At 38.6% G+C, this 144,179-nt stretch overlaps 1 protein-coding gene and 1 pseudogene across 1 annotated transcript; one reads left to right on the top strand and one right to left on the bottom strand.

Annotated features, from left to right (window-relative positions):
* Positions 1-30,795: 30,795 nt before the first annotated feature.
* Positions 30,796-128,760, bottom strand: LOC117403160 (gamma-2-syntrophin-like). Its single transcript, XM_034921452.2, has 17 exons — positions 128,653-128,760; positions 127,062-127,199; positions 111,834-111,890; positions 111,662-111,719; positions 107,071-107,114; positions 103,061-103,102; positions 87,917-88,004; positions 80,733-80,824; positions 76,277-76,404; positions 67,079-67,208; positions 59,865-59,903; positions 54,378-54,494; positions 48,565-48,636; positions 43,111-43,317; positions 36,090-36,182; positions 34,996-35,106; positions 30,796-31,681 (listed from the first exon to the last, which is right to left on the bottom strand). The coding sequence occupies exons 1-17, from the start codon at positions 128,758-128,760 to the stop codon at positions 31,550-31,552; spliced, it is 1,656 nt and encodes a 551-aa protein (XP_034777343.1). The 3' UTR covers positions 30,796-31,549.
* LOC117402846 (small ribosomal subunit protein uS17-like) lies at positions 36,457-39,414 on the top strand (annotated as a pseudogene).
* Positions 128,761-144,179: the final 15,419 nt, after the last annotated feature.

Here is a 144,179-nt window from a genome sequence, read left to right as displayed (position 1 = left end):
CATATTAGCAATGAAGATTAATGTATGCATATAAAAAATTCCACGAACATATGGACTGAAAAGATGTTTCAAATAAATGACAGTAAATTAAAGATATGGCTTTAAAAAGATATGGAGTTTTAAAACTTCATCAGGTAGACTGAAACAGAAAGTGATACAAAGTATGCAACAAGGTTATCATATTGATCCATTATGGTGTTATAAATCAAAGATCTGCTTGGATATGGATTCTACTGTGTTCTGAATATATCATTGTTTACAATGTGTATTGTAAGTTGATGATGACAGCAGTTTTCTGATCTCCTAGAACTTTGTATAACTCTAAAAAATGAAAAAATAATACACAATAAATCAACTCTGCTTCACTTCAAGTTAGCTGTAACATTTTATAAGTAACTTGAACTCTGCAACTTTTTAGATGTGAACAATTAAAATGTCTAATTAAGCAAATTATTAGTTCAATTAAGGGTCTAGTTAAGTAATTGAGAGCTCAGTTGGACCAGGGTTGGGGAGCCTTGGTCTACATACTAGAGCCTTGGTACTGTGGCAGAGCACAAGCCCTGCTGCTGTAAATAATGTGTGTGTGGGAAAGTAAGGTTGGCAGAGATGGGGTTAAATCTGTCCCTGCCAGCAATCACAGTGTGGCCATTCCCCAATTAGCTAAATGATGCTAATTTGGGGAGTGTGGCCACATGTATAAAAAGACCCAGAATCCTTTTGGGTTTGCGTTTGCGTTTGCGTTTGCATTTGCATTTGCATTTGCATTTGCATTTGCCTATGCCTACACGTAGTTATTCTTTTGTTTAAACCTTTTATTATGGCCCTTGTGCTGTGTTTATTTTTTTCTTGTTTTGTGTTTGGTTTTGTTAAATAAACATGCGCACCAGCGCTTAAACTGGAGCTTTCTGTATTTGGGTCTCTTTCCTGCTGGTACCAGCTTGGGCTATCCTGTCACAGTTACCTGTATAGGTGTTATCATCTAAAGTAGTGTTGCTTATGTGTTGCACCATTCATTCAGAAACAGTATTGGTTTATCTTAAAGTCAAAACACAGCAATGATCACATGATTTGTCTAATTTACTTTACTAGAATTAGATGTACATTATCAGCTTTATAGCTCATTTTCTTTAGTTTTGTTTATAGGGATTTTTTCTACACTGATGGCATGAGCTGACAAAATACAAGCAACAAGCCATGTACAGTGATAGCATCTGGTCCAAAATCCATCCTCATCCCTTGTGACTGGCGTGCTCAGTTTATTTATACATTTATATTTTGTACTCTGCATCCATATCAGCTTGATTGAAGGATGTCAGCTGTTTTTGGAAATTAATTAGTAACTTCTGCAGTTTTGTTGTGCTGAAACTCATTTTTAAATTACAGATGAACCTGTTTTATATCACATTGCTTTATATCATACCATGTTTATTATCACAATTTTTCAAAAACCACTCGCCATACACCATAGGTTCTTTGAGAAATTACATCTCTTGATATCCTCTCACAAATCCGCTTATTGTCACATTTTGTGCAGCCTGTCAAATGCTGCATGGCTGGGCTTTATTAAGTAACCACAGGATATAATTACTTTCCAACGCAACTAACAACCAATAATCACCTCGGCTGATAAACTGACATTTTGAACAGCCTGTCAAATGCTGCGTGGGCGGTCTTAACGGGATACAGTTCAGTCACAAAACACCAACATCACAAAATGTTTCTTCTTTAACATAGTCTTATACAAATGCACACAAAACAAACACCAAATGCACTCATTTTAATAAGGCGTATTTTTGGTAAAACACAACTTCATTGTATTTAGTATTATTAACCCCTATGCTGTCCAAATAGCAACATTAGTAAAAACTTTAACTGCATCACCTGGGGCCCATTTGTATTTAGGCTGTTGGAGTATCAAGTATACTGGACAAAAACATGAATTATAAATGTATAGAAATAGAGTGAAACAATATAAAATATTAACAATTTACAACCCTTTTCATATTCTTTACTGGTCAAAATATCTGAAGTGCAAATCCACCTCCCGACCAGGAAGGGTGCCAAGTAAGGTTGGTGGTACGCCTTCACAAGGATGGGCCAACTCGATGGTAGGACGGAACCGGAAGTTGGCCATCTTAGTGAAAAGGCATAGCTGCAGGACTGCTAAACTCCATGGTGATCAGCTGTGGAGTGCATGGTGATTGGAAAGAGCGTTGCGCCCTGTTGGTCACCGGGAGGAGTTTGGCAGTACAAAGGGGGTGCAGCTACGTAAGTACAGCCCCTTACGCTGAAACGTGAATTGTTTTGTTCAGCCAGCCAGCATGTACACCCAGAGCACCTTCACTGCCACACCACTGCAGGTATTTTTATACCTGCCTTTTTAACCCACATACCATTGCTGGTATAGCGGGTGGATTGTAATTATTAAAAACTGACTTTTAGATTGTAAATATACCTCCTAATTGGACATTCACTTCTTCCCACACCACTCACATCCTGACACCTGGTATCTTCATGGGATTCAGTGGACTGAAGGATGGACCCCAACATCATTTCCGTGATGCTCGAAACCCAGGACCAGCAGAGGAACGTGGAGGAGAGAAGGAGAGAAGCCAAGGAAGAGCAAAAGCTGTGCATGCCTGGCTCACTGGGGGCCCGGTGGCGGTGACATCAGGGGTAGCATTGTTGGTACCCCCCAAAGTAAAGAAGATGACGCTGAAGGATGATCCCGGTGCCTACTTTGTCATCTTTGAGCGTGTGGCGATGGTTTCAAGATAGCCTCGGGAATGGTGGGCCACCCAACTTGCCCCCTGCTTGATTGGGGAAGCACAGGCAGCCTACAGAGCCATGGCAGATGAGGCCGTTTTGGATTATGACCTGGTCAAGCAGGCAATCCTCCAGCACCTGAACGTGACAGAGGAGACGTATCGGCGCTGGTTCAGGGAGTACCAGCGGCCCTCTGGAGTTATGGCTCCATGTGGTGGGGATGCTGGTGTAGGGGGTGGAATGTAATTATTAAAAACAGACCTTTTTATTGTAAATATATTTTCACACCACTCACATCCTGACAGTACTGTATTTTTTATTCTCTTGTTTGTATACTAATAATATTTGTTTTGGATCATAAAACCTATACAAAATATACATATGTACAGTATATACAAAAATCCCCAATTGGAAATACGGTACAGTATATTTTTTTGTTTAGCGTATGTGTGTTCAACAATAAAATAATAATATTTGAACAAAACATAATTACTGGGGTATTTCCTTTGTTGCCCACCACAGACATGCAATGGTAAGTAACTTTATAATGTGCAGCATTGGCTACCACTGGTACATGACTATAATTGCTGGATTCACTGATGGCCAGGGGCAGTCCTCATTAATATTGAGACATTCTACCACCTGAGTTCCAAGAACAGCCAGAGTGAAAAAGAAAAGGCACACTTCATTTTGAGTACTTCAGGCTCTCCATCGACAATTTATTTTACATGAATAATAACCTGTTGTTGCAGGCTACCGTGATAGTTCTGTACTTGCTGGCTGAACAATTTTTAGGGCATAATGATTTCCATTACACGAGAGTAGATGTTAAAACTTCATGCTGATTTGAACTCGGCTCTCGCCAAGATAAGCACCAACTAAGACGTAGCTTTACAGTAAACTAATGTGATCCATATGCGTCTCCATCCATTTACGTTTCCTTCCATATGATGATGTAGATATCCTTCTGTCTGGTGTTAATGGCTGAAGTGTAATGCTGGCTCCAGGGATCAGCTTATTTTGCCTCCCTGGCGCATCAGCACACACAACGGCTGCGATGCTGGCTCCGGGGATCAACCAAAGTGCGGCCTCCCCAGCGCATCAGCATGACAACCGTCTGGATTGAGCTAAGTAGGGTACATCTCTGGGGTTTTCAAGTGGGCACCTTCCATCCTCAGTGTTTCGTCGACTAGCCCACGACACCTCAAGAGGGCTCGACGGTGATTCTGGCGTCCCAGCATCACCCCCCTCCGTCCCCCTCTCAACTCAGCCCAGCTTACTTACCTGTCCCCAGCCAGAATCTTTCCGTCTCAACCACAGCCAGTTGCTGCTCCTCTCTGCTGCTTCAGATAAGTTCTTCACTGTGCGACGCAACTCTTGGCCACTGAATCCGACGTCTCTGAGAAACCGGGTTGTAGAGTGTGCCACAAATCCTCGACAACCCACTTCCACTGGGTAAACCCGAACTCTCCATCCTCGCTGTTCCGCTTCAGTGGCTAGTTGAGCATACCGCAGTTTCTTCCTCTCATACGCCTCATCTACAGCGTCCTCCCATGGCACTGTTAACTCTACCAGGTGAACAAGGCGTGCTGATCCAGACCACAAGACAATATCTGGTCGAAGGTTAGTGGTGGCAATCTCAGGTGGAAAAATAAGCCGTTGACCAACATCTGCCAGCATATTCCAGTCTCTAGCAGCTTCCAGTTGTCCTGGGCGAGGATTGGTTTTAACACCTTTTCTTGGTGGTTGCTCTCCTGGGCGGAGGAATGTTGTCTTTTGTGTGTAATGTTTTGATGGAACAGGTGGCAACTTATTGGTCATGTTACGCTTGTCTTCCAATGCTAAGGCCAAACATCGCAGCACCTGGTCATGGCGCCAAGTAAACCGTCCTTGGCTAAGAGCCACCTTACATCCTGTCAAAATGTGCCTTAATGTTGCAGGTGATGAACACAAAGGACATGAGGGATCCTCTCCTTAGAGGCTGCAACTCAGGAAGACATCCGGACATGTCAGCAATAATTTTCAGTTCATCTGTTGATAGGATATCTATAAAAAATAAGTTTGGTTAGTATTATAGTCAAGAAAATGAACTTATATTTAGTTATTTAGCACTTCTATATCAGCATATTGTATTGTTGAATTTGAAAATCAAACTCTGTACGTTAATTTAATTTTTGTTTTCTTTTGTTAAAATGCATGTAGGGATAAGCATTTAATCTCCTGTTTTTATTCTTATATTTTACACATGGAACTCTGCATAACACATTTATCCCCAAATTAGGCATATGATTAACCATTAATGACTTAATTAAAAAATAACGTTTCTATATATGTAACAAATTAATGCACTTACCCGTCACATGTGATTTCCGACTCCGTCACCATTTTTCAAAGCCCATCTCTTCAGTGTTACAATGTACTTCTTTATCCATCACAGCCCGCATTTTTTTTTTATTTATTTATTTTTTATCGCATGCCAGATCAGTCTGTCTTGATTGTGCAGTTACACAGCGCTTCCTCCAATTTCCCATGACAAAAATGCAGCAAAAACAAAGTGAACGACACAAGCTACAGTAATGTAAAAAAGTTAATCATTAAACAGTTTTAGATACTGTGATGTATTTTTTTTTTTTTAATCTGTGATCTTAAGTTGCTTTTGTGCATTTTTATTTGCAAGTGAACTGTGACATTAGGGTCTTAAATATATTCTGCAATTTTGAATATTAACTTTGGATACTGGTTTAATTCTGGAAACTGTTTTTATTATTTTTTTTGTAATCTTTTGCTAAATTGCATTGCCTTTTATGTTTTACGCAGTTCTGTGCATGGGTAACATTTTGATTTCATTTTGTCGTTAATGGGGAATTTTACATACTGCTACAATACGTACCGGATTTAAAAGTATTATATTGCTGAGCTGCAGAGTTTCCAGGATATAATGAGACAGCGCAGTAGGAAACCGATGTTTTTATTTATTTTTTCAGCTTTTAGTGAACAACGGCTGTCATTCCTCTCCTCTCACTGACACATTCAACCTCTTCTCTCAACTCTCTCTCAATTCTCCCACCATCAGGTCCCGCTTCTCTCTTTCAGACCCAAGTCCCTCCCTGTTCCTCACTCACTGGTCCAACACTCCCTATCTCTGACTGCTCGTGTCAGACCTGCTCCCACCCCCCTCACTGACGTACTTACACACAGACAGTCTCTCAGCTCTCAGTCACACAAGCACCAAAACACACACAGAGAACGCCAGTAGATCTGAACAAGAATAACACAGTTTACAAACACACATTATTTACAGAGTACTCCCATCCCCTTCCCCAGTCCATAATCAGGTCCATTCCCACATTTTCTTGCAAATCAGCTGCCTCCCCGCTACTGTGTTACAGTCCATGTATCGTCTCTTTTGGCAAGTAATATTTTCAGAATCATATCGTTCTGAATTAAAATACTTCTGTTGAAAATATAGCACTGTACCAATAAAACCAACTACAGTACATCTAAATAGAAGCCTAAGTATTTTAAAACACAGTCGTTTCAGCTATGTATTTTTGACATTGTATTTTTTTTTTGTTTTCCCTGAAAAAACGGACAAGGGTTGGAACAGGCCAAAATGAAATAATCAAATATGCATCAAACTCGTTTAACGGTCACTGAAGTCCAACATTTATAGCGTTGGATATGTGAGTGCTGACTGTAATTATACTATCTTTGTGTTTTTTTTGGTTTTTTTTTCAGGCCTGGATGGGAGGTGTTCCTCTGCCTAATATTTTTTTTTTTTTTCGCAGGCTGCCCTGGTTGGTTCTTTTCTTCACCCATTGTTTGGGTTTAATATTTTTGGAAATCTGTAAGATTTTGTATAATAATAAAGGTGGTTATTTAAGGCAAGATTGTCCTGACCGAATAATATACCATTACCTTGTGCCATCAGCAGTATCCACACAGCAAACACAACACTACCGATGACAAATGTAAACCAATTACTAAGGTTACAACTGATGTTTTAGCCTTCTGATGGATGAGGGAAAACATACAGAAAACAAGCTTATTTTCTGTTTTGGATCTTTACTTTGAAGGTTCATGCTGTTCAAACTACACTGCATTTGTATTTAATTAAGAATCTTGAAACTCCTCTTGATGTGCAGAATATTTTCAAGCGTATCCTGGGAAGTATGCAATCCAGCAGCAATAACCAGAATATATAATATTATACAGTCAGCACTCACATATCCCACCCTAAAAAATTTTGACTTCAGTGACGGTTAAACGAGTGTGAAGCATATCTGATTATTTCATCTGATTTGATATGTATGTAGGTGAACATGTTGTAACCTGTCCCCTACCACCCAAACAACCTCCTGCCCTGCACACACACACACACACACACACACACACACACACACACATATTTCGTACGGAAAGAAAAAATATGACTTGGGTTTGAGGAACTGTACAGAGAGAAGTATATTTCTATTCTTTGTACTGTTGCCATTTTCTTTTTCTTATTTTTTTTCTTATATCTGACTAATCACAAGAGATGGGTCATGATGATGGTAGATCATTCATGGAAGATTTGATTCAGAAGGGTCAAGATAGGATACTTACAGCAATCTGTCTCGAATATTTAACTATTTGCAGACGATCCTCCTGTTGGTTTTGTTTTTCATCCAGAGGGGTCTTTCATTGAAATTTGTTAGCGTACAAGTTGGGGGAATAGTAAAACAAAAATGTGTCTGTTTTTTTGGGGAACACAAAAAAGATACAATGTCAAAAATACATAGCTGAAAGGACAGCGTTTTAAATAAAGTAGGCTTCCATTTAGATGTACTGAGATGTACGATATGTTTCTGAAAATACCACTTGCCAAAAGAGACGACACGTGGACTATAATACAGTACATACTTTTAAATCTGGTACGTATTGTAGCAGTATGTAAAATTCCACATTAATGACCCAACAGCAAAATGAAAACAAAATGTTACCCACAGAACTGCATAAAAAGTAAAAGGCAATGCAATTTAGCAAAAGATTAAAAAAAACAAACATCGACACCAGTTTCCAGAATTAAAACAGTATCCAAAGTCAGTATTCAAAATTGCAGAGTATAGTGCTCGATAAGGCCCTAATATAACAGTTCACTTGCAAATGAAAACGCACAAAAGCAACTAAAGATCACAGATTTATAAAAATGCATCACAGTATCTAAAACTGTTTAATGATTAACTTTTACATTACCAGTACTGTAGCTTGTCTCTTTCCCTTTGTTTTGGCTGCATTTTCGTCAGATGATAACAGGAGGAAGTGCTGTGTAAATGCACAATCAAGACAGACTGATTTGCATATGCAAGAAAAAAAAAGTGCACTGTGATGGATAATTAAATTAATTGCAACACTGAAGAAATGAGCTTTGTATCAGAAAACTGGAGTCAGAAATCGCGTGTGACAGGTAAGTGCATACAATTGTTACATATGTATAATGGGGATTGATTTTATTCTTAATACAAGGGTGGTGAAATGCAACTGACGTGTATCTGGGTAATGGATATTCGGGTGCTGACTGTAGTTTCAACTGTTCAGCGACAACCACTGTGGCAGTACAAATGTGGGTCAAATATAAATGTTTTGTTAAATTCCCTGATGTTGGTGGATGATGAGACATCTAAGTAAATTTAAGTAAAGAAAATCATATATCACAAAATAATTACTTTGAATCAAAAGAACATAAGCTATTTAAAAAAAAATGTCAGGGGACTATTTTGAATAAATCTCTTAAATAAGCACAAGATGTCTTACATAAAATGCATGCTACATTTGTGCAAATGATTATGCTCAAATATGTCTTCTCTCTAAATTCACCAGAGTATATCACATTTGTTCTATGTGGGATTAGTGATGCATTTCTTACATCCCAGGATGAGGTGACTGAAACAGAACATTACATCCAAGAAGAAAACATCAGTTAAGATAACTGTGATATTTCATACCCAAACAAAGTTGCTCTTTAAACTGGGGAAGACAACATTGGTAACAACAAAATTGTTGGTGCTTGTGGCAGGGCTGAGGCCCTGCGCATGTAAATAATATTTTTGTTTTGTTTGTAAAGAAAATGTGTCTAATTTGAAAGTTTTTGGCAAGAAAAGTGTGTGTTAAATGTGGCAGGGATTCCCTCCCTGCCTAATTTAAATCCATGTGCAGGATGTGGCCAGGCGTTGATTGACTAATTGATTATCAATTAACCATGGCCACACGCCTTTAAAAATGAACTAAAATGCCAGTCCTTTGTTCTGTGCTTTGTTTGCCATCTGAAAGCCTCATGATTATGTGTAAATCCAGGATGTGAACCAAAACCGAGGACCACCACTTCTTTGGGATTGGGATCTAGAAGAAGGGATTCATTTAGGGGATTTTAATCCCACAATAGTTTATTTAGATTTGTGTTAGGGAAAAGGTTCCTGGAGCAGGACCTCTCTTATAGTGGGAGCAGCGCTCAGCCAGTGTTTGGCCAGCTTTTGTTTTGTTAGCTGTTACGCCCAATGTGTTTTGTTTTCGCATTTTTGTATTTTGTAATTTTCATGTACACTTGGGTGTATGTCCTACCGCACCCTTGTGGTTATGTGCCTGTTTGATTGTCAATAAAACCTGGCGTTTTCAACCTCAACTTGTGTCTCTCTTGTCAATCAGAGGATACCCTCATAGGAAAAGAACACCCCTGTAAAAAGGGCAAAATGGTGATATTGTAAAGACCTCATTACCCAAATATTTTCTTACTTTTGTTACAAAAGACACAAACTTTTAAGCAATCACGTAGGCCACACATTCTTCAGATTTGTAGGCTGGTTAAAGTGGCTGCTACTGACAAATGAATGGGATTTTCAAACTTTGGCATAGGAGCAAGTGTTCAGTTTTAACAGATACACTTTGGGTCTACAGGGACATGTGGACCATATTATGAGGACCAATTTTTTTGGTTGTACACAGCATGGAGAAATGTATAGCAAATCATCTTAGTAGAATAACTGGAAAAAGCCTTCTGGAAGACTAGTCTAAGATACCAGAAACCATGCAACAGAAAATATTATCTGTTTTTGCAGAGGTGTTTCTGAGCAGTGTATAGCTTATCCTTTTAGTAAAGATATATTGCTCCTAACTCCTAAGTAACTTTGTAGAACCAGACATCTGTGCATTTATGTAAATGTCAGGTTATTATTATTATTTGTTTATTTAGCAGACGCCTTTATCCAAGGTGACTTACAGAGACTAGGGTGTGTGAACTATGCATCAGCTGCAGAGTCACTTATAATTAATAATTACGTCTCACCCGAAAGATGGAGCACAAGGAGATTAAGTGACTTGCTCAGGATCACACAATGAGTCAGTGGCTGAGGTGGGATTTGAACTGGAGACCTCCTGGTTACAAGCCCTTTTCTTTAACCAATGGACCACACATCCATGATGGAAACTAGATTTTAAATTCAGAATACTTAGTGTACATCACTTTGTTTTCAGATCACATAAAAAATATTATGGCATACAATATTCCACTTGAATTATTCAGTATATTTTCATTGAAACATGTCAACCATAAATGTCTACTCATGGTCAAATGTTTAATTTATATTCAGTGTGTCTGCCTACACTACAGTGTGACCCTTAACCTTTAACATGAAAAAACAGTCTGATGACATTGTAACCGACATACATAAACAGTACACCTTAAAGTCATCGTACAGTATAACAGCTGCGACCTTAAACCTTTAAATGTGCAGTTTTTCAGAAGTAGCACTGAAACAAATGTAATTGAATATCTTGGTTATCTTGAATTATTCTTCAGAAAAGACTCTATTTTTCAAACTTATGAATTATGCTGTATATTGAAGCTACTGGCAACTACGACAGCAGAGCCAGAACATAAATGAAGCTAAATGCAAAGCACACTGTTTTTTATATACAGTAATATAGCCGTATACCCTTACCTCATGTGGTTCTCTTCAACTCTTCTGAGATGTCCTTCTTTCACAGTATATAGATCACCTGTTAGTTTGTAGACTAAATTGTTTATTCCTCTAGCACTGCACTTAATACATGATTCATGCCCCTGTGCTCCTGCAGCCTTAGAACTTTCAGTTATTTTTCTTTTAAAGCTATAAAAGATATATATATATATATATATATATATATATATATATATATATATATATATATATATATATATATATATATATTATGGTTTACACAACAGCTAAGAAAACCTTTGTGAAAGACTTATTTAAAAAAAAAATCAGACCAGACAGAACAAATGTAAGAGTATAACATGTCATTGAACTAAAAGCTTGGAGAAATCCTATTTTGGTAAAAACTAATATAGTGTATTTTGAGGAGAAATAATGCTCAATAAATCTAATTTTGAATTTTGAGGTCCCAGGTGGATTTCTTGATTGGATTTCAAGCGGGCATTCCAGGTTTCCCAGGATGCTTAGAACACGTCAACGTGATCTGGCAACAAATTTAATCAGCTAAAAAGGAGAGGAAGGAGCTCCATGTGGCATTCCTGGATTTGGCTAATGCATATGGTTCAGTGTCACATGAACTTCTTTGGGCAGCATTTGATTTTTTCAGTGTACTGATGACAATAACAAATTTAGTGAAAGCCTACTTTGGAGATTTGCAATTTAGTTCTTCAACTTCAGAATTCAGCACTACATGGCAATGCCTAGAAGTTGGAATAATGGCAGGATGCACTATTTCTCCACTGGCTTTTACCATGGCAATGGAAGTAATCATTAGCGCATCAAAATGGGTAGTGGGAGGAGAGTGCTTGGCTTCTGGAATGTGACTACCACCAATTCAAGCATACATGGATGACATGACAACCATGACAACAACAGTAGCCTGCACTAATCGGTTATTGGGCAAATTAACCAAAAACATTGAATGGGCATGAATGCAATTCAAACCCACTAAATCAAGGAGCATCTCTATAATTAAAGGTAAAGTAGAAGATAAAACGTTCTTCATTAATGGTGAGGCAATACCAACAGTGTCTGAGAAGCCAGTGAAGAGTCTTGGGAGATGGTACGACGGGGATCTAAAGGACACAGTTTGTGTGGGAGAAGTTAGACAACAAGCAGTGGAAGGGTTGAAGAGCATAGACAGCAGCGCTTTACCAGGCAAACTAAAACTCTGGTGCTTTCAGTTTGGTCTACTGCCGAGGCTGCTGTGGCCACTGACTGTTTCTTTGACAACAGTAGAGAAGCTGGAGGCTTTAATCAGTTCATACATCAGGAAATGGTTGGGAGTTCCACACTGCCTCAACAGAGTGTGACTTTATGGTAAAGGAATACTGCAGCTACCAGTCTCCGCTCTAACCGAGGAGTTTAAGTGCGCCAAGGTCCGACTGGAAATGACATTAGTAGAGTCACGCGACAAATGCTTAAAGGAGGCAGCACCTGTGTTGAAAACTGGAAGAAAGTGGGCGGCAAAGAAAGCTGTAGAAGATGCAAAGGCTGCCCTTCGAATTGGTGATATCATGGGGCAAGTTCAGCATGGAAGAGGGGGTCTTGGTCTCAGTTCAGCTCCTCCTACATGGCACAAGGCAGCCCCAGCTCAAAGGAGGAAGCTGGTAGTCAACGAGGTGCAAAAGCAGGAGGAGAGGATGAGGTGCATAAAGGCCATTTCCCAGGCCAAGCAGGGAGAATGGATGAGATGGGAGAGTGTGGAACAACGCAAGATTGGCTGGCAAGACCTATGGTCAATGGAACAGAGCAGGATCAGTTTCCTTATCAGGTCAACATATGATGTTCTCCCATCACCACAGAACCTAAACCTCTGGGTAGGAGATGATCCCTCATGTCCTTTGTGTTAATCACCTGCAACATTAAGGCACATTTTGACAGGATGTAAGGTGACTCTTAGCCAAGGATGGTTTACTTGGCACCATGACCAGGTGCTGTGATGTTTGGCCTTAGCATTGGAAGACAAGCGTAACATGACCAATAAGTTGCCTAATGTTCCATCAAAACATTACACACAAAAGACAACATTCCTCCGCCCAGGAGAGCAACCACCAAGAAAAGGTGTTAAAACCAATCAACGCCCAGGACAACTGGAAGCTGCTAGAGACTGGAAAATGCTGGCAGATGTTGGTCAACAGCTTATTTTTCCACCTGAGATTGCCACCACTAACCTTTGACCAGATATTGTCTTGTGGTCTGGATCAGCACGCCTTGTTCACCTGGTAGAGTTAACAGTGCCATGGGAGGATGCTGTAGATAAGGTGTATGAGAGGAAGAAACTGCGTATGTTCAACTAGCCACTGAAGCGGAAAAGCGAGGATGGAGAGTCCGGGTTTACCCAGTGGAGGTGGGTTGTTGAGGATTTGTGGCACAATCTACAACCCGGTTTCTCAGAGATGTCGGATTCAGTGGTCAAGAGTTGCGTCGCACAGTGAAGAACTTATCTGAAGCAGCAGACAGGAGCAGCAACTGGCTGTGGTTGAGACGGAAAGATTCTGGCTGGGGATCTCAAGCACAATAGACAGAAAGAAACGCTGATGTACGGGTAACTAAGCTGGGCTGAGTTGAGTGGGGGACGGAGGGGGGTGATGCTGGGAAGCCAGAATCACCGTCGAGCCCTCTTGAGGTGTCGTGGGCTAGTCGACGAAACACAGAGGATGGAAGGTGCCCACTTGAAGACCCCAGAGATGTACCCTACTTAGCTCAATCCAGACTGTTGTCATGCTGATGCGCTGGGGAGACCGCACTGTGGTTGATCCCCGGAGCCAGCATCGCAGCCGTTGTGTGTGCTGATATGCTAGGGAGGCAATAAGCTGATCCCTGGAGCCAGCATTACACTTCAGCCATCAACACCAGACAGAAGGATATCTACATCATCATATGGAAGGAAGCGCAAATGGATGGAGACACAGATGGATCACATTAGTTTACTATAAAGCTACATCTTAGTTGGTGCTTATCTTGGCGAGAGCCGAGTTCAAATCAGCATGAAGTTTTAACATCTACTCACGTGTAATGGAAATCAAATCTATATAACCAAATATTACTTCAAGGGTTCTTATATAGATGACTAAAAGTAAAACTAAAACCATAACAAAGTCACAAAATGGCCGACAGGGAAAACTACCTGGAGACAGGTGTCTTAGGAGGAATGTGATGAGGTGCTAATGGATTATTAATGGGTCGTATATATATATATATATATATATATATATATATATATATATATATATATATATATATATACTGGTATATATACTGGTATGAACACCCCTTTTACACATGGCTGACTGTAGCTAGTCATAAAAAAAATATTGTCTGCTTTTGCTCCTTTTGTGGAGACGAAATAAAATAACTAAAACAAAGAAATAGTCTAGGTACACCACACACTAAAATAATTACATTTAACAGTGAATGTTTATATGTGATCTGGTTTAATATGTAAATCATTCAAAAATAATACATCTACACATATTTATTTGTAAACACTGAGTTTTCATATACTTTTTATTTTATTAATTTTCAGTTTTAATAAAATCGTCATTTAGTGTGTGAATATGATTATTATTATTGATCAACATTATTAAAACAAAGAAGCGTTATTTTACAGAAATATGAAACCATTGTGTGGCGCTCCCCATCACTTTGACTAAAATTAAGGTGAAATAAAGAGAGATAGACATACCATCAATTTCCAATTGTTCTGTTATTTTATACCATATGGTGTCTTTTTTTGTATTGTCTTTATAACCACTGACACTGGCATCATATATATATATTGTGATGATATGTATGTGCCGAACATTAAGATGGAGGCTTTAGGACACTGGTAATAGCCACATACACTTCATCATAGCAAAAGTAACAATTGGTTAATTGAATAATTAATGGGTAAATGCTGATCAGATGCAACTGATCAAGTTAGGGAATAAAAAGGTCACAGTTTGTGTGTTTGGGGATGAGGGTTGAAGTGGAGAGATAGGAGAAAACAGTGGAAAAGTGTGTTGGGCAAAGAAGAATTTTCTGATAAAGAAACAAAGGTACAGGTTTTTGACAACAAAAATGCTGGATGATGGTTTGGATTAGGTTATTTGTGGAATTGGTTTAAACAGGGGACATTGTTTGTTGAGTGAGAACCCCTCAACATGGAAGTTACTTAAATCAGTTCTACAAGCCACTGCAGCCCAGCAGCACGCCACCGCGGCTTTACAGGAACCTACTAAAGTCCTGGCAGAACAAGCAGTGCAGGACTGTCAGGAATGGAGAGAACTATGTAGCCAGATGTCTTCTGGAGACTAGGTGGGAGCAGCTTCTGAGGGACCACGTCCTATATGAGCTAGTCATGTTTTACAAAAAATGAACCCAGCAGATGACGTAAAAGCTTACCTTTTGGCTTTCGAAAGGACCGTCGAACAAGAGGTTTGGCCACCTGCATAGTGGGCTGGCATTGTTGCGCCTTTTTTGAGTGGAGAGGCTCGAAAAGCCTATTTCGATTTGGAGCTAAAAGTAGCGGCTAATTATAGTCTTCTGAAAGCCGAGATTTTGGCAAGAGCCGGGGTCACCGCAGCTGTGAGGGCTCAACGCTTCCAGATATGAAGATGGAAATGCACCAAGGTCACAGCTATTTGACTTAATCCACTTAGCCCGTAGTTGGCTTCAACCTGAGGTGAATAGCTCAGCTCATGTTGTGGAAATACTGGTCACAGACCATTATCTAAGAAGCCTTCCAGTTGGCTTACGAAAATGGGTGGCACAGGGCAATCCGAACACTGCAGATGAACTAGTCGCCCTGGTCGAACGCCAGCGCACTGCCCTGGAAATTGCTCAGCCCACACCCCATTCTGCCACCAAAAGCACCTGGCGTCTCCCAAGCATGAAACAATGCACCGCCGAGAATCCCGGTAAGAGGGCGCTGAAGAGCGGTCTACAACCGTGAAGGGACCTTGGGATGGGGAGAATAAATTATTTGATGAAATGCAGAGTTTGCCATATAACAGGATGCAATGTTTTAAATGTGATTGTCCCAAAAGGGATAATGTAGAGTCAATGGACTGTCATGTAGTTACTACAGTAAATAACTTATTATCCTTTGGTTCACCAAAAACAGAGTATGTGTTTCCTGTTAAAATAGGGGATAAAAGCACATTAGCTTTATTAGATTCAGGCTGCGGGCAGATTTTAATATCCTCTGACCTGGTGGGGGAACACTTTTCTATAGACCAGACTGAGGTACAAATAATGTGCATTCACTGTGATATTAAAACCTACCCAGCCACCACAGTAAATCAAAAAATAGGTTGCCAGGAAGTAAAGTTAACAGTAAAAGGACCGGAGATATACTCATACCTAGAAGCCCCGCAGCAGTCTTTCTGATGGCTGTATTCAAAACACTGTAAATAGTATAATGAAAGGACAAACAGTCGGATGTAATAGTTTTTTTTTTTTTTTTATTGAGTAAAACCGAAGCATATTATATATATACACACACACACACACATACATACATATGAACATTTATTTTACAAATCAAAACAAGAAAATGTAAGTAAATAAACATCTGAACAGACATCGGTTTACAATTACATTTTTAACTTTTCAACAACAATCGGTTTATTATCAGATGTGGAAAAGCAACTGAACAACGTAGATAAATAAACTTAGAAGAAAATGTTTTACAGAAGCGCACAGCACAAGAAGTTATAAAAAAAGTCTAATTTATTTTTCTTTTTTTCGACAAAATGGTACTCTTTTACCTTGAGTCTAAGGCTGCTCACAATCAACACAGATAATGTGCTTCTCCACGCTGCCTTTCTGAACAGGGCACAGCTCTTCAAAGTTTTATTTTAATTGCACTTGCCAACCTGGCATTGGCATCTCTTGCGGCTCTCAGCGGGGTTGCCAGCTTCAGCTTGAGTACACACTTGGCAGTTTCTCTCTGTTCCAAATGATTCTTGCGAAGTTCCTGTGCTACCTGTAAAATATATTCTCTCCTAGGTAAATTCTTCTCCGTGCATTCTTTGTAAAGTACCCAGGAGTCGATGGCGGCTAGGTCCAATACATTGTAAAACACCTGAACAGGCCACTGTCGGGAGCCAGCTTTCACAGAATACTTCCGTGCCATCTGATCCAAACATCAATTTCATATTTTGTTGCGTTGTAAAACTCCACAGTCTCTGGTATTTCTTTTCACTAGTCCCGATGCTAATTGACTGACCAAAGCAGCGCAGCTGGCAAGCAGACGCCAGCCTTTTAAAAGGCTGATTGAAAAACAATAGACTGTCAGTCATTCACTCAGGCAGAGAGTAGAGACTAATCTAATTACAGCTAAACACATTGCGGACTGGTAAATAAAAATAATAAAGTAGAAATACCGTTCTGTATAATGACTGCTCCCGGGGCTTTTGGGTATAATGTAATATATCTCCTTTATTTCTGCACTCCTGTGTTTCATGCTTTGTGAGAATATTTAATACATACAGACAGAAAGGTACACGAACGCACAGCCCCATATGTGTTACACGACTGGAGAAAATTACATTTTAAAACTAAAAACCGCCAAAATGACCACCGCGGGGCTTCTAGTGTTAAAAGTGGGTGTTTTACCTAGGCTTCCGTATCCAGTGATTCTGGATCGTGAGTGTACCGAATTTGCTCACTTAGTACAATTACGAGAGGTTTTTGTTGCCAATGAGGAGTCATGGTCCTCTAGTGGCCAGGAACAAGAATTGTCTGAGTGATTCTGTTTGAGGAAGAGGTACTAGCTGAACCTGGAAAAACCAGGAAGACACGAAGGTCAGGTGGCCATCTCCTGTATCCATGGAGACATGGCAGCGTACCCCACACTAAAAGTATATTTATCGGTAGGACCGATAAAACGTCACCTGGTAGTAGGGGTGGCAGAAAGGTTGCCACACCCAGTTATTCTGGGCCGAGACTGGCCAAAATTCAAAGAATTTCATGCAAATAATGGCAGTCCCAGCTGCAGACATAATGTGGCAGAAAAAACGATAAGTGTTTCAAAGTTACAAAGGCACAAAGTGATCTATCTGTTTATTTATTCTATACACCTCGCTGAGAATGCAACCTGTACAGTAGGTGGTCATTCATATGTCACACCAGAGTTTTAAATACTCAGACCCCTGAAATTAGAGTTAGTGGCAGCACAGGTGGCTTAGGAAGTCTAAAAGAACTGTATTGGTACAGAGCAGAAAGTTCAGCCAACTGGCACAGTAATTATGACAAGATATTCTTCACTACGACATCCAGAATGATTCTGTGGGTAATACAAACTGATCTGTTTAACATGACTGATAGAGAGGTAGGTTATGCCTGAGGCTCTGTAAACTGTAGCAGTGCATGGTATTAATACAAGATCAACAGATGGGGACATAGACTTGAGTTCCCCTTAGGATAACCCTGAACCGAATGTATAGTGAAATCAAAGTAAAATAATTTGTAATTTGGTTAATATGCTGTAGGGCATTGTTACCCTTACAGATGTACATTATACTCTACGTGTATCTATCTTGTGCTTTCATGTTACATTTTCTAGGTTATTTAAAATGTGTCAGAGCTATCTGGGAGAGTATTATGAAACTGAAATTTACCAGTACAGAAGCGATCTGGATTCTTTAGACGACTATCTTTGCTATGCCAACGATGGAGTTTGCAAAAAAAAACAAGTAAAACGAAAAAAGTGATTTATATAGAAATAAATTATAAACTATGCTTGTAGAAAATGTAAATAAAAAGAATGCAGATCAGATGGCTTTTTTTATGTACGAGGAGTATTACATGCATTTAAAAAGCAGCTTCAAAGGTGATGGCATTTTTGCCTGTTGTGAGCCAGGAATCACAGCGATGTTGCACTGACAACTCAATTTCCCTTACAGAATTTTCACTGTTATGACATACTATCAACATTATAAAAACTGCCAGCTTTTCAATGCAAAAAGGTGTGTGTACATTCAGTCTGGATAAAACAACAGTTTTATTTGAGAAAAAAAAAACTGTTGATACAAGCTTTTATCTTTTGGGGCACTTGATGCTGCCTTGAAAGGTGGATCGACATCTCAGGCAGGGAGGGAGTTCAACTGCCAACCCCCTGCTGAGGCCGAAAATTAGGTGGAGGTTGAGGAGGAGGTAAACTCAAAAACAGGGCAGTCTCCAAGAGAGCTAGGTTTAAGTGTACTTGCCAACAATTAAAAAAAAACAACAATTTGTATTTAATCCATCCAAACAGACTTAAAAAAAAAACATTATTTTAAATAATAATAATAAAAAAAGTTTTGCTAATAGGGCCTATCAACACAACAGAATATTCAGATGCCCTAAATATATCATAACAGCATTCTGTGAAAGAAAGTCTTTAGGGAAACATCACTTAATATTATGCATTTTTTGATTTACCCACTTTTGAGTAATTTGTAATCAGTCCTGCATATCTGTGAAAATTACACAGGCTACAGTTAATGGAGTGAAACAATCACCGTTAATTGTCCATTCAGAGCACATCTGTTCTGGTGGAGTAAAACACATCTAAAAAAAAAAAGTAAATCAGGGGTCTGAATGGGGTAAATTGGGCAACACCTTCAGATGTTCTGCATGCTATGTTCTGCATGCAAAAAATGTTCACTAAAATATGCATATTGAATAATACACAGCATATGTACAATTTAACAACATTTTTTTGAGTTGCATATATCAGTACATCTCAAAGGTAATTAAATAAATAAATAAAAAACTGTACAATGTATCAATGGATTATCATAAATATTTGACAATTATATTTTACTAAGGGAAGCGTTTCAAAAGACTAATTTATCCCTAACTAATAATTTACATCATACATTTTATATTGCAGCACAGACTTCATGAAAAGGAACCCTCCAAAAATCACATTCTCAAGTTATCCAATGCAAATATTCAGAAACAAAGACACACAATTATTAAAGACATTGCTTTATTCTCAAAACATTGTACAAAAGTAGTACTATTCTTGAGGGTTTCTTTAAATAGTCAAAAGTTCAATTCTTAATTATGTAGCATATTTAAATCAAGTTATTTCACACATCAATACAAAATGATTTATCTGTCTTTGCAAAGGTTGCTTTATTTGATTTAAACATGAATGTATGGAGAGGAGTACTAGAGGTAAAATGGTAGATAGTACACAGTTATTAGAAATAATAAATGTTCAAACTGTTTTTAACAGTATATCATATTGTCATTGTATACACCAATGGATAAAACACAATAATAAAAGCAAGCTTATAATATATTGACAACAATCTTGCCATATTGCTACAAATAAAACTCAACCACCCTTAATAAGTTGTCCAACCATGTGTACTGGTACAAGTGCATAACTATTATAACCATTATAGGCTTTACTTATTTTTATAGAAGAGGGACATAATATACATTGTATGAGAAGAAACTACCTGCAGTAATAACAGATGTGGGACAATCATTTTTTAAACTTTGAAAAATGTAAGGACTTGAAACTACTGTTCACAATGTTAGCGAAGAGTCAGATTGAATTGGATGGTTTGTATGGATTTGGCCAGGTGTCCCCCTTTGTCTTTCTGATAGCCAAGGCAGGGTGGCAAACTTTGCCTGACCCTCAGAAGGAGATGGTGATGGGTGGAATGGTAGGGCCCTTGCTCCTGCCCCTTGAAATATACCATGATTCCCTTTCAATTCGAAGACAACCACCAACAATAGTTTTGGGATATGCCAAGATAAGCACCAACTAAGACATAGCTTTACAGTAAACTAATGTGATCCATCTGTGTCTCCATCCATTTGCATTTCCTTCCATCTGATGATGTAGATATCCTTCTGCCTGGTGTTGATGGCTGAAGTGTAATGCTGGATCCAGGGATCAGCTTATTTTGCCTCCCCAGCACATCAGCACACACAACGCTGTGATGCTGGCTCTGGGGATCAACCACAGTGGCCTGGCCCACGACACCTCAAGAGGGCTCGACAGTGATTCTGGCATCCCAGAATCACCCCCCTCCGTCCCCCACTCAGCTCAGCCCAGCTGACTTACCTGTGCATCAATGTTGCTTTCTTTCTATTGGCTTGAGATCCCCAACCAGAATCTTTCCGTCTCAACCACAGCCAGTTGCTGCTCCTCTCTGCTGCTTCAGATAAGTTCTTCACTGTGCGATGCAACTCTTGGCCACTGAATCTGACGTCACTGAGAAACCAGGTTGTAGAGTGTGCCACAAATCCTCGACAACCCACCTCCACTAGGTAAACCCGGACCCTCCATCCTCGCTGTTCCGCTTCAGCGGCTAGTTGAGCATACTGCAGTTTCTTTCTCTCATACGCTTTATCTACAGCATCCTCCCATGGCACTGTTAACTCTACCAGGTGAACAAGGCATGCTGATCCAGACCACAAGACAATATCTGGTCAAAGGTTAGCTGTGGCAAATCTCAGGTGGAAAAATAAGTCGTTGACCAACATCTGCCAGTATTTTTCAGTCTCCTGGTCATGGCGCCTAGTAAACTGTCCTTGGCTAAGACCCACCTTACATCTTGTCAAAATGTGCCTTAATGTTGCAGGTGATGAACACAAAGGACACGAGGGAACCTCTCCTACCCAGAGGTTTAGGCTCTGTGGTGATGGGAGAACATCATACGTTGACCTGAAAAATATTGCTGGAAGTTGGCTTGCCACTTCCCTGGAATCAGTAACTCAGCTTCTGTAAACTGAGCTATAATCGTTGTGCAACTGCACTTAGTTAATCTTTCCCTCTTTTTCACCAGTCTGCATCACTTGCGTTGCAGACTGCTTTCTAACCCGCAGCATCTGCTGTTATTTCCTGCTATTTAGTTTAAACGCCCTCGGTGCTCGGCGCCCCTTGGAGCTTCAGCACCCTCAGGACCTCACAGCCTCGGTGCTTTGGTACACTCGGTGCCTCGGCTCTCAAGAGTTTACATGCCCTCAGGGCTCATTACCCCTTAGTGCTTCTGTGCCCTCAGGCCTCAGAGCCTTGGTGCACACAGTGCCCTTGGTGCTTCGGTGCTCCAGAGTCTGACACCCTTGGTACTTTCCCCCCCTCCGTGCTTCGGCGCCCTTGGGGCCTCAGAGCCTCGGTGCACACGGTGCCCTCGGTGCCTCAGTACTCCATTTAGATACTCCTCGGTGCTTAGGCACCTTTCAGAGCCTCAGAGCCTTGGTGCTCCCTCGGTGCCCCAGTGCCTTGCTGTCTGTGACCATGGTGCTCCTGCACCCTTGGTGCCTGAGCGCGCCAGTGTTTAGGCACCTTGGTGCCTCAGAAACTCTGTGCCCTCGCTGCTTCGACACCTCGTGCATTGACGCTCCATGATTAACGTGCCCTGGTGCTTTGCACCCTCGGGCCTCAAGGCCTCAGACCCCCGATACCTTCAGTACCCTTGATGCTTCGTCGCCCTCGGTGCCTTTGTGCTCTAGTTAGGCGCCCTCAGTGCTTCGACACCCTCGGGACCTCAGAGCCTTGGTGCCCTCGGTACCTCGACGCTCCGGCGTTAGACGCACTTGGTGTTTGGATCTCTCGGTGCTTTCAGCGCCCTCAGTGCCCTCAGTGCTTGGGCAACCAATATTCTAGCTCACTCGTACCTCGGTAATTGATACCTCGTGCATGTAGTGTGACCTTGATGGCAAGCATGCCAAAGTTTCATGTTTGCACGTCCTGCAGAGGTAAGCTTCCTCCAGAGGACAGGCACCTCCTCTGTGTCCGGTGCTTGGGCATGCAGCACGCCTCCTCTGCCTTGGGAGATGTTTCGTAGACCTGCCAGATTTACCAGTGCGGCTTCTCTAGCTAGCTCGACTGAACCATCAGTGGTGCTGGGAACTCCGTTCTCCCCCATCCTCCAATTATCCCAGAGCCCCTCGCAGAGCCTTCCCTGTGCTCAGGCTCTGGCGCCTCATGCTCGCAGCCACTCTAGATCTCCTGCCCGGAGTGCTGAGTGGGCGAGACAATTGAAGCAGGCACAGGACATCTCTGATTTGAAGGACCAAATGGCTCAAGTCCTGGAATATTTGGCCAGGCAGCAGGCCCAACCCCCTGCTCCGGCCCAGGCTCCGCCGCTAGCACTTGCCCTGGAAATGACCACGTCTTTACCGGTGGTCGCCCTGGAGATTTCAGAACCAGACCTGGCTGTGGCAAGACCAGGAGACGATATCAATCAGATATGGTTGATGGTAGCTCCTTCCCTCAGGATGAGGGGGGAGGAGATACCCAAGACCTAACCTTCAAGACGGATCCCAGCTCCGAGACAGCCTTGGATGCTGGGCTTTCCCCTCTTCCAAGCTCGCTCCTGGCACTTATAGAGTGAGCCTCCAAGTTCCTACAGGTACCTTGGACGGCAGCGCCCGAACCACACCGGTCTGTCTTCAGGACGCAGGCTACATTGCCCGCGTTCAGCCCCTCCAGTAGGGGGTTTACCTAAGGACCCTGTATCCCCTAACGTTCAATGCAGGGTAACAGAGGCCCATTTAAGAAAGGCCTTTGCGGCGGAAGCGCAAGTCACACAACTGGCAAACACGGTATGCCTCCTTTTGACTTACCTGGATGGCATACTGCAGTCAGCGCCCCTCCCTGAACCAGTGGCTTCGGAGCTGCACCTAGTATCAGGCACACTGCTCCAGATTTCCGGCTTCCAAGGGCATACCCTGGACCGGATCCTGGCAAGCCTGGTAGTAGCTCGCAGGCAGCTTTGGCTGTCCCAAGTGAGAGTCCCTGATGTGGACAAATCGGCCTTGCTAGACTCACCAATATCTCCCGGCAATACCTTCGGGCCAGCGGTGGAGGAGATACTACAACGCTCCCACCGAGAACGTGAGGCATCTCAGGAGGTAGCCTCGATGTTCCCTTCCCGTGCTCCAGTGCGGGATAGAATGAGACGCTGGCGTCCACCTGTGGCACGTACGGTGACTCGGAAGGTCCCGATCCCCGCATGGCGACCTGGGGCATTGCCTTCAGGCTTCCGCGGCAGCTAACAGCCGGGCCTACCCTTAAGAGGGCGCACCGGACCCGGGACTTGAACGCAACAGCGCTCCCAGAGGCAGTTCAACCGCCACCCCAGGCAGTCCCCGCAGTAGGCTCTGCCACAGCCTCAGCAGCCCAAGCAAGGCCCCTGAAAGCTTGCAGCCTCAGACCCACCCTTTCATACAACACGAGCTGCAATATTGGTGCAATTGCACTTCAGACACTTGGGTGCTCGCCACCGTACACACTGGTTACGTGCGAGTCCTCCTCTCTTTCGAGGGATCGCGGTTACATCCGTGAGTGACCCTCTCCAGGTCTCAGCCCTCAAACAAGTAGCTACATTACTTCTCAAACGAGCCATCCGCCTCGTAGAACCCACCTCCCAAGAGGAGGGGTTCTACTTGAGGTGACGTGGGCAAAACAGAGCCTGTTATCCCTCCGGGCTGTTCACCTTCCCAGAGTAGTGAATCGGGTGGCGGACCTCCTCGAGGGAGGGTCCTCATCCGTCAAAATGGCGGCTCCACCCTCAGGTAGTGGAGAGCATTTGTGAGCGGTTTGGCAAGGCCCGAGTCGATCTCTTCGCCACGGTGGAAATGACTCACTGCCCCTTATGGTTCTCCCTCCACCGCTTCGGCATTCCACTAGGCGTTGACACCCTAGCCCATGAGTGGCCCAGGATGCTCTTGTACGCATTCCTGCCAATACTGTTGCTCCCAGCCTTCCTAGAGCAGGTCCAGAGAGAGAAGGCAACAGTTCTCCTGGTGGCACCCCGATGGTATTGTATTGTTGGTGGTCATCTTTGAATTGAAAGGGAACGTTATGGATGTAACCATGGTTCCCTGAAAGAGAAGACGACCACCAACCTGCGAGGTCACATCGGTCACCTTCACGGGTTTGATGCAAAGAGGAAGTAAGCTCCGTGGAGTGACTATTTGTTTCCTCAGAGGACAGGACCGAGGACGTCACTCCCCAGAGGGGCCTACCGGCAGCTCTGATATAAAATGCTCAGTGGTTACCTGTGGCAGGCATATCCCAAAAGTCTTTCAGGGAACCAGGGTTACATCCGTAACCTAACGTTACAATTATTGCTCATTGCTCTCTTAAAATACTTCTTTGCTCCTTAGTGAATGGAGAATTTATGGAGAATGAGTGGTGTTTTTAGAAAAGTAAATTGCATCCAGTACTTTAGTGTGTTGGTTAATCTCCAGTCAGGAGACCATACATATCTACATTTTTGGAAACATGCAGTAAAGACATCAAACACTGTGGTAACTTTTGTATCTTCCTAGCATTCTTACTAGCGTAATAAGGATACTCAAGATCTTTGAAAACTGGTTCAGAAACCATACACTTGTTCCTACTTTCCTGTATTTGTTCTTAATAAAACAGTCAAATGTTTTTGATCATATTGCTCAAACTGGGAAAAACATTAAAAACGACGGCATTGCTTACTTAGTCCTCCTGATATTTGTGAGATATGTGGTTATTTGTTATCTAGCCTGTTGAAGCTGGTGCAAAATGTACTGGAGGCTGTGTGAAACTGAGCCTTTATGGGTATCTGAGATTCTTTCTACTTTTCTAAAATACAAGCTATCAGTGCATGTTATTGTAAGTCAATTTACAATAAAGATGTAACCCAGTTAAACATGTGTACAAAGCTGTAAAGCTAGCATGAACAGTGTGACACTGGGATATGTAAATACATTTTAGGTACGCGTGCTGGGAACTGCCATGTGTGAATGTAAATCTTCAATTTTGATCAATGAACATTTTCTTTATTTCTCCCTTTGCAGCTTTACAACAATTATGGTCTATATGCAGTATTTCAGGTACATGAACTTTGTAATGTAGTTGCTAAAATGCAGTACAAACAAATACTGTATAAAATTGGACTGCACTTTATGTGTACTGTCTATACTGATTGGTATGCATTATTATTATTTTTTGTTCACAGTATGGTACTGAATTATTTTTTACACAAACAAAAATAATTCAAAATGAAGGGAGTGTGTACTTATTTCTCTTTTTAAGTGTACTTCATTTATTGCTCTACCAGGACCAGCTGCAGGTTTTTGTGGGCCCCGAGCAATGGACCTCTAGTTGGCCCCCCACCTTCACCCCCAAATCAAAAATATTTTTCTATCAAAAAGGTTTTGATAGAGCCATGAGTTGTCCGATTTAAAAAAAAAAAAACATTTTGTAATACACCTATACCGTAGGCCTATACAGTAGTAAAAGCAAATTAATACCTGTAGCACACTTTTTTTTTTTAGCCTACCAGTAACACAAAATAAATCATGCTGCTGCATTTTACACATTACTGTACAGTGTGAAAATAGTAAAATATTTTTAATCGAAACTAAATGATTTTATGGCATTCTCTTTTTTACTGTAGCCTACTTAGTACACAATTACCAGAAAACACTTTATAGAAATAATAATTTTTAAATTTACATAGAAAATTTGACAGTACTTACAGTAATGAATTCGGCTGGGCTGAATTGACAGTTATCAGTCAAATTAAGAATTTTCAGAGGCAAATTTGTGAATTATGGTATCAAAGTTAACTAATTATGCTTCTTTCCATTTGACTGAGAGGACAACTAAGGCATTAAATTGTTCTTGTGACATCTGCGATTGGAGATAACCCTTGATAAGCTTCAACTTGCTGAAACTCCATTTTGCTGATACAACGGACACAGGAACAGTCAGCAACAACTGCAATGCAATGACGGTATTTGGGAAAGCCGGGCACAGCAATCGAGAAAAATAAACTGCGTCTCAAGAGGTGACAAATGATCAGGCAGCATTCTCGCTAGAGTCTTCAATTCTTGAATTATTTCCACTCCAGACAGATCTTTAACTGCACATACTGAGAAATCCTTGCACGCCTTCTCCAATTTTGCAATGTCAGTAGCAACTTTAATGTTAAACAGGAATCCATAGTTGGAGCTAAACTTTTGCAGGAAATCAAATATTGTTTCAGTTTCATCCAGGACTGTTTCAAGCAGGGGCTTGCAGAATGTTTGCACAGATTTTATTCTAGGATCAGGAGTACAGATCTGCATAATCTTCTTTCTGGCAAAAAAGCTTCTTGACAATTTGTGTCTTTCTTTTGCACATTCCATGAATTGGGTATTTGGCTGGAATACCTAGCTGGTGACTCCTGCAGTCTGAGCTTCAGACTTGAAATCCAGACAACAAATAGTCCTGGAAGTCTGAAATCAAGGTTCGAACCAAGGGAATCACAATGGACATGTTTGTCTTTTCTGATTGTAGAACAGTGCTAATTCGGTTGATTTTTGACAAGATTTCATACCAAATCATTAGTGAAACAAGAAATTTGAATGTGGAAATTCGAGCCATCAGAGATTGTGCTTCAGAAAGATATTCAGCTTGGAGAGTGTTGCTGTGCAAAAGTTGCTTGAAGGATTTGCGGAAATTGGAACAGAATTCGTCTAACTGATCCCAGGCGAGTACTCCAATGTGTTTCAGGGAGCCCTTTAATGGTGAGATTAGTCAAATGGTGAGAAAAGACTTCCCATCGTTTCATGGATGCAGCAAAGAATGAATAAATGTATGTGGGGAAGCTATAAAAAAGGCCAACGAAATGCTTGGATATAGTGAAAAGCGTTGAATTTAAATCAAGGGAAGTAATGTTAACATTTTACAATGCATTAGTAAGACCTCATCTAGAACATTGTGTTCAGTTCTGGTCACCTTGCTACAAAAAGGATATTGCTGCTCTAGAAAGAGTGCAAAGAAGAGTGACCAGAATTATTCCTGGTTTAAAAGGCATGTCGTATGCAGACAGGCTAAAATAATTGAATCTATTCAGAGTTGAACAAAGAAGACTAAGCGGCAATCTGATTCAAGCATTCAAAATTCTAAAAAGTATTGACAATGTTGACCCAGGGGACTTTTTCGACCTGAAAAAAGAAACAAGGACCAGGGGTCACAAATGGAGATTAGATAAAGGGGCATTCAGAACAGAAAATAGGAGGCATTTTTTTACACAGAGAATTGTTGGAGTCTGGAACCTATTCCCGAGTAATGTTGTTGAAGCTGACACCCTGGGATCCTTCAAGAAGCTGCTTGGTGAGATTCTGAGATCAATAAGCGACTAACTACCAAACGAGCAAGATGGGCCTAATGGCCTCCTCTCGTTTGTAACCTTTCTTATGTTCTTATATTCTAAATTCTCTGCAAAATTCCAAAAAATGACTTCTCAGCAGCATGCACAATGACAAGGTTCCAATTGTGGGGGGGGGGGAACAGTGAACAAAGAAAGCCAAAGGGTTCTTTTTGGCAATGATGGCTTGCACACCTTTGCACTGGCCCCTCATTAGCACCCTTGTCGTAACACTGGCGACGGAGACTGAAAATCCATATTTTGTTAGGCAATCTTAACACAAGACCAGTTATGTCTGTGACACGCAGAAATTCCAGAATGCTCTCCCTAATTTCGGCTATTGTGTTGGTTTAATTGATTTAAATGTAGTAGCGCATTAGCGATAGTTGTTCTATTTTAGAAATGTCAGGCGTACAGTCCACTATCAAGCTGAAGTAGTTTGCTTTCTTGACTTTTGCAGTAATGCTATCCAACATGGCATCTGCCAAAAGACTGAGAAACTAATTTTGCATGTCCCTGCTGAGATAATGTACGTTGGTTTTCTCTCTAGCCCGTCATGTGCTCTCTAGCCCGTCAAGTGCTCCATCAAAACTGGGTCATATTTGGAAATTAGTTTGAGTAGCTGCAGAAGTATGCCATTGTGTTCGGTGAAAACTGTGTCAGAAGATCTGTGAAAGGGGAGATTGTTTTTATCTAGCCATCAAATTACTTCTAACAAACGACTCAACACTTGATGCCACATTTCTTTCACTAACTCCAATTGTTTTAGCATTTCTTTTTCAATTGTAACATTTGACTAAACAGCTAACTCCATTTCTTTCCACTCCCAGTAAATGCCAATGTGACAAGCAGTAATTTCATGTACATGTAAGGACCCATCTGTGCCAGGCAGATGTTTCCAGTCACGAAATCCTGTCCGACTAGAAAAACTCGACTTCTCATCATGATCAAATAACAAACAGCAGAAGGAGAACACAGAATCAGCCGATTTTGAGTACACTAACCAATCTCTTTTGACTTTTGATCCGTTGCCTACTTTCCGATAGTATTCAGAGTATTCAGTCACTGAAAAATCTCTGTGTAACATATCTGACCTTTCCAGCTGCTTAGTTCCTCTCAAAACTGCTTGATATCGCAAGTGATGAGTAAGTTTGTCCGGCCACTCAGCGGGATCTTCACTGAGCTATGGTTGTGGTTCAGAAAGGTTGAAAATATGATGGTGCTCATCAGGTTGAGCTTCAGCAGCCACAGACACTGACCCCGACCCTGAGAATTAACTGAAGCAGAAAAACTCACGCATTGGGTTTGGAGTTCATTTTCAGTGTCATCGGGCTCTTCTTCCACTTTGTTCTCAGTTGATGTGGGGGTGTCAGTCATCTCTGTCTGACTGCTACATGGCTGCAAAAAATGTTTAATCAACGCTCTTGATTGCAGTTTTCAGATTTTCTTTTTTTGTAGTCTTTTCCTTCTATCTTTGACATCCAGATTTGTGTTTCTTTTTATTTGGAGGTACCAGAGGTTTGGCAGGCTTCATTTTTGATGGTTTAAAATTGTAAAATGATAATGAGGCACGACAAAATGCTTGTCAATTGAAATTCTTGGTTGTTGGAAAATATGACGGAAAAGTGCCAATTATAGAATGTCTTTAATTGGCACATGTGTAATTGTATGTCGAGGTCAGCCAATAGCTTACAGCTTTATGAAGAACTGGGGAGGATGAAAGCCAATAGGGAGTGAGAAGGGGTGGGACTAAGGGAACAGGACACAAGCAGGAAAAGTGAAAATAAAAAAGGGGAGATCTGAAAAGTTTCAATGCACTGCACGCATACAGTTTAGTTTAGTTAAGTGAAAACTAAACATTTTTAGCCCTAAAGGCTGCTTGAATAGGATAGCTGGCACAAAAATAGTACATTTTAATAATTTTTGAAATTGCATTTCTGTATGTGTGTGGGCCCCCCTCCCGTCTAGGCCCCAGGCGCTTGCCCAGGTTCTGACACTGGCCCTGTGCTCTACTTCAGTTTGTCTTTGGATGATATTTGGATGGTTTTTTTTAAGCTAAACTAAATCATTCTAAAATGTTTCTACCAGCAGACTAAATTATGGGATAACATGTTTGTTTACAGATACTGCATTTCAGCAGTGTATTCAATCAGGTATTTTTGTTTTTTGTTTTCATTTTTTTTTTTCCCTGACTCGGGAGGGCGAAGACGAACACACGCTGTCCTCTGAAACGTGTGCCTTCAGCCGACCGCTTTTTTTCACACTGTGGACTCATCATGCAGCCACCCAAGAGCTACAGCATCGGAGGACAACGCAGCTCTCGGGCAGCTTACAAGAAAGCCCGCAGGTGTCCGGCCAGACTACAGGGGTCGCTGGTGCGTGGTGAGCCAAGGACACCCTGGCTGACCTAACCCTCCCTCCCCCTGGGCGGCGCTCAGCCAATTGAGCGCCGCCCCCTGGAAGGACCCGTCCTCGGTCGGCAAAGGAATAGCCTGGACTCGAACTCGCGACGTCCAGACTATAGGGCACATCCTGCACTCCACACAGAGCGCCTTTACTGGATGTGCCACTCGGGAGCCCTTGTTTTCATTTTTAGTCGTCGTCTTAAGTCCATACCCTTCATTTTGCAAGTATTTTACAGGTATAGGTAATATGGTGGAATGCTCCAAGAATTGTTACAAAAATTGTACAAATGAATAAATCTCAATGGAGCTATACTGTAGTTTTAACTTGCTACTGCGTGACTTTTTTTTGTTTATTGTCAGATTTTGTGTGCAGGTAGCATACAAAAAATAATTTTTGAAAACAACAATTTGATGACTTAGTGATCAAGCAAAAACATAGTCTTTCAAAATTGAAACGCTATGCACCACTGGGTACAGGACTTCTATATGCTACAGTTGTTCCAGAGGAAAGCACTTGAATGACCAAATGAAAGGCACAGGTCTGAGGTTCATCATCAGCTAATTATATGGCTGGGCTAGATGAAAAAAGGAATAAAATTAAGTGGCTGGCCTCTGATTTGAACTCTTGGGCAGTGGGGAAAAAAAATGCACTCTACATTATAATGAATATCATGAGTCACAATGAAGAAATCCAACTGCATTTCTAAATATCTGAAAGGAAATGGCCTTGTATATTTTATTAATACAATGTCAGCTTAAATCTGCAGTGTAGCAAATATAGTTAATAAAGAATGTGTTGCACAAAAAAAACAAAACAAAAAAAAATACAGAGCTTTGAACAGGGCTTTACCAATACAAACTGTAAAACTTGCAATCTGATATTATCTCACTTTTTACAGATGAGAGTATTGTGCTGTCTTGCATGATAATTTCCATTACATATGCTACTATAGAACCTTAACTAAGATGCTGGAAAGTAATTTCTTCCTCAACAACTGCAGTGACATTTACATATTTCACCACAAACATGGTCAATTTTAATACTGATAACAATAAAGTGCAAGCAAAATTACAACATACCAGTACTTATTAGTAACCAATACAAGTCAAAAGTGACGAAAATATTTCTTGGTTCTGAATTTTTATAGATAAATGTATACTCTTTTGTAACCACAGTTTCATACAAAAATATTAGTGATGTGCATAAAAGAGTTCTCTCTTGGAATACCAGAATGTAAATTGCGTGGTTTTAGCTGCTGTACATGTATTTTCTTGCAACACTCTGACTGTCAATGAATACTGGATCCACAGCTGCCACTTTTGCGGCTATAAAAGAGTGTATACAGTGTAGAACTGCAGTGAGGTCAGCGAATTCCAATTCCTGCAAAGAATAAGAAAACAAAGTATCACATTTCTAATTCACTGTTTCAAAAAAAGTTTCAATTCCCAATAACAAGACATATTCTCACCTTTCCAGTGTACTTATCACCAGCCAGTCCCTTCATCACACAGTGACATCTGTCCTAACTTAACCCTGAACCATTTATCAAGGAATTAAACCAGGAACAAAAACAATTCACTTTTACTTTTATCTATTATTTATATCCCTAAAACTGTATAGCAAACAGCAATTCACTACAGTTAGAACTGGCCTAGTAATTAATTCTGAACGCCATTTCATATTAGCCCATGGACAGCTATCAGACAGAAATGTCATTTCTTTGCTGGAATCTTTCTTTATAAAAAATGAATTCACCCTGTGTATGATGCAGGCTGTCAATTTGTCCAAACCCTGGGGCACAAACACACTCTGTAATATGCAATAACTTTCCTAAGGATTCTCCTAGAATATCTTCCCTATAACCATAATAACTTAAGGTTTTTTTTCTGTGAAACAACTAAATTGGCTTTTAAATGGGCCAAGCCTTAATTTTTGATTAAGAAGCAGAACGTACAAACAAGATCGCAACATGTTATTTAGCGAATCATCTTTATTAAAAGATACAATGAAAAATAAAGTATTTCATGCTGGACACACTGTATTACAACCGTTCTGCGTGACTGTATTTACATTAATAATGAGGAGTCACTTCTGCTTGGAAATGAAAAAGTAAGACTTACGATTTAAAAGCCCATTTAGTTATTTTACAGAAAAAAAACTGTTATTAGAAACACATTTCTTAGTTGTGATTGAGATACACAAAAGGCTTAACAGGTATCAACTGAATTTTTAAAGGAGAGTAGAAAAGTCGGTGGAAAACACCGAAAATCAGAAGCCCCAATTATAATATAATAATATTCAATAAAACAAAAATATTGTCTAAAATGCAACAAAAATTACATTTTAACCAAAACCCTAGATTCAGCATTCCTATATTAACAGCAATACTGGCTCCTCAGAAGAGGCACTTCTCTGTTATAAACGCCTATCTGCTATTGACCACAGTACAGTACTAGCAGTAGCAGATCACGTGATCTGAGCACAGGTTTTAATTGGAGGAGCCCAGAGTTTTTTTTTCCCCATCAGAGGAGACAGGCCTTCGTTATAAACTCCTATCTCTATAACCACAGTACTAGCAATGACAGGTGACGTAGTCTGAGCCCAGGTTTTAATTGGAGGAGCAACTTATACCCTCCCTGCTGAAGCACTGATACTATGTGCTCCAGGGTTGACGATGTTTTTTTTTCAAATTATCGAAAAATGTTTACAGTATTGTAGTTGTAGCTCTGCCTCAAAATACTGTAAATTTAACGTTCTTAGGATGTTGCAAATGGTGATTTGTGAACAGTTACATATAAAAACAAATTACTCAAAATCTTAAATGAATACATAAATAAAGCAAATTATTTGTCAGTGTGGCAGCCTCTAAATGTGAACTATATTCCATCTTCAATCTATGTGTTGTTTTCAGTACCAAACTTTGATAATGGGAAACGTGTCTTCTGATAATCGGAAATATTTAACTTCTTGTGTTTTAACAACGCTAATTACTGGCCAGTTAGTTTGCTGTATGTGAAACAAGCTGTGTGATTAATTTAATCTCCATTATTATGTAATGCAGAGTGTATGATTATATGCAAAAATATGAGAAAGTAATAAACTGAGGTCTACAGTATTTAATTAGATCATAAAGTTATGTCAGTTTTATGACAAAAATAAGTTGGAGGATAGTGCAGAATTCTAAGTATAACTAACTATGGTACATTATCAGAGAGAGGCTGTTACTTGCAAAGAAAATGAGTCTCTACTAACCTAAGCCTAGTACAGATTTTCATAAGCCCTTTTTACAATCATAGTACAACCAATTTCAGACATAATAATACTAATAATAATAATAATAATAATAATAATAATAATAGACCAATTGAACACATTTTCTTAATGTATGCAAAGCTACATGGATAAATATCTTGGGTCATATTGGCCAGAGGCATTATGTTTGTTGGCAAAATAATTTCTAAAACAACTAAACAAAGAGTTTATTTTCTCTTTATAAGTAAATAGATTCCAGAAAGATCCTTCGCAGACAGGAGTAACATGCAAAACTGGATTTTTACTTTAATTAATCAATGTGTTTTTACTTTAATTACTTGTTAAGAGAACTACAAGTGCTTTGATGTGGTCTTGAAATCAAAATGATTTAAATGTATTTAACATATGCTGGCAATGTGTAACAGTTAAGTATATTAGAATAAACTATGATGGGCTACTGTTTTCTCTGCTAGTGGAGAAAATGCTTTTAACAGCCATATTAGGGTAACCCTGTTTAGACTGCCCTTGTAGATCTCTTGATCTATCCCTCCTACTATGCACTGGACTTCCCTGATCTATGCACCACATTACTGGATCCTCAGCGAATGCACTGCCCTTGCATTATTGCACAACTATTATGTCATTGTAAATATAACCTCTTGTAATAAACTTGTTGCATCCTATTTCATATTGTATTTTAGTAGTATTATTTGTACTTACTGTAAACTATACTGTATTTAAATGAAGAAGTAGTATTTTCAAGGGGACCCTAAGTCCTCTGTCTTTCCTGCCTCCCCATTTTTTCCAGCCACCAGCCTCCACTGGTATGTATGTATGTATGTATGTACAGTATGTATGTATGTATGTATGTATGTGCATAGATTATTCCAAACCTAGGCATGAGCCCCTTTCTACACAATGGTAGCCCTGGACACTATTCTTACAACAACAATGGAATATTAACCTGAAGTTTAAAGCAATGAGCCCGTACTTCACAGCATGGTCGGCCATGCTGTGAAGTACATTATCAATAGGTCCAGAAATCTAATCCTAACCCTAAAATCACAATTTTGCCCCATTTATTTCTTAATCCTATCCCTAAAGTCACTGTGAGACTGCAAAATCCCTATTCTTTACAATACATGCTATTCAGTGTTGATGTTCTAGGGGGAATTAGTTCCCATCAAATCAACAACCTGGGTTTCCAGAAAAAAAAAATGCATTTTAGGTAAAAACAAACAAAAAAAAAAAAACTTTGAGAATCTATGTTCCGAAGGTCTTGGAATTTTAAATTAATTTCAGCACCCTTGACCTCTGTTAAAAAAAACAAAAAAAAAACAGTGAGTGGGCCAATTATATCTTCTTGCTGTGGATTATGAATGAGGTAACCATGAAGTGCAAAGTATAATATAACCACGTCGGATTCTTGTTATCTAGTTTACCTTCATCTCAATCTGTTTGGTATCGTGATTCTGGAAAAGAAGTTTCACCCGTGTCTTTCCATCATCAGAGGATCCTTTCAGTTGTGAAAACTTGTACATCCAAAGAACATTCTGGGAAGTAACAGTTCATGACACGGGTATTGCAATTAACTAAATGTTTAAGGTAGCATTTAGAGTTAGGGCTTAATATCTTTGCTTGAAAAAACAAACAGCTAGTTATCTTACACAGTTTATTATCAAATGCATCTTTAGTTCTCACTTCTTTTCCAATAAATGTTTAAACTGGACCAGGAGAAGATTGAACACATACTGTACACTGCTTGACCACTTTATTAGAACATGTACCTAATATCATGTTGGGCCACCATTTACCCTGATCACAGCCTTGACACGATGCGGCATAGACTAGACAAGATGCTGGAAAGCGTTTTGAGGGATGCTATCTATTGATTATTATTTAATGAAAGGTAGGAAGAGGATCAGGGGATCGTAACGACAAATGCGCAGTTCAATCTCATCCAAAAATGCTAAAATCGATTCAAATACATGGATCGTGGTGGCCATGGAACATGTATGTCATAACCATTAGCATACAATTCTGCTAAATGTTAAAATCTGTGCATTATCGGGTATACCCATTGGATACAAGTGCAGAATGGTTGGATCCAGAATTATACCATAGTAAACTACAGCATTTGTTCTAGAGTAATCCAGGAGGTATACCAAGAGAACATGCCCCACACCAAGGTAATTCCAAATCCAAACAGTTAGACATGTCCCAATAAAGTGGCCAGGCTGTGTATTTACAGCAGGGCTGGCCAATCACGGAAAAATGAGATAATGAACTACTTCAAGGTCTGGATGGAGGTTTAATTACCGGTAGTTCAATTAAACAATTTAGAACAGGGTTGAAACAAAGACCAAGAGTGGAAAGACCAACTTTGGCCACCACATTACATTTGGTAATTATATCTTCATTATTTAACTCAATTGAAAGGCATACTTTTAAATGGGTGTTATTGATGTATAAATGTGTTGGTAATGGAATTCAATACAGTTACTGCACAGCGGCATAACAAACACCTCCTACTCACCTTGGAGACATTTTCAAAGCAGGTAAAGCCTGTCCCAAAATCAATAGTAAAGCAGAGTATCTTTCCTTGGCTGCTACACAAGTATGTCTTGGACTAGAAAAAAAAGAAAGGGCAGAACTAACAAACTTACAATATTAAACAGTGTTTCCCATATTCTGTACCTCCAAAATGATTGCATTTGACAAAAAAAACAAACACTGGAAGCATAAGGTATCATTTAACTTTTGATCATATATTATTATTTGTTTATTTAGCAGACGCCTTTATCCAAGGCGACTTACAGAGACTAGGGTGTGTGAACTATGCATCAGCTGCAGAGTCACTTACAATTACGTCTCACCCGAAAGACGGAGCACAAGGAGGTAGCATGCAAGTTCTGGGTTCTCATAGGCAATGCTTATCCTCTCTTGCTGCACTGGAAGGCACACTACTGATTCAAACTCAATTATGTGTGGGGCTGCACAGTGTGATTAAGATCAAACAGCACCACAAGGTGAAACACAAAAACACTGTAGTAAAATGAATCTACAGAACAGAAACATCCCAGCTCTTCTCTGTTTTTCAAATACAGCACCACGATACTGGTACATTTGTTATGGCTCGTCTGCAGATCTGACCGTCGCACTTCTTTGGGGATTCCAAATTTCCACCAGGAAATCTACTCAATACAAAATCAATATAGCTGTGATTCCTCACATTCTAACATCACCAACAATAACTTTGAACCTTAATGAAATCTTAAATGTTTTAAAACTACAGTGTATCCCTGAAACACAAGATACAGGTTATGTAGTAATTGATTTAAGTCACTAATTGGTTTAGTATGTGTGTTCACATTTATGTATCTTTTTTAATTCACTTTATATATTTTGTATAATGACCATTTAATGTTTTGATTCTGTTAATTTGTAGTTATCACTAGCATTGGCTTTGTTTATTTAAACAGTCAATGTATCCATGTTACAGCTCAATTGGTTTCCACTGCATAAAAGCAAATGTGTAAAACTGGGAAGGAATGATGTGCTGTACCAGTGAAGGAGAGTTTGAGTCCCTATGCTTTAAACTATTTTTTATGGATTAAACAGGCCCATTAGAAAGAAAAAAATCAAGAGACATCAAGGGAGCTTAGAGACAACCTTCTCCCTCGATTGTATAAACAAATCAACCCTGTTATTAATTCCAAGAAACACTAATTATTGTTCCTCGTTAAATGTTAAAAAAAATAATTTTATGGGACAATTTAATGAGCATTAGTGTTCTCGTTTCTTTTTTAATATAAGTGTATTTTAAAAAGCGCTTCCTGGAAAATGAAAAAAAAAAAAACCCACACAACCCCATTGTGAATAATAGTTTAATAAAATCCCAAACAGCTACACAGCATTTATAGACATAGCTTTGGGCACATCAAGCCTTATAAAATTGAGCATGTATTTTTTTTTCAGATATGTTTATTTTATGAGAAATGGCCCAAGAGAGCACTAGAGGCATTACAAATACTTTAAAATCAAACCAAAGGTCAATTAGTGAAATTCAGAATTAACCCTGACATGACAAACTAGCAGAAAACCACTGCTACTTTGCAACTTTGTTGTTCAGACAATGCACATTTTATTGGCTCTGATTTACCAAGTAAACATTTAAGAAACATTTTTTCTTTTATTGGCTATTAGATATGTATGATCCCAGAGTTTTTAAAGTAAAATATAGAATTATGGATATCTAAAAGAATACGCTATGAACATTCATGCCGAACTTTAGTTATTCCACAATTAAGAATGGCCTTTTTTTTTTAATACAAGTACAATATATGTATTTGGAGCATCGCTTTCCTTAGATCAAGCTACCTATCTGCTAAACACAGCATCATTTGAAACAGTTTGATTGTTCTGTCACTGGATTTGAATTGTTCCAAAATATTTTCTGAAATGAAAATAATCTGTAGTGAAATACAAAATAAAAGCATTATTCAACACTAGAACTCTCAACACTTGTATAACAGAACTGTCTGAAACTGTCTCACTCTATACTAAACGGATGCTCTAAGCCAGTGGTTTTCAGCCTTCTGTGTGCCTTTAAAAAGTTTACAACATCAAAAACATTAATATAATAAACTAACAATGATAAACTTTTTAGAAAAAGTAAAAAGTATCCAAAGGCTATCAATAAAACCAAAAATTGTGATCATTATTTATGTTTGCCGGAGCATTTATACTTCTAAAAAATGCAGAAAGATTGTGCTTCACTGATTCAATTATACGAACTGCATGAGCGGCACATAGCACTTTGAGCAGAGCTCTCCATGGGCAGAATGGCCAGATGCCTGCTTCACCCACACTCATATCACTCTGCTCAATCCAAATCACATGTGCCTACAGGTGGATGATCATTTTGAAACTATAGTCAGACTGTAACATTTGAGCTAAACAAAAACTATTTATTCACAGTGGTTTAGCGATAATATAAACTACCGTTAAAAAATAAATAAATAAAAAAATTCAACGATCATAAAGTTCTTTTAGTTTTTTTTTTTTTTAATTTTCATTTCTGAGTCATTCTGCGTACCACCGGTTGAAAACCCATGCCTTAAGCAATCTGAGTGTTACTGTGGTGAGATCTTTCATTCCAGCTTTGTACTTTTAGGTGTCATATTGGAACAAAAACAGTTTTAAAAGCTGAAAATATGGTTACTTCAAATCATTTGATTAGCAACTGTTGCTTCACATTATAAACACTATAAAGTTCAGTTTCATTTGCAGCAAAGGTAAAGCAAGATGTATGGATAGCAGGCTACCTTTTCCCACAGTTGTGTGACTGCAGGAAAGATATTACAAGCGTTTTCAATAATATTGTAGACAAAGAGAAGGAGATGTGATACCTTTTATTGGACTAACTAAACAATAACGAATCACAAGCTTTCAAGACCAGAACAAGAAGAAAGTTCTTCTGGGAGAGCTGACCAAGGAGAAGCTACCGTGCTACACAAGACCCCCTACAGAGGCTATTGACAGAACTTACATTGACAAGAACTGCCCCTTTACTGGCAACGTGTCGATTCGGGGAAGAATTCTGTCTGGTGTGGTGACTAAGATGAAGATGCAGAGGACTGTTGTAATCCACAGAGATTACCTGCATTATATCCATAAATACAACCACTTTGAGAAACACCACAAGAACATGTCTGTTCACCTCTCACTTGCATTCTGATGTGCAGGTCGGAGACATCGCAACGGTGGGGGAGTGTTGACCCCTCAGTAAGACCGTCCGCTTCAACGTGCTCAAGGTCACCAAGGCAACCGGAGCCAAGAAACAATTCCAGAAGTTCTAAATCAATAGTCAATAAATCAATCGGTCGATCGAGTGATAGAATCTCCCGCCTCGCTGTGTCAGCTGGAGTGCCGGATGAAATAAAAACAACCAACAAAAAAAAAAAAACCCTAATGAAAAGGTAAACTTTGATTTTATTGAGTATGTAGAAAGAAACCACATTTTACATTTTGTCATCAAATGCAAATGATTTTTGTCTCTCCTAGGACAAGAAACCTAATTTCACCCTTTTAAAAATGAATTTGATTTTTGCCTTTGCAACTGACTAACACATTTAAGAGACTGCTATTAACCTTTTCTTTGTTTTTTGTTGTTGCATGTGTATAGCTTATGTATTTACATGTTTTTTTTGCAGCTGTGACTTGCAGAATTTTCTCTCAAAAATCCTTATTAACAGCCCTTACTCTCAAGTTAATTCAATTGTACATTCTGAGCTACTGTGCTGTCAAATGATGCCACAAAACTAAATTTAACTGCATACATTTTAAACAATTAGTTCCCTGGCAACTGTATAAGTGGGCAGATCCTGACAGGACAGCTCTTTCAACCATTACAATGTCTGCTCTGCATACTGTATTCTCAAAACCTTTATTAATTACAGTACAATAAAACACTTAAAGCATGACAAGGCCCAACTACTGTACTTTTAAAAGCTTTGCATCTGCTATTAAACAACGTACAATGTACCTGCTCATACACAATATCAATTAGAAACAACAGAAATAAAACAAAGACAATGATAACATGATTGTTATGTAGAAGAGTTAACAGGTTCTTGTTCTGACTATAAATACTGCAGAGAGGTGTTTGATACCTTGACACATGAAGCTTCTGTTCTTTGTCTACATTTTAAAGCACTTACTTGACTGGGTCTAGTCCAGTGCCATGTAGACTCCAGTCTTCCATGGCTGATGGGTGAGGCAACTATGTAGTAACTTTGTAAAACAAGGGCTGTGAAGAGGACCCATTACTCACATTCAATTTTTAATTAAGCAATAGAAATCGAAGAGGGCTTTACCATCTGACAAGGCCCAACTCATGCAGTTAAATTTAACATAACGAGAAGGGCCTTACCAGACGGTAAAGCCCTCCTAGGAGGGTTCTTTTGCTATTAGAAAATGTATACTTGTTTGTTTTTTCGTGATTTTTGTTGCTATTGAATACAAACTTTCTCCTCACTATACCATGAGTAATGCGGTTTACTCAGAATTCCATCTGTGGTCTGGTAGCCTTCAGGCCTCATTTTCCCAGCAGTGGACTATGTCACATCGTTCCAATAGCCTAAATAATATCTCAATACAAAAAAAGTTAAAAGTACAGCTAAGTTTTTATTTTTTTATTAGGATTTAAGTCCAGATTTGTGTACGTTTCAGTATTTAACTTACTTAGGTCCTAAAATGTATTAGGGGAAAAAAAAAAGTTTTAGTAAATACAAATATCTAGTAGTCTACATGTGTTAATGCTGATTGTCCTGTTTGTTTAGTAACACCAATCAGGTTAAAGGACATTTTCTAATCTTTATTGAACAAGGTTTTAGATTGTTAAGACCTATGTATTTATTAATTCTTCATTGTACAAGTGACCTGTGAAGTACTAGTACCTTATCCTAGGGATTTTTACTTGTATATTGTCGGCGCCGCTTTATCTGGAATCATCGGGAGAAGTAAAAATATCCTGAATAAGCGGCTTGTCCCAATTAAACAAGAGTCATGTGAGATGACCTTAGGTCAGACTTTCTTGTTTCTAAATGAACAGAAAAATAATTAAATCACATAACATTACGATTAAATGTTAAAAAATAAAGTCAATTGTTTTTTTTTTATTCCTAAATCTGCTATGTTGACAAGACAACTTTCTTTGCAACAAGAGCCTGAGAAACCACAGGAGACTCTAGCTCCTTCAAGAGTTCTATATGGTTTACGCAATTTACGCAAGTCACAGTGTAATCAGTAATCACGTACTCACTGCACTGCGCTACGGGAACCTGTCTTGCTCTGAAAAGCGATCTCTGTTCATCATGTGGAAATACTGTATCCCAATTAAACAAAATGACATACTAATTAAAACGACATAAATAGCATTGTGAAGAACCATCTCCCAGAGTTGTAGCCCATTTAAGCAGAAATCCTGATTACACCATGTAACAAATTTTTTTTTTGTTCCTGGGTAGTAAGTGTTATTTCCTAATTGCTTATGCCTCAAAAGTATAGAAAATGGCTATTATTCCCCACAAACTTTGCTTTTGTGACCAGGACAGTGATATTTAGAAATTTACCTATTTTCCAGAACATTCCAGATAGATTCAGTGCTGAGTAAACTTGGAGTAACTTCTAGAACTTTCTAGGACTTTCCAGTAATATAAATAGTAGTATAAATACAGGGGCCTTAAGCCTACCAGTTCAGTTTAGTTCCAGCTGCCTAAGTGGATACATATCTGCATTTTTCTGAGATGGCATCAAGAGGCTGCAAGCATCCGGCAGACGCATTTTGAAACTTGGTTTTACCAAGTTTCCCTGCTATCGTTGCCTTTGGGACAGCAGGGACACCAAGGCGCACTACCACAGGCGGGACTGGCCACAGCGGACAGAGTTCTCTGTGGGGAGGAACAACGTCAAGTGGGAGCCACTGGTGGACCCCCAGAAGGTGCTGATGCCACCACTGCACATCAAATTGGGCCTTATGAAACAATTTGTCAGAGCTCTAGATAAGGAGTCGGCAGCCTTCAAGTACCTTCAAGACTTCTTCCCTAAGCTGTCTGAGGCAAAGGTCAAAGCCAGTGTCTTCGTCGGACCACAGATAAAGAAGATCCTGGAGTGCAATGAATTCCCCAAGAAGCTCACTAGTAAGGAGAAAGCGGCTTGGAACAGCTTTGTCGCAGTGGTTTGGGGCTTCCTGGGCAATCACAAGGCCGAAAACTATGTGGAGCTGGTGGCAGACTCTGGTGAAGAACTACGGCACAATGGGCTGTAGGATGTCCCTCAAAGTCCATATCCTTGATGCTCATCTTGATAAATTCAAGGAGAACATGGGAGCGTACTCGGAGGAGCAAGGCGAGCGCTTCCACCAGGATATACTGGACTTTGAACGCCGCTACCAAGGACAGTATAACGAGAACATGATGGGAGACTACATTTGGGGGCTGATTCGTGAAAGTGATTTACAGTATAATCGTAAGTCTCGAAAAACTACTCACTTCTAAATCTTTTGTAGTCATTTTTGTATTACTTTAGTATAAATACATGTTAATTTGGATTCATATGTTGTTTTTTTCTGACTTTATGTGAACGAAAAGACACAAATTCGCCCGTTTTCTCATTGGAAACAGGTCAATTTCAAAATATCACTGTCCTGGTCACAAATGCAAAGTTTGGTGGGAATAATAGCCATTTTCTATACTTTTGAGGCATAAGCAATTAGGAAATAACACTTACTACCCAGGAACAAAAATTGTGTTACATAGTGTTATCAGTATCCCGATTTAGATGGCACCGACTGTATTATAAAAAATTGCACCAATTGTAAGAGATACAACCTAAGTACTAGGGTCACCCATAGTTTAAAGTAAGCCTGCTGTAATGTTTGTATTTATGGCTACACTACAAAACCAGGTAAAACTGTGACATAACAACCAAAATACATTTATATCCTAAAAAAAAAAAAAAAACGCACATATATACTCCACATTTCATTTACTTACCCCTGTCCTCGGTACTTCCATAAAAATGGCTCTTTGGAAAGATTTCTCCCACACTGCCAATTCGCTTCCCAGTTCCACACTAAAGTAGTGGCTCTTGCCTTGTCCAGCCATGACACTGAAGCAATACGGCCGATGGTCTCGGAGCTCCCAGTCCTGGTGAAAGCCTAGATATAAGTTTGCTTGCAGCCAGCAATCTTCTATCTGGAGCTGAAAGACATGCTCTTGCAGCTATAAAATGGACATGTTCATACATTTCTGCTATGTAAACTGACAGGTTTGACAAATGTTGGTAATCCTGACCAATTCTCATCAACGAAACGGAACGTAAATGTAATGGGCACAAGAATTGACAGTATTCAAACAATATAAAAAGACATGGTCACAAGAGGTTATAATATATGTATGCAATGAGGCCCGGCAGGCCATCCGTATACGTCGAATATACGGATGCCTCGGTGCATTGTGAGGCTAAACAGTGGATTAAGAAAAAAAAAGCATAAATCATGTTTAGGGCAAAAAATACGTTTTTTATATTAAATATCCTTACTCCAATAAAGTAGTCCCATTTATAACTTTGGACTACACACTAAATTAAGCTGAGTCAATTTTATTGGAACATGTAAAATAAAGTACATCTGTATTTATGATATTGTGGACATTGCCATTGAAATGATACACCAGGGGGCAAAGTTATTTTTTTCCCCTTGTCACTGACAGTGCAGACCTGTTTGAGCAGAACAGACAGGAGGAATAAAAATAAATACAATGACGTCTCAGATTTCAATAATTTTTCAAGATATGTGAGAGGGGTGGATAATGTGCAGAAGTGTCTTTCTGTGTTTTTCTATAGCGTTTACTATACTGTAGCGTTTTCTATAGAGTTTACAAACCGCTAAAATACATTATTTTAAGTGACAAAGTCGAGGAGACCGAGTATAAAGACAACATTTTAATTTTTTTATTTGGGGTTTTTTTTGGTATTTATTTTTTGTTTTGCCATCTTCCAGTTCATTTAATTGTTCTTCATCCAAATCGGCATGTCTACTTACTACTTTGGGATTCTTTTGCAGGTAATTGATCACACAGATTCATAGTTACAGCTGTACATCTGTAACTGTAAAAGCAATATGGCTACCGTCCGACACTTAAATTCTGTGAGGCAGCGCAGTGATTTAGAATATGTGAAAAGGCTCCAACTGTCCAAATCCATCCAATATACAGCTGGAAGCTTGCTCGACCAATCACATTGCTTGTTTCACGTTCCATTGCCAGCCCTGGATTATAAAAGGTTATATAAACAGGAGTATAAAAGGAGGCAGGACATTTATCAAGACCTAAGTACATGTCTTACAACTGTTTTGATCTTTATCTATCCAGATTTTTCAGATTCACCAGTTTATTTAATGGGATTAACATGTGTGTGACAGAGAGCCCTGTCGCTGGTACCTGCATAAGTGTGTGCAGCTGAGACGTGCTGCTGGGCAGCCAAATGGGTACTTAGGCTCACCAGTGCTGAGCAGACCCGGACCTTCATCCAGTGACAGGGCTCTCTGTCACAATGTGCAATAACAATCACCATTTATCTGTTTTACAGTAATCACCGAGTTCATTTGTAAACAGTCTGCATATAATGCTTGGTTTCTTATAAAAAAATGATGTTTTAGGATGAATAGAATGTAATACTTTTCACCATAACAACAGATGTCAAGTGTACTAGAATCTCCTAAACAAATTGTAAAACATTGTTATCCTGTAAAACCTGTTTTAAAACACTACTGGTACAGTTAATAATAAATAAACTATTTTAATTCATTTGTAAATTATGGCACTTTGGGTATCTCAAAACCAAGGTGGACATGTATCAAGATCGACCGACACAGCACTAAATTTGCGTGTAAAGTGTAAAGTAGCAATCTGCCGCGGCACAACTTTTATTCCATCCTGAATGAATTAACTGTCCCAAAATTAATGAGGCACAGTGTAACCCAACACATTGAAATGCTTAAAATCACTGTGCCGGTGCTCAAAATGGGCTACCGGTAGCACAGATAAACAGACTAATCTGAAAAATAGTACCACCCCTCCAAATGGGCTACCTCAATTGAACAATAGGTAGGTTAATTGAAGAGGCAGAAATGACAGTTCAAAATGCGCTAACCTGTATTTTAAATAAAATGTACAGGTTTTAGCTGCCCGGGCAGCTCATCTGGAGAGGCAGAAATGCCCTGTGTTGACTAAGTGTCTTGACTTTATATATTATATTATTATTTAATGTATAAACCAAATATACATAATGAAAAGGATAACTTATACAACGAATACAAACAGTGTACATAATAGCCAGTATCGAGTTATAATTGCTTCCTCAGGGAGATCAAAAAGGGTAATGTGGACCCTAAATACTCTCCCTTCTTCTCAGTACCCTCCCTCTGTTCCTGGGTTGTTCAGGAAGTACTCTCCATTGTAAGAAATATGTTATGACTAGGGACCTACCTAAATCGCGATTTCACGGATTTCGCGGAAATCGTGAAATTGAGGGGTCACCGCGAAATTCACCTCTTAGGGGCCAATGCATACAAACAAGTACGGAGAGGAAAAAAAGAAACCTTGTTTAAATGAACTACTGCACAACGCAAGTGACGCAAACTACGTATCTTCCTTCTGTAGATAGACATTTTTTTTAAATTTGCCGTCCCGTGTGCATTACACTTAAGCAAAAAACAAACAAACAAAAAACGTCCACAAGTAACATTAAAATAAATTCTCCAAAGCAGTTAACATTCTTGTTTACTATTCAAATGACAAAGTTTTAATCAGCCTATCAGTGCGTCTTTACTGCCTTTATGTGAGCTGTACTGTGCAGTAGGGGGTGGGACAAAGTTGGTGCTGCATTGTTTTGATTTAGGTTGCTAAAATCTAGTTTTCAGCATTGGAGGTAAAATAGTTGAAATGGACGACAAAGAAAGCAAAGTATATTTCGGCTGATGATCGTTTCAAGATATTTCCCAAAGAAACTGTACAGGCAGAGTGAGGTAATTGTTTTCCATATCTTAATGTGTATTTGGAGAAAATACAAACGATCGCTATTTAGCTTCAGAATTACACATTAAACAGAGAAACGGGGACTGTACATCCTACCATTCAACTAAGGCCCTGTCCACACTATGCTTTAAACCGTATTAGTGGCATTTAAGCCGGCTTAAAAGTGATTAATACGGTTTGCGTCCACACTACGCAGCATTTAATACCGTACTCGAGACCACCTCAGGAGTCCGGTTCTAATTAGATCGCATCAGGTAGTGCGGTTTATCAGAAGTGTGGACGCCGTAATACCAAACTACATTTTTTTGTCTATCCTCCAATATCCCAAAATGCTTTGTGGTATGTTTGGCGAAATACTCAGAGCAGGTGCCTGAAGGACTTGTTATCAGTGTACACTCCGCACTAGGGCATCTCTGTTAAACTAGTGGGGAAGATAACAAAAACTCAACGTTAAATTGGGCAACTTCAAAAATGAAATGCGAGTTAAAAGTAGGATCGTGGATGAGCAAATTACGTAATTTGTCAGCTCTGTTCAAAATAAAATTAAGAGGACCAGAATTAGGCTCAGGCAAGATATGAAGGTAAAAACAAAGATTGTTTTGTAATTAACAGCTTTTTCTGAGTTTAATTATAAAACAGAATCAGCTCAATTTGTTTAAAGGGACTTCGTCTGATTAAAAATAAAACCTGAAAACTTCAAGCCCTACTTGTGTGTGTTCGGATTTACTTTTTCCACAATACTTGTTATATTTCTTTTTAGCAATATGGACCGCTGTTAATATAGGGCATAACACATTATTTTAAAATAAAATACAGTGCATGGTGGGATACTATCGTATTAATTTCCACGGTTCGTTGCGCTGCTGGGAATTGTAACTGAACTATTCTAATGTTGTGTGGACGCATTAAGCCTGACTAAACATGAAACGGTACTTCAGTGTGGACGCTTTGAGCTGGATTAATTAGAGCGGTTTCGAGTACAGTTCTCGAGATCGGTTATGTAGTGTGGACAGGGCCTAAAGAGCTAGCTCTGTTAGTATATCAGCTGCTAGGTGGAACCCAATACACAATCCCTCTTGCTTGATCAAAGCTTGTCCTCAAGTGCAACCAAGCACTTATCATCATCCCAAAAGTATTACTGCGGAAAGACCATGGAATGCATTGTTAAACTGCAACTGCTGCCCACCGATGCCAACCAGAAGTGGTATAGTTCTTACTGGGTGGCTGGAGGATCCAGTATTGCTGTTGTAAGCTTTGAATTAAAAGTTTATTAAACTCTCAGACAAGACTTGCATATAGCTAGTTCTAATCAGCATGATTCAGCACATGCCCTGGAATACATCACAGGTCATAAAATCGGGTTGTGTGTGTAAAAGGGGGTAGATGGCTGGTTGAATTATGTGACACTCAACTTGTAAAGTAGATAGTTAGGAGACATGGGGGGAGCAGAGAAGCAATTCAAATGTGTTTCTTTTTGAGAGAGCTGAGATAGGAGAAGTTATTTTGTTTGGTTTTGGGTGAATCTCCTTTAACACAAGAACGCCTTGATTGAAGGCAACCGTACTGCTCAGCGATACATTGACAAAGTCCTTGAGGCAACAGTTTTTCTGTTCTTTCAAGCCAATCCGGAAGTGTCGATTTTCTAGCAGGACAATGCAAGATCACACAGTGCTAGGATTATAATTGCAAGACTTCAAGAAAACAAAGTAGAGGTCTTGCCGTGGCCATCTTTTTCTCCTGACCCGAGTCCAATAGAACAGCTGTAGGACAAAATCGCCAGTGCCATCCACAGGAGACAACAATGACCAGCCAACCTTCGCCAACTGGCTGCAGCTGCACAGGAAGAGCGGCGGAACATCCCACAGCAGTCTATCCAGAGGCTGATCAGGTCTATGCGTCAACGCTGCCAGGATTGTGTTAATGCTCAGGGAGGTCATACCTGATAATTTGTAATGTTTTCATTTTGACAGTGCGTCACATTTCATACTGAAAACTTATCGTGGTTCTTTGATCTGTATTTTTGTTCACATTTTCTGTGATTTTGTTTGATATCTATGTTACAATATTTGATTACATCCATTAAACGTGTTGCATTTCTTTTGTGCATCAGTATATATTCTGTATGTTGCTGCAACTGTATGCTCAAATGAACACCAAATAAGACCTGGGGAGACACGCTTCATTCCTTTTTCAAAATGATTTGTTTCGCTGCTGTTTCCACAATAAAGACTTTGTTCGTTTTGACAATCTTTGTCCATACTATTTTATTGTAAAGAAGATGAACCTTTGAATGTTTTAATCATGTTATTTAAAAAGCCAAAGTATTTGGACTAAAACATGGGCTATAAATAAACCATTTCCAACCTGATGTAAGTTGTTACATTTCTATATTGATTAGTAGCTGGGACCTACCTTGTGAACCTTAAAGAGAACCTCACAGAGGTTATAGATTGTCTCAGCTCGCACCCAGTCTAACGTGCTGACCTGAAAAAATCAAATAGAAATTGCTCAATATATAAACAAATAACGAAATGTCATGTATGTTAACAGGATCTCTCTGGGAACTAACAATCCCAAATGGCAACATGTTTTCTACATGATTTGCATGGAAATACCACATTTATTTCTAGTATTAGTTTCTACAAATATTAGGGCATAACAAAACAGTTATAGGGTATAACAAAACAGTTTATTAATGTAATAATTTATATACAAAATAATCACCATGTTTGGCATCATTAAAAAATGATGACTTTACTCTCAGTATAAAGAAAAGTACAGTTTTTGAAAAACAGGTAGGTGGGAAAGTGGAACTATGCAACATTGTTTCTGACCTTGTGGAGCACACCAGATCTTTACTTTTTCACTAGGTGGGTATTCTCATTTATAATTCATTTTCTAACTCTCCATTGTCTCAAGCCTAGTCCCTTAGTTCTGAAATCCATAATGCATTATGAGTGGTATGAAGGTCCAAGCATAGAGGGAAAAAAAAAAAAAAAAAAAAAGATATATTGTGTGTATTAGTTCTTTCTTAGAACTGGCAGATATGTGCTAGATGAAAGCACCACCGAGGGCATTATTAAATGTGATTATGTCTTTGAACTACAGGCCAATAAACATAAAAGTGTGCCTCTTTTGTGGTGGGAAAACTAAAGCATTCATCAATGTTTGACAGTCTATATAACAAGCACTTGTCCTCTGTCCTGGTTAAGAAATACATTTTTGATGTATTCCTTTGTTATTCCATTAGTGTATGTGTTAAACCTGTAAGTGTTACATTCCTTCTCAATAAACCCACACAAACTCAAACTTATCTCAAACAGTTATTATCTTAAATATAACAGAATGATGTTGTATCATTTTCATCATAGTAACAAATCACAAACTATTATGTTTTAACAAAGTGAGTAAGAATGGAAACTTCATTTAATTTATATATTTGGTTATTGTACATTACGAGTGAAGCATACACATATACTAATGATTTACTAGGATTACTTAGTTATTGAAAAACAATATGATTATCAATAATAATCTACCCTCATTATAAAACTATACTGTAGACTTAATGTAGATTTCTATTTTTCATATCTAGTATTAACAACACATACTGCATTAAAGCAGTGATGGTTGAAGCCATGTATATGCTTCTTTAAATAACTCACACATAAATACATACATGTATCTGTAGCATGTCCTCACATCCTTGTCACACAGGTTAACTAAGTGACACACAAGGATTTTGAAAAATCTTTGCCCTCTAGAATCACTCACAGCATACTAGTCCTATCCTCCATTTTGACCACTCACAATAGTAGATCCAATGATCCAAGATGGAACAGTTAGGTACCTGTACAACCTTCATTCCTGTTGCATTAGAAGCAAATTGATGTGAATGCGCTCCAATTTGGACACAATTTAGTATAATACAAAGTTACCTACAACATTGGTCCCCTCTTCAATTTCAAGGAAATCCATAAAACGTAAGTATATCAAAAGGCACAGTACAGATGCTATGATGATGCTGTCAGTGGACGATAATGTCTTCAGACAGCAAAATGCATTATTTTAGTAATAAATGTTTTGCTTAAGTGAAAAGTGTGCATCATTTTTTTTTTCTGAAACAGATATATGTTTTGCATTTAATAAAAGGTACAGGTTTTTGCTGTTAGTTTGTCAGCCTTGAATGTCACTTTAAATGTAATTTCATATTGGACACGACAGGGGCCTACTGTAAATTCCAATAACATACCTGTTTACTTGTTTATCTATGTGACCAGGTGAGTGCATGATTATTATTATTATTATTATTATTTGTTTGCTATGATGTGACTGAAGCCTTGTGCAGAGCATGGTTGTACGACATCTTGTTCTAAAACAGCAATAGCCAATCGCCTGCCAGGTAGCCTATAACCTCGTTCTGAAGCAAAACCACTTCACTCTTTACATACCATGGTATATTTTCAGTTTGTTATAAGAATATGGAAATATTTTCAAAATTAAAAAGTGAAACAGGAACAAGATCTTTCAATACTGTTTAGATCAAACCTTCAAAATTAGGCTGCCACATCTCCACACTCCTACATTATGCTTTATCTATGTAGTGTTAGATATCCCCACTGTCTAATAAAATGCCAATGCTGTGAGACAACGTACATATTAGTATGTTGACCACGTAGATCAGAGAGCTGGTTGATGGTAACTGCAGATCTACAAAAATCAAGTGGCTAAGTGATAAAGAATTATTGTGTCCCGATTTATATACATTCTTCTACGCAGATTCAGTTAAATAAATCAGCCACAGTAACAATTTCTAGCTAAATTAAACACTCATGAGTTTCAGTCATCATATCCACATTACTTTTTTCTTTTTTAAAAGGAGTTTAAAGCACCCCTGTGGTCTCAAAAGGGTCTAAAACATGTATTTTCTCCAAGTTCAGCCGGTACATTAACCTTCCCCCTACAGTGTATATGTAGGGCAGAGTGTTACAGGGAAATGTTAATGGTTACACTGTAACAATCAGTCTGCACAACTGAGAAGCAATTGCACTGTCCTCCCTAAGGATATACTACTGGCCCTATTCCTATAACTAAATAAGTCAGCAAGAGTGACAGACATCAGAGGTGTCAATTTCATAAACAACCGTTTTTTTTTGTTGTGAACAATAATGTCAACAAATGAAATATAAACAAAAAAAAGGTGGACAAAACAGGTAAGTATAAAGATGGTACAGGTAAGATGGTAAATGGAAAACAGAAGGCCAAAAGGTAACACAAAGGAGAAATGGGTGTAGTGTCCGGTGGGCCTCAAATAAACCCACACACACAAACACAAGAAACAATGCACAGACAGACAGAGAAAGATAAAGGTGAATGAAATGATCACAGATGGTAACAATAAGAACAACAGTCTGGATGGCAATGGATGGTGCATGAAAGTTAGGCCTAACAAGTCCAGCAGAGCAATGTAATTGAAAACCAAACAAAGCAACAAAAAGAACAAAACCAAAAAAATACAAGAAACAAAGTATCAAATTAAAGTAGAACAAATCCAAACAAAAAAGGAATGATCACCAACAGATAGGAAGTCCAGCAAAGTGTCCAGTAATGATGGAGATTATAGAAGGTTGAAAATTGAGTACGTTGAAAATGATGAGTCTATCCAGTAGTGCCGAGTTGAATATTGAACAGTTGTTTGGAAAAAATCAGGAGGCTCAGGAAAACATGGAGACTGAACACACAAAACAACAAACACTAAACAGACCTTGAAAAACAGCTAAACTTAAACAAGTAACAGTGAAAGCAAAAAGAAGTGTTTAAACAAAGTGCAGAATACAATAAAAAAAGAATGACTGCACTGGAATTGTCTAAAGACGCCAAAGGATTCACTGAGATTTAACTTTGTAATGCTGTAGGTTATGATAGATTCCTCAGAGAAAGGGCGTTGCCCTCCAGGCCTAATCAGTCAGCTTTAGTACAGGTGCTGGCTTCTAAGGAGCTCTGAGATTGGAGGAGTGGATACTTGAATGAGCCAATGGGGAGAGAGGATGAACCGAGGGTGGTTGTAAGGAACTGTGGGAAATGAAGTTTTAACCTGTCCAGGCTACTGACCCTAATTAAAGTGATAGGTGGGTCAGACTTACACCCACATTATGTAGTATGGGAATTGCTCCATATTCCCCCCCCCCCCCCCCCCCCCCAACATTGGAGGTGCAAGGGATGAATGCCATAATAGCGTTTTAAATTAACAATATTGACGGTATCCTCTCTGAAAGAATCTCTGGCTCCCCCACTTGACTTTGTAGTTGTTGGGTCCAAATCTCTTGGTTACAAGAGCTGGCCCAAACCATGTAGGGGCAAGTTTAGTGAAAAACTTACCGGAGGCATCAGATAAGGTGTGAGATCTTATCCAGACTAACTCACCTTCTTCATATTGACAGTGTGCTCTCTGGGCGTTGTAATTCAGAGCTTCTGAGCTTTGGAAACATGATACCTCACCTCTTCGGCAATCTGCTGCTGCTGGCGATCTAGCAGTTGATAGGGATCGGTGAATGGAGCAGAAGCAACAGCGATTAATCGGTCCAATGGGCCTCTGATGGTTCATCCGAGCGCTAGTACTGCAGGAGAGAAGCCAGTGGTTTCATGTTTGGTAGTGTTGAGGGCGAAACGGAACTCCAAGGGAAGGACTTCAGCAGCAGCTGACATCGGCAGCAGGGCTGTCTGTATACAGCATGCTGCCCCCCGTGACTTGGTCGGCTCCCCTGAGAGCAGCAGTGCCAGGCTAGGCTTGGCAGAGGTGGTGATGTGCCCATGATGGAGGTCAAAGGAGATACCGTCCCTCTTAAGGAAATCCAACCCAAGGATACAGCAGTCGTACACCGTGGCGAGCCAAACTTTATGCCGAAAGGTCCGTCTGGTGTAAGTGACTGGCAGTTGTCCCCTGCCTTCCATGGGGGTTCGCTCTCCCGTGACCGTTTTTAGCTGTACCAACGTCGGTTGGACTCGGTCTCTCCAGTCTCCTACGGCTTGGTAAAGGACATCAGGGTGAACGGCAGTGATGGAGGAGCTGGTGTCGATGAGAGCCACGCAGGGGACCCCCTCACTGAGGACAGGAGTGCACAGGAAGGCTCCGTCACCAGTGCGGCCCACAATGTGAGGTTGACTTGGGTGGAATTCGGCTGCAGCGGGGTTCAACTGCTGGGCCCGTGTTTTCCCCCCTACACAGACTCATTCCCATTTCTGTTTCCAGACAGTTCCGTCACCCATTCCCCCCTCCCCCCCCCCTCCGAGGCTCTCATTGGCAACAGTCGGCGATGAGGTGCCCAGGCTGTCCGCACCTCCAGCAGATTCACTGTCTTACTCGTCGAGGGTTAGTAGTAGCAGGCATAAGCAGTGTGGAGTAGTGGTTAGGGCTTTGGACTCTTGACCGGTGGGTCGTGGGTTCAATCCCTGGTAGGGGACACTGCTGCTGTACCCTTAAGCAAGGTACTTTACCTAGATTGCTCCAGTAAAAACCAGACTGTATAAATGGGTAATTGTATGTAAAAATAATGTGATATCTTGTAACAATTGTAAGTCGCCCTGGATAAGGGCGTCTGCTAAGAAATAAATAATAATAATAATAATAATAAGCAGTAGTAGCAGGCATAATCTTCAGTCACTAAGACATGGCGCCATTGTACCGAGGAAGCTTCTGGGCCGGTCCATGCAATGGGGTAGATGGTTGGGGAAGCAAGACAGGCTGTGGACCATTCCCCTCCATCTGTAGCTGCTGCCTGGATTCCCTTCCTCTTCGCATGGGCCGTGTCAGGCTGGCTTATCTTGTAGCTGTGGGTTGCAGTTCTCTTCCTGGTGAGCTTTCTAAATCGCTCTTAATCGACCACTGGGGAAGGCTCCTCTCCCCCATGAGAGTAAAATGTTGGGAAATATTCAGAGTTCTGAACAGTTGTATCCATAACTATAAAACATGCAACGGTGGTTCATGTATTAAAAATACAGAGTTTCATCTGACTGTTATTTGTAAATTGCCTTCAATCCACAGAAATTCAAAGATGTAAACGTAACAGAAAATAATAAAAAATATAACACAACCTGATCTAGCAGAACAGCACAGTGACTTCTGTGCATTTACACTTGAAACTGATAACCCTGGTTACTAAAAAAGCAAGAATTAGTTAATATTACTGTACATTGTTAACAATAAATACACAATGACAAAGACTTACCGGGGGGATGCTGAAAATGTACAAAGAGGAGCCCTTTAGTGCCAGAAACTTGAAATTGTATAGCTGTGAAGAGTCCGTCCCTTGAAGTCTTTCACTGGCCCATCCCATATGAATAACCTGCAGAAGAAAACCTTCAAAAAATAAAAATCAATCCTCAAAAAAAAAAAAAATTAAGGTCATTTTTTTAGATCCAGAACACACAAAAAAAACCTGCTAGAATCACGTTTATATATATTTCAAATAAAGTGATTTATTTCCTGATCTGAAGTTTATTTAAACAGTCCATGCAGTGCTAATACAATTTCATCATTGTTATATTTAAAAGCCTTGAAAATATACCCCTTATAGCAGCTTCCACTTTCAGTGACTTTTTAGAGTACCGGTAATATAATACTGTTAATTAATACTATTAATTCGATATCTACAGCAAACATTAAAATCAGTCATGTACTGTGATATAACACTTAAGTTAAACCTTAAGTAAGTATTAAGAAGTATTACACTATGCAGTAACTGCTGTAGAGAGGGAGTTTTTTTCAAGATATCCTAGAAAAAAGGAGATACTATAAAAAAATGGTATAAAAAAACAACTGTGCTATGAAAATATTATACAAAAAGGTCTAAGTCAAACAATGTATAATAGGGGCTGAAATACCTGTCTAATATTTAATGTAACAGACACTACTTTTTAAAATATTATGTACTTGGCCATTTTAATCTTCATAGTATTCTCTGAAATCATCCCCATACTTTCCAGACCATGAGTAACTCACCTACAACAGGACCTGGCCATGCTACATTAATAGCCTTGTATTAGAACATTTAGACCTGCATTTTTTTTTACTTATTACTTCTAATAATAAACTGAGACAAAAATGTGGTGTTTTGCTAGATTATTTTAAATTAGTATTGCTCTGACAACAGGTCAAACTTAATAGATTAATCAATCATATAAATTGATAGAAATTAATACAATACCTAAGCTAAAGTACATTAACGTATTTAAGATAAATAAAACTTTCCTGTTCATTTTCCTGTTCCAGTCACTTTCTGCCCAGCTAAATCTCACAAAGTTATAACAATTTGCAATGCTGTTATATCATAAAATCAAATGCAAAACTGTAATATCCAGGAATAATAGGTTGTTAAGGCTTTATATCACTGAATTAACTGTAAAAAGTAGTTAAAGTTAGACATTTTTTCTTGTGTATTTCAGGCAGAAGCAGTGTAAAAGTAGACATCACATGTTTTTTTAATTTTTTTATTTTATTAAATCCCTGCCATTGTAGTTTCTGCACGATAAACAAAGTGGTAAATAACATTTACCTTGCAAGTTGGGTCTGTGCTTGGAAAGCGTGAAGCATTTATGGGTAATGTACCTGCATCTGTACCCCCTGATTCTGACTCGCTTGTCAAATCTGAAAAAGCACTTCACTTTGTTGATCCTGCATCCATACTGTCCCACATATCACATGCCTAAACTAGTGCAAATTCGAACGAGGTGGTAAACCGGTGCAAGGCAAAACACCTTACGATAATTATTTCTAATATTTATCAACTGTGTAATTTATGGCGGACACTGACGTGGATTTTCCCCTTCAAATTAATGTGCAAATATTCAAATAGTTTCTCCGCACTAGTAAAGAAAATAATATTACTCCATGCCGCTGTTTTCACGTCGCACTGCTAAAGGCTTCTCTAGTTGATCAACCAATGAGCACTGACACAAAGTGAAATGGGTGGAAATGTGTGATGCAGGCTAAAATTAAATCCGATCACAATGAAAACTCAGCAAATCAACATGTAGTTATTATACTGGCAGTAATGCTGTCCAATAGCAGCCAACAGAAACAGAAGCAGTATGAAAAATCAGAATGCAAGCAGCATGGACTGTGCTGAATGAAATCTGGATAGTGGCGCCAACTGAGATAAGGTTGAAGAGAGGAGTTGAAAAGCAGATAAAATATGTCCCGGTACCCAATACCAGCATTAAAATATGTCCCGGTACCCAATACTGGCATTAAAATAAGTCCCGGGACTGAGTACCGGTGAGTACTGGCAGAATTTCACCCATTAAAATGCTATGTGCTTCAGTGCCTCTCAGTCAACAAGTGCAGGTGTTTATATTGTGACACAGCGTCTGTGTCTCCAAGTACAGGTGATTATATGGTGACAGGCTGTGTCAGAATATAATCACCTGTACTTGTTGACAGAGGCTGTGATAATAATCACCATGTTAAACAGTTACTTTGCACATAGCATTTTTAACCATGCTGCTAGCATGTGTGTTCAGTTAAAATTGTTAATACAGTGTGAACAGTGCCTTCTTGGATGCTTATTGTATTGCATGCTGTGGCAATGTGACCCGCCCCTGTGTGCATTTCTGTGTTATATGTTGCATGTGGTGTGTTAATGTTGGTGTATAGAGATGGCTGCACTGGATATAAATGGGTGTGTGCAGCACAAGTTATTTAAAATGTATAATTGTTTTTAGGCACGAGGATTGCACATCACTTCACGTGCATTTAAAGTAATTAATATGTGAGCACGAGGTTGCACATAATTAATTCACGTGCTGGGATTCAAGTGAATAATTAATTAGTAATTGAATCCCGGCACAACAGTATATATAGATGCACATTTCATTCACTCGGGGTTGTGTGTTCGGTGAGTGGAGAACGGGTGTGGAGAGGAGAAAAGAAAATGTAAATAGTTGTTTAAACTCACCGTGTTTGTTTGTCTGTTCGTTTACTCTGTTTACTGTTCGTAAAACAGTCTGTTTACTGTTTTATCGTTTTGTTCGTCTATTTATTTTGGCTTAAAGTGCTGTGTTCTGTTTTGGTCAACCTTTTATTTTATTTGTTTATTAAAACACTGAGCGCTGCCGTAAACAGTATACAGTAAAATCATAATCCTCTGCTACTGAAAATCTATTTTATCTGTTTTTTATTAAATCCCTGATCCTCACTTCTGGTTTCCGATTGTTGATCGCTAGGTTCTAACTTCCACGTGTATCCAAGACGAACTATGAGACGCCACTCACAATGAAAGTTTCTTAACGGCATATATTTCACCGTGCACCAGTGACCCCTGTAGTCTGGCCGGGTGCCTGAGGGCTTGCCTGTGAGCTGCCAGAGAGCTGCGTTGTCCTCCGACGCTGTAGCTCTTGGGTGGCTGCATGGTGAATCCGCAGTGTGAAAAAAAGCGGTCGCCTGACGGCACACACTTCGGAGGACAGCGTGTGTTCGTCTTCACCCTCCTGAGTCAGCGCAGGGGTGGTAGCGGTGAGCTGAGCATAATAAAATAATTGGCCATTCCAAATTGGGAGAAAATAATAAAAAATAATTGGCAACAACTAAATTTATTAAAAAAAAAAATGCTGTTTAAAAAAAAAATGCTGTTTATCCTAGACGTCAGAGGACCAAATAACATTCAAACGTGGTTCTCTGTCACTTCACAAACACATTATCACCTGTTATGTTGGCCAATCAGACTTTGAGTATGGGCTTAGTAACTACTAGCTAGATCAAAAACTAAATTCTAATACTTACATGAATATATAATATTTTTAGTGGATGGAATGGGGAGAAAATGTAAATCAGTTTATGAATATTCAAAAGAAAACAAATGTTTCGAAGTACACAAAAAGCAGAAATAGCAGAAGTGGGTCAGATGAGGCAGAAGATGCATAGCAAATACTGCTGCATTGACGTACATGTTCACGCTGACAGAATAAAAGAACATACTGAAAGTAAGTGACACATTAAGCTAAAACAATAAATTGAACTGAGAGTCAAGCAATCCATTTGTGTGGCTTTTGCACACATTTTAATAACGACTGTGTTAATGAGTTTGTCAGAGAGCTGTGCTTTGCTGGACAGCCACTATGTATTGCAGAGATGTATGTATTGGTGACTTTGTGCGACAGTACTGTCCATCAGCTAAAACACTGCCTAAAGCCCGGGACAGACAGACAGACAGACAGGCGAGGCATTTTGCCACCTGTATCGCTGCCATTGCTTTCATATGGTGTTGGACAGATCAACGCGGGATGATAACGCTAGAGTGGTACCACTCAAATCGAATGCAGAATAATTTTTTCTGGCTGCCGCACAGTACCGTCAGTGGATTAACCAATCACAGCCAAGTGCTGACAACACGTGTTAGCCAGGAAAAATCATGAATGAAACTGTTGTCTACAGAGGTGTCCAAACACCGTGAAGTGTTTGATCCCTCCCATAGTTCATAAAAGGACAGGCAAGTCAGTATTTTATACATCGCCCTGATAAGCATCCTTCCTGCCTTTTTTATTAATTCTGTAATTCACTACTATTTTTACTAAATAACTGGCTGTAAAAGGATATAGTTTGCCTGCGCGTATGGAGGAGCGAGACTTTTTGACTGGACTTTTTGGGAGAGAGAACTAATAAAAAAGAGTGGTTTTAACTGCTATTAAAACCAGCCCTGGTGTCCTGCCTTTTCTGCACCGCCGCTGGAAACCCAGCACACAGTCGCTACATTGTTGTCATAACTGGAGCCAAGGAAGTTACCCCGGCACGCACTTGGAAGCTGGCAGAGGAGAGTGTAGAAATGCAAAACTAGAGTCACCCAAATAATTAGCATAGGCAAAACTAGATTGGCCCAGGATCGATGTTGAAGCTTTGGACAAAACTAGACTCGTCCAAATTAATGGCATGGGCAAACCAGATTCGTCCAGCATCGATTTTAAAACGTTGGACAAAAAAAGACAAGCGTTGAATTGATTTGTCCATCAAATCAACAGTATGAAGGTCACTCTTGAAATCAGGACTTAAAGGATGTGTTGCAGTAAGAATACCTCTGTTAAGAAAGGGGAAGAAGACTAAAAGGCTAAAATAGAACACAAAAATTGGACTATGGAACAATGGTCAAAGGTGCTGGACTGTTGATGGATGGACAACGACACCTGTGCATTCTGCTTGTTCTGTTGTCAATTCAACGCTTGTCTTCTTTCTATTCCTTAAGGCTATTATCTTCAAATATTGCTCATCCTTGTTAGACAGCTTTTTGGGTCTTCCAGTGCTGGGTTTGTCAATTACAGATGATGTTTCTCTGTACTTGTTGATTATGCTTCGGATTATTGAGTAAATTGTTGATGCTCATAATGCATCAGGGTAGAAAAATGCAACATGTCTAAGACTTGCACAGCAGTATATATATATATATATATATATATATATATATATATATATATATATATATATATATATATATATATATATATACACACAGGTATATAGGTAAAAGATTATTGTACAGACAACCCTACAAAAAATAAAAATACTAAGCTAATAATAAAGTCAATATAGGCCATACTTTTCTTTTCTTTACAGAAACTAAACTAAATTGACTGTCATAGAAGTCTTACAAAAACAATAAAATCATTACATGGGAAATGGGAAATTGAATGTTTTGATATGTCTATAATGGATAGAGAAATATCCTTACCTGGTCATTAGGTAAACAGCACTTGTTTGCCATTTTCATCTGGAAAAAAAGGAAACAAAACATCTCTTACATACTGTATTGCAGATGAGCACATATGGATTTGTGTTCATGAGTACAGTGTTACCTGCTTGAATTTAGGGAGCTTCCAAAAATGTATTAATGAAATAAGCGTAAGGAATAAATCAATAGTGTGGAGGTCAGAATAATAATTTCTGACTGGAGAGCAAGATCACAGATGGCAATTACAGAACACAGATACAGCCAAACAGCTGTATGCTGCCAATCCTTGCTGGCTTCAATTCCTGGTGGCACCCATCTGTCCAGGTGCATACCGACCTATAAGTGGACCACAATCACACTAAGAACCAACCCACAGGACACTAGTCCATGTATGCCATCTAATTCAAACAGCCTTCCCACTGCCTAGGGAATACTCTAAATGCAAACCTCCATGGCCTGACAACACTGACCAATATCTCTTATATTGCAGGGCTAAAAATACACACTACTTCTATTAAGACTATAAAGTATTTGTTATTTATTTATTATGTGGGTGGTGTTTTATCATGTAAGTCTTTTAAAGTCAGCTACTGTGGAATTGTTTTTTGTTTGAATCTTAGACCCCGTTCACACTACAGTGCTGGCCCAGGGCTGCCTTAGGGGGCGCCTCAGGGCCGCCACATATTTAGGTCTGCAACCCTGTTTATCTTTGTGGTTTAAGGTGCCTTTGCACCTTAAACTACAGCACAGTAGCAATTTTATGGTATATATTTAAAATATATATATATATGAACGTTATCCCATTACATTTTTTTTTTTAATTTAATATTTTTATAAAATATTTTTATTATTAAAGTTGTATGGTGTAGAAATAATTACCATACAATATTGATTCATTGCCGTCTTGGCTAGCAGAGCATTCACCTTTCGCGTGCATGAGAGTATGGGAGTGTCTACTGAGCTATGTAACCACATTGGTAATTGTAATATTCTCTTACTTTGTTGACCAGAAAGGAGACAATATTACTTGAACCAAAATGTGTATCCACTGTCATCATACAGCTTACAACTACTGTAAAGCAATGTGTCTTTACGACAGTGTCATACGTAGTTTAGCATGCACTGGGGTTGGCAGCAGCAGTCCTGGTAGGTGACGTAATCACACACAAAGACATAAGCCCGATATACACTCCTTGCAACGAAGCCGGCTCTTTTGTACAGCGGTATAGACGCTATGCTTTAGTGCGAGAGGTCCTGGGTTCACGCCCATCCTCTGCCTGTTTGTGGATTGCCTCGCCCTGTGTGATGCGCCTGCCTGCGTGAACTGAGGTTCACTACATTGGTGTTAGAAGTGGGATGCAGGTACCCCGGCACGCACTTGTCGGACTGTAGCCTGGTGAGCAAGTCTGGGGAGGATGGCTCGTAGTCCTACAGGGCTAGCATCAATGATTAGTTCTGTTTCTCTGTTTTGGTCAAAAATACCATTGTTGACTCACTTGTGAGGTTATCTTTGAGCGTTCTCAGTGCTGTGTCTTGTTCTTCACCCCAGTGCCATGTAACGTCCTTTCTCGTGAGCTCTCTCAAAGGTGCTGTAACAGTGGCAAAATTTGGGATGAAATGATAGCAATAGTTGGTCATTCCAAGAAAACTTTGAAGTTCGCTACCGTCTTTGGGATTTGCTGCTTGGTGTATGGCAGCGACTTTCGAGGGTGTCACTACCGGCGAGACCCAGGGTGTTGGTCCAGTCAGTTCTGCTTCAACTTTTTTTCTTACGGAACTCTGCGGTGTAGCTGACTTGTTGGCCATATGTAAGGGCTGATGTGCAAGCGCACTTGGACGTTTTTAAGCTTTCTGCTACCTTGAAACAGATGAGGATTTTGTTTAACTAGTTCTTCTGCTACAGTACGTTTTGCTGTGAGAGGAGGTATTGCATTGACAATTTTGATCAGTCCTAACTCAGAAGCTGTCTGGTAGCTTAAAAGTGAACTGTCACTTCCCTGTACAACATAAAATGTTCCTTGTGTAAATGTCTGTTTAGACTCTATGCAACAGGCAAAATTCCCCAAGACTGTACGTGCATCTTTGGAACCATAAGAGTATATCTTAGTGTTGTCTGGCTTTAGTTTTGGTCATGGTTTTAGGTTGTTTTATGCTGTTTCACTGATAATGTTCACTGCAGCTCCAGAATCAGTCATTACTGTCATTCTAGCATAATTTATTTGTATCTGTGCTTGTGGCTGTTTAGCGTGCCTGTGGCTTTCAGCTACAAAAACTTATGGTTCATCACTGCTGTAGGAGTCTGACTGTCCTTCTTGTGGTGTTATTTGATTGATTTTAAATTGTGAGCTGTGACTTCTGTTTGTGTTGTAATTATTCTTGTGTTGCTCTGCTTGCTGTAAATTAGAGCGACATTGTCTTGCAAAGTGGTTCTGCTTTCCACATGCTGTGCATTCCTTGCCTTTTGCAGGACAGTCTCCATGGTGTGGGTATAGTCCACCACAGTTTCTACATTGTGTGTGTGTGATCTGTTTTTAAGAACATAAGAAAAGTTACAAACGAGAGGAGGCCATTGGGCCCATCTTGCTCGTTTGGTTGTTAGTAGCTTATTGATCCCAGAATCTCATCAAGCAGCTTCTTGAAGGATCCCAGGGTGTCAGCTTCGACAACATTACTGGGGAGTTGGTTCCAGACCCTCACAATTCTCTGTGTAAAAAAAGTGCCTCCTATTTTCTCTTCTGAATGCCCCTTTATCTAATCTCCATTTGTGACCCCTGTTCCTTGTTTCTTTTTTCAGGTCAAAAAAGTCCCTTGGGTCGACATTGTCAATACCTTTTAGAATTTTGATTGCTTGAATCAGATCACAGCGTAGTCTTCTTTGTTCAAGACTGAATAGATTCAATTCTTTTAGCCTGTCTGCATACGACATGCCTTATAAACCCGGGATAATTCTGGTCGCTCTTCTTTGCTCTCTTTCTAGTGCAGCAATATCCTTTTTGTAACGAGGTGACCAGAACTGAACACAATATTCTAGATGAGGGCTTACTAATGCATTATAAAATTTTAACATTACTTCCCTTGATTTAAATTCAACACTTCTCACAATATATCCGAGCATCTTGTTGGCCTTTTTTATAGCTTCCCCACATTGTCTAGATGAAGACATTTCTGAGTCAACATAAACTCCTAGGTCTTTTTCATAGATTCCTTCTTCAATTTCAGTATCTCCCATATGATATTTATAATGCACATTTTTATTACCTGCGTGCAGTACCTTACACTTTTCTCTATTAAATGTCATTTGCCATGTGTCTGCCCAGTTACGAAATGCTGTCTAGATCATTTTGAATGACCTTTGCTGCTGCAACAGTGTTTGCCACTCCTCCTATTTTTGTGTCGTCTGCAAATTTAACAAGTTTGCTTACTATACCAAAATCTAAATCATTAATGTAGATTAGGAATAGCAGAGGACCTAATACTGATCCCTGTGGTACACCACTGGTTACCTCACTCCATTTTGAGGTTTCTCCTCTAATCAGTACTTTCTGTTTTCTACATGTTAACCACTCCCTAATCCATGCATGCATTTCATTGAATCCCTGCTGTGTTCAGTTTGAGAATTAGTCTTTTATGTGGGACTTTGTCAAAAGCTTTCTGGAAATCTAAATAAACCATGTCGTATGCTTTGCAATTATCCATTGTCAATGTTGAATCCTCAAAAAAATCAAGCAAGTTAGTTAGACACGCTCTCCCTTTCCTAAAACCATGCTGTCTCCCAGGATACTGTTACCATATAGGTAATTTTCCATTTTGGATCTTACTATAGTTTCCATAAGTTTACATATAATAGAAGTCAGGCTTATTGGTCTGTAGTTACCTGGTTCGGTTGTGTCTCCCTTTTTGTGGATCGGTATTACGTTTGCAATTCTCCAGTGTATCGGTACAACCCGTGTCAAGAGACTGTTGCATGATCTTGGTTAGCGGTTTGTAAATAACTTCTTTCATTTCTTTGAGTAATATTGGGAGGATCTCATCTGGCCCAGGGGATTTGTTTATTTTAACAGCTCCTAGTCCCTTTAACACTTCTGCCTCTGTTATGCTAAAGTTATTTAAAACTGGATAGGAAAAGGTCGACATGTGGGGCATGTTGTCCGCATCCTCCTTTGTAAAAAACTTTTAGTAATAATTTAATATATTTTGCTATTTTTTTTTCTTTGTCTAATATTGATGATGTTTAAAATGTACCGTGATAATGACTGCCATCAGCGGTTGTAGGTATGAGTAGAACCGGGTGGGGGGGGGGGGGGGGGGGGGTATGTTTTGTAGGCCTTTCTGCTGGAGATTACGTGAGATTAAGTCAGAAGAACAGGATCTTGACTGTTGAAATCTCGTGAGCCACAAGCATGATTCCTGCTCCGGTTTACATGGGTTTTTACAGCTATTTGTATCGTGAGGAAGCGATTGACCCTGCCCTTAAAGTCACGCTGCCAAAAGGACGTCCTTTTGCTGTTTCACGATGTATTCACATGACAAAGTCACACAGTCATGACTGAAGAGCCGATTTTCACATGTAAACCAAGCCATTGTTACCGGGCAGTGTCATTTTGTATTGTAAAAACTTTGGCAGTACTCACTTTTGTTGCTTCGTTTTTCTTCTTTCTTTGCTTTCTTGTGTTTTTCTTTTTTTAGTTATTTATTTATTTTTGATCCTTGCCACCAGTGTAATATTCTCTTATGCTGTTTTTCAGGAAGGACAGAATATTACTTTATTGCTGCACACGCACATGTGTATCCACTCTCATCATACAGCTTACAACTACTGTAAAGCAATGTGTCTTTACGACAGTGTCATACGTATTATAACACTACAGTCATGTGATAGGAAAAGGCCGGCCCTAGTCTGATTTGCGTTCAATCATATGTAAAGGCCCTGGGCTGCCTTTTCTTTTTTGGAGCGTTCATAGACCACCTTAAATCGTAAGTGTGAACGGGGTCTTAGATGTGCACAGCTCTTGTTTGTTTGCAAAACATCAGTTCAATAAGCTAGACACCTATTTCTGTCTAAGAGGAGCAATTGTTTGATTGTATAAAAGTGCCTGACACAATAAGGATTCTATCCCAAAAAATGCTCAGTCAAACATTCCAGAGTAACAGTTTGTATTTTTTTTAAACTAAGGTATTTGGATAACATGGATTTTGGCCATTTTAGTGAAAGCAGAGGCATGTTCACTTTAATTGCTCTATAGCTATATTACAATGGAGGAGAAAGCCAAGGACCTACAGGGCTGAGGCACACGGAAAAACCTGGGGCAGTTACTGCTGGGGATATGCTATAGCTTTCATGCTTTTATACTTTTATATAAATAAATAAACATATCTCTTCCAAGGAATTAAAAATACCACATTTCCATTTCTGAAGTGTGTAGCTTTGATGAGGTCATGGAATTAAAAATACCATATTTCCATTTCTGAAGTGTGTAGCTTTGATGAGGTCATGTGTCTACAATACCATTGCTGATACTTTTATGAAAATAAAATTAAATATATAATGCAAGTTGATTTTGTGGTGCAGGTTTTTTCTCTTCAAATTATTACAGGTAGTTCAGAAACAAATGACCAGCATAGCTCTTTCTTTACACACACTGCAAGCCCATTAACATCCAATTACCAATAATACAAGCTAAATAAAGCTTAATTGTGACAGCCTTATTTTTAGATGCACAACAAGTGATGCAACATGGGATTAAGAGGAGCTCATCAAACTTGTCTTTTTGTTTTGTGGTAAGCCTTGGTTTGCAACAGGGAACTGAAAGGAAGCAGAGCAGCATTCCCTTGGTTAATTGGCTCCTTAATAACCAGTACCATCATTTGCAAGCTTAATTACTAATGGGAAACACATTACTTCAGAAAAAAAAAAAAATGAATAACCTGCTTTTTCCGCTGGCATTGTTCTTTAACAAATACATTCCTGCCATCATTAACTGGAGAGAATGAATGACAACCAGTTCATAATAACATGATAATTAAAATCATGCTTTAAAATATATATATATATATATATATATATATATATATATATATATATATATATATATATATATATAGCTGCACATTTCTGCATACAATGCATTGCATTTTGAAGAATTGGTTGTGGGTCATTAAATATTTAAAAAGCATTTTTCAAGTTATTAAGTAAAAAGTAGAGTTACAATTCAGTGAGAGGGAAGACTTACATGAGAGGGAAGAATTAAGTGACAGGCTAAAAAAGGGTGCGTGCGTGCGTGCGTGGGTGGGTGGGTGGGTGGGTGGGGGTTCTTTGACTTGTGTCATGAACTGATTATAGGGATCTGGACTCTTGACCGGAGGGTCGTGGGTTCAATCCCCGATGGGGGACACTGCTGCTGTACCCTTGAGCAAGGTACTTTACCTGGATTGCTCCAGAAAAAACCCAACTGTATAAATGGGTAATTGTATGTAAAAAATAATGTGATATCTGTATAATGTGAAATAATGTGATAACTTGTAACAATTGTAAGTCACCCTGGATAAGGGGGTCTGCTAAGAAATAAATAATAATAAATAATAATCTGGCAATACAGTTTACCCTTCCTGAAATTACATCACCAGACTTATAAAATCTACTCAATCTAATATCCAGGGCATGTCATGTGTCTTTTAGGATATGTGGGGATTACGCTTTAATTTTGTACATTACCACCTAAATCTCTCACAGATCACACATCACCAGCCAAAACTTTCATTGATAAGTAATTACAACAACATGTACCAGGTCCTTCACAGGCAAGCTGAAAAAAATGCGAGCATTTGTCAATGCAGAAATCAACAAAGTTACTGGTTCCAAACAAATACAGTATTTACAGTAGATCAGGTTGATTGAATTGAACAAAGCATCAGAATAATATAATGACACAAATACTCAAAGAAAAAAGCAGATTGTATTACAAGCTGTACTGTAATTATATGAACATGATTAAGTTTCTTTATTCCAAACTGATAATAATATTACTTTTTACATTCATATAAAAAAATACACTGACACAGCCCTAAGCTACTGTTAAAAGGTCAATTTGTAGTTAAATTACCACTTTAACACTCTTACATAAGTACTAATAAACAGCATTGTTTCACATCTACAGTACAACTTAAAATGCAATGTAATGGGATGTAGACAATTATAAAAATGTCACATCACCTACATTTTGAAGCGTTAGGTCACTGATGTTGGTTGATATTGCTCGAAGCCAGTCATTGCTTTCTGGGGCTGTATAGAACTGAAGTATTCCAGTGCTCACTCCATCTAAGGCAAGCACTTCAAAACTGTTAGGCCTGCAGTAAGATCAAGATAATGAGAGAGAGAGAGAGAGAGAGAGAGAGAGAGAGAGAGAGAGAGAGAGAGAGAGAGATGTAAGCCACTTCTCCTTTTCATTCACTGTCCTGCTTATTAAACTTTGGTATTGCTGACTCACTGCATGCCAAACTAATTACTACACTCTTCACATTTTCGGCCGCTGGGTCTCTTGTTGGTAGTAGACAGCTGAAGTTGATGAAGCAGGCTCAAAAGACGTACTGTGCCCACAGCATGAGATTGGTTTAAGATGTAAATTTGTATGACACTGTAGTTAACTAGGATTTGAGAGAATTATCCTTACATCACCATTCTGCCATGTATACCCAAAAATAATAGATTATATAATAATTTTTATCAATGACATTTAGATTGTTTAATTATAACAATTACAGATATGATTTAGGTATATGTTTAATACTTTTAAATTAGTTATAAAAGTGTATGCATTTATATGCAACTCCACAGGCCTACAGAATGCATTTTTATCCATACAATACTGTACATGGGAAGTGCCCAATTTCAATGTTCCCTCTTACCAATCAGGGCACTGTGGAGCTGCAGACAACCTCATCTTTCAGTGTCAAGCCATTTGCCTGCTGAACCTAAGCAATGGATGTTACCAAGCTACTGAACACTGGAAACAAGGTAGCCAATCTTAGAAGTCTCCATACTGCACAGTATTGTAAAATTATATTAGGAAATGTACTGTACACTAGCACATTTATTAAATCTAGTAAATAATGCAGTCTTGCTACTATTACAGAATCTGAAGAGATCACGTAGGGTTCCTTGTGTAAGTAATAAGAAAATATAATATCTCTTAAAACGATAGAACAGTAGGATAAAAGTGCCACATAATATAACTCTGTTCAAATGTTATCACCTTGAATTGTTCAGTACTTATCATTCTTTTCAAAAAGGATCTGTTAGCAAAAATGATGAATCTTGAGACCTTAGTACAGGTCTGTAAAAAACAAGAATTATGACTATAAATTTAGAATGACATAATTTGTTCCTTGTCTATGAGTATTTGAAATAAACTACATCCTATGAGTATTTGAAATAAACTACATCCTATATAAAGCAATAGCCAAATAAAGCATTGCAAATAGTGCACAGGGATTGGGATTTAGATATTTAGCATTCCATTTTGTTCAGAATTATAGTTTAACACAGGGTAATGGAATTAACCCTCCACTTTTGTACATGTGTAGAACTGGCTATAAGACTATGTGGCGGCATCAGCTGGATCTAGGCAGATTGATTTCCCCTCAAGCTATCTATCTTTATTTCTCACTTTCAGATACAGGAAATAAGCCTTTCAATTTCAGTGCTGCCAGTTGCATTAAGTGCATCCACCCATCCATAATTCAGGAAAGAAAAAATATCCTTTGGGTTCAGGCTATATCCCAATGTCCTGAATTCAATTCAATTCAATTCAGTTAATTAAAACCCATTATATATTCAATAGAAGCAATTGTAATACAGCATTAACTATATATTTTAGGAAATTTAACAATCTATGTTTTAACTTTTTGTTTGTTTTCAATAAATGCAATTTCTGTATACATATATTTGTAATCTTTTTGGAAATAAGTGTTTTTATTAAAACTATTAGATAAAAATCCTTATGTCAAAGGCCAAGCATTAACTCAAAGTAATACTTGTAATAGAGACCTCTATAGATATACTGTACACTACAAGCAACCTAGACTTAATCAAAGCCTTTGCACAGACCAGGAGGGGCCTTCAGTAGAATGGTCAAACCACGCATGACTTTCTGGAATGAGGATCTCACACAATGGGCAGTCTGAGATGAAAGCTACTTAGAGACAGCAATAGGGAAATTGATAAGGGTCTGGACAAAATCAAAATCTTAGTGCTGCCATTACTAATGGTGAGATTCACAAAATCACAAACTATAGCACCTGTATTATATATCTCTATGGTGACATTTAATCAAACTTCCCAGCTGTACTGTATATTGTGCTGTAAATATGCATCCCTTTCTACCAACAATAACATTGCATATCTGACCACCAACACGTGTGAAAACATTGGCTGTTTTGAGGCTGGATTGTAAACCGAATGTTCCAGAGGGTGTTAAAAGCCTTGTATCATACTGTATATGATACAACACCTCATTGGTGTATAGGTTAAAGGTCTTCTGCAAATCTAAAATACATTTAACTATAGCTTACATTCTTTATATGCATAGTTTAAATAATACATATCATCTATTGATCAAACATTGAGTAACATACATAAAACATCCTTTTAATAATAATAATAATAATAATAATAATAATAATAATAATAATAATAATAATAATAATAATAATAATAATAATGTAAGTTTCCAAGAATGTTCTTAAATGGTTATGTGAATTATACGTTTTTTTTTTGTTTTTTTTTATCTGGTCGTGTCTGTATCATACCCTTCTTTCAATTTAGTATTTATCTTCACAGATGAATTACTGGGTGAACTTCCATCTAAATGCAAACTAATGTCCCCACATTCTCCTGGACCCAAAAGGAGCTGGTAAGATTTTTTTGCTTAATTACCAGTGGGAACTGTCCTCCTTTAGCCACATCTTATTGCTGTTCATCACTGGCAAACAAGACCTCAAGACAGCTGAGGTAGAAAGGTTATCTATGTACTTCTCTAATTGCATAATTGTATGACACTTGATGGAGAAGCACCCCCTACTGGTAGTGTAGCTGGGGTGCTTAAACCACAATATCACCTCTTTTGGGGGAACCCAGGAAAGCAGACACCGGAGATGTGGTATAGCACTGTACAATGCTCTTTTATTTAAGCGTCAAATAGGGCGTCTGGCCTTTTAACCGTAAAACAAAGACTTTTCCAAAAAGAAACAAACAAAACCTAGCTCTCTCTGACTAAACTTTGGCTAGTTCCTTCTTTCCTCTGTAACACAACATATTCTTATTCACTTTTGGTTTACACAAACAAAATATTTTCAGATGTCTTTTTCCAGACTACTCACCGACCTTAGTCCAGCAACAAAAAATACAACAAAGTCTGTCTAGCCTGGCCTCATATACAGGTTTTCCTAATTACATGACCCTCATCTGTAGACATTTAATTAATTGTCTTACACCATCAGTTTATTACCATGTTGCATTCTGGGATATGTTGTTTTCTGTCCCCTAGATCTGCCAGCAGAACTACATCTTTTAATCTCATCTACCCATGCAGAGCTAAATAGGATACAGACTTCTGGTGATACGGGGACCAATGTACCTCCCCTCGGTTACTCTACCCCAGACTTTCCCACACAGTACAACCTGTTGCTATTCCAAATACAGAGTTCAAAAAGTCGGGAGTTACATAATACATAGATTACTATAGATTGAACAGTGCAATGCAGCTCTTTTTGTTTTGGGCACCAAGAAAAATACTTCATTTTATGAACGGGGAATGTGGTGTTGGATAAATAACGATAACAGGGCTCTGGCACTTTGCCACCATCCCACCCTCCAGCCAGTTATGCTGTACCTCAGCCAACATCTCAGCAATGAAGAGGATAGACCAAGTCTCCCAGGGAAGGAGAATCACGGCTAAGAAAGTATCCTGTGTTTTGTTTTCTGCTTATACAAGTACAGTATGTTCATTAAATTGGATTATTAATACACATTCTGAACCCATTGCCTCTTTGGATGTCGTTTTTAAATAATTCACAATCTAGTAAATTCCAAATGTTTTGTTTACTTTATACTTTTTGTTTCCTATTTATATACTACTTATTTTTATTGAGGAAATATAAAGTATCTTTCAGTGAACTTTAGTCTTTTAAAAAACACTTCAAAATTCTGACGAATTCTGGTTTCTATTAAAAACCTGCACGTGCTTGCTTGTCTTCTACAGAACTTTGGATGGAAGTGATTATACAGTTCAGGTCTTAATGTCTAAGTAACAATGCACTCATAAAAGACCCGCTCAAGTAAAGAGTGACAACAAAACATAGGGCAAGTGTGATAACAGGTTAGAAGTGCTGCATTAACTGATTTTCCAGATTGGTTGAATAATGTATTCCTGGATAGTATTCTTTTACGATGAAGTTCAACACATTTGATGTATTTACTTCTGTTGAAAATGGGTTGAAAGATAGAATACTGATTTTTCTTGTTTGTTTGTTGTTTTAGGGATAACTTATTTAGTCATTTGGTTTTGCAGGATAACGTTTCACTGTGTTTTTTTTAAAACAGGTAAAGCAGTAATTCTCTGTATTAATTCTCTCTGTCCTGGTGGTAGATAAAAACTAAAACCAAGGCAGGTGTGTGTTCTGAGAATCTGCAAGAATTATGTGACTTTCCAGTTTGCAAAGCAGAGATATAACGGTGACTTCCGGATCAGAAATGTGAGCTCGACGAGTTGGCTTTTTTTTTTTTTTTTTTTTTAATTTTATTTTTAAAATTTAGTCGTTGCCAATTAGTTTTTTTAAATTATTTTCTCCCCAATTTGAAATGCCCAATTATTTTTTAGGCTCAGCTCACCGCTACCACCCCTGCGCTGACTCGGGAGGGGTGAAAATGAACACACGCTGTCCTCCGAAGCGTGTGCCGTCAGCCGCCCGCTTCTTAACACACTGCGAACTCACCGTGCAGCCGCCTCAGAGCTACAGCGTCGGAGGACAACGCAGCTCTGGGCAGCTTACAGGCAAGCCCGCAGGCGCCCGGCCAGACTACAGGGGTCGCTGGTGCGCGGTGAGCCGAGGACACCCTGGCCGACCTAACCCTCCCTCCCCCCGGGCGACGCTCGGCCAATTGAGCGCCGCCCCCTGGAAGCTCCCGTCCACGGTCGGCTGTGGAATAGCCTGGACTCGAACTCGCGACGTCCAGGCTATAGAGCGCATCCTGCACTCTAGCGAGTGCTTTTACTGGATGCGCCACTCGGGAGCATGTGTGGCGCATCCAGTATTTTTTATAATGTTTTGGACCAGGCAGCCATCAACGCTTTGATTTTGTACAAGGAGTGCACCGGCAACACAATCACCTGGATTTTCCAGCTAGCCCTGGAGCTACGGCAGAAACATTTTGATAAGAGACATGAAAGCCGACTGGCAAATGCCCCTCAACCTTCAGCCAGCGCTCCGCCCACTGGCACACGGAATAAAAGACAATGCCAGGTTGCTAAATGCAATAAAAACAGAACTTTTGATGTCTGCGCCCGTTGTGAAAAGGCAGTTTATTGCGTAAAGTTGATTTTATTACAGTTTTTTGTGTTTATGTATTTGTGCTCTTTTTGAAAAAAATAAGACAAAAGTTTAATTTTCAATGTAAGTACGGTGTTTCTGCTCTGAAAATTTTATGTATGATGTTCACAAATAAAAGTTGTATCCGATTGTTTGTTTTTCATTTTCACATCAAAGCCATTTTAAAATGGAGCCGTACATTTTGCGGGTGCGGCGGTGGTATGTAGTACAAAATCTCGGCGGTTCTGTGTTAAACATGCTATTATTACCATACCAAATGCCCTACAAAACCTTGTCTGGACAGTGTCCTTTTTATCCACGCACTACTCACCTCCTGACACTCCACTATGGCTGGGCACTTTTGATAACTTGGCATTTTTTCACATTTCCAGTGTGTTTTTGTTTCAGATATCACTTATTTTTTCACTTAATGGATAATAACACACACACATGGGAATAGAAAAATTGTTCAACCTATATTGAGGCAATGTATTGCCGTTTCGATAGGATAAATGTAAATAGTAGACTAGTCTGTTGAAAGGGTTAAGATGTGAATCTGTGTAACATAGCGGTTACGTAGTTGGAGTGAAAGTTTGACTAGTTAGAGTTCAAGTCCTGCCATATATAATATCAAGTAGTATAGCAGTAAAGTTACAGTTTTTAACAAATAACGAGACAAACAACATGTTGTAAATAATGATTATGTATTATCCTGATTGTATTGAAAGCTTTCATCCGATCCGTTCATTTAGTATATTGTAACCTTTTCATGTTTAGGAAGTAGTACTCAGCGAGACGGTATTGAATTCTCAAAATGTTTGTTTTCTTTGAAACTACAGAGAATTCCTGTCAGGGGCCAGAATTCACGGCACCAAAATAATAACCCTGTTTTAGTCTTGGCACTTTCACTGCATATTCTCTCCGGTCACAGCTCACACTCTTGTTCAGTCACACCCACAGTTTCTCATTCACATTTAGTGCTAGACTGTCTCCAGTCCCCAGGCTCATGCACCCCCTTATATAACCTCCCGTTGTTTCCCGCCGCTGTCCGGCTCATCAACCAGTCACATCCATGCTCTGCAACCCCCAAAACAGCAACACACATTCTCCCCACTCATTCACTCACTCCCTATTCCCATGCTAAGTAACGATGTGACCTGTTCCCCTTACAATACATGTAACATAAAAGACAGATGAGACAAACTGAACAAAGCAATTGTCTGGGTCGTTACAATCTATTTTTTAATTTGAAAATAAAAATATATGAAAGCATGACGACCTTTACATACAAAAATCTTCGTTTCATACAGTATTAAATGGCAGTGTTTATATCTGATAGTGAAAAATAAATAGCAAGATAGATAAAGAAAGAAATAAATGTCTTCATTCTGTATTCAGTTATTTAAATATTATTATTTTTATTTATTTATGCTAATTCTCAGAATTCCTTTTTGTCCAGTGGGGACCACAAATAGTGTTACTCTCATCAACCAGTATCGAGAGGAGGAACCGTACTTCCTTGCAACAACAGGGACCACAATGAGCGTTACACTGACAGGAAACCAACATTTTTCAGAGATCAGAATCTCAGAATGATGAGATGACTCGAAAAAAAATCTCCCAAAAAATCTCCAAAAACGCTTGAAAACTGAAGGTTATAGTTTCATCATCAATAAATCCCACACATGCTAGACCATTTTTTATATATATTATATAAAAAAGATAAAATGTTCAATTTTAAAACAGAAATAAATAATTTGTGCGTTCCCTAGTATATTTCCATGTTGACAAAACAAGTTAATTGTCATTAAACTTAGATATCCTGTAATATACATATGCATGCATAAAACTCCCTGGGGTCTTCAAAAAATGTTTTTTTGCATGTGATGCGTGTTACTTTTTAAAATATCAGTAAATTGTTTAATATAAATGATACAGACATCAAAATATATGTGTTCCCTTGTATATTTATATGTTGACAAAACAAGTTAATTGTCATTAAACTCGGATGTCCTGTGATATACATATGTGTGGTTAAATGTGCCTGGGGTCTGCAAAAATCTGCAACAAAACAGGAGAAAAAGAAGAAGGACATTTTTACCTTACTTTGGCAACTTATTTCTCTTAATGTATGACAGGTTGTGACAGAAATACAATGATTCTTGGTTGTAAATCTCCCTCCCGACCTGTGAGGGCGCTAAGCAGCGAAAACAGAGTTCTTTGGACAGGCTGGTCTCACAGTTCTTACCCAGGGTCGTGAAGTCGGCCAGTCTGGATGAAGGTGAGACTCCGTTGCAAGAACGCATTGACCCGGAATGTAAATGATGTGGCAGCCGCAGATTGGAGAGGCGGTTGCATTCGTTTACCAAGGGGTCATGTGTGACAGCATAAAAGTGCGCAGAGAATCGCAATCTGTTCCTTTGCTTGGTTTAAACTTTTGAACTGTAAGGACTGTGAGAGACCCCGTGAGAGATAAAAACGTTTGTCTGTAATTGTCTTGTTTTGTATATTACTAGACGGCTAAATACAATTCCGGAGCTGTCGCTAAGGACCAGCACTAACCCGGAACAGCACTGCACGATTGTCACTAATAAACTGTATTACCCACCACGAGCATTACTGCACACACCCAGGACTGGTGACCATGTTAGTATTATTGTGGGGAGATATTGTTTTTATTATTTGGGATTGCAACCCGTTGTTATTTACGCTGCTCAATACACATTGTTGTGTATTGCCGGGGTCTTATCATTTGGTCACCAGACCTGGATAAAAAATAAAAATACCTTTCCAACTGGATTATAACTCTCCTTGTTTCTTTCATCACACACTGCATCACTCCTGCACCCGTACATAATTAGCCATTTTATTGGCATTGACTTTTTTTCTACAATTCACCTAAGAGTGTTGGGAACTACAAATTAAAAGTGAAGTGGTGATTTTGGCTGATTTTCTTTTGCTGTGCCAATACCCAGAAAACACGTAAACTATCCTTGCTGTATAGAGAGTCTCTGGCAGTTCTCGCTGATAACTTGGCGCAAGGAACTACCGTTGATCTCAACATCAGGCTTTGTATTTTGTTTATATTTTCTGTTATTGTTTTTGTGAGTCTTCAGCAACCCATATAAGAGCAATTTCAAAGCTGTCTTTAAAAAAGGACCTGTGTTACCTAATTCGGGTCACATACCATGGAGGTTCGGACAGTGGAGAGTTGCAGGTTTACATAGGTTAGGGAGAAGGGACTAATACATGCAACCCCCATGATCTCGCCTCTGAATCTCAGCCTATACTTGTAAAAAAAGAGATAGCTGTGGAAATACCTTAGAATTCCCATACATTATGTAGTTTTCCTCCATCCTAACTTATTTAACTTGGCTGGATTAACTACTGTGACTCCCAAATTACTTAAAGCCCAATTGAATTACATACTGCACTGATTAAATTATAGATATAATCACAATAGCTATTTTTGTTCACTGCATTATTTAACTACTTAGATGGGTTATCTAAAATACAGTCTTTGCTCTGCAGTTTCCGTCACTGTCTCGGACTTAATTAAAAACTGATCTGTCTACACATTTTTTATGAAATCTGGTTTTACATCCAACAATATATATCACAAAGCAATCATAGCATTGTATATTTGGTATCTTAGTGGACTCAAAGGAAGGAACCTCAGAAGGTCAGTGGCATGTTTGTGCATAGATATTGAGTTTATCAACCTCTTATATTTAATGAAAAAATCCAGACAGAACTAACACCTGCTTCATAAACAATAATGGTGTTGCAGTGATTTACACCCCCCCCCCCCCCCCTGCTGGATTACAAACCTTAATTTATCTGTTCCAGCTTTGTATCTTGAGATGCGAGCCATCAGCAGAGGGACTGATAAGGTGTCGAGCCAGCGCTTCTCATACTTTGGTTCATTAGTTGTGGGTGAGGAAGGTGATGATGGTGCCTGCACAGAATAAATGAGAGACATTGAGCACATGCAGCGCAGTGAACAAGGACTGGTGTCTGGGATAATTTATCAAGCTAAATAATCCCATTAGAGCTGTTTCCAGAACTTAAACAGATGTTTTAAGGTCTCTGCACAAACTATTAAATGGGGAGTGCAACCCAGCATTTGCATTTTAATAGGGGCAACAGTGGGTCCTATTCACAAGGCTTTTAACATGTAGATGGATTAATTCAATTTTGATATTTATTAATCTGTTCTAGACTCTTGTTGGTTTCCTTAACAACATTCTAAGTGCAATGTGTACCTGTATTTAATTCATCAAAACATGGTTTACAAATATACAACTCTTTATATAAAGCTTTCTGAATGTGAACTAAAATAGTACTTTATTTTTGTTTTTGACAATTTGTTTTGATTTATTTTGTCGTGCGATGTACTGAAGACACTCATAGAGGTAGATTCAAACAGAAATAACAGAGAAGTTATAAGCAAATATTTTGTATATAATGACATACATTTTAGAGTTTCCTGTGGTTTAACTAGTTTGTAAAATGCTACATTTTGAAAATTGCAAATTGGGAATATGATTTGATGTTCGCACAGCCCTACCTGTATTTTAAGACACACATTTTGAAAGTTTATTTTGAATGTCCCCTTTGAACAAGGACATAATCGAGGTGTTGTGTAAGTCATGCAATATATGGTAAGTAAACACAACTGGGCAAATGAGGAAGCCTCATGAAAATGTCATTGTAACCCTGCTGCTTCCAAAAGCAGATGAATACAAAATATATGTTGACAACAGAACCTTCCTATTTGGTACTGTAGTTTACCACCAGAATAGGCAGGTTAGCATCCAGATCTTTTGGAATGCGTGCTGCTGCAAAATATGCCCCCAATCTTACTTCGTAAGGTACAAAATAGGCCAATATTCCAAACATGGGACCCAAGGGAAAAGATGCCGCCATTCAACCGTTCTAATACTCAACAAAGCCAAGAGTAAGAGACTTTGTTTCTTAAACTTGAAAGTGCAGTGCAGTCTCCTCAAAGATCAAAATTAGTGCAAGAATTATTAGAACGCCAAAGCCAACAAAATATATGCAAAGCTTCTCATTTTAAGAATGCACTACACAATGGTGATTCTTTTTGAGAAAATAGTTATAAGCTAAGGAAAACCAAATAGTTAACAAATAGTACAGTGACCAAACTATATTCTGTTATATTTTAATGCATTTTATTTATGTTTCCTGTCTTTCATTGTTGGAAATCCATTTTATTTAATCCAGCTGTTTCTTTGTATTTTTTCAACATGTTAGTGTCCTCTATTACATTTCACACATATTCTTTGTAATGCAAATTCGTCGTGAATCTTTATCTGTTCTGGGCTTTACTATGATACAGGGTTAGAAACTAACAAAATTGTGGTACTAGTCTAAAGGATTACACTGTTATACATTTAGATTTTTTTTATTATTATTATTGTTTTACAAAGGCACCTTAGTAAACGCTCCTACAGATAGATCAATCACCTGTTTGCATCTCGTTACTGAGCGACTACTGTACTGTGTGCTGAGAAACTGACACTGACAGCACCAGACGGGATGACAGAGGAAAAAAGTCTCTCAGCTGTGTCACCTTGCCGATCACGAAGCTCCGTCTGAAATTAACACCGATTATGTTTATTTTATTGTTCATTACATGTGTTGCTATTTACAAAAATGTTGTCTGGTTTGTGGAGTTGGGTATTACAGCCTTTGAGTGATTAAATAACTATGAATTACTACCTACAATAATTAGTACACACATACATAGACAGTCTTCACTAAATTCCCAAGTTAAAGACAGTACGTTTCACTGTAGCCCTCATGATGAAATTGTTAGCTAGGTGGCTGCATTTTTTAAAAAGAAATTAGCAGTGGGAGAAAACTGCTTCAGCAAGTACAGTAAAATCTGCCAGAACTGACGGACGCTGAATCTACTAGGATGGATACTAATATCAGCATAAAAAATACAAAAGGAAAATGAGGGAAACACAGATCTTTTCAAGAAAGCTGGTTGACTTTGTATAAAAGGATTTGAATATGTGAAGGATCGCCTTTTGGTTTGTCAGAGCCGCCAGTGAATGTTATACTTTTTAAACACTGCAATAACAGTTCAGATTGTGATTGTTCTAATTGTGTGCCCTTTCATAAATGAGGCCCTTTATCTCGGAACGCTACAGCGATGCAGATTTAATGGAATTAGGTACGATATTAAAATATATTTCTGGAAACGCTGAGGTTCCCCACAAATACCAGTGTAGTGTTAGAAAGTGGTACACCATCAGAATGTGATATGCATACCAAAACGTCAGAAATCAGTACGTTGTTGTAGGAACAATTCAATAATTGATAATTTAATGTTTATCTGGGTTGATTAGTTCTCCTACTAACAATATTTAATTGACGTGTTACAAATAGAGGATTTACTATGAACACACATTCACGTGCAGACACAAGGAATGTTTAATCAATAGTATAATTTTATTAAGTACACAAAATAATAAACAGAAATCAGAAAAGTCAGAAAGTAAATGTCTTAGTCTCTAAGCACAAAACACAATTAAAAAAAACTCTCACTGTTTGACCAGCAGCACTCGAGCAAGCAAGCAGGCTGTGACGTAGTAGCTTGCTCACACACACACGACCACATCCAAGCCTCAAATGAAAGGATGCAGACAATCGTAGAATATATCACATTAAGCTTATTAATGGTATATAGATTAAGTATATGGCAAGTTTACTTTTAAAGAAATTCTTCATACAAGAATATGAGGTAGATTACTTATAGTTACTTCATCAAGTTTCACAAATAGTTATTTCACACGCAAAGTGTGCAAACTAAATAATTAACAGTGCTAAGTGCCCGGACAGAAGTCATAAAATGGTACATTTCATAGTGGAACTGTTTACTATTTCACATTTTCACAGCTTGTCAGTATCTTTTTTTTCAGTGCTGTTAAAAAATGTATATTTTGGAATATAAGTTAAATATAGAGACTTAGCATTATATACTGTGACATCTTTTTTCTTTCTTTTTTTTTTTACTGTTTGAGATTTCCACTGAAATAAAATACTCTTCTATTTCCCATTAATTACATTTGTGATATTGAGTTTTTTTTGTCAGTGTTCTAGGAAAGCTGTTTCTAGTTATATCTGCCTATTTCTGTACTATAAAATACATTCATTAATATGTTGATTAATTGATTGAAACTGTGCCTGCATAGTTATTGACTAGGAATCGTGCAGTGGGGGTAATGTGTTTGTTTTGTGTAAAGTAGTATATTTTGAGTATATTGGCCTACATACAATTTATATAGGCATTTTCACGTACATTACATTACAGGGCGGCCCATCAAGTGAACAGTCTTAACTTAAATGGTCCTTGATTGATTCACTAAACTGAATGAATCCAACAAATCGAGTCAGTAAAAAGAATCAAACTGCACATCACTAGTTTTCAGGCCAGAAAAAACAGGTTTAAATAGCGTGCCTATCAGTGGTTAAAGCCTGGTTTCCATACGCACTGATAAATGATCACTTTAATGAGCACACTGAAATTAACGTCTATTATTAAACACGACGTGAATGCAGCTCATCTCATTATTCTGAGCTGGATGTTAATTTAAATCATCATCAAACATTGCAATGAAAATCACACATTCATTCTGGTTACCATAGTGTGAAGCACTAAATTTAGTGCACGCCATAATATGCCAAGTATTGCATGCGATAATGAATAACATTGCAGTAGTAAATACGTAAATCATGAACGTGCACACTCATTGCAATTATCGCACACCATAAAGTTTAGCGCTCTTTTGTAAAGCGCTCTTTAAAAATGGACTTTTCTGAACGTGAGAGTATATCTGTACATTTCTTTTAAGTACTCGCCCAGAGGACTACTGAGACACAGACATCAACTAGTCCTCATCAGATTTAATTCCGGTGAGCGTGAGTTTCTAACCCTACTATGATACATCTTTAGTGTGGTGGTTGTAAAATGTGCTTCACCTGGAACACAAATAAATTCACATCATCACAATAAAGATCTTGTTATGGTAGTTATATTTAAATGTTCTTAAATCCTTGGTTATAACTTGATAAAACACCTTACATATCACACTGAATATTTATATTAATACTGTCAGCAAAACCTAATTTTAGCATCACAGAGGAATCAGTTAGCAATGACGTCAGTGTCTTGAGATGTACACTACATGGAGACTCAGAAATAAAGAAGAAATAAAGTGACAGTAACATCTAATTTCTGAAAATGAAGCTTACTGTGTTCGTGGAATTTCCATTTAGATGTAAACCGCTGTCAAAAAGTGGGGAGGATCTTCCACTGCTGTGATCGCTTGACAGTCCTGGAGAACCTGAACAGCATTAAAGGAAATTGAAACAATGTAGCTGTCCTAATGATCTCTGTTCTTTGGTTTTTATGACAATATCATATATTTTATTGCATAATATATCACTGTAATCAACACATGGTTATATCCCCACATTCTGTTAACAAATAACAAAGTAGTCATTGCAAAAAAGAACTGCTACCTTATAGAATTTACTGTACATTGTCTTTGAACAACATTACTTAGGGTAGCAATAATAGTATTTTCAATGCTTGTATCCAATATTGTGAAAACAGATTTGCAATTAAACAAAGTTGTTTAACAATTTTTTGCAAGACATCTCACAAAACCTAATGGTGTTCTCACATGAAGATTTGTCTTATTGACCCTTCTGAAGGAAATGCTACTAAACGGAAATGCTACTAAACATAGTAACAAGTGCACATTTTGGACTGTGTAAGCTAAGGATAGTTTGTATATTTACTGAACATTTTACATCTCATTAATCATTTGGTCACTGCTATGAAAGGATACATGGTGCATGGAATTATAGCACATTGCCCCTCAAGACGTTTCATGAGAAATGTTTTATATGTTTACATAATCTATTATGGATTATCCATCATTGGTTCAGATATTTTATTTAGTAATTAGATGCTCTGGTTTCTAAACTCTTACAACATTCCTAATTTCAAAGACAGTACCAGGCTGGTTTCTTGATGAGGAAGCTATTTTAAGGAATATGGTTTGAATTTAAAATATGCAGGTTTTGTTAATAATTTTCTATGTTGTTTATCCTTTCTCTGTAAATTGGAACCCTACCAAGCTCTACATTGCTGCTTATTAGTGTTTACAGAATCATAGGCCAAGGTCGGAAATAGGCTTGTAACTATATGCAACTGTAACTCATTTTCCCATTTCAGAGAAATCCTCCTTGTTGTTGGATTACCTTAGCGCATTCTGTGTGAATTTTCAGTTTACATGCCAGAAATACAATTCCAGCCATAAAAGTGCAACTTGAAATAACACTGACTTTTTTTTTTTTTTTTTTTTTAAACTGCAGGAATCAAGATTTACCTGCTCACAGTAATAAAAGTAACCTGTCATTCAATGACTGCTACCAGTGGAGGAGAACAACGCCTGTTTTTTTTTTCTAAAATCACTAGTAATGATATCAGTTCCTAGAATCATGTTTGTATAAACATTTGCATATGGTTTACTCAGGAGTGCATTTTCAAGATCCTGATCACAGTCAAGGATAAATATAGGCAAAATAAAATATAAAAGATAATGGCTAGTCTATATAGTACCTACGCTAGTCAAAACGACAGATAATAATACAGTATATATGTTACAGTTCATGTGTAAAATTGGTAAATCTATAGATCAACCGATAAATGTGTAGATTTACCAGCTCAGTGGTCAATAACTAAGGAGATGGTAGTAAACAATCTCTTTTACTTACATCCACGATCACTGTCTGGCAACAAGAATTCACAATACAAAATAATGTTTTGCCGGCAATGTTTGACCGCAGAGCTGGTAAATCTACACATTTACATTTTACACATGAACCGTAATATCTATAAAAAATAATGTACACCCAGCTGTGCATAATAAGGCTTTAATTCTACAGAGAGTTTCTGGTTACATATACTGTAGATGACTTATGAATGTAACCAGAAACCCGACATAGAATTATAGATTTATATGTATAGTGCCTCCAACTCCCCTAGAGGTCTGTATATTTGATGTATATGGACACCCTGTCGGGCCTTATTGCATTTATAATCCAGGTCAAACAGTGGATTAAAAAAAAAAAAGCATAAATCATGTTTAGGGCAATTTTTTTTTTTTTTTTTTTTTTTATTAAATATTCTTATGCCAATGAAGTAGTCCCATGTATAACTTTGAACTACAGCCCCATTTAAACTGAGTAAATTAATTTAATTGAAACATGCAAAAGTAAGTAAATCTTTATTTTTTATATTGTGTACATTGTCATTGAAAAGATACACCAGGGGGCGGAGTTGAGACAGCACTGAGTTATTTATTTTTTTTCTCTCCGTGCAAGACATTGTTTTAGCAGAACAGATGGGAGGAATAAAAATAAATTCAACGCTGTCTAGGATTTCAGTAATTTTTTAAGGTCTGTGTAAGAGAGGGGTGGATAATGCGCAAACGTGTCTTTTTGTGGTTTTCTGTAGCATTTACAAACCACTTCGAAGTGATGAAGTCGGGGGGAGTGTGTATATTGACAGATTCCCCAGTTTTATTTTCATTTAGACAGTGGTTTATTCCAGCTCGGAGACTAATGTAGCTTGAAATGTTATATTCTTCTCCATGGGCATTTCTTACATTTTCATAGAAATCCCTTAGTATTTTATAAAGATTTTCTTAAGATGTGCATTTTCCACAGTTGAGACAATTCGTTTTTTCTTTGTCAGTCCTGAAAGACAGTGATTTTTTGGGGGTATTTTTTCTGTTTTGCTGTCTTCCAGTGTATGTAATGGTAATTGCAGGTAATTGGTCACTCAGTTTTATAGTTATTGTACATCTGTAAATGTAAACAATATGGCTACCGGTACTTTAAATTATGTGAGGCAATGAGTGATTTTGAATATGTGTAAAGGTTCCAACTGCCCGTATTGGATGTGTAACTCATGAATATAATACAATGTGTATTGGTACAATATTGCAACTGAGTTTGTGAAATGAAGTATTTACATTATATTAATTTGTTTTAAAAAGATCTGTCAGTTCTGAAATGTTTCTGAAGTTGTTTTGACCCCATAGGAGATGAATGGTGAACCGAGCCATCTTTTAATTATTTTCTTTCATTTTCTGTTATACAGGTATGTTGTCTTTCTGTATTTTAATTTAAAAATGTATTTTGTTTTCGTGTCAGTTTAAAATGTGATTTCTTTCAGCAATGTCTGTGAATTTGTATTTTCTTTTAAATCGATTTAATGTCATTAATTTCAGTAATGTGTATGTTATGTATTACCCTGGGTTAATGCATTAATGGACTAGAGGGAGATGAATGAGCGCAGGCAGGGAAAGAGACGCAGGTTTCAGCTCTTACTAGACAAGGAAAGATACACACGCACAGACTGGTTACAGATGGACACGGACAGCTGGAACCTTGCTCGACCAATCACATTGCTTGTTTCACGTTCCATTGCCAGACCTAGATTATAATATTTGTTATGAAACATGGTGACAGACAGCCATTTTTTAGTTTTGGTATTGAATTGTTTGGTTGTGGTCCTGTTCTGTAGTTTCTTTTGAAAAATTGAGATTAGCAATCTTACCATCAACAGGATGGATGTCCAATCTCATTATACACAAGCCTTGTGCTACCACTATGTTTATATGAAAATTATAGTTCACCATGTATTATGATAACAATACACATTGATAAAAAATGAAAGTGAAATGCAGTTCTATGCATTAGTATGTTGAATCACAGAAACAATATCTTTGCCAACTATTACTGGTGCTTTGTGGAATTCTGTTTTTTCTTGATGCTCTTTCAGTTTTGTAACTGCGGAAACCCTGATTTTTTAAAGGATTTGTGTATAACCTGTCAAGTTTCTCTGCATTTTTTACTGTTTTTCTACCAAAATGCACACACTATTTACAGTAGGCTCCGTCAAATTCTGCAAAGACAAATTATGTTTTTTCTTTTGTTTATTTCAATTACAGTATATACTTTTTTTAAAAAAACAGTTTACATCAGTTTACAGCTATTTTTCCTCATCTAACATCTTGTCCCATTATGGCTACTGGAACACTGCTGCAGCAGGTGATGCTGGTTTCATACCCTGATGGCTTTTTTTGGGAGGGCAACATTCTTTCCCTGTACTACTATCACTGAAAAATAAATACATACATGAATTAATACATAAACAGATTGACATGAGATTTACAGTCTATTTTATTTTAAAGCAATAAAATATTGTACAGATAACCTCATATACACCCACCCCTCGTTATATCGCCCCTCGCTATACTGCGGATTCGGATATATAGCGGTCCTGGAGTTGGCTCCCCATTTTTACTGTCTAACTGTGTATGCTTTAGCTGCAATATACATAGGCAGTTAGAATTACTGTTTGTTTTATTTCTTACTGCACATCACAAACAACAATATACAAAACAATTAAAAACAAAGCATTAATATCGTACTGTTATCATATACACACATATTGCACAATAACATAAAGCAAATTAAATATCTTCTTGCTGAAGCGTTTTTTATTTTAGCCAATGAGGTGTTCACGTGTGGTAGCAATGCGCTAGCAAAAGCCACAAGGCAGTGACGTCAGCTCCCTAGCAACAAGCCTCCTATGTTTGTAATGGGATTCTTTCAGTGCAGCGGGTTTGTGCATTTGAGGAAGGAGAGGAAGACTCATGAAATTAATTGGAGACTGAAGTTGATGAGAAGCAATTACCCTCCACTGTATGAATTAAAACGATGTGCTGCTTTTTATACGAAAAATTAGAAAAAGCAGGTTGCGTAGAGGATTTATACTGGACCCTGACAAACGAGGGAGTGGTTGTACAGCATTTATTTGTTAGCCTATTTGTTTTTCTATGGATCTCTCGCTATATCGCGGCCCTCGATATATAGTGGATTTATACTGGACCCCGACACCTGTGATATATCGAGTTAGTGGTGTATAAGCATTTCATTTCTATCATTATAAGCATATTTGTCCAATACATAACTAATTTTGCTTCCATTCAAATCTAGTAAAAAGAAAGAAAAGTTAATTTAATATAGTGTTTAAATCTAAAAAATATGTAAATATCGTAAATGGCAAACTATGGTGGTTTGTCTTGTAATGCTTCTAAACAGAAACTTAGCGGGTTTTTTTTTTTTTTTTTTTTTTTACATTACAAGATTGCTGCATTTAAATGTCTGGTTCATGTATTAAGAAAGCAGTATCACTTATTTGCTAATTTACAAAAAACGTAAATAATATAATACCATAAGTTTAAAACATTAGTTTGCACCTTGCCAGAGGCTCTCTTGGCAGCCTGTTCTGGGTTTCTCTGTAACCAATAGAAGATCAGCTTTTACCACAGCTAGCCAATCAGAAGTGACAGGAATGGGATGTAAACACTTCCGCAATTCAGTTTTCAGAAACTTGCGTGGCTCTCTAGAAATATACCCAGAGTGTTTTTCTAGCAACAGAATGAACATAGGAAAAATAAATAAATAAAAGCAATTTGTCCAACTGGCAAAGTATAATGGCAAAACTTGTCCCTCACACAAATCTTGTTGTCCCGGGCATCAGAAGATATGAATTGCATACCCCTGTAGATATATAACTTTTGTGAACGTTTTTCAGAGTTGGTTGATATTTTAATAATTCAAACATGTGTTAGTATGTCTTTATTTCTATTATTACAGTATCGTTACCATAACATACAAAATGAATGAATGAATATATGGCCTATGCAAAATGCTGGTTTGGAATGACCAGGCTTCTGGTTAGGAAAAGGGCACAACTGAACACTGGTACTGACTTCAGCTCACAAGCAGTGGTCTTGGTATTTAATTTACTGCATACAATCACGGTTGCATTTGGCATTTTACACAATTTAAAAATGACGTTTCAATGGTGTCTAAAATGAAAAAAATGAAACCCAACAGGCCATTGAGTTAATTCACCCTTGATGACACTGCACCATGTGACACTAGAAAGACCATATCCTAGCAACCTGAGCATTTATTGCCTGTACAAGTTACCTCAGGAGAAATCTCAAGTGAGGATAATAGGTACATCTTTGACTCTTATCATGGTGTTACTATTTCACCAGAAAGAATGAAGACTCTAATTCCGAGACTGCAGCTAAAATGTAAACATGCCACCAAGCTTTGGGATAGATCGGAGTTACCCAAAGCAGTTCATAATGCTGAAAAATTATTATTATAATTTCAAGTGATCTGGAAAGGTAGGAAAAAGGACAGCAAGGTCCAGTACATCCTACAGGTAGTGCTATAGCTTATATGGACATAATACTGGCTCTTTAATACATCAAGTATTTGTGATTCAATGCATATAACATGCAATTTCATTATGTAAAAATCAATGTATTATTTACCCAATACTTCTTGGCATGCTCTTCCTGCTATCATAATAACACATTTCTTTCAAAATGCACCTATGCATTTATGTATCTATGTGACAACAAATGAATGGGAAAACTATATATATATATATATATATATATATATATAGATATAGATATAGATATAGATATAGATATAGATATAGTGGTAGAGTAGATGTTCCCAACCTTCATTTCAAGGCTTTAGGACCCTGGGTGGTTGACAGACATCAACTCCATCTTGATGAGGGTGGCTGCAAGAGGCAGCTATCTTAGGAAGGTAACTGGGTAATTGGGGGAATTAGCTCAGGGGTAATTAGTTAATGGAAACACCTGTGCACACTTAGCCATGCATAAAAGGAAGGGAAACCCCATTGACATGGTGGGTTGTAGAGGTGTATGGAGAATGGAGAAGAGTGGTGAACAAAGAAGGTGCTGTGAAAGTAAAAGAAGGAATACTGTTTTGGTGGGGTAAACAAGCTCAGCTTGTCCCCGTTTAGGTAGGGACGTTTGGTGGACCAATTGGTCTAAACAAGTGTGCAAGTTTAGGACTTCTCCAGTGGTTAGGTTTATTTTGCTAATTTTTTTTTTTTTTGTAAACAATAAAGATTGCTCACCTGTGCATTAAAAGATAACCTTGACTCAAGTGTGCTGTGTTACAAAGGAAACGGTGAGACCAGACACTGGTGAGAGCAGACACCGGGAACACTACATACAAAGGTTAAATTCATCACTATATATATATATATATATATATATATATATATATATATATATATATATATATATATATATATATATATATATTAAACCAGTGACTTCTACACCACAACATTGTACAGTACAAAAGTTAATATCCTTAAACATTTATTTTTCTTTAAAATAGAAATGTGTGAGAAGAGATTCATAATTCTGTTGTGCAACTGTCATTTATAAATATTGAGCAGGAAAAGTGCTGCAGTCTTCTTCCATTACTCTCTCTATGTTTCTTACCTAACGGGAGCTTAAGAAATGATGGCGCTTCCCTGAGGTACTGAACGGTGATGGTAACTTCATCTCCGGCACTCCGCAGTAGGTGAACCTGTCAGTGTGATAAATCACAGCTAGTTTACCACAGTAAAGCACTAAGTAAAAAATCCATAGCAAAGTTCATATAAAGTGTTACATCTTTAGCATTCAAAATATAAATGTTGGAAACTTCCTCAGCTGGCCACTGTCAGTCCATTCTGGAGACCACATTTTATATAAGACTTATAAGACTTAAATATAAGAATATTTTGATTGCAGCTTTTGTTATTGTATAGCTTGAAATGTGTACAATACAAAAACTACTTTTGTGACACAGTGGAAGAAAGACTTCAGATTAACACTGACTGATACTATGCATCACAAAATAATCTCTGTTCAACCAAACTCAGAGTGGTTTTATATATAGTCATGTACAGTACAGCTTAATTTCAACCGAGGGCAGTTCCCTGTTAACAGAAGAAAGGGCTATTACACCCTCTCACGTACCCATCCTGCCACTTGTACAGTCTATAAAATGAGTGACCATTGCATTTTGGGTAACCACTTTAAAAACCATTCTGTGGCTCAAAGTTCTGCTTCTTCAACAGAGAATGATTTAAAATAATTTTTCCATGGCAAAGAAATTGATATAATTGATATTGAAAACTCTGCTGGAAAAGAGTAAATGACTCTATACTGGGATTGTTAAATGTAACCACTTTATTTTAGGACAATACTAAGTAACTCTAGGGCAAAATACTGATACAGAACAAACTTCTACTAGATTTATTATTATTATTATTATTATTATTATTATTATTATTATTATTATTATTATTATTATTATTATTATTTCACATGACGATTGTGTTGACATCACTTAGGAAATATCCCAGGTGTGACATTTTATAAACAAACATAAAATCCCCAAATGACAGACATAACATCTGTCATTTTTGATAACGTCAATTAAAAAATACATTCCTGTTTTGAATGTGACATTACATTGCTATTTAAAGATTAAATGTCCCACAGTCATGTTCAGTTTAACACAGAGTTTTAATGATGTATTATATTGCATTATTCAGTGATTCATCAGAATAGCTGAGGAAACAAAACCAATATTAAAATGGGAGAACTTTCCAGTTAAAATACATATCCTAAGTTGTGTATTGAACAAATGTAAGCTCTTCCTTTGAACTTTGCTTGATTTATTTTTACCATGTAGACATTCTTGATGTTTTTGTTTGTTTTTATGGTCAGTAAGGTAAAAAAAAAAAAATAATAATAATAATTATTTTAGCGGTGACAGAAAGAGCAACTTGCCATTGGTTGAAATATTTATCTTAACTAATGTATTGTTCTATTTAGATTATTTTGCATATCTTATTCTGTTTTCATGTTGGTGGAGTGTAACCATGAACCTGCTCCCTGTAACACTCTGCCCATTGTGGCTGTAAGAAATATACCAGTAAGCAACACCACATAGGAGGCATTTATTACATCCACAGGGGTAAGAGTGTTTCAGGGGACACGGTACTGTTTTAAACTCGTCTGAGAGCTCTATTGATGGTGCTTTACACTTCTGAGCTTAAAAGAATATAACTGTGATAATTCCTACCTAAAGTTGCACTTTAATACTGCCCTTTAACTAAATAAATGTAATAATGGATGCAAAGGAAATAGAGGACACAAAGCAGGCTTACACCTGGTGACCTGACAGTGCTTTCTTTGATCAATAAAATAGACCCAAATGCTCCGTTGTTTGATCTGAGCAAAGATATATTATAGAATACATTTGGTTATTTTCCACAGTTGAATAATGACTAAGGGGGTGGGAAATATCGAAACAATTATGCTTATGTTGTAAAATATATTGGATAGATACATGGAGTCCAGGATACACAGCAGTAAGTAATGAAATTGATCCAAACACTACACAGCTGACGTGGTTTGTCTTTGTTTTGTGACCAGAGCTAGCAACTTTTCTTAAAAATATATTTTCATGAAAATATATTGAATTATCACGCTGAACATTTGAAACATGTTGAAAAATCACCACATATTATAATTTTTTTGTATAACTTTATTGATTTTATATCATCAATAGAAGTACATTTACAGAAAGCAATCAGCAGTGGGGAAATGTGTTTTTAAATACGGCGTTTCGGCTGTGCAGATGTTTGATATGATGTGCTTGAATAAAACTTTTGAGTTGTATCCGATAGTTTGTCTTTCATTTTAATATCGATGTTGTTTAAAATGTAACTGTCATTTTAGGCAGTTTTAGGTATGAGTATAACCGCAGTGGTTCTAGTGTTAAAAAGAATTAGGCAACTGGCAAACAAGGTCGCAAAGGCCAGGGAATCTGACTGCAACTTGGTCAGAGGGATGTCATTGGGCTCTACACCAAAAAGGGTGATAAGGATAAGGGTGATACGATTGGGGGGGCGTTTTAGAATGAGCTGAGACCGAAGATTGCAAATGTATGAATTTAGTTGAAAACCAGTTTGCTGAACGAAGGAATGGGCAGAGGGAAAGGTTGAGCTGAGGGAGCTGGATGTCTGAATCTCACGATTTCTTAACGAGAAAGAGCATCAGCAGTGTTATTAGCAATAACGGGAAAGTGTTAGGCTTCAAAATAAAATTATTAATGACTGAAATCCAGACTAGCTGGTGAAGAAGTTACATAGTTACAGGGGAAGAGGAACAGCCTTTATTAATATGAACCGATTGATTATCACTGATTATCACAAAAGATTAAGAAAGATTTTTCTGCCAAAATGAGCCCCAAAGATAGACTGTGTTGACAATAGGGAATACTTCATGTAAGGCTGTGGATTTAAGCTCAGGAGGAAGTCTTTTTTTTTCTGGGGCCAGACATCTGAGAACCATTGATTAACACTAGAAGCCCCACGGCGGTCATTTTGGCGGTTTTTGGTTTTAAAATGTAATTTTCTTCAGTTATGTAACACATGAGGCTGTGCGTTCGTGTACCTTTCTGTCCGTATGTATTAAATATTCTCACAAAGCATGAAACACAGGAGTGCAGAAATAAAGGAGATATATTACATTATATCTAAAAGCCCCATGAGCAGTCACATTGACGACCACACAAAAAACAATTGTATTTTGATTATACAGAACGGTATTCTACTTTATTATACTGAAGGTAAAGACGTTAATTTGGTCTCGATCTTATTGCAATCTCAGAATTTCTGGATCACAGGGTGTTTGACCGTGGAGATCTGTCTGTTACTCTAAAATCTTGGGATCCTCGGCTGTGTAAAGAAAAAAAAAATAACTTTTATCAGTATCATAAAGCTTTTTCAGCCAAAGTAGCTTCTCAGTTTGCATTTGCAGAGCTGCTCTCGACAACATTTTTTTATTTATTTTTTTATTATTATTTATATATCTTTATTTGTATGTTTTTTTTTCTTTTGTTTTATTTGTTTTTTTTAGGAATTGTGCGTCTGGAGTTTCTCCTATTCATTCTTCATCTCTGCCTGATTTTTTTACAATGATTCTCATGGAAGACCCATCAAACATTCTGATGGCAGACAGCTGTGCATTAATTTCAATTCCTCATTCTGCATTTCCAAAGGATGCCATTTTTTTTACATGTGCAGTTTTGTGGCAATGCTCATTCAGGTTCCATCAGCCCTCTTTCATCTAAATGACATTCACTTTCTCCTTATATCAGCCTCTCCAGCTGTAGCACTCTTAGAACACATGTCTCTCTTCTCAGCAGTCTGTGTCCCCCTCTCACAGGAGAAAACCATCGGTCCAGTTCATACTCTTGAGTTCCTAGGAATAACTTTGGATACTATTTGATTTGAAGCCCAACTGCCTCCCGATAAACTGGAACATATTCGCTGTCTCATTCAATCCTTTCATATCTCACCCTTACAGCACTGGAATGGCCTTTCTCTGTTTAACGATAATTTCATTGCTGCCCCCCATGACCTCTCACTCCATACGGATGAGCAGCAAAGAGATCCATGCCAAGGATCGGGGTACTATAGCGCACAATGTAAACCTCAGCAGGTACAGAGCAGTGGTTGTGTGTTGTTATTATTATTATTATTATTATTATTATTATTATTATTATTATGTGTTTATTTAGCAGACGCCTTTATCCAAGGTGACTTACAGAGACTAGGGTGTGTGAACTATGCATCAGTTGCACAGTCACTTACAATTAAATCTCACCCGAAAGATGGAGCACAAGGAGGTTAAGTGACTTGCTCAGGGTCACACAATGAGTCAGTGGCTGAGATGGGATTTGAACCGGGGACCTCTTGGTTACAAACCCTTTTCTTTAACCACTGGACCACACAGCCTCCTCAAGGACGTGTGTCTTTTGTACATGAAGGCAGCCAACACAGGAATTGGTTTGTGTAATTAGGTCACTAAATGTAGTTTTGCGTCAGAAAGAGGCACACTCCCAAAGTACTCTAGACAAGTTGATTCTGGAAGTACTGGAACAGCTGAACCTGTGTCTACCATCAATGCAGTGGGCCATGGTTGTCCCCCAGGAGGGCAAATGACAAAAAGTCAAAACAGGTTTCCACTCATTAGTGTAGAGTTACCTGTGTTTATACTTAAAACAGTCACATCTGGTACAGTAACTTCAACATACTTTTGCAAAATGTCCAGCAGTCTTACCACACTGTCTGCATTGAGCCTCTTTAGTAGGGCATTTGGGGTGACTAGCTAAGTGCATTGCAGATCCACAACGAAAGCATGTCCTACCGTGACTTGCTTGTTGAAACCGTGCAGCTTTCACTTTCTCTGGTGTGCTGGAAGTTTGACTTTTTCTGACTTCATGTCTGTATTGCCTCGCTCTGGAACATGATGGTACTGACTGCACAGCCTGACCAGCAGATGCAGTGCCCTGTGTAATTGCTTTAGCTTCTACCAAAGCTGACTCGATCTGTCCAGCAATAACAAATTGCTTTCTGCAGTGTAAGATCTGGTTCGAGAAGCAAGCGTTTGCGTATGCGTATTTTTTTCCACAAGCTAGTCCTTTATCTTGACATAAGCGAAGTTCAAAGCAGCAAAGTTCTGATCAGTAGATTTGCCTGGGGCCGTTGATGAAATGTATTTCATTTGGCAGCAATGTTCAATTTAGGCATGAAAAAGGATTTTAATGCAGCAGGCGCAGCAGCGTATGAGTCATCAGCAAGCGGAAGAGTGTAGACCATACGCTCTGCTTCAGCCCCGGGGTAGTGTATTACAGTGTGCGTTTCCTTTCATCAGAGAGTTCCCCTTCATTTATCGCAAGTAAATAATTTTCAAACATATGAATCCAGGAGGTAAAAGGCATTGTAGGCTCACCAGGACTTTGCAAGAAGGCAGCAGGCAGTGTAAGTGCAAGAAGAGCCATCCTCGTTGCCAATATGTTGTATTAAAGAAGCAACACATTAAGTTTGTCTATAGGCTTTAATGGCGATCCAGCACCACCAACAACACTACCTTCCATTCTGATTTTCTTTCCTTCTCTACCACATTAGACTGTAAGTTAGCAGCGCCATCTATAGTATCTATTTGTAATACAACTCACTATACCACACTGGTCATTTACCGTACGGAAGAGCACTAGGGCCAATGCGATAAAACAAATAAAAACTCGAAATTTCAATGTAAACTCTCTGTTTCAAGTTGAGCAGAGGATTCCCCAGCACCCACATTGGACTGCAAGCACAGCTTACAATTCCAAAGTTGCTAGTGCTGAGCGATCCTTCAGTAAACCGTCTTTGATAAAGAATTACCTGCAGTCAAAAATGTCACAGGAGAGACTGTCTGCAGTGGCTATACTGTCATTGAAAATAGACTTGCAAGACGAGTAAACCTTTTTGATGTAATTGAAAAATGTGGATTATTTTACATTATTTACAAAGAAAAAATATTATTATTATTTGCTTTAGAAATTTCAGGTTATAAAAAATGAAATCAAATTAGGTACCTATACCAATGTTCAATATATGAATATGCTGAATAACTGAAACAAACTTATTTGTGACTTTTTGCATTAAGCTACCACATTCATGAATACATGCTTTTTTCGCTTATATGAGTTGTCTGGAATGCATTTGTTCTATGGGCTAAGTTTTGTGATGCAGACGTGTTTTTTTTATATAGAAATGTCTTCATACTAACTTTTGTACTTGCTATCATTAATTTAAAAAACCGAATTGATGCCTAGTATGAGTAATACATTTGTGTGACTAATTAACGTTAGAATATGTTTTGTTTGAAAAAAAAAAATATTGACTTAAATTTTGCTGCTGATGCATTTATTTTCAAAAGGTTTTCTTTTGGTTAAGTGCTGCAGCTGAGCAGCAGAAACCGCTTTGATGTTGTTGTTCATGGTTCCTATTGTTTGGAAGAGATTACAGATTCAAGAAAAATAACTTTGTGGTTAGCAAAAATTAACTCACTCATCTTAACACAGTAAAATACAATTTGTAAACGGTAAGCTTTAAAGACCTAACCCTTATAAAAGTTTACTATAGTGAGAGGATAGCAAAATATAATAAGGAATAGGTTGAAATGAAAGAGGTATGGTAAAACATACGAAAGGTTGGCAAACCATGGTTAATGCAAGGAAAAAACACAAAATTATCTTGCAAATTTACTATGGTAAACTCTGATAAGGAAATACAGTGTGGTTCCCTCGTTACCTCACCCACATTAAACTGAAAGCAAATATAACTAGGGGCTAACAACGGAACTAGCCAACAACACAAGCTCCACGACAGACCATTATCTAAAGCATAGGAGCTTTGCGATCTCTAACACTGTAACCAAGAACACAACTAGGAAGGGGTGTTTTTGTGATAAAAAAAAACAAAGCATGAATTAAAATGAATATGTGAAAAAGATATGTATCATAATATGACACGTGGTTATTAGGGCTGTGCTGATACTCAGAAAATCGAAATGATTCCCTTTAACATGTTTTAAGTTGTTTGGTATTGATTAAATGGAATTAAAATGTGTTAATTACACAACACAAAACAAAGCATTCGTTTGCTGCATTTGTCAACACAAGTCTGTGATTATGAACGATTCTGATTTCACTTCCTCATTCTCATTTTGCTCGTTTCTATAGGAACGTGTTCTCTGCAGCGAATTATAGGATTGTAGTCTTGGGCAAGATTTAGGCCTAACATTTGATTAAACTCAACAACAAAAACTAAAATTCTCCCAGTATGCTCAGCTGTAGATAATTAAGTCAGTGTTTTAAGCTCTTAACCCTTTAAGGACAAAGCATTTTTCAGTGGGATGCTCCCTCAGGACCAGGGTTTGTTTGGCTGTATAACTCTCTTCCTATAAACATTCACTAAAAATCTATTTTTACAGTAGCATCATGGAATTAGTGTCCTTTTTTCAGAACATTATAAAGTACTTCCGAAACCATACAAACTTTTCGCTTTTTTTTTTCAACACAATATTAAGGTTTTTTAAACGTTAAGTATTTTTGTATTACTATGTATTCTGCTTAGAGATACAGATATAAAATGTGTTATTCTATGTCCCGAGGGACCTTAATACTTCCTAAAAGGCAGCAGTGTGGAGTAGTGGTTAGGGCTCTGGACTCTTGACCGGAGGGTCGTGGGTTCAATCCCAGGTGGGGGACACTGCTGCTGTACCCTTGAGCAAGGTACTTTACCTAGATTGCTCCAGTAAAAACCCAACTGCATAAATATAAATGGGTAATTGTATGTAAAAATAATGTAATTGTATGTAAAAAATAATGTGATATCTTCTAATAATTGTAAGTCGCCCTGGATAAGGGGGTCTGCTAAGAAATAAATAAATAATAATAAAAATAAAAGTTGTGTTGAAAAATATTGATGTTTGGACAAATTACAAGACATTGTTTCACCTAAGTGATTGCAATAACATAATACACGTTTATTCTCAGGGTCTTTATAAGCAATAATGGACAGTACTCAATTATTTTCTCAAAATAAATATTTATAAATAAAATAATAGTTATTCATTCCATTATTATCAGTAATAAGGAAAATAAAACATACCTGATACATTAGTTCATGAAATAGTATATGCTTATATCCTCTTGTTTCTTGATATTTACAAATGTTGTAAAAACATATATGTTTAAACACAGGAGACAGAATTAATGTTTTAATATAATTATAAGTCACATTTTTTTTCTTAGCTGTAAACAAGTTCCTGTGTCATGTTTTGTTTCTGCCTGCTGCTGTAAAATGTCTCCGCCCTTTAAAAATGAAATGCCTGTCTCATGAAAAGAAAGCAAGCAGGTAGTGAAATGCAATCCCTTCCCTATCCAATGATATGCATCTGAAAACTATATTGCAAAGTATGGTGGTCCAGTAAGTCAAAGAAATGAAGTGCGTTTTTTATCGTGTTTACCCGATCATGGGCCCAGAAGGACACTTCAGTATGAACTTGTTTACATGATCACGGTCCTTATTATGGGCTAATGTAAGATCACAGGTATGTAAAGAATCAATTGCTTTTGCTAGTTGCAACATGTTTTGTGTCACTTTATGGCCCCATCTGGCAGTACAGCAGTAAAAATGTCAGCATCCTGGTGAAAGGAAAATTAGCTTCCAATCAGCTTTTAAATCTGTCAATGCAGAAGTTAATTGCCATTGATTGGTACTCAAGAGGCTACAGAAGAGGGCAAACTCAATTGCACAGAAGAGTGCAAACAAGCTTTTCTTGTGGAATTAACACAGTTTTATAAGGCTTGTTTCAGTTTATTAAATGTTAGCCTTGAGGCGGGTTCTCGGGGAGCAAGCTAGGTCTCTGCCTATCTTTCTTTCCTGTCAATTAACATTTATGTTCTATTTAAAGTACCATCTTATCCTCACTCGCTCCCTTATGTTCTGAGCTTTCTGTAAGCATACAAACATACATCTATTTTTTGCTATGTCTGAACTTTCTTTGTCATCTGAATCAGATGGCAAGTTTATTTAGTTTCCTACCTGTCCCAATCAAATCTTCTGCTCCTAGCAGGCCCCCTTTCCCCGCTCCGAACATCGCTCTGTCCCCACCAGCAATTGATCCCCTTCTCAATCTGCACAATTCAATTTTCAACGACATGAAAGCTCTCATACAACCTATCGTTGATTCCATCCAATCCATAAACACCCGCCTCAACATCCTTGAAAACCGTACTAACACAAGATCATCACCAGCCGCCATTACCTCTTTCATTTCAGCTCCAGCTTCAGCGTCTGCTCTGGCTTGGTCTGCTTCTGTCCCCACAGTCAATGTCCAGGAATACAACCTTGTCTCAGCAGTTGCTTCGGGTTCCCATGCAGTCACTTCTCTACAACACCATTCTCTATCTCCTCACATCACAGTTATTATTGACCAAATCATAGAAGTTAAAGATGTCAATTTAGTTTCTATTCTAATAGCAACATCAGAGTTTTTAGATCATCGCGATGTCGACTGTGGGAATGTCTCAGTAACCCTCAAGTCCAGCGATCCTCGCCTTCTAAAGAGCCTCACCATTGGAGAATTTGTGCTTGCATTTTCAGTCTACTGAGACATTCAATGCTCTGCTTATCCTCATCGCCGTCAGGAGCTCAATCAATATTTATTTTATGTCATGGAGTTATCAGTCAGATATGGCGGCACAATGTTTTATGATTACCATAAATCCTTTTCTGCTGAAGCAGCTTCAATCCTCACTGCCGATAACATCATCACTGACTGGTCTTATCCCGATCTCTTCAACAGGATATTCAGCGTGTTACATGCAAACACCTGCAGAGTTCCAGCCCATTCCACCCACATGTGCTTGACAGCTGCCTCCATCTCATTCCATATAGGTCAACACAATATTCCCCCTCTACTCAGAACCCACCTTTCTGTTTCAAATCATATCCATCCATCAGCTCCTCCTGAATCTTCCACCATTCAGGACAGTCATGGCCGCGCCATCAAAATTTCCGGTTCCAAACAAATCTTCAATAATTTCAATTCAACTTCTGTTAATCTAAATTGTGCAAAAACCTTCACATCTGCAGCTTCTGCTGCGACGCCCATTCTAAAATCATCTGCCCAGTCGCTTCCAAATGACATTCAATAATGTTTTCAGTATTCACTCCAGTTATCGTTCCATCCCTTGCCCACGCCCTCCAGTATCACACAACAAACACTTCACATCGTACCTCAGCGACGGCCTTCTGAATGGTTTTTCCACCGGGCTTTAAAAAATACCTTCATCTGCGAAAACCTCTGTTCTGCCATCGCCGAACCCCAGATAACCAGCTCTCTAATTCAAGCTGAAGTCAATAAAGGCTTTATGGTTGGCCCATTCCCAGCACCTCCTTTCACTTGTTACCGTATCAATTCCATAGGCATTGCCACTTGCAAAGTTTCAGGCAAGAAGCGATTAATTATCAATCTTTCAGCACCTCATAGATCTTCTACTAGCAAGCAGTATTAACTCTCTCATTTCTCATGACGAATTCTCTCTCCATTAAAGCAAGTTCACAGATGCCATCAAATTCATCAAGATTGCTGGTCGTGGTTCCTGGCTAGCCAAAGCCGACATTCCCGATGACTTTAAAGTTATGCCAATCCATCCCTCTCTTCATCACTTGTTTGGAATCCGCTGGGAAGACAAATTCTACTTCGCCACTCAACTCACCTTCGGCTGCTGCAGCAGCCTGAAGATATTCGACTCTCTGTCTGAAGCCCTGTGCTTGATCCTTCTCAATTCCTATCACATTCCCTTCCTGCTCCATCTTATGGATGATTTTCTTCTAATATGTGCTCCTTCGGATTCCTCCAGCTCAAGCAATTAACAATTTGAAATCTCTCTTTTCTTCAGTCAGTGTTCCTTTATCAGAAGACAAAACCGTGGGCCCTTTTAACTCCTTGGAATCGCTCTGGAGCCAGTCTACCCCCCTCTAAACTGATCCGTATTCGTTCTCTCATCAACATTTCCAAATTTCAACTTCCATAAAAAAACAAGACCTGCTTTCCCTCCTCAGTCATTTTAACTATGCAATTTGCATTATACCTCAGGGTAAGACCTTCATTTCTTGTCTTCTGGCCCCATCCACCACAGTTGAGAACCTCAATGCCTACATTAACATATCCTCCAAAGCCAGGAAAGATATAAAAATGTGGGCCACATTAATCACCTATTGGAATGGTCTTTATTTTATGAAGATTTCATTTCAGCTCCTCACGATCTCGCCCTCTTTACCGATGCTTCCCTCTCAGGATTTGGCAGATTCCTCGGATTTGAAGGGTTCTCTAGCGAGTGGCCCCCTGAAATTCATAACCTATCCCTCTACCTCAAAGCCACAGCTCTATTAGTAATCTACCCTATCTTTACAGCTGCGCATCTCTGGGGCCACCAGTGGGCAAGGAAATCAATTTATTCTACAGCGACAATAAACCTACAGTCCATATTATCAATAAAGGTCATTCATCCTCTCCCCTGATTATCAGTCTACTCTGTCACCTCATCTGGATCTCCGTATCTCAAAATTCAAGCCCGCCACCTCCCAGGCATACATAATAATGCTGCTAATGCTCTCTCTTGCATGCAGGTCCCGATTCCTCCAGCTGGTTCCTTCAGCCTCACCAACACCACTTCAGACCCCACAGATTCAGCACCTATTGCTGGATTGAATTCAACCCTTTCCAGTCTGCTTCAATCTGCCCGGAGCTACATTGCCACGGCTTTAGCCCCATCTACAAAAGCCACTTATTCTTCAGGATGGTCATCATTTTCATTCTTCTGCGTTCAAAACAATATCCAACCTATCCCATTCAATCAAGACTGTATTGCATTTATAGTTCACACACGGGACTCTCTTCTCCTCTCTTCTGCTACCATCAAGTCCTACATCTCTGGAATTCAATATCAGTACTGCCTCCTGTCAGTGCCCTCCCCAACTCTTCTAGCCATACCCGCAGTTCGTATGACACTCCACGGAATCACCAGAAGCTTCCCCCCATCTCGGCTATCCATATCAACTGACCTATTATTTTAATTCATTTCAATTCTCCACAACGATCTAGTCATGGAAATTTTCTGTCTCACCGCATTCTTCGGCTTCCTCAGATGCTTAGAACTACCAGCTTTCCCTCTTCAGATATATGTTCCAGTGACCTATCCCTGGTCCCCGATTCCCATTTCATTATCCTTCTACATTCCTCAAAAACTGATCAGCTTTATCAAGGATCGTTCATTCAAATATCAAAAATCAGTTCTCCAATATGTCCCTACTCCTCCATGCTCAAGTACATTTCCTGCAAGAGTCCTTTACTTCCGGCAGACCCTCTATTCATCAATTCTTCCCGAACAATCATGACAAGACATTGGTTCACTACTCATCTAGCCTCCCACCTGTGAGGGCGCTAAGTAACGGGAAAAGCGTACCCTGGACTGTTTGGCCTGACACTTCATTCACAGGGTTAAAATAAAGTCGGTCATCTAGAAAGGGGGCGGATCTTCGGTGCACTAACTCATCGACCCGGAAGGGAAATGATGTGGCAGCCACTGATTGGAGGAGTGGCTGCTATCGTTTGCCAAGGGGTCATGTGTGACGGTATAAATAGGGGATGTAGCAACTTAATCTGCTCCTTCGTTTTGGTTAGAGAATAACCTGGGAGGACCTGTGATTTGTGTGGAAAAAGTATTGTGTTTGTTTTGTATCTAATTGTTTCTTGTTATTAGTAGACGGCTAACACATTCCGGAGCTGTCGCCAAGGGCCAGCACAAACCCGGAACAGCACTGCACTTGTATAACGAATAAACTCACTAACAGACTTAGTATTTCGAGTTTCATGTGGGTGTATAAAGAACTGGACTATTATTTCGAGACAAACCTGGGGATTACAATTTAAGTAATACACGCCACTGTATTACTTAGAATAATTTATTGTTTACTTTTTATTTTGCTTTCAGGCACTGGATTTACAAACCCATTAAGCAACATTGCACCTGGATTATAATTGTCTGTTTCTTGGTCACCTGCACCAGTACACTGTTAACCAGTTTGCCACACCATCTCATCAAAATCATGGGTCACTGGTCTTCTTCAGCCGTCAATGCATATATTCGCTCTTCTGTCTCTGATATCTCAGCAGCTCACCAATCCATCACTAGCATGCCCGGAGTGGGGGCTACCTAATCGTCGGGCCCACCAAAGGTTTTCCCCCTTATTAGAAGGGTTTTTTTCCTCTTCACTGAGCAGCAGGTAAACACACAGCCATTCCACTAACCATCCCCTCTGTTTGCCTTGTATGTCTTTTCTATATTGTATATATGTCATGCGTTGTCATGCGCTCTTTTGTTTGTTTCACAGTGTGGGATTCTGTGGGGAGCCGGTGGTCCATTCTTTGGGGGTTAGTGATCACACTTTCCTGAGGCTTCAGCCACCCTCACCGCTCAAAGGGAGGTCTTCACCGCGTGAGTCAGAGGGGACCCATGGCCACACTCTATTCTTTCACAACTCATGTGCTTTATCTTACCTCAGTCGAGAGGTTATTCTGCTTTCAAGCTATATGTGTCCAGAGCTCGAGTCCTAAACTAACTCCTTCTTTCTTACTTCCCTCTAGGTTCCCTGCGGGTGCTTCTCCGTGCCTGGCTTTGGAAGCCTGTGCCTCACCTCATCAGAGGGCAGCACCAGACCAGTCAGGGAGTCCATTCTATCATTTACTTTCAGGTCCTTAATCGCACCTAGAACCAGCTTCCTCGCCCGACGGTGCCTATTGTGTGTTTTCGGGTCGCCAAGGTTGCCAAGCAACCAGCCTGAGGCCGAGCCCTACTCACCATCAGTCAGGGACCTCCTTTTCTATCGATACCTCTCAAGCACAAAACCTGAAAACTGCTTGATCATGAGCTGCTCTTTTCAATCTCAAGATGCACAAGCACCTCAAACCTATTATCAAGCTTCTCAATTGCTTTCACTGCCCTAGCTTGCGCCCCGTGAAATACATGTGCATGTGAAAATAAATCGGACCTGACGCGCCTGCCACGCGCTGAATAAATGGACCTCAAAGGGTTAATGGAGCACTTGAAAAAATACATGCTAACAAAAAAAATAAAAAAATAAAGGCAATTACTTTGCTACTTGCACAGCACTAGTGGTTAAAGCAGGGGTGTCAAACTCAGTTCATGGAGGGCACATTGTCTTCTGGCTTTCGTTCCACTCAAGCTCTTAATTACTTAATTGGTCTAATTATTTGATTAATTGGAGAAATTTAACACTCCTCTCCCCAGTACTCAAAATGTTTTATAGGCAGTATACCTTGAATCAATTGCATTTTTAAATCTTCAACTGTAAAAGTAAAAATATTAAATATGTCCAGTTGAACTAATAATTAGATCAATGAAGTTAATTGAGAGTTAAGTTGAAATTAAAACCAGAAGACACGGTGGCCCTCCATGAACTGCGTTTGACACCCCTGCTTTAACCACTAGTGCTGTGCAAGTAGCAAAGTAATTGCCTTTATTTATTTATTTTTTTTGTCAGCATGTATTTTTTCAAGTGCTCCATTAACCCTTTGAGGTCCATTTATTCAGCACGTGGCAGGCGTGTCAGGTCCGATTTATTTTCACACGCACAGTTTATTTTAGACGCACTGTTTAAAAGTATTTTTTTTTCACAGTAAAACAGGTTTAAAAGGCATTGCATATCAACAGGACACTCAGTACTGCATCTCCAGCCCTGCCCCACCCCTTGTTCTCTATATTTTTGACATACCTCGTAATAGCAGTACATACCGATAAATTATCTCCTGATCACTCATTTTATCACCAAATTCCTCAATAATGTGATCCAAGTTGTTATTTTATTACTATAACATCTAAAAAAAAGCTCTGCAAATGTCTGTGATGTTCTTTGAGCGCTGGATGCGGAAGCAGCTATCTTGTTTGTTTATGTCCGTGTCATCTATGCTGTGTCGGATCTATCAGTATTCATGAGATACAGCCCTTTTTTTTTTCGGCTTTACTCGGCCATTGAATGGAGCGCAAAGGGTTAATCCGAATTGGGTCCCAAATCCAACACAATATCGGAATATAGTTTTTATCTGGTACAATGTTAACTATTTAAGGATGTAATAGGGAAAATAATATTTAAACACACTTACCACTTCTTCATGTGTAGAGTTTTCTACATGAATTCCATTAACCTAAATGGGTAAACACATAAAACAATTATAAAAAAGTAAAACACATCTAATGATTACTTCTAGGATTTTTTTAGATGGAAGATTCCACAACAACTAAATGGTTTTTTTTTGTTTTTTTTTGCTACTGTCAACAAAGGTAAAATTGTCTATTTTGGTAAGTGTTCTCACAAGATTGGATAAAATGTAAATATTTTTTTTCTGGGAGGAAATGTTAATTTGTAATCTCTGGTTCAATGTTATGTGAGACTTTCCCGGGAGAACCTCTCTGTGAGCTGCAAAATTGTCTTGCAAATTTACGACGTAAAATCTGATAAGGAAATATACACATTGTAGTTCCTAAACACAGGGCCGGATTAGGCAAGCATACACTTGCGGGCCCCCCACCCCTGAACAAACAGTCACACACATATACATATACTCATACACACACTTCTATATACATTGTAGCCTTTATAACTAGCCCTCCACCCTTTTATAACAGATATAATTCTCAGTTTTAAATTATTATGAACAAGTGAATGAATCTGACAGAAAATAAAATTGTAGGGGATGTGTTAAATAAATTTCAGAATAAAACCGGAAAAAAATGAAGCCTACGTTAAATCCTGTAGCACATCTCGACAACGACTTTTTCTGAGTTACTGAATAAAAAAACAACAGTTCAAATAAACAAGGAACACCATATGAAGTTGAAAAAAGGTAATACATATAGAATGCTCAAACTTTTGTTCACTAACAGTAGCTCAACAATAGTCGCAATATTGTTAATAATGTTTTCTTGTTTTTTTGTTGATCGGGTGGGTTTTGACTCGCTTCATTAAAGAAAATGCCCTTTTCTCCAGAGCAGAGAAATCGCCAATGTTTTGGCATACAAGTAAGTTCAGGTATTACATATGATAGATTTCTGTACCCTATAGAATTCTGTTCTCTTGATGATTCCACGCCGACATAACTGCATTTTTTTCAAAGATCGTTGGATGTGAACGTTTGATGTTTCTGAACAGTATTTACATGTAATAAAATGAAAATGTGTTTTAAAAGAAAGAAAGTCTTATAAGGTTACTTTAAATCAAGGGTTTTGTTTATTGAGCAAAGCAGGAGGCTGAGCGTACTGTATATCTTGGAAAGCAGTAGTGTTAAATGTGTTCTTTTATTTTGCCACAGAATTAGTTTTGTCTTGTTTACAATACTTGTTACAAGCTGCAGCAGAACTCAATGTCAGTGCTTGACAATACAGCGGAGCTCAGGCTCAGTGCACGTCCAGCGATCTTTGAAAAACTGCATCTGCACAGGCATGGAATCATGTGGGGATACAGAATTCTATGGGGTACAGAAATCTGCGTAATACCTGTCAGAACAATTTGATTTTTAGATGCATGCCTCCCTTTGAATGTCAGTGAGTTTTTTCCAGTTTAGGCACAAATCTGTATATGTAAAAAAAACACATAACCATTTTGGCCCCCCCCCCCCTTGAGTTCAGGCCCTAGACGCATGCCTAGGCCCAGCCCTGCCTAAACAATGAGACCTTATCTTCTTTCCCTTGTTACAGTCAACTGGAAGCACAGCGAGTACAGTGTCTCAGCACATAAAACAGAACTTTCATACCACCCCAACAAAATATTGCAAATACAGTAGCATTGCTCACAAAAAATAAACATTGTGCAACGTTAAAATATTCTGTTAAAGTAACTGTAGCTAACAAAATAATTCCATAGATATTACCATACCTTTTTCAGGTCTCAAATGTGCATATTTTAAAGAAACACATGTTATAGCAAACATTCACAGTTTGTGTGCTTGCCTTACAAGATGTCTGTTTCTGCTTTACTTCCTTGGTCATTTCACCCCAGCAGTAGTTAAAGCATGTTACTTTAAAAATATGTCAGTCAATATGGATAGTAGCTGCTTGGCTATTGACAGGAAAGAAGCCAGTGAAGAGGTGTGGACTCTTTCACCCTCCAGGTGAAATGATCCAGGAAGTGGAAATCAGTCTAAAAGCATGGCTTGCAAGAAGAGATTTCATTAACCTACAGTAGGACTAGATAAATACACGTTTGCTAAAATATGTGTTTTGTTCAATATTGCCCTTTTGAAACATATAATGAATAGATGTGCATTACTGAGAAAATGTACAATTTTGTTTTGTTTTGCTACAATGTACAATATACTACCTGCATATGAATATGTATGTTAATGTTGTACCTTGTTATACAGTACACTGTAATTGCATCCTTACAGTGTTAAAATACACCTCTAGTTTCCTGATATTTAATTTGTAAAATAGCTATATACTTCTTGCCAAGCAGAATCTTGACACTAAGCCAATCAAAGTCTGAACAGAGATTGATAGGTGGTGAAGAAGTGTTTTTCTCCCAGTCCCAACTTTATTTACAGAACAAGCACGACAAAAAATAATTTCAAACAATGGCAAACATAATGATTTATGTTATTTTTTCACAAAAAGAAAACTTTAAATGGAATCTTTGGAAACAAAGTAAAATATGTACAGGGATAACAAAAAAGAAAACCATTAAATAAATGAATTTCCTTTGGGGTAAAGTGGAACAATGGGGCAAAGCTGGTATGTTAAGCTCAAAGCTTTTTTGCCTTCAAAATGTTAATTAATAAATAATAGCAACAATTTCAACGAGGGATACTTTAAGCCACATGCTTAAGAATTAAACATACATCTTATAAAAAAGTACAACAAACTGGCTCTCCAAGAGCTTCAAGAGCAGTTGGTATGGGTATGAAATATCACAATTATTTTAACCAGTTTGAACCGTTCTTGTTATTCTTTAGGTTGGCTCTTTGTAAAATATTGAAATAGTTTAAAGCACTCCTGTGGCCTCTGTAGAGCTCTCAAACATGTCCTCTCTCAAAATACAGTGGATACACCAGTGTAACCAATAAACTTTCCCCCTGCAACACACTTCCCCCAGGGGATTTATGAAATAACACCTTTGTTTTATGTGGTTTTTCATACTGATGTATTTCCTCATCAAATAGGAGAGTGTTACTTGGGGGCATAGTAGGGTACTCTCACACTGACAATCTATATCTAAAGAAGAATACATTAGTTAAAAAATTATTCACACCATGTTTCTCTTTAAACAGCAACAATGAATTGAATTGGGAACAGTGATGACTTATTTAATGACACCTTTGAAGGGCGATTGTTTTCCGGTCTTTTGTTTTTTAATGTGTAAGCCTGTAATCAGCTACATGCATTATTAAATACATTCAAGTTGGCTATGTTTTGTATGAACACAGATATTAATTAAAATGTTTCATATGCAAATTAACAAAAAAGGATTTAGAAGATTGACATTTTATGGACTAAAAACACATACTTGAAACCCCCTGCATGTATTGTATTAGATTTTCTAGCTAAGAGAGTGAGGGATGAGTTCTAAACTTTTAATTAGTCATTCCCCAGCAAAAGAAACAGACTATAAAATGTAGCATTTGGCAAATTATGCACCTGTTGAAATGCACACCCTATCCAAAACACTGCATAGTGGATCCCATTAACACAATTTTAACACCTGTTTTAGTAGAGGCTTTTAAGATGAAGAACGTGTGTGGATGAAGCCAAGTGTCGATACAAACCAATATTCTAAACAAACCTTAATTTAATCTATTGTCATCATTCAGACTATTGAAAAGACAAAAAGTAAAGTTGCTCAGATTGTGTGCTGACTGACGATAGTTGAAGGGACCAGAGTATAATTTTTTCAAGCCATTGACGTTAACCATACCGATATTGAGAATAAAATATGATATGGTTGAAAATGGCACTCTGTTTAGTTGAAAGATCCTCTGCCTAAATTAAATCATTCTAACAATAGAATACGTTTACAAAAGCAATTAAAATAAACAAATAAATAAATAGATACATTTAACGCTTTCTGAACAGGAACCAGTTTTGCAAAGATTTGCTCTTTTTAATTGTATAATGTTCTTACCTGTAACACTGCATCTCCGATAAAGAGCATTCCTGTTTGATCAGCTAAAAGACAAACAGAAAAGACTGTAAAAGTTAATGTAAATGTTTGAAAATAATTTCAGAATCTGTGTGGTTCAAAAATAGTAATTGTGTCTTACTGGGTTTCTGTGATGCCATGAGCAATCAGCAACACTTTTAGGGGCTGATGTGAGGATAGGCGCAGTGCAAACAATTGCGGCTGCAAAATCCAAATTGCCTAGCGGCCAGGCAATTTATGAATTATTAATTATTTTGCACTGCGGCCTACGTAAACTCAGGAGCAATGCAAATTACTCAACACGCAGAAATCATGAGCTTCAATCATGATAATGAGGGTCGCAATGAGCGCTGCCTGTGCATCGTGGTATTTAGTGGTCACACTTACAGCCCATTTGATAATGGGTGCAAAACGCCAGGTGAAAACCATTCTTTACATATACCACATTTTTAGTGACCGCTATAGTCCCACTTGATGCCAACATGGTTTTTGGCAGCATATGGGTGTTTTCAGCCTCAAATCACTTTGCATGTATCCTTACAGTGGTACCTTAGTCTCACGAATATGCTCAATACAGCATATCCAGCTCATGCATTCTCTGTCTTTTGGCAGATTCATTTGAAATTATGCAAAACAGATATTTTGCATCTTTATAATGGCCCATGGGAGAAAGTATTATTTGTTTCTTTCATGCGCCTCTTCCAAATTATTAATTAAAGAAGTTTTTTATAACATTCAAAGCTTACAGAAATCCTAATTAATTTGTACAAAAGTTAAATAAATCAGTATAACTGTACTAAAATATTATCCCAGATCGCGTCCCATATTTGATTTACACCTGCACATATTGTAAGTATCTCATTTTAAATAACAACAACAAACTACCATTCGTTTTGCAGCAATTAATTAAGTTTACTTCAAGTCTCAATCTGGTTTCTTCATACACAAAAAAGAATTGAATCAGATAGCTTTGGACTATGAACATTTTTGGTTACTAAAATTAGATTTGAAACTGTTTACCATACATGGTACATAACATACATGGAACAGGCTAATTTCTCATATGCCAGAGACTGCAGACAAACCAACAAAGTTCTGTGACTGATAGTGTTGCAAGGACTAACAATGACTAATAGCGACAGAGATCCAAGATAACTATAGCTATAATAACTAGAGTTATAAAAATGATGAAAGTGTGATTTAATGGTTGACAAGATACTGGCTACCAATCCCAACTCAACCACTATTTCATTACAAGTCAGATATAAAATCTAGTCAAACCAAGACCCCATTGGAAACCAGCAGTTTCATAAACGCAATAAGAAAGCAATACTCCACGACATGCTGTGCAGTCATTCTTACTCCACACCCCAGGCATTCCTATAATTTGTCTTTTGAAGCTGCAAATTAGCTGGAAAATCATATTACTGCTGAGTGAATTTTTCATATGTTTTTTTTTCAGATATTCAAGGTATTTTTGTTTCATACCGCAGTTTGAATTTATTTTCCTACAGAGAAAAAACAAAATACAAAAATACAAAAAACTAAAAATATAAGTGCTTACTTAAACGTTTTATACACTTTACTTTGGTAAGTAAGGCTAACGTTTGAAATCACTGTTTCCCTAGTACAATAATAGTGCTTTGCACCTTTACATTTAGTTCTTCCAAACGGGCTACCTATGTCCCTTTTCAGAACAAGTTGAACCTGGTCAAGGAGGCAGTCATGCAGTCAACCAAGTCACTTATCTCAGTCAACCTAAACAAAACTGTTCACTGCATTATATAAAAAAAACAACTGGTGTTTGCAATTACTGTACTGTATTTAACTTCTATACCATATCCTTAAAATCTGAACCAAGGTTGTGTTTTTTTATTTTTTGTTTAAATACGCAGTCAGTTTTTATGAAGCAATGCAACAGCTCTCCATCCTGATTTCAGATCCTGCAGTTTGGCTGAATTTGGTGCTTGTTTTATAAGGTATTCTCTGTGTAGGTAGAGATTGTTCAGACACGCAAAGCTAAATTCACAAAGCTTTTCCCTCCTAACTGTCATCAGCGTATTTTTTTCATTAACGTAAAACACACCCAATAAACCAGAAATACATCAATTTAATTTAGATCATGTACATAGTACTACGTTGTTTCTTATTAGTATATACAGTGAAAAATATACAATACAATAATGATTACAATTTGAAGTAAAAAGCTTGGAGAATTTCAACCACTGTTGTTAAAAGTTTTTTTTTTTCTTCTGAGTAAAAGTAAAAATGAAATCCAGAAAACAAAAAGATCAAGGCAGGACATAAGGGACTTGAGCTGATGTGAGATAACATGTTTTTAAGGCTTTGGTTATTAAAACTATATGCCTGTGACAGGGTAGATGGAATCCCTGCACTGAAAAGTTAACCTTCCACCAGCAGGGGGAAACAGGAGGAACCTGTGCATCCATCAGACTATGTTAACCTATAAGTGTGGTTCAGGGGGCGGAAGATAGGCTACTCCCCATCCTTTGATCTCCAATCAATCAAAATCTACCTATTTAAAACATTAGTCACACTGTACAGTTTCCTCCTCCTCCCTCCTCCTCCTCTATAAACTCAACCACCTTTGCATCGGTCTCCTCTGGGGGGTTAGTGAGTCGCACTTCCCCGACCTTTGTGCAAGCAATACTTCCTTTACCTACACAAGGGAGGTTCTCTCAGTGAGTCAGAGGGGACCCCCGGCCAAACCCAACCTTTTAGCATCTCATGCACTATCACTCGCCTCGCAACCCGAAGATCTAAGCTTATTCTAACTAACCTCGCGGAAGGATCTCTTCCTTTGTAACACGGAGCAATCTTCTTGTTTCAAGTTCACTGGGGGTGCGTCTCCGCCCCAGCTTTGGAAGTCTATAATTTACCTCATCGAGGGCAGCTCTCAACGAGCCAGAGTTCAATTTAATTTCTTCCTTTTAGGTCCTCAAACCTCTGTGTGTCTGGTGGGCCCCGATAACGGAGGGACTCCTCTTATATGTTTTCAGGACCCTGACAATGGAGGAGCCCTCTCTTATATGTTTTCAGGGCCCCGATAACTCTAGGTCCGACATCTCTACAGGAGCCTGGCTCCCGTCCCGTGAACTGGCAAAAGGGGCAGCCTCTCCACCAGTTGGGGCAGTGTTCCTGGGACCGGGTAAGCACAGCCACGTATGTCTTGACTAATGAAGTAAATTTTTCTGTTTTTATCTCCTGCAGCCTAAGCAGGTATATATTGCTTCAGAAAATCTCAAAGCAAATACCTGTGGGCAGCAAGGATCCTGCATCCTGTCACCGACCAGAACTCGGTTCTAATACTTTTGTCTGTATTTAAAAGGGGCAGTAACCATTTAATTTAAACCAGTATTTTTTTGGTTTGTTTGGTTGTAAATAAACTTTGGTTACCCCTTCACCTGAAACTGAACTCTCTGTGTGTCATTTAGAGGCCTTCCACAATGCCCTTTCAATATTTTTCTTTATAATGCGTAATAGATTTTTACCTTTTACCATTGCTGGTGTTTGGTTGTGCTCAGGAGCTAGTGCTACAGTGCCACCTTGTGGCATAAATAAATCTGTGCGCCAAGTGGCATTTCCAAATATATTTCTATCTTGTGTCCAGTGAATTCCCACACCCTCCCACATGGTTATTTGCATTTCTTATTAAAAACTGTTTAACTATGGGCATATGGGCATTTCCGGACCATACATTTTACCAATAAAGTATCTTACTGATTATGATATAATGTTGAATGGCTTTCTTTGGGGTTCCTTGGGGCGACAGATGAAGATCTAACTTATTTTTTCATGAGTTCTGACCTTTGATCAGGTGGGCTATTGAAGGGTGTTTTTTCAGAAACACTTGCCCAACTCAAATGAACCTTTGTAAAAACAATAGAACCTCAAAGTTACAAATACACCAGGACTGGAAATATTGTATTCATAAAAGATCTACACATTTATCTAAGGTATAATAATATGAATCCAAGCAAAAAGAGTTGTGTTTAACAGGCATCTCATGTTATTTACAGTGACCAGAGACCTGTTTCTGGTTTAACGTGGTGTGCCTGTCTGGTCAGCTTATAGGTTTGATGGTTGTAATTTTGAAGTTGTTACATTGTTGTCATTCTGATATTTTATGGTATAGTCATTTAATGAAAAACCACATCCTCCAAGTTCCTTTTGTTGTATGTAGACACATTTAAGCAATTCAAGTTGGACTGCCTTTTTTCTGAAGGCTTCTTGTTTAAATGTGTGTGATTAAATGTGGGTGGTGCTGTATGTAATTTACTTGAAATTAAGTAATTTCTAAGGGAGTTCATCTTACATGGATGCCCGTTGAAACATTAAAGCTGCTCTCTTTGATGCTTATTCACACTTTAATAATTGTGCTATAATAATGAAGCAGGGGATTCATATGTTTAGGAATTAAACTAAGAATAACAAACTTTAGAGTTGTTTTGGGGTCTTAAAGTTTTTACACTGTATTTTGTTATTTTAATACAGTACCTATAGTAATAGATTCTTTATTTATATTATAAATATTAAAGAAAGATCATCTTACCTACTTGATCTTTAAATATTTTTGATATGACCACAGGCACTTTATGCTCAGCACCCCCCTAAAAAAAATAAAAATAAATAAATAAAAAGATTTATTATTCAGTTAAAATATGGAAATTAAAAGCCAACATCAAAAATCACTTTAAAATACATAAGTAAAAAGGTATACTTACTTTTATGCTCAGTCCCAATCCCCCAACAGCTTGTCGTCGAAGCGTAACAGTTCTGTGCTTTAAAAAATTGCACAATACTATATTTAGGTGAAAACAGAAAAGTGCAACTGTAATTTAGCTTGATAAAACACTAATATGTTTCAAGACAAGGTAATGAACACCACCTTGGATCTACACACTGCATACCAATATATGAGGAGGTTAAAATCAAACTGGGCTGTTTTGTATTTTGCAAAAATCTTGTGTAGTGGATCAAGGGTTTTGTTTAGTTTTGAGCCTTTGGCCTACGTATACATCAACGTTTGGTTTCCTTTTCAGGGTCAGTCAGTTAAAGAAGGTGTAAAAGATCTGCACCACAGCAGAAAAGGGCCTTTGACTGTGATCGAGTCAGTAAGAGCAAATTAGATTTAGGCCTACCATCAGAGTAGCAGTGCATTGACAGTGAACAAAGAAAGGAAGACAAAATGTTCTTGGGGTGCAGTATAGCCAGTAAGTAAGAAAGAAAGACGCACTGTAAAAGGAACAACACTGTATGTCCACGAGGCTTGTGTATGTTTACTGTGTTTTGAATAGTGAATTAAAAAGTCTTTTTAATTGCATTACAAATTATGATCTGTTTATTATCAGTAATCACCTTGTGCTAATAAGAACCTTAAAATCATAAACGTAGCATTATGGGTTTCACCAATATCAGTATAGCAAAATGAAGGTCGTCCACTTTGATTTCTACCTCCTTATATAAATTTACCAGATACATAAACATAATCAAGTAATTTTTATATCCATCCTGTTCCTGAAAACATGATATGTATCTGCCTCTCTTTACCTATCCATGTAATTTTCTATACAGTACAGGAGTATCACAGAGAATTTGTTTTTGACAGTCATGAAACATATTTATAGCTTAAATATGCTCCCTTTTCACCTACAACTATCCATTAGGTTTTAAAGTATTTGAGTTAATTCAGCTCAAGAACAAACACTTAAGCCCTGGTTAAATGAATTGAGAGAAATACAATACAATAATAAAATACATTAAAAAAAACATTAAACTTATTGAATAAGCCAATAGTTTGCGTTGCCATTTTGTACTGCATGTGTTCACATCCAAAAAAACATGATCTGTGAAATCTTGTTTTGGTGTTTGTGTTCAGAATCAGGGTTCTCCCCAGGAATTCTGTACAGCCAGGCGACAGAACATTATAGCCGGGAGCACTTTTAACAGAAAAATAAACTTGCCTTACCTTAAATATATAAAACAACAAAGAATTTGAATAATGCGTTGTCTTTCGTTGACTGTATCTGGTTGCTCTTTTTTATGTTCTACATTCTTTTTCATTACTGTTTTTTGTTATGGTAAATTACCGTGCTTGTTTAGGCACTCTACAGTTGGACTGAGGAAAGATAATGTAGGTTTATTGGAGTTCACAAAAAGATAAAAACGGTAATCTTTTCACTTCCTTTTTAGCTTAATTATTGAGCTTATTGCTTCATATGTTATGTAAAGTTTTCAGGGCATTTTGTTAATGCACGTCGATTTTTTTTTTCCGCTGTTCTACATTTTTTTTAATGCAACTGTTAATTTTAACCATTTTTTTTTTAGACAATAGTACTCATACGTTTGGTCACCATCATAACTGTTGCATGAAACCGGAGTGTAAGAATCCACACCTCTACACTTAAGCATTTGTATGTCAGCTGACAAGTGTTCAGCTGATATCCCATCATGCCTTTCTTCTTAAAGACGTACATCCTCTATACATGAACCCCCAATATCTCTCACATGCACCTGGGTACATATTTTTTACAATATCACAACAAAAGGAAATCGCTTTTTTTTTTTTTTTTTTTGGTGTATATAGCTATTATGTACTATATATAACCTTACAGTAAAATAATACGACAAAAATTTGACTGAATGATAATACCCAAAAATAATCTTAATACTATTTAATAAAGTAGCTGGCGCAAATATAATATTAGCTGGTGGATTGTGCCGATCGCAGGCTTATTTAGAAAACCCTGCATTCATTGTCACTATTTAAAAAAAACAAAAAAAACCTTATACATTATTATTTGTTTATTTAGCAGACGCCTTTATCCAAGGCGATTTACAGAGAGTAGGGTGTGTGAATTATGCATCAGCTGCAGAGTCACTTACAACTACGTCTCACCTCCTGGTTACAAGCCTGTTTCTTTAACCACTGGACCACACAGCCTCCTTACACATGTAAGCAGTTGTCTAATTATTGTAATAGTTAATGCTTTAATATTAAGAAAACTTTCAATGAGACAAACGACTGCACAACTGCATAACAGTAGCTATGTTTTCAACGACTGTTGGCACCAAGATTGAAATATTCTTTTTTTTAGATCTTTGATGTTATCATGCAGTCAGATTTTGGATATGCACGTTCCAACCTTGGAATGCCTGTAAACCAGGGCCAGTTTTATTTGACTGACTTCATTCCATGGGTCAAAATGTGTCGAATTCCAGGGACAAATTGAAGAATCATAGAATCATAGAGACAGAAATACACTTCCTTATGTTCTCTAATCCCATTCCAAATCTTGTGTTAAGAAATAATTATCGCACAACTGCGGAACAAATGATGCAAAGGACAATGAAACAAAAAGCATAAAAAAAAAATGTTAACCAAGGAAAAGGGCACAGAGCATTAGTGATTAGCCATGTACATTCTCAGGAATTTCACATTTTATTTTATTCTCTGAATAATCTCAAAACAGATTATTCTGTTAAACCACTGAAATCTCAGCAGCAAATCAAACTCTCCATCTAGTTCAATCAATACAGCCTACATTTACGTTTTTAAGATTATGATTCATAGCATCGAATCCCACTGTTGAAAAGTATTGTAATAGAAAACTACTTCTCTTATAGTTATAGTAGTCAATAATTGTCTTGTATTTTGTTTTAACTTGGAATTCATATTACAGTGAAACAGTGAATACTAATACTGATTGCATTGCTGAGTGAGGAAGGGTAACTGCACAAAACACATTTATAATTTTTTTCAACTTCAATGGAATTAATAGCTATAGCCTATTGGCACAACTTTAGCACAGTACATTAACAAGCCTCTTTTGTGCTATGAGGGAATCTTAATGGAAACATTTAACAAATAATTGCATTTAACCATCTTTGGAGATGCAAAATAAATGCAGAGACAATTAGAACAATCCAGTTACATCTGCTACAAACACGGGTGGCCACAATTAGGTAAAATGGGAACATTTCTGTTATATTGTTCTACAATCTTACGAAGTCGTTGTAAACATCCTTTTTGATGCAATGCCCAATACACACAATATTAGCATAGCCTTAATTAACATAAAGTGACACCCACTAGCACAGGGCCCAGTGCAAAGAGTTTATGTAATGTATTGGGTGCAGATACTGCCAATTCATGGCTCCAATTTAGTTTTCCTTTGTTCTCTGTGATATTGCTGTTGGAGCCTTCACCCATTACTTTTAATACTCAATCAAAAAAAAAAATCTTGGTCTTGTAAAATGCAATGAAAAAAAATCAAACAAGCAAAAGATTAAATACAACAAGCTTTTCAAATAGATCTAGAGGCAGCAATGCAGCGTTAATGGAAGAATGATACAGTAGATAAAGACAGATTTGGGATTTTATTAGTTGTTTAGATGGATTAGAGATTCTAGACAGACAGTGAAGCCATAACTTAGTGGACATGTGTAATTGTGAGCTTTCAAGGTTAAAGAAAAGCTAACCAGAACGCCATGTGATTGTTGACCAACTTAATAAAATAATATAATTTATTTGCAGCCCTTAAATTATGGTGGGCTCCAAATTAGGTGTGCTTCCTCTTACAAATTAAATACATGTATAGTATTAAATTGACATGATATATAAACATGTTTACACCAAAAAATAATACTGATGTAAGCATTGAAGGAAGAAATGATTACGTTGACACCAACTTAATTTTCAGGAATTGATACAATTAACTGTTGTGAAACTACCTCAGAGGCAAAGGTAAATAAAGTTGAATTTGTGCAAATTGGATGACAATCATATGTAACTACTGTAGTGAATTATGTATACAATTTATTTAAAAATAAATAAGTCTCTAGTCGCCCACCCAGGGATGCCAAAATGTAGTGAAACACAATTGAGACATGGATTGTGTACTGTATGTGTGGCATTCAGAGGGTAAATGGGCAAGACAAAAGATTTAAGTGACTTTGAACGGGGTATGGTAGTAGGTGCCAGGCACGCCGGTTTGAGTGTATCAAGAACTGCAACACTGCTGGGTTTTTCATGCTCAACAGTTTCCCGTGTGTAGGTAGGCCAGTGGTCAAAAACGGCTCATTGATGAAAGAGGCCAAAGGAAGCTGACACAAATTGTGCAGAGCAACAGATGGGCTACAGTTAGTCAACTGACAGTCCAGTACAACATTGGTGTCGAAAGACCCATAAAATAATGCACAACTCGTCGTACCTTGACACGAATGTGGTATGGCAGCCGACGACCTAACAGAGTTCCACTTCTTTCAGCAAAACACAAGAAACTGTGGTTGCAGTGGGCTAAGGAAAGAAAACACTGGACACTGGAGGATTGGAAAAACATTGGCTGGTCTGATGAATCCTGGTTCCTGCTGTTTCACGCTGATGGGAGGACTAGGGTATGGAGAAAACCACATGAGTACATGCATCCATCATGCCGCGTGTCAACATTGCAGGCTGGTGGTGGTGGTGTGATGGTGTGGGGTGTGTTTTCATGACACACATTGGGCCCCTTGATAAAAGTGGAGCAATGTTTGAATGCCACAGGATATCTGAACATCATTGCCAATCAGGTGCATCCCTTCATGGCAGCAGTGTATCCATCTGCTAATGGATTTTTTCAGCAGGATAATGCCACAAGGCTAGGATTGTCCAGGAATGGTTCCACGAACATGACAGTGAATTCAGCTTACTGCAGTGGCCTGCCCAGTCACCAGATCTCAATCCAATTGAGCATCTGTGGGATGAGATGGAACAAGCTATTCGGAGTAGAGATCCACTACCAACCAACTTGACACAACTGTGGGAAGCATTTGAGTCAACATGGGCCAGCATCCCTGTGGAACGCTTTCGACACCTTGTAGAGTCCATGCCCCGATGAACTGAGGCTGTTCTGAGGACAAAAGGGGGTGCAACTCAATATTAAGAAGGTGTTCCTAATGTTTTGTACACTCAGTATATATATATATATATATATATATATATATATATATATATATATATATATAACACAAGTAGCTTTCGAGTTAAGATGAGTGAAAGCAATAAATTAAAAAACAAATGGGTTGTAGGGAGATATGCAAATAAAGAGCCAATCAAATCACGTGAAAGTTGCCTAATGGCTTCTACATTCACAGCATTTTAAAAGTCCAAATACAGCAGCTGCATACATGTTTCGCCCTTTTTGGGGCTCATTAGTACAGCGCAACTGTATTTTGACTTCAGAAAGGCTCAGGAGAGTAAGTAAAAACAAGTAGCTTTCGAGTTAAGGTGAGTGAAAGCAATAAATTAAAAAACAAAGGTTATAGGGAGATATGCAAATAAAGCATTACAAGAGCCAATCAAATCACGTGAAAGTTGCGTATATATATATATATATATATATATATATATATATATATATATATATATATATATATATATATTGTAGCGTTTTCTGGGGCGGGTTCTTTGTAAGGCGGGGTTTACACATAAAGCCACACAACACAAGTCCAAGTAAAGGTTAAAACCTGTTTATTATTTTCAGGCTTTGGCAGCGTTCTTGATAAATAAAAATCAAAACAAACAAAGTAAATAATCTGCCACCAGTGGGAGGTCCTTCAAGCGTTGTCTTTTCAGGCCGGGGTTTGTTACCGAAGGTCATTTTCATACGGGGGGGGGGGAGGGGGGGGGTCCAAGTGCCGTTCAGGTTCTCCAGTCCAGTCCTAGTTGGTCGTTGAGTGTTCAATTCTTGTTGTAATTATATTCTTTAGCTCGTAAGGTAAGCATCGGATGAAGTGGTCAATCACTATTCTTTCCACGATGGCACCAGTACTGAGGGTTGCGGGCTCCAGCCATTTTTTTGCTAGGTGGACAAGGTCAAACATCTGTGACCTGGGTGCTTTCTCGGGTTGATACGTCCAAGTATGGAATCGCTGTGCCCTCAAAGAGACAGTGATTCCCAACCGTGTTAATATTTCCTTCTTCAGTTTGTCATAGTCATTGGCTTCTGTTGCCTCCAGATCAGACCATGCTTTTTGTGCTTCCCCACAAAGAAATGGAGCCAGTATTCCCGCCCACTTTATCTTTGGCCATACCTCTCGTTCTGCAGTGCGCTCAAATGTCTTTAGGAAAGCCTCAACGTCATCATCCGGCGTCATTTTCTGCAGATACCAAGTAGCCACGATGGGTAGACCAGCAGTCTGATGAGCAATTTTCACCGCAGTAATTTCCGCAGTTAATTTTTGCATGTCCCTATTCATCTGTAGTTGGCATTTCCTTTGTTCCTCCAATAACAAGCGATTGGTTTCCGCTTGCTGCCGATTTGCTTCTTGTTGCATGTTATTGGAAGTGACTAATTGCCTCAACAGATCTTTCATGGTTGTCTGCCCTTAAAACAACCAAAAACTACCAAAAAATATATACATATATATATATTGTGTAACCTCACTGCCTTGCCCGCATTCTCCACCAATGTAGCGTTTTCTGGGGCGGGTTCTTTGTAAGGCGGGGTTTACACATAAAGCCACACAACACAAGTCCAAGTAAAGGTTAAAACCTGTTTATTATTTTCAGGCTTTGGCAGCGTTCTTGATAAATAAAAATCAAAACAAACAAAGTAAATAATCTGCCACCAGTGGGAGGTCCTTCAAGCGTTGTCTTTTCAGGCCAGGGTTTGTTACCAAAGGTCGTTTTCATACAGAGGGGGGGTCCAAGTGCCGTTCGGGTTCTCCAGTCCAGTCCTAGTTGGTCGTTGAGTGTTCAATCCTTGTTGTAATTATATTTTCCTCTCTGTACAACCTCCTTCTCCACAGTACACGTTCTCTCTCCAAATACCTCCCACTCCTTCACCTGCCGGGATCAAAAAGACAAAGAAAGAAATCCAGGGTGCGGTTAAATAGAGCAACTGATTAGTATCACCTGTCTGCCGTTTGGCTCTGATTACAACTGGAGACAGGTGTGGCTGTTCTGCTGCAGTCTAGAAGTTTCCACTGAGCTGTCCGTGGTCCTGCCTCTGTGGAATACTTCACATTGCTGTCCGTGGTCCTGGCAGCCAAAAAACAAAGAAACCTTGCAGGCACATAACGTCCATCCACAACACAACCCCTGAAACCGCTACAATATATATATATATATATATATATATATATATATATATATATATATATATATATATATATATATATACACAGTATAAATATACTGAGTGTACAAAACATTAAGAACACCTTCCCAATATTAATTGTACCCTTGAGCAAGGTAATTTACCTAGATTGTTCCAGTAAAAACCCACCTGTATAAATGGGTAATTGTATGTAAAAATAATGTGATATCTTGTAACAATTTAAGTCGCCCTGGATAAGGGCGTCTGCTAAGAAATAAATAATAATAATAATAATAATAATAATAATAATATAGAACCCGAATTCCCTTGACAATAAATCGACATTCACACAACGTGTCAGAAATATAAAACAAGATTTTATTCAAGAATAAAACGGGCGCACAACTAATTTAATATTACATAAAGGAAAGGCGACTGGTTAGAGATATGCATGAATAGTATATGGTTAATTGATTTCTTAGTCAAGCGATTACAAATGACCACAACATTATTAACATACATGGTTAATATACTAATATTAATTATGGCTGATCACACAAAGTGTCTACTTTGCATTAGTATTTTCAATACTCGTTTCTCGTTGTAATCAATCATATTTCATATCAAAATGCATGAGAATTAATTCAACTTCTCATTCAGAACAGAATCCAACATTCCGCTAACTAACTTATCAAATTAGTTTTACCGTGTTAATTTAGTTTAGCCATGATCTACCAAACTGATAATATGTTATCAACCTCAATTGATTATATATTAAAATTAACAAAAGGAATAGCTTTTTTTTTGGTGCCTATTATGTACTATATATCCATTAGGTATATAACCGTACAGTACAATAATACAACAAAAAATGGACTGAATGATAATACCTGAAAATAAAATAGGGCAATGATCAACTTCTCTGCATTTATTAGGTAACTCCTTTGAGTTACACATTTCAACAAACAAAATACATTTCTTGCACACTCTACAACGGGAAGTTATATTCTATTCCTAGAACAATTATCCTCTAACTTGATAGCATTATCTACAGTTAATTTCTTGAGTAATAAAATGTTTCATATTTGATATGTTGAATACTTATCGATTTTCAACAAAGTCAGTCTTCTTTGGTGATGAACACTGCAGCTTCTCCCATATCTCTTAGTTTGAAGTTCCAACGAAAGAAGAAGACGGTACTTTGCTTGAAGTACGCATTGTATTGTGTCGGCTCGCAATGAACAATAGTTCTTTTCAAAGGGAGGTAGGTTCTGATCTCCAACAGTCCTGCAACATTATCTTTGGCTTGTCGGAAGGTTTCCAACTGGAATGGGTTCCGTTAATCAGACGTACTCACAGTTTAAAGAATGTGTCTGGGTTATTCCATGGCAAACACATGGGTCTTGGGTGTTTAGAATATTTCACTGAAACAACACAAGTCCTCTTAATTACAGTGCCTTGAAAACGTATTTGCCCCCTGTCTGATTTTCTGCATTTTTGCACATTTTTCACATTGCATTTGGTCAGATTTTTTTGTGAGTTGTAGTAGTATATAGAGGGAGTCTGAGAGAAAAAATGACACAAAATTTTGGTGCTTCTTTCATTTGTTTGGTGTGCAAGGTAATCAAACATGCAATCTTCAGGTGTGAAAAAGTTATTGCCCCCCCCCCCCCCTAGTTAACTCAACCCAATTAAAGGCATAATTAGGGTCAGTTGTTTGAGTACTTTGGTTAACAACCAGGCCTGATTTGGGCCAGCCCTGCCCAATATAAATCTGACTAACTTACCATCAGAGTGAAGTTGTCAACACACAGGTTCTGGAGGCACATCATGCCACGAACAAAAGAAATTCCTGAAGACCTCCGGAAAAAAGTTATCGGTGCTTATCAGTCTGTAAAGGGTTACAAAGCCATTTCTAAGGCTCTGGGGCTCCACCGAACCACAGTCAGAGCCATATTGTCCAAATGGAGAAAGTTTGGGACAATAGTGAATCTTCCCACGAGCGGCCATCCTGCCCAAATCAAGGCGTAAAATCGTCCAGGAAGTCACAAAGAACCCTAGAACAACATCCAGGGATCTGCAGGCCTCTCTCGCCTCGGCTAAGGTCAGTGTTCATGACTCCACCATCAGAAAGACACTAGGCAAAAATGGCATTCATGGCAGAGTAGCAAAGGCGGAAACCATTGCTCACTAAGAAGAACATGAATGCTCGTCCTAAGTTTGCCAAAAAGCACCTGGATGATCCTCAAGATTTCTGGAACAATTTTCTACGGACAGATGAGTCAAAAGTGGAACTTTTTGGCCTACATGGGCCCCATTATATCTGGCGAAAACCAAACACTGCATTCCATAGTAACATCCTCATACCAACGGTCAAGCATGGTGGTGGTAGTGTCATGGTTTAGGGATGCTTTGCTGCGTCAGGACCTGGATGCCTTGCCATCATTGAAGGAACCATGAATTCTGCTCTGTATCAGAGAATTCTACAGGAGAATGTCAGGCCATCCGTCTGTGAGCTGAAGCTGAAGCGCAGCTGGGTCATGCAGCAAGACAATGATCCGAAACACACAAGCAAGTCTACATCAGAATGGCTAAAGAACAAGAAATCCAAAGTTTTGGAATGGCCTAGTCAAAGTCCAGACCTAAACCCCATTGAGATGTTGTGGCAGGACCTGAAACGAGCAGCTGATGCTCGAAAACCCACAAATGTCACTGAGTTGAAGCAGTTCTGCATGGAGGAGTGGGCCAAAATTCCTCCACAACGCTGTGAGAGACTAATCAATAACTACAGGAAGTGTTTGGTTGCAGTTATTGCTGCTAAAGGTGGCGTAACCAGTTATTGAATCTAAGGGTGCGATTACTTTTTCACACGGGGGCATTGGGTGTTGCATAACTTTCTTTAATAAATAAATGAAATATGTATCAAATGTGTGTTATTTGTTCACTCAGGGTTCCTTTTATCTAATATTAGGTTTTGGTTGAAGATCTGAAAATATTCAGTGTCAAAAATATGCAAAAATGCAGAAAATCAGACAGGGGGCAAATACTTTTTCTTTATACGGCACTGTATATATATATAAGGGCGCTGGAAAGAAAAGGTAAGTATGGTCTAAATAATTAGATAAAATCTAAAGCTTACAGACCAGGAGCTAAATGTATTAGCAGAAGTAGTGGGGAATTACAAAAGGCTTTTTGGTGCTGAATCAGCAAGAACATTAACGTCAATTAAACATTAAGGACAAAAATGTGCTCAGTAGGAGGAGGGCAGGGGCCTTGTCCCAAATCAGAGCGTCCTGCGAGATAGTCAAAGCAGAGAAAGTAATTGTTAATAGAACATTTGTTTAACTCTTCATATCAAAAGACAACAAAGCACTCGCTCAGTCAATTAAAAGTTCACTATTTCAAAAGGTGTTTGGCGAAACTTCACTTTAACATTAGATGCCGTTTGACTACACCTCAACTCACATTCATTTGTTGAACATTTACAGTTTCTTTTGTATATTTCAAAGCCATTTTAAGCATAGCCTACTTATCACAAGTACATGGTGACTATATATAAATATATTAACATAGCCAAAAGTGTTGCACATACACCTGCCTCATAATCTTCATATATCCCAGACTGTCTGAGGATTTGCGAGTACATTGTAACATTGGAACTCAAGTCGCTATTGAAAAATATGAAATCTTTAAAAATTAAACAAACTTGCTTGAAACAAGTCGTTTAAAATGGTCTGTGTTGGTTGCAAACCATATATATATATAAACAGTATATATATATATATATATATATATATATATATATATATATATATATATATACTGTATAAACCTGTATAAACATACATATATAATATTGTAACGATCCTGGTTCCCGCAGGCAGGCGCATCACACAGGGCGAGTGCAATCCGCACACAGGCAGAAGGCGGGCGTGAACCCGGGACCTCTCACACTAAAGCACAGCGCCGATACCATTGTGCAAAAGAGCCGGCTCCCTTGCAACGAGCGTATATCGGGCTTATGTCTTTGTGTGTGATTACGTCACCTACCTGCCCTACTGCTCTCTTCCCCCGTGCACGCTACAATATATACAAGCTTTCCTACAGAACTTTCACGGAAACATTTTTAATAACTGCGCACTAATAATAATAATAATAATAATAATAATAATAATAATAATAATACCCTAGTCCAAATTCCATAGGGACAGTGCAAGACTCTCGTCAGTAGAATGTGGTTATAAATTTTGTTGCTGTTGTTGTTGTCATTTGGGATCTAGCGGTCCATTTCTCAGTAGATGCTAATCCACCCAGGGTGTTGTGCCAAATAGTGTCATCAGAAGAATAGTGTATCATTTGTAGTCAGAACACATGCACAGTCATGTGATTTCATCTGCACATGCCTACAATATTTTTTCCTCCACCTCTGCCAATTTTGAATCACCTTTAATTTTGAATCAGTACATGAAAATGGAAGAACTGGTTTAAGAAAACATTTACATTTTTTAACTGAGGGTAAATACCCTTATGATTGTTGCGAAAATCAACAAAGAAGTTTAATAAGATATGCCGACAAGTTCTCTTTGAAAGGCAGCAAAGTACAGTATTTAAAACTGTTACGGAACTCACCAGATTAGTCTTCAGTTTTTCTTTACCCACCAGATTAGTCTGCCACTTTTCTTTTAACAGTTTTAATTAATGAAAAGTTATGCTTATCATGTTTCCTAAATAGACAATTGGTAATACTTATTAGAATAGTCATATTCTGTATATGATCAGCTCATAAACATACCAGTAAAGAGAGTTTCACTGTCTGTTGGGTTATCGGATGTCGCAGGTAACAATAATAAAGTTAATAATTCAATTATAATATAAACAAACTAAAAGTAGTTATTTAAAAATTATCCCAGTGTATGAAAATAAAAAATCCTAAAAAACAAGGTTTAAAAAACCCAACGTTTGATTGGAAGCGATACTGAATAGACATCGTCGATTGAGAAACCCTTTTAATAAAGAGGAAAGTACCGTCCATCAAATACAGTTCTGATTAATTAAGATCATTGAAATAACATGAACATTAAGTTATTAGACAAGAGTTGTCACTGTATATAAAGCAGCCCAGTTTTGTCAACTTTGTTTTACAGCAGTTCCTGACAATGATCGGAGCTTCCAACCAAACATTGGAATGGGGTTTTAAATGTTGTTTTTAGGATTTGTCCTACATTTGAAATATGTAGGAGTAATTTGATAGATTATATATAGATTATATATAAGTACTGTCGGACAAACTGAAAAAACTACCATCTGTACTGCTAGCAGTGCTAGACATGACAGCGTTACCCAACAGTGATTTGATTTAATTGAATAATTGGCTGTGACTGGTCATCGATGTGAAAGTAGCCTTAAAAATTACTGGACCGTCAACGAAGAGCAACGCAAAACCTGGTCACACACTCTGTCAGCAGCAGAAAACATTAATTCGCCATCTTCATCAAGCTCTTCCGAAGGTCACACTGCGTCTGCTGTCCAAATACAAGGCAACTTTCCCAGAAGCATTTTTAATAACTGCTCGATATCTGGAAATATTCAAATTACCAAGGAAAAGACTAATTATTATTATTATTATTATTACAATTGCACAATCTTTTTTTTTCCAAACTTTGTCCTCAGTTTACTTTCACAGAAGCATTTTTAATAAATGTGCACTAATAATAATAATAATAATAATAATAATAATAATAATAATAATAATAATATGTTTTATTCAAATAAAAGTATACAGTTTTAAAAACACTGTTTTGTACACTCATTTTATAGAGAAGATTGTTGTTATGGAGGACTATATTTCTAGAACGTTCATTTTAGAGTGCTTATGTGGAAGGATACGTAATAATGCCTGGTAATGCCCTCTGTGTCGGGTCTTATTGCTTACATATATATATATATATATATATATATATATATATATATATATATATATAAACAGCAAAAAGCTACCTGATGAAGGACATAGTCTGAAACTTTCTGATAACTGATTTTATTTATAATTATTCACATTTTTATGCACCTATATTAGCTTTTTTCTTTATTTTGATTCTTTTGGTACACAGCAGTTGTCCTTTTTTTCAAAAAATAAAAAGATATATATATATATATATATATATATATATATATATATATATTCCAAAATCTGTTGCACAGGGAGGCGTTGCATTGGCTCTGACGCTCCCTGGGGTGGGGATGGGAAACCGGCGAAACTTATTCTCCTCGTTGCGCAACAGCGAACCCTACTGGCCAGACAACAAGCATATTCATAGTGGATAAGAAGCATAGCTTCTGCTCTGGATTGCTCGGCGTAAAAGTGATTCTGGCTTTAGGCTTGTGAAATCGGAGGACCCTCATACACTCTCAGAACGTCTGTGCTGTGTGCGGACTCGCTACGGTGAGGAGAAAGAAAAAACATAACTGGACATTTCAAATTGGGGGGAAAATAAATAAATAAATGGTCACTTAAAATTTTAAAAAATTCATATATCACATCAATATGATGGCTATACAATCTGTTTCACATTGTTACTTTAGCCGTAATCTTCAACGAGACACAATTGTGCTGGCGACACTGCCAAATAGTGTCACTATTGAAAACATATATGTAGGCAGTATTTTGCTGCGCTAAAGAAGTAAATACACTAATTAGCAGTACAATGTATTTTGATATCCAAAAACAAAGAACGCAACACAATTAAAATATCAAATCAATATGGTGGTTGTACAATCTATTGCACATTGTCACTTAGTCGCAATCTTCAATGAGACACAATTGTGCTGGCGACACTATTTGGCAGGGAGATGCCAAATACTGCCAAGTGACACTATTTGGCAGCGATACTAATTGGCATAACTCTGGGCATTTTTGTAACTTTCTGGAGCCCCGTATTTGTCTTTTTGAACGGATTCGTGGAACCGTTTCATGTTTTTTATTTTCTTCTAAAACAAATATTGCCCAATGAATTAGATTTAAGATGTTTTACTTTAACTATATGGTTGCTCAAGCCTGGTGATGTTGATATACAGGAGACCACGCGCACCAATTCCCAGCTAATTTAATTAATTTTGCAGCACAAACTTGACTTTTTTGTTCTTGGTAGGTACCCATGATAGACGCAATTTAAGGCTAGAGTACAATCAATTGCATCTTATTGCTAAGGGAAAGAACAGTCTAGGCTTAAACTAATCAGCTATCTGATGAACAAAGTAAGTTAACAAAATTGTAAAGGATGAAAAAATGATATTTCTGTGCTTTGCAAAGGGCTTATTTATTTATTTATTTATTGTTTTACTATACTGCAAAGGGCTGCATTTTTTAGTTGTAGTAGCTTCAGTATTTTTTTTTTATAAAATAACTGAGTCAAATTTTTATAAATAAATTTAAAAAACACTGAATTAAAAGCCTACACTTTCTAAACTGCATGGAAACCATGCCTATATACTGTAAGACAACACAATGCATTACAATAAAGGCTAGAAAAAAGATTAATAATAAGTGTATTTCTTTCGTAAAAAAAAAAAAACCTGTTTTGAAATGGAGCTATAGTTCTTTGAGTCACTATACACAGCTCAATTATTAAAATGTTCACTTTTGCTCCAGAAAAAGGAATTATTTAAGAAGAAATGTAAATTGCAACTCATAATATATTCCAGTTTCGTTTCTGGCAATTGTCTTATTTATATTAACACACCAGAATGCTATTATTTATGTTTACATCGGACTAGAGAGTGCCATGGATGGGCAACTTTCCATTGAAAGGGAAAATAGTGGGAGCTTTTTGGATTTCAATGGAAAGTCATTTGAAACATCATGAAAGTACTTACGTTTGAATTTGATTCACTTCCACTGATGCAAATGACGTCTTGTTTCTGAATTGTTAATATTTCTTTTGTTAGATTTAGTCGAATGTCATAAGAATTATTTGACTCTTCATTATACAGCAATGCTATTCCAGTCTTTGTCTGTTGATATAAAAAAAAAAAAAAAATGTTAGTACAATAAAAATACATTTCTGTTTTTCAAATAATGTTTTTTTTTTAATCATGTTTCCACTGGTTTATTCATCCAAGACTTCTAGTAATAATTAATTACCCTAATGCACAAGGGAATCAATCTTTGAGTATGTAAATTGGAAAGCAATTATTTCTCTACTTATGGAGAGCAATCTAGTTAGCCCCTGAGCTTTTACACTGCTCCTCCATTTAATTCCAATACGGTATCCACACAACTGTACACGCTAAGGATGCAAGTCGGTTATGATTGGTTCAGTTTTTATCTTTCAGTAAAACCGAAATGAAAGTTTAAAACTGTAAAACTGCATTTGTGCATTCAAGGGAAAGAGATATACCATTATTACACACATGTCATTTTTTTTTAACTGTGGCAAATAAGCTCAGTACAGTGTTATTGCATCACATATACCAATGTATTATACAATTCAGCACAATAAATAATAAAATAACGTATTAAGAGACATTCAACTTTTTATTTATTATTTTATTGGTTCCCCACAGTGTTGCAGTCGGTTGTAAGTGGCAAATCACATCTGAGTAGAACTGCAGCTCATGTGATATACAGTAGATACATGTAGATACCCTTACACTTGGATTCAGTCAATATGCTGATATAATGCAACATTTCATTTAAAACAATTTCAAGATATCTGTCTGCAATATCCCTTTCGTTTAGCTTCAGCCGGTTTAGTCTAGTTCCACGGTGGTTCAGGACCTCAACTAATATTTTCTTTCAATACTTTTGTTTTTGGCTGTTTTGGTCAGTGTAACATCATTGCTTAATTTGTAATTAGGTTTCCACAGAGTAATTTAACAGACATGACACACTCAACTTTTTTCAACTCAAACACTTCTAGATTCCTCTTTTCACTTGAACTGTCTGTATGTAGCAAAGACTGCAATGAGCTCCCAAAAATGCTGCCGACTTAGTGCTGAAACAGCCAATGCTTTTTCATTGTACAAAAATATGTGGTTTCAGTTCGTTTTTCTCTTTTGTGATATTGTTTGGTTTGGAATTTTATTCAAATATCGGTTTTGGTTTGTGAAAATCATAACCGTTGCATCCCAAGTCCACGTAACATAGAAATGAAGAATTAGAGCAATACATTCAAATATTCAAGTGGTAAATGGTTAAATCCTACCAATAGCAATTATGTTTTCTTGCAGTGTGACAACCCTTCTGAAAGCCTATATAATCAAATACCTAGCAGATTAACATACTTGCTCTTTTAGTTGTATGAGTAATGTACTTAGCTAATATCCATCCACCAGTTCAACAGGAGCTCGAAAGCGGATGTCAGCAAGCTACCAGCCTCTGGAGGACAAAGGCCAGTCCTGCAGGTGACCTCTTGACCTCATTACAATGAGGAGAAACAGTTCCTGGCAATTTTGCGTCCCTGACCTGTGGGAGAGCCAAAACCAATGCAACGCTCTCGCTGGAATCCCCAGCTAAGACTGATAATGTTGCAAGGCCAGGTCGTGAGCCTGCACTCCCCTGACTGCACAACATGCACCCATGCCTTTACCAGGTGAGCAACTTGGGGACTACAGATCATTCTTTATTGCTTGCATAATGTGCAAAGATAGAAAGAAGGAATTTTTAAATCCTTGACTGTTTCAAGCTAAAGGAGAAGAGAAAAATCAGTTGTGTACACTTGCTTATTTTATAATGTCTCCATAATTCAAGTTGTTTTTGGCTGTGAATCTTGAACTTGTAAGAGTACAGTGGAAAAGCATTCAGATTAATCAAGAAGCCAGGCAAGAAAAAAAAATACAGTGGAGTAAGACACAATGAGAAAACAACCCTTATTACAAAGGCATACTGTGAAACATTAGTCAGAATGCTGGCACCAGACAGGCAATCATTCACTCTGTGAAAGAATAAATGCTATTGGGATGTGTTTTTGCCCTGACAGATCACAAATATACACAGGAGCAGGTGTAAGGATATTCTTTTTAGCTGTATCCACCCCTCTCCATCACAGGTATTATATAATACCATATCTCACAGAATCAGGCTTGGCAAAGGTTGAGCTACATTTAGCATCATTTAACTCTCAAATGTTAAAACAATATCTTTCAACATGTACCCAAGTCCCATTGTATTACTGCAGTAGCATGACCAGAAAGTAAAATGACTGGAATTTTCTAATCAGTTTCAGTCTTGAACAAGTCGCCTAACCAAGAGTAAGACAATGAGGTGCAGAAGAGAAAGAGAAATCATGCCCTCACAGACTCCAATACATTCCAATTTATGCTATCCCTGAGCAATCATTGAGCATTCAGCTAATTTTGGAAGAAAGGGCTGAGTATGCTGTTAGCTATTAACAGCACTGCCCCTGTAAACACAATGTAATCATGAGCCAAATCATTTAGTTCATAATCTTTGTAGTGAAAATGTACAAAGTACATACACATTTAAAGGTACTGTGAATACGTATAGTACAAAGACATTCAAGAACAGTCTATCTCACCAGTTTTGATGTAACTTGACCATCAGCCTCCCGTTTGGTGTTGCTATCTAAGGTTACCTTCAATTTAGATTTTAGGGAGATTGAAATGTGATTTTTAGTGCTATTTCATCTAAAGATGTCAATATTGTGTTTTCATTGCACCCATGAACAGTGGCAGTCTAATTCAGTGATATCTTAGAAATGTTTAAGATGATCACACAAGACAATGCTCGGTCTTCAACCTCTTTTAAAATATATAACTGTCTCTCGCTTTTGTTTGACTCAAACTCAATGGAGTTTGTTACATATCAAATTTAGAATAGACTTTTATCCCTCAACACCCTGAGATGTACAAGATTTTGTGACTGCAATACTAATACAATTCAGAATCAATCATAATTAAATAATTCTAAATAATTCACAAAACAGGAGCAAGGGCTGTGTAGAGTAAAACTCTAAATAGGCATTATATGTGCTGTGACTTTAGAAAGCGGACAGAATTTCCCCTTGGCTCGTGGAGAGCCGCCCTTGTGGAGGTGAGGCTGAGCTGATTGGCCTCCAAGCCTGGGAAGCAAGCTCTACTTCCCCCAAGGGGAAATGAATAGAAGGACAGTGGAAAGATCAAAGAGAAGTCTCTTCGGCTTACAAGGGTTTCCTATGCTTAGGGAGGTTGGCGCAGCCAGACCTCTGAGGCAGAGCCATGTGAGGATACCGGAATGCAGAAAAGAAAGAATAAGAAATGCAAAGGAAGGGACTCCAGAGAGGGAGCCTGGCACAGATGAAAGTAGATAGTTCGTAAAGAGTACACGGTTTCCCTTCCTCGTGGAGGTGAGACCGAACTAATCAGCCTCTAAGGCTGGGAAGCAACCGTTACTTCCCCCAAGGGGAACCTAGAGTGATATAGAACAGGGAAACGAGAGTGTTAGATTTGGCCGGGGGTCCCCTCTGGCCCATGGAGAACCTTCCTGGCTGAGGGCCTCTAATGTTGGCAAATGAGCTTCACTAGCTCCCAGAGAGAGACCGCAGTGGAGGAGGAGGGGAAGATGGAGGAAAACAAAAAAAACAAGACAAAGAATTAGGGTGTAACCCAGATTGGTAGGATATAACTGGGGGGAGGAGCCCTAACTCCTGCCCCTCAAACCACACTCAAACCACACTTAAGGTTACAAAACTAAAACCAGTTTTCTTTTATTTCTATTGTAATAATAATATAACTCATTGCATAACTCAAGCAATATCTTTTGAAACTGCTAAAAATTATATAATTATATAAAAAATATATAATACACATTTGAAGATGCAGTAGGTTTAATTTCTCAGCTTGTCATTCAGCATTTTTCATTTGAAAATACTCACTGCTAGATGTGATGTGCTCAGCAATTGTCTGAATGTTTAGATTCATATCTGTGTATTCCACAAAACAGGCATTTAACCAGCAGGTACACAATGCACCTGCCTGGTCAATAATAAAGGGAACAGTCATTTCAAGATAGGAGTTGTTCACCTCATAGGGCTATAGGCCAATTTCAAGCAAGCCTAAAAGAAAAACAAGCAATCTTAGCTTTTGACAGTAGATACTTTTCAATCTCACAGATTCCTGCATTTTCAATTTTTCTGTCCTTTGGCACACATGACCAGGGTAACCTAAATGCAGAATGACCTTTACGGGTACTTGAAATAAAATGGACTGCGCATGGTGTGTGCATCTCTCAATACAACATATTTGCAATTTATGTAATATTCTTCACAATACTATTAATAACAAAAAATAAACATTATTAAAGAACAATGACATCTTACAGGCCTGAAATTGGAGCGGAATGTGCTAAAATCACACCAACATTCTGTTATAAGAGTCAACCCTATACTTACATACATAGATACATACATAGAAATAAAATATTGTTTCATATGCTTGTTAAAGTGACAGGAGGGATGACATAAGATTTTTAAATAATATTTACAAAACGGAACAGATTTAATATTTATAAATTACACTGCAGTTGCGAGTTATTAAGTATTTATTTAGTAATAACATGGTTGTACAAAAGGGTCATGATTTTGATAACACAGGGGAAACGCTCAGTCATTGCGGTAGTGCTGCAGGGAGTGGTCTGTCCCAAGAGAATGGTTTTCATCAAATTTAGTGCCTGCCGCAAGTGTATTTGTGCTTACGCCAATCACTGCCGAGTGGGAGGTGAAATCTGATGCCCAATCGTGAGTCAGTAACATTCCCTTTCAGAAGCTGTTTGCGTTGGCACCAGGATGCTCAGCAATTTTGAGTTGAAAAAAAGACTAAGCAGCACTAGCTCTGTGTTTTTGCAAACACAAATGATCATCTGCTCACCGGGCTGCAGTATTTACAAGTGGGGGTCCCTCTGTCATGGCAAATTTCACCCCCCACTGTAGTTGTAAACTGTAGTTGTAACGTGGCAATTCAGTTTTGCCAACAGAGTAAAAACAAAAACATATTTTTGTGTTTTTTATTGGTATTTTATCATAATGTTTATACTTGTATTGCTTTTGTTATTTATCATCTCTGTATGCTTTACATTACATTGATCTGCCTGTGATTAAATACATAACCTTTACACTAAATTAAATACATAAAATATGGTTTCATTATGATATATAATGGTAATTAAACCATATATGTGTGTGTATGTATAATATACTTTACATATTTACCAGTATCTCAGTTATTATTTGTAACATTGAAAAATCCAAACCAAATTTGAGTACATTTTGACTATTTTTGTCTCTTTATACCAACACACAACCGATAGTCCATTGTTTTGTAGTTTTTAATGTCTATTAATAACATTTGTTAATATACTTTTATAGGGGGGGGCTAAATTTGCCATGACACCTCCACAGCCTGCCACTGATGTCAGCACCCCGAAGAAGCTAGCTGTTTATTTTGTTTTTGTTTATTTGCGTATTATTAAACGTGCGGATAAGCGCTAAAACGTGCTGGGTCTCATTTTAAAGGGGCAAATGAACGTGAGTGAGTGTGGCTCCATTACATATGGTGGCAGTGTATGCAAAAAGAAAATAAATTTAAAGAAGCTGATCGGATCTGGAGCCAACAGAGCTGGAGTTGCTGCTCCAAAAGTGGGAGCAGGCAAGGAAAGCACCGCTGTCTCCAGCCCAAGAGGGAGAAGCCCCGCTGTCTCCAGCTGAAGAAGCTCTGCTGTCTTCAGCACCAGTGGAAGTGGAGTCGTTGCTGTCTCTGGAGCCACAAGCTGCAATCAAGGGGGAGGAGATGAAGAGCGCACCTCCAACAGCTCCAGCCTCCAACCCTGAACGCTCGTCCGGTGTTGGTCAGTGCGTTCCCTTGTCCTGTGCTCTGGGACACCCTGCCGAAGGTTCCAGACCTCCTATCGTTGGGCCTAGAGCCCAGGAGTGTGCTCCACCAGGCACAGTTTCTCGCCTGCTCCCCAACTGCACTCCCCCGGCAACCCTAGATGTCGCACCACGTTTGGCACACGTCACTTGGGCTCCCCCTGCCTGTTATTGCACTCCCCTTTGCAGTTCAAAGGTCGCTTCGCAAGTGCCAAGCCTCGGACCTCTGCCTGCTGCACCACCCACCAGATCTGCGGTCAAGGAGCAAACGAACATGAGTGAGTGCGGCTCCATCACTATATATATTCATTAAAAACCATTATCAAAAGTGTTAATTGTCTATTTTGTTTAATAAATGCATTGTAAAAGCATGTGCGATGGGGTGTTTCAAAACCACATAAAACAACAACAATTAATAATGAATAGAGCCCAATGTTCATGTTTTTATTGATGATGCAATTAAGTTATATAGTAAACAAACAAACAAAAATACACAGCCAAAATGTTTGTTCTGTAGATCCTATTCAACAGAGGAGGGGGGGAGAGAAAGACCAACACCAACATGCATTTTCCATTCTCTCTAAAAACAAATAAACACAGAATGAATAATAAAATATAAATGTAGATATGTATATATACTTATGTTTTGTCTTTACGTTCCTCTTCTCTTATTGCTCCATGTTTCACTTCCTTCTATCCCCGGCGCCGATGATTACGCTTTGAATAAGTCTGCCTGAGATGTCTCTTTCAAAATGCCAACACATCACCCAGCGTCGGCTTTGCGCCACAAAATGTTAATGACACCATGCCTCATAGGTTATGCCAACCACTGGCGCTGGCGCTAGCCCTTAAGAAGGCACAGAGCATGGCTTCAAAACTGCATTCCCGTACAAAAAAGTTTGTGCTGACTTTGAGCTCCAAAGATCCTGCCCAAACGACCTTTGCACTAGCGCCACTACTAATTGGGCCCAAGATAGTTATTACTAGATACATATTTAGTAACTAGTGACTACAATGCAATTACTGTAACTATTAAGAAACGTTTTAATTACTTGGTAGCTACTTACTGTGGTGATTGGTGTTACTAAGCTAAAAAAGGATTGCAAAGTGAATTTAGCCATTCAGGGCACTTACATTACCAGGTAGCAATAGTGGCCATGTAAATACATTGTATAACTGTGCACTCATTATTTAAAATAGGATAATTAGAAGGTATACATATTGTACAAACCATCAATAACAATATAATTTTCATGCAGTGACCCAGTAATTACTATGTTATGTGCAACAGTACAACATGTTGTGATTTGACACACTTCTATACCCTGCTTCACCAAAGATACCTCAGTCTTTATGTAGGTATTATTATCATTATTTATTTCTTAACCGACGCCCTTATCCAGGGTGACTTACAATTGTTACAAGATATCACATTATTTTTACATACAATTACCCATTTGTACAGTTGGGTTTTTACTGGAGCAATCTAGGTAAAGTACCTTGCTCAAGGATACAGCAGCAGTGTACCCCACCTGGGATTGAACCCACGACCCTCCGGTCAAGAGTCCAGAGCCCTAACCACTACTCCACACTGCTGCCCCCTGGAGGGCAATTTATCATCCAGGTTTCTTTAATAAAGGTCAATTTTTAATAAACACTGACAATACTGTCAAACTGTCTTATGAATCTATGGTGAAGACAGCAGTTCACTAGTGTATAGCAGAAGTCCTCAAACTTGTTTTATTTGTGATAGGGGCTTAGCCCAGGTCTCTGGGAATTAATTGACAACTTTAGATTTCTGTTCCACATTATCTCTGGCAGTATGCTGCCTACTTTCCTAATGATTACACTCAGAGCACCAGACCTAATTTTACTTTGGCCTTGAACATTCATTAGATGAAAATTTCTTTTCTTGGTTACTGCTGTTTATAAACTCTGTTCATTTCAAAGTTTTCTCTCTAACCTTTAACATTGATGACTTACTTTGTCATTTGGTTTCTTAAAGAGCAAGGAGAACAGCAGCAACACATTAATGGATCATCTGACATAATCTTTTTTGTGAAGCTTTTAATCAGCCAAGATTGTTTTTGTTGCAGTTCTCACACCCGTTTTCCATTTGATTTATCAGTTAGCTTTTATAGACGTTTTGCCCTTCATTTATCAAAGCCTTATACTCTATAGTTTGCATCATTTGTGCTTGTTCTGGCCCCTGTAGTTGGTTTGGGTTCATTTTCTAAGGTCAATTCCATTTTGGCCACTAGACGGCGCTGCTCACTGATAAGGTCTGTTTGCTTAAGTTCCTATATCCTGTAAAAGAAGAATCCTTGTTAGCATTGAAAAATGGTGAAAGTCACTCTGTGGAGCTGCAGATCAAATGCCATCCTTCTTGCAATTATTTTGTAGAAGCATTGTCTGTAAGTAAAATCAATAATAACATACTTACCTTTCAATTCGTGATGATATTTTACATGGACGATCGTTTACGTGATAGATTTACGTATTTTTTTGATAGCCGCATGGTTGGAGATATCTGTTCTATGTAATTGATCTTGCCATGTTTGGGGAATTATTTTGCACACGGCAGCATATTTCTGAGTTATGATAATATTATACCATATGTAAAAATACATGCTGTGTTATTAGTGAGAATTAAGCTTAGTATTCAGCACACTCATACTTCTTTCTTTTATTTCAGTTTTACTCAGTTTCTAATACTGTACCTACAAACTGGTGGCAATAAATCATCATTCAACACTACAGTTACTGGAAAGAGTTTATCTATCTGTTAAGCTTAAGAAGGGGACTCTTTTGAGAGGGCAGAATAGTAAAAAGACACTCTCAACGGTGATTGCAACCTCCAGTGGACAATATATCCAGTCTGCTCTACTCCTCTTCACACGTCCAATGCAAGATGTCAGCTTCAGAACATATGAGCCTTGCAACCAGGTCAGAGTGCTCACGTTCATTTAAGTCATCAAGACACTCCAGCAAATCTGCAGCAAGCTTGGCTGCATTAGAAGCTCGCGCCAAGGCTGAAGCAGCACTAGCAAGAGCATCATATGCACAGAGAGAAATAGAAGTGAAAGTGAAGAAGCTTAAAGTGGAGGAGACCCGCCTGGAAGCCACATTAGAGGCTCTTCAGCAGGAGAAAGAGGCGGAGGCTGCCCTAGCTGAGGCTAATGTCTTTGAGACAGCGGTGGATGCAGCTGATATGGCACAGTTGTCTGGGGTTGACGACAACAAACAAGGCTCATCCTACCATTCTCTCGAGAGGACTGAGAAGTATGTACAAAACCAGCAAGCCTACTTGAACTACCATCAGCCATCGGCATACAAGGAAGTCTCACAGCCAGACGTCAAGGTTGAGTCGCCTCCCCCAGTTGATCACCTCCAGCCACACGACTCCTCTCCTTCCCACAACAAGCTGGTCCAGAGCTCACAACCACGTCTACATCCTCTCTCTCACGCCCCCACTCATACTGGAGTGCCAGCCACCTCAAGACACCCAACGACTCAGCATGAAGTGAATGTGCCTAACCCCACCTACAGGCTCCACACCTCCCAAGCGCTACGCAGATGATGACGGCCAGCCACCTGGTGTAGAACGTCATGAGTCCAGTGGGACCCATTCTGATCGTGCCAATGCTGCAGATCTGGCGAAGTTCCTAGCACGCCGCGACCTCCTCACAGCTAGACTCACCAAGTTCAACGACAAGCCAGAGAACTACTGGGCTTGGAAGTCAATATTCTCCAACGCCGTTGAAGGCTTCGACCTAAAGCCCAGTGAGGATCTCGACCTACTAATCAAGTGGCTTGGGCCAGAATCAGCTGAGCATGTGAGAAGGATGAGGTCCGTCCATGTCAGTCATCCTGCTGCAGCCCTCAGTGTGGTCTGGCAACGGCTAGAGGAGTGCTATGGGTCTGCTGAAGCTATGGAGACAGCCCTCTTCAACAAGCTTGAACGCTTCCCGAAGATCTCCAATAAAGACCCCCAACGTCTGAGAGAGCTAGGTGACCTTCTCCTCGAGTTGGAGGCAGCCAAAGCTGAAGGTTACTTACCTGGCCTGTCCTACCTGGACACTGCAAGGGGCATCAAGCCAATTCTGGAGAAGCTCCCCTTCAGCATGCAGGAGAAATGGATGTCACAGGGGACCAGATACAAACAGGAGCATGGTGTCAGCTTCCCACCCTTCTCGTTCTTCTCCAGTTTAATCTGTGCAGAAGCAAAAATGAGGAACGACCCAAGCTTTATCACTTCCACTTCTAGCGCAGCACCACCTAAAGGAGAGAAATTCTCAACGAGAACAGCGAGAGCCCCTATCACATTGCACAAGACAGAAGTGGACAATGCCATCCAGAAAGATGAATCTAAGAAGGATGACCCTAACAAACAATGCCCTATCCACAAAAAGCCACACCCCCTGCGAAAGTGTAGAGGCTTTAGGGAGAAACCCCTAGAGGAGAGAAAAACCTTCCTTAGAGAGAACTCTATATGCTTTAGGTGTGTCTCCTTAACAGCACACCAGGCGAAGAACTGTAAAGCTGTCATCCAGTGCCCTGAGTGCAAAAGCAACAAGCATATTGCAGCTCTTAACGCTGGTCCTGCCCCTTGGTCTCACAAAGATGCCGTCAGCTCCTCCACACAGCATGGCGGGGAGGAAGACGAGTCTTCCTCCTCTCCAGTTGCCATGTCCACCTGTACTGAGGTCTGTGGAGACAGCCCCCCGGAGAAGTCTTGCTCCAAGATATGTCTTGTTAACATTTACCCAGAAGGTCATCCTGAGAAGAAGATGAGACATACGCCATTCTGGATGACCAAAGTAACAAGTCTTTGGCTAGGTCAGCCTTCTTCAAGATATTCAATGTAGCCAGTGACGCCTCACCCTACACCCTCAAGACGTGCTCAGGTATCTCAGAGACTGTAGGCCGGCGAGCAAGAGGCTTCATTGTGGAATCAGCTGATGAAAAGACCTATTTACCTCTTCCCACGCTCATCGAGTGCAACGAGCTCCCAGACAATGGGGCCGAAATCCCTACACCAGATGTTACAAGGTACCACCCTCACCTCAAATTTTTAGTCATCAAGATACCTCCTCTGAACCCCCAGGCCGAGATCCTGCTACTTCTAGGGAGAGACATCATCTAGGTGCACAAGGTGCTAGAGCAGCGCAACGGGCCCCTGCATGCTCCCTTCGCACAGCGCCTAGCCCTCGGCTGGGTGATAGTGGGAGATGTCTGTCTTGGAGGGGCACACAAGCCTTCACCAGTTAACGCCTTCAAGACAAACATTCTAGAGAACGGATGCCCCAGCTTCATGAGTCCTTGCCTCAGCAGCTTCCACGTTAAGGAGAACTTCAGCCACACCCGCCAGCCTCAAAGTTCCGGCACCCTGTCCCTGAAGCAGAGATGCATGCCAGCCGACGCAGCAAGCCTCATGGGCAAGTCTGTCTTCTGCTACACTAAGGATGACGACAAACCAGCTCCCTCAATGGAGGATCTTGCCTTCCTGAGGATGATGGAGAAAGAGTTCCATCAGGATGCATCAAACAGATAAGAGTGGTATTTGACTCCAGCGCCCATCTCTGAATGACATCCTGCTTACTGGTCCCAACATGAACAACAGCCTGCTTGAGGTACTGCTGCGGTTCAGAAAGGAACCAGTGGCTGTGACAGCAGACGTGGATCAGATGTTCCATTGCTTCGTAGTTCGTGAAGACCATCGAAACTCCCTGCGATTCCTCTGGTACTGCAACAACGACCTGGGTGATGAAGTTGTGGAGTACAGGATGCGGGTCCACGTTTTCGGTAGTAGCTCATCCCCAGCAGTGGCCATGTATGGCCTCAGGAGAGCCGCCTTAGAGGGCCAGAGGGATTATGGAGCAGAGGCAAGGCACTTCATCGAGAGGAACTTTTACGTCAATGACGGTCTTGTATCCCTCCCCACAGAGAAGGAAGCCATCACTCTTCTTCAGAACACTCAAGAGATGTTGGCCCTCTCCAACTTACGCCTGCACAGGATCGCCTCTAACAAGGCAGAGGTCATGAGAGCCTTTCCTCCAGATGACCTAGCTAAGGGGCTGAAGGACCTGGATCTGAGTGTCAACTTCCCTCCCATTCAGAGAAGTCTCGGGGTGAGCTGGGACGTCACAGAGGATGTCTTCACATTTCAGGTGTCTTCAGCAGAGAAACCATACACTAGACGTGGAGTCTTGTCAACGATCAACAGCCTGTTCGACCCGCTTAGATTTGCCGCCCCAGTAAGCATTCGAGGAAGGTCTCTACTCAGAGAGCTCACCATGGAGGCCTGTGACTGGGATGCCCCTCTCCCAGAAGAGAACCTCAAGGAATGGAAGCTGTGGAGAGACTCACTGAAGGAGCTTGAGCAGGTCAAGATCCATCACCTCCACCTCTTTCAACCAAGCACACAAGAAAGAGATGTGCGTCTTCTGTGATGCATCCACGAACGCCATTGCGGCAGTAGCTTACCTGAAGACAACTGATGCCAGTGGAACATAGATGTTGGCTTTATCTTCGGTAAGGCTAAGCTTGCTCCACGTCCTGAGATCACCGTTCCAAGACTCGACGATTCTACGTGTATGTGAATAACAGGGTGCAACGTATCAGGAGATCTACCAGCCCAGAGCAGTGGAAGCACGTCCCTACTGACCAGAACCCTGCTGATCATGCCTCGAGATCAGTCCCAGCAGGCAGCCTGACTCATTGCACATGATTGACAGGACCAGCTTTCTTCTTCAGGTCAGCAGAGCTAGAAACCCTTCACACATCTTTCGACTTGGTTGATCCTGGATCTGACTATGAGATCCGCCCCCAAGTTGCTTGTCACGCCACAAATGTCTCCAGCAACAAGTTAGACCCCAAGCGCTTCGAGAGGTTCTCAAGCTGGCAAGCACTGACACACGCAACAGCAAGGCTTGTGCATGTTGCTCACTCCTTCAAGGTAGGCAACAGCTTCAAAGGGTGGCACATCTGCAAAAAACCCTGCTCCACCGAAGACCTGGATCAAGCCAAGAACATCATAATCCGCAGTCTGCAACACAACGCCTTTCAAGAGGAATTAGAATGCATCAGAGAAGGTAAAGCCATTCCTAAGCAGAGCCCACTCTTCAGTCTGTGCCCCTACATCAATGATTCAGGCCTACTGAGGATTGGAGGACGCCTGTCCCAAGCAAGCCTAGGTAAAGATGAAATCAACCCTCTCATCCTGCTTGGACAGAGCCACATCGCGACTACTCATCCGTCACCACCACGAGCAGGTCCACCATCAAGGGCACCACTTCACTGAGGGTACCTTGAAAGCAGCTAGTCTGTGGGTCATCGGTGGAAAACGGCGCGTCAGCAGCATACTCCATCAATGTGTCATCTGCCGAAGACTACGTGGGAGGATAGAGACTCAGAATATGTCTGATTTACCTGTGGATCACCTCAGCACTGACCCTCCCTTCTCTTTCGTTGGGTTAGATGTATTTGGGTCATGGATGGTTACAGCACGTCGCACCAGGGGTGGACTAGCAAGTTGTAAGCGCTGGGGTGTGCTGTTCACGTGTATGAGCACCAGGGCCTTACACATTGAAGTTATTGAGTTGATGGATTCCTCAAGCTTCATAAATGCTCTGCGACTGTTTTTTTCCATCAGAGGACCAGCCAAACAAATCAGGTCCGACTGTGGTACAAACTTTATCGGTGCCTGCAGAGAGCTGAAGATGGAGGCCGTTCAGAGCGACAAGGAGGTCCAAGAGTACCTGAGTGACAAAGGGTGTACTTGGGTCTTTAACCCACCGCACTCATCTCATATGGGAGGCAGCTGGGAGAGAATGATCAGCGTCACAAGGCGCATCCTGGATTCCATGCTGCTGAAGGTGGGTCCATCCAAGCTTACTCACGAAGTCCTGACTACGTTCATGGCGGAAGGCTCAGCCATCGTGAATGCTCGTCCATTGGTTCCTGTGTCCATGGATCCAGACTCCCCCCTCATCTTGACGCCAGCGACACTCCTCACCCAAAAGGTTGCTGTAGTTCCTCCTCCCCAAGGTGAATTCAACGAGAAAGACCTCTTCAGCCGGCAGTGGAGGCAAGTTCAAAGCCTTGCCAACACCTTCTGGCACCGCTGGAGGAAAGAGTATCTTCCTACCCTGCAGGGCCGTAGGAAGTGGCAGAAAGAGAAGCCCAACCTTCAGGAGGGAGACATTGTGATGCTGAGGGACTGTCAAGTGAAAAGGAACGACTGGCCCATGGGCATCATAGTGAAGACCTTTGCTGGCAGAGATGGGAAAGTAAGAAAGGTTGAAGTCAAGACAGCAAGAGAGGGGTCATGCAAGACCTTTCTGCATCCAGTTTCAGAGACTGTCCTACTCCTCTCTCCAGAGACTGATAAGTAGCTTTAAGTTCTAGTGTTAATGCTGGCATCTTTACAGATACCAGACGGGAAGTGTTCTGGCCCCTGTAGTTAGTTTGAGTTCATTTTTTAAGGTCAATTCCATTTTGGCCACTAGACGGCGCTGCTCACTGATAAGGTCTGTTGTTTGCTTAAGTTCCTATATCCTGTAAACGAAGAATCCTTGTTAGCATTGAAAAATGGTGAAAGTCACTCTGTGGAGCTGCAGATATCAAACGCCATCCTTCTTGCAATTATTTTGTAGAAGCATTGTCTGTAAGTAAAATCAATAATAACATACTTACCTTTCAATTCATGATGATATTTTACATGGACGATAGTTTACGTGATAGATTTACGTATTGTTTTGATAGCCGCATGGTTGGAGATATCTGTTATATGTAATTGATCTTGCCATGTTTGGGGAATTATTTTGCACACGGCAGCATATTTCTGAGTTATGATAATATACCATATGTAAAAATACATGCTGTATTATTAGTGAGAATTAAGCTTAGTATTCAGCACACTCATACTTATGGTTGTTTTCTTTCTTTTATTTCAGTTTTACTCAGTTTCTAATACTGTACCTACGAACTGGTGGCAATAAATCATCAGGGCAGAACAGTGATAATGGAAAATACATTAGACAATGACACTTAGCTATAACTATTAAGAAACAGTTGAAACAGAATGGTTTTTAAATATTGTTTTAGATATTCCTTGCATTTTATGTTAGATATGCACATTTATATAAATGATAGAATTACAACAACCGAACACTGTTCTTCCATTGTTTTCTATGGAGGTCAGTCATTCTGTAATAACAGGAAAGATGACACTAAAACCACTGCTTACTGATGAAATGTTTCACAGGGTCCCTTAAGCCTTGCTCTCAAAAAGCAGTCTTTCAGTGGAGTACAATGATTATTTCAGACATACAGAGGTAAATAAATAAATAAAATGTTATAGTAATATAGTGATCCTGACATTGCTGTGACTGTGTTCCTTGGTAATAATTAAACTTCCATTTTTATCTTGTAACAAGATACAAGAATGCCATAACCACTTAAATCTCAAATCCATTTATCATTGGAGTTCAAATAACACAACACACCTAATTTCAGTTTTTGAAGCCTGCAGGTTCTTTGCTCTCTTTCGTTTGATGGCAAATCTTGGGTGCATAATCTGTGGCTCAGATCAAATCCCCCCTCTCACAAACTATCTCCTGTTGATGCTCCTCCAGACGGGCCATTAGTTTGCTCACTCTGGCTAAATTGCTAACAGGAAATCAAGGGCAACAGTGTCCGTGCAAACATCTCAGAAAATAAAACACTGGTTGAGCTACTAGATGTGCATAAATATATTTTAGGAGTAAAGTGTAAGTGAGAAAACATTGTCACGTCGCTTTTTGTAGTAGAGAACAGTTGGGAAACTGACAGTGTTGCTGTTACATTTATAGATGCAAAACAAAAAGCAAAAGAAAAAAAAATACTGTTCTGTTAATGACATAAAATGGAGTCGTCAATATTATTAACAGACTGGCTAGATAGATCAGCCCCAGCCCCAGTATGGTTACCTTGCAGTGATAACAATTGTAACACCAATTACCCTGACAGAGTTAAGGTGCAATAGAGGGTGGTCCCCCGCCTGTGGCTGCAGTTGCTCTTCTGTTTGAAATAATTTAGTTTTTGCCTTTCGCTTAAAGTCATTCAAACTTTATTGCAGAATGTGGTTGTGGGTGCTCTTTTTTTATTATCTTTGTATAATTTAGTCACCTCATTGGCTTTTATTTCTCATTTGTTTAGTTGAAGATACAATTAACCTTCTCTTGGCATACTAACATACAATTATACTGATATTACATTCAATTATAGTGTTCTAGATAGGCAGAAAAACAGATTTCATATGCTGAATTCGAATTGTTTTTTTTCCTCAAACATTCAAAATAAGTACAATTAGCACAACTTGTTTTCAAAGGGGAAAAGGAAACCCCCCATCTAACCTTTGCTAAAGCTGTATGTTTCTACCGTTTAATATATGAAGTGCTATAATTGAGTCTTAGCCCTTACCAAAAGAAAGATTATATGTACTTGATGTTATTCATAAGCCATAATTAGACTTAGACTTCTCAGTGTCCTTTAAACTAGATGGCCCAATTTGAAATTACTACAATAAGGCCAAAGAATCATTTAAAAAAAAAAAAAAAACCCAAGTCATAAAAAAAAACAGCTTTTAAAGAATGATGTACCAAGCAATCATTCCAAATTTTAATAATAAAGTATTTTAGAATTTTCTGGGATGTTTACTTCTGAGTTCACCACACATCATCTTTATAATACATACCTTTGGGTTATTTTATGAATAGACAAAATCATCAAGGATAGCTCTGTACTTTACAGAATATACTGAAAATGTAAACATAAAATCCTAACTGATTATTAACATTTTCACACTAGGTTATAATGCCTGCTGCCACTTACCTTCTCTTGCCTTCAAATTCAGGAGTAAATTCACTCCCAAACTCCCACATTAACTAATCCTAACCTCAGAGGTACACTAGTTTCGATAATGAATCAGTAACTTCACTGCATACAACATCTACTTCAAGCTACTTGGTTCTGTTTATGGTTGCTTTCCCAGTGTATCATGAACCACGACTGCAGTTGTGACATGGTTCAAGTTTGCAGTCATTAGGAGGGTGAGGGTTTACTGTCCAACACATTTCTGGACTAGTAT

This window comes from Acipenser ruthenus, chromosome 5 (genome assembly GCF_902713425.1).
Source record: "Acipenser ruthenus chromosome 5, fAciRut3.2 maternal haplotype, whole genome shotgun sequence".
In the NCBI taxonomy this organism is placed as follows: domain Eukaryota; kingdom Metazoa; phylum Chordata; class Actinopteri; order Acipenseriformes; family Acipenseridae; genus Acipenser; species Acipenser ruthenus.
The sequence above is the reverse complement of the archived record's forward strand: the minus strand, read 5'-3'. Positions and strand labels throughout refer to the sequence as shown.

Coding starts and splice junctions, on each gene's coding strand:
- LOC117403160 (XM_034921452.2), bottom strand. CDS start 128,760: ATGTTGTGCAGTCAGGGGAGTGCAGGCTCACGACCTGGCCTTGCAACA. Junction 127,200..128,652: donor TGGTTTTGGCTCTCCCACAG/GTCAGGGACGCA, acceptor TTATATCAACAG/ACAAAGACTGGAATAGCATT. Junction 88,005..103,060: donor ACTCTACACATGAAGAAGTG/GTAAGTGTGTTT, acceptor TCACACTGACAG/GTTCACCTACTGCGGAGTGC.